We start from the raw sequence: 144179 nt of genomic DNA, 5'->3' as shown, positions 1-144179 counted from the left end.
TTGAATTATGCAGCCGATGCCTGCGGTGGCTACGTAGAATTAGCCATTCTGCTTTCTTTTGAGGGCAATGATTACTGAACATTTGCCTTACAAATCGTGCATTATTTTAGCGGGCATGCTGCTGCTGCTCATTTTTGTGCCACAGTTGGTACCCTCTGTAGGCCAAACCACATCTTGCTCTTACCCAGAGTAGACTGGGTGCTTAGCAGCATGTCATTACGGACTGCTCCTCTTACAGCCATTATCTTAATCAATTGATTAATGTTCTTTGGGCCAGGAGGACCACTGTGATCATACAATCTGAATTGCTACCTAAAATAGATCATAGCCGCAGTAAGTACGGGTGTCTGTAAAGCATCTTTTATAATTAATAGTACATACTTTGTCCAATATTAATAGTGTCCTTGCAAGGCTACAGAATGATGTTTCCAGTGTAAGGGAGACTTTAAGTAGCAAAAACCTATTTTACTTTTCTAAAACATTGAAATTAATTAAACATCTATATTTAACTTTCTTTCACAGTCCACAGAATAGTGAAAGATTGTGGTTTGTTGTTTTGAATAAACACTAATACAATTGTTTGTTAAATGTTAATAATAGTGTCTTGGGCTCAAGCTTTTTTTGAGGGGCATATTTAGTTTAAAGTGTGGAGTTTTTTGTTTGTATTTTCTCCACTAAGAATGCTTTTCTCTCTTGTTGCAAGGGGGTGTGTGATGGAGCTGGTGCACTCATCATTGCCAGTGAATCAGCACTTAAAAAGCACAGTCTTACTCCTCTGGCAAGAGTAGTGGCCTATCACTCAGCTGGCTGTGACCCTTCCATAATGGGCATTGGTAAGTCGCAATAAAGCACATTATTTTATAGTATCAAGCGGCATTAAAATATTCTTGTGTTGGGCATTCTGTAGGAAAGAAAAGGAGGCTGCAGTGTGCCGAGTCTGGCAGCTCTGAAGACGTTCGTGTAGCTTACTACAGCGAGAGTCCCCGTTCCACTGCATCAGTCCATCCCTCTTATGCAGAGGGACTAACTCACTCCTCAGTTTGGCTGAAAGGGGATGTGCGGAGCCTGACCTATCGTGTTAGCACTGAACTATAGTCCCCCAGGCACCTTTTTTTTTTTTTCTTTTTTTACTCTCTGTTAGTAAGTCAAGGAAATAGGCACTCTCTCAATTTTCTTAAAACCGGTTTTCTCCTGAAATTCACTTTAGTTTCCTGTAAGCTTTAAATCCCATTATTAAATGTGTAACTATGAGTTGTCTTCCTCACCTCTTGCTGAAGGAGTATTGGCTATGTGTACCCCTTTCAGCAGTTACTCAAGCTAAGATTACAGGATACACAGCTGTTCAGGTATTAGTTTGGCAAACCAACTGCTTCTCTTTTTTTTTTCAGTCCCGTATTTTATGCTTCCTAATCAAATAGCTGTTAACGCAAACAAACCCTCAAAGCCGATCCAGACACCCCAGGATTTTTCCCTTCTGTTTAGTTTGTAGACAGCGTTGTGTCCCAGCGTCGCTCGTCCTTTCTGCCATTCTGTTCAGCGAGGTCATTGTTGACTGGTTCCATGTGTCAGTAGAAATGCAAATGAAGCATTGTCAGATTTCTTTTCTTGATCGGACTATCTGACTAACACAACCTTCAAAGCAAATGTAGAGGGAGGGTTTCTTTCCCTAGACTTCTTGCTGTCATTGTGCTTTCTAAACTAGCCCATTCTTTCTAGGTCAGGCAACTCCTTTAGCTTGTTTAAAAACTTCATAAATCATATGGAGAAACAGTTAGTATCCTAACTCCTTAACACCACAGCTTGTCCGCAGCGGCTCAAAAAGACCAGATGAGATTCATCGACATGACAGCAACAGATCTGAGAACAGGAGCTCAGACTGAGCAACTGCCCTTTCACACACTGATGGTGATAGGGAGTCCTGCCTCACAATGTCTAGTGAGAGAATTCATTATTTTTTTTAAAAAAGAGAGAGAGGGGGCAAAAAAGTCTACTTGGCTGTCATTAACGGTCTTTGTATTGTCCACACGAGACCCTCCCATTACTCTCACGCACAACAGGAATACTAAAATCCATCCGTAATCAGATGCATTTGGAGTCTAGTATTAAGCCGCCTGAGGCTTTCTAATAATCCACTGAGCTTTGAACTGGGCCCTCCTTTTAATTTTTTGTCTCTTGGGTCATTTACTTATTTTTATGGGTTTTATTCTTTGAGCTATGAGTTTTCAACACAATTTTTTGGTAGTGAGATAGCATTTAGGATCGTTAACGTTTTAGGATTGGGGTTTTTTTTGTCTAATGATCAGTTACCATCTAGCATCTCAATATCTTTGTACTATCTAATTAGTGTTTTCAAATTCTCTTTGAGTATCTCTTTCCTTAGGTAGCTGTGCTTTGAGGTTAATCTCCGCTAGTGGATTGTAGAAGCTGGTGAAAGGTCTAGAGAGCAAGTCTTACGGGGGGAGCTGGGGGTGCTCAGCCTGGAGAAGAGGAGGCTGAGGGGAGCCCTCATCGCTCTCTGCAACTGCCTGAAAGGAGGCTGGAGCCGGGGGGGTCGGTCTCTTCTCCCCAGGAACAAGCGATGGGACGAGAGGGAACGGCCTCAAGCTGCGCCAGGGCAGGTTTGGGTTGGATATTAGGAAAAACTTCTTCACGCAAAGGGCTGTCAGGCCCTGGCCCAGGCTGCCCAGGGCAGGGGCTGAGTCCCCATCCCTGGAGGGATTTAAAAGCCGGGGAGACGTGGTGCTTAGGGACATGGTTTAGTGGTGGGCTTGGCAGTGCTGGGTTAACGGTTGGACTCGATGATCTTAAGGGTCTTTTCCAACCTGAGCGATTCTATAGCAGGTTGTAGATATCAGCTTTCTTCCAGAGAACAGTTTTATTGCCAAACTCTGTAATGCTCTCAAAAAAATCTTCCTGTCTTCAGCTGGCTGGGACCTGCGTCCAAGGGAACATTTAATGTTAGTTTTTTTGACTAGAAGATTTTCAGATAAATTATATTACAACAATACCCATAACTAAACACATAACTAGCACTCTAGAACGGCCTGCCTTTTTCTTTTTTGTGTACCCGGAGGCTGCAAGTTGTGAGGAAAGAATAAGCTGAACCAAGAGTACTGGATAGGAGAATGCCTCAAAACTGTTGTGAAGTTGTTTTATTTGGCTGGGGACTGTCAGTTCTCTTGACCTGAAAGCTATGCATGTGTTTACCGACATAACTGTGCAGCAGTAGTGACTCTCCTAACTTTCCCTGGCAGTGTGTTGAGAAGGCTGCCAAATAGTTTTGAGATTCAGGAGTTCTCTTACCACCTAATAAAGCAGGTGAGTGGCATATCCAGAATTCATTGGGTGCACAGAGGCTCATGGGAGGGGATCTGATGAGGCTTTATGAAGCTCTCCTATGTATAATATGTTTATAAGCCTTTATTTATTTCTTTTTTATTTAACTAACTGTGCATACAATTTCCAAATAGGCCCTGTACCTGCAATTACCGAGGTTCTGAAGAAAACAGGATTGACCCTGAAGGACATGGATTTGGTAGAGGTAAGGAGTTTTAACATGGCCGGTGAGGTTACTCCTGATCTTTTTAGCAGAAGCATTCCACTCATCCACGTAGCCCCTCATCACAAGGTAGGTGTTTCTGCATGTCTGGAGCCCAGCTGTCTTAGGTTGCCTGCCTGAGCTCTAACTGTCTAGTTTCTACCAAACGGTTTCACAGTTATTACCAAAATCTCAGGCGTGTGGAAATTGAAAATGGCGGATAGCATTCCATGGAAAAAAAGAACCTCAAGTGACATGAGGTTTTACTCTGTTGGCTGGACTGTGAATGGTTTAAGTTAGTCACACTTCTCCATTTGTGAACGAGGCGATTTTTTGTCAGAGCAATAGACTCTCCGTGAACACATTGCATCAGAATATACCACGCCTTTTTTAATAAAAGATACTACATACTTGCTTTGTATCACGTCTGCCAGAAGGATTTGAATTTACGTTGGGTTTGCATGACAATTTGTGTGTTATCTGAGTACGTTTTTATAAACACAATGTTTAATATTTTTCTCAATCAAAATGACGTGAAGAAGCGCACCTCGTTTGATCTTGTGTGCGCACGTGCTGCTGAAAGCTTGTGTGGAAAGTCGGACGTGAACAGTTGTATTGTTTCTCTGATGTTTTAGGTGAATGAGGCATTTGCACCTCAGTATCTAGCTGTCGAAAAAGCCTTGGGCCTTGACCCTGAAAAAACCAATGTCAACGGAGGTGCCATCGCTATAGGTCATCCTTTGGGAGCTTCGGGATCACGGATCACAGCTCACCTGGTTCATGAATTAAGGTATGTACGTAGCCAATAGCTGCTGGTGGTGAATGCAATGCTGATGTATTTACACCTGCAAAAGATTTCTAGTATGGATACTGTGTGACTAAAATCTTCCAGTCTGCTGACTTCAAGCTCTCCACGCTAAAGCGTACTGCTTTCTGTACAAATTTGTTACCTTTGTGCTGTAGTCCGGGTCCTGCAGCTGTTGTTGTTGCAGGACTTTTTGCTTCCTCTAGATCTGATCCAAGCCCACAGTAGTTAGCGGAAGGGTTTCCTTTATTGAAGTGGCCTGGGAGCAAAGTCTCGTCTTTTCTTAACAGGGTCCATTTAAAAGGCTTTGTCGTCACCTTCTTTCTCCTTTAGGCCGTTTTCAGAGATTTTGACTCTTTCGGCTTGCTTGATATGCTTAGCACCATTTTAATCCGAATTTTCCTTCCCCTCCCCACCCCCTTAGGGCAGAGATCACTGTATCTTTTTGCTTGTACTTGCAACACTATGTTAGTGTTCAACCATAAAGCCTCGGTTAATTTGCACCTTGCAGAAAACTGTTTCTTGGGAGTGTGGCTGTAGAAATCTTAGCTTTTAAAAACTACCTTGGCAATAAAATTACATTTTACTTATGCCATTTTTATTATGGGTTGAAACCACAAGTATACCGTCATGTCATTCCTTGCCATTTTGTATTCCTAAGAACTATTTAACGTACCATCTTGTAGGTGGTAAAACACTCAGACCTGCAACCTCTTGTTTTGCTCCAGAAATATTTCAACATCAGTTGTGGCTTCGTGATATTTTTCTAAAAAAAGAACATCGTCCACATTCTAAAACGTCATCTTTAGCAGTGCCTAGTCGATAGCTGGTTTCCTCTCATCAAATCAGGACAACGGCTACTATGGTTTCATAAATGTAATTTTCACTGTTACTTTTTCTGTGCAGGCGTCGTGGCGGGAAATATGCCGTGGGATCAGCTTGCATTGGTGGTGGACAAGGGATTGCTGTTATCATTGAGAACACAGCCTGAGAGATTACGGAGACTGCAGTGTTGCCCGAACTATTAATTCCCTGAGAAACTTCTGCCGTTTGTGACAATAAAGCGTCACTACCTGCCTTCATTTTATGCCATTCCTGCAAGGTAAAGGAACAGCTGAGAAGTCTGAATTCTGAGCAAAGAGATTCATTAATGTCTTTCTTACTAAAGGAAGTGTAACAATGTAATTTCGCACTGATGAAGTATTTTCTAAAAGCCTCTTTTCAATCAACGTTGATGTATTTCTATAGGCAAGATTCTTTTCATTTCCTGAGGAAATTGCCTGTCAAACTTTCACCAAACCTGCCTTAAAATAGCAGGCAGCGCAGGTTTTTAAGCAAGTATTGCTTCAACTATTCTTATTTCACCTACTGCTGCTGTCTGGCGCACGTGCCTCTTTTATCATCAGGAAATGTGAAAAGATAATTGGAGACCTTGTGAAGTATATACTGATTGCAGATTGATGGCTATAACCTGTACCCTGCTGTTTCGCAAGGGAAAAGAAAATGAGCGAAAGCTGAAATTGCCATTGTGCCTCCCAAAAGAACAATAAATATAACAGCAAAAAGAGCTTGGTGTTCCTTTGTTTGTTTGTTTGAAATGTAAATCACTGTGAGAATTGTTCCTTTTGGTAAGTCAGTGTTTGGTTTTGGAGAGGCTGTTTTTCCTGGCTGAGAAATAACTGGTGGTTACCAGTTACTACTGGTGGTAGTTTCTAGACAACTCTAGCAAATCTGCCAGCCTTCCGAGAAGGGAGGTAGTCGCATCTAACTGTGTCACTGCACGGTAACTGCGTACACACAGCAACTCATTTCTTAATTTCCTCTAACAGTATCATCTGTATCTCTTGTATCACTTAACGTGGGGCTGTTCTTAGCTAATTTGAGAAGTGCACATCTGAGCAAGTTGTCTTGCCTCTCGCAGGCGGTGGAGGTGAAGTTATGAATCATTTGACACGATGTAGATCACGTTTGGATGAAACGAGATCTCCGTTGACTGTGCTCACCGAAGTCCTCTAGGCTGGCTGGACTGGCAAGAGCAACTTGCAGCTTGCTCTGCTGTAGATGTCTACGTTAGATGCTCAGTTAGTTGGATGGATCCACGTCAGAGACGGCACGCGCTTCTCCATAGCCCGTACTGTGCTACGTAGGCTAAAGTAGGAACAAAGACTTCAGCCTTTACTCTTTCTCATCCTCTGTCCGCTGTCAAAATATTGCTTATCTACAACTTCTTGCCACGCCACCGGCATGAGCTGTGACGATTGTGAAAGACGGGAGGTTATTCAAAACCTGCCTGCCTAGCCTAGCAAGAAATTCAGGTCAAGGCAAGTAGTGTTACAACTGGTGGATAACCGTTGAAGTACGCTGATCGCCGTTCCCGGGGTTTTTATGGATGCAATGTCTTTAATGACTGTAGAAATACTTCGCGCTGTTTCTATGGATTAAAAAAAAAAAAACCAGCAGCTGCCGTAAGGCAGCAAACCAGATGTTCATCTAACACAGCGTCTGTTTTCCTCTTTCTACTGTATCTTAGTAAGTTAGAGTTACAGGGGTTTCTCTGGTGAAGATACAGTTGCCACGTGGATTTTATAAAGCAGGGTGTTTTCTGTTCTTTGGTCCTTCCATAATAACCAATTCCCTCTTCCTTCGTGACTGTGGATAATCACTGAACTCGTCAGAGAACTGGCTGCAGTTTTTCCAAGATCTCATCCCTGTGTAGTAACAATTCTTTCAGAGCTCATCACTGTGTACGTACAGTAAGGAATAATCCCCTTCGTGCACTTTATTTTGCACATAATGTTTCATTTCCCCCTTTTATCACTCAGTTTTTTGAGATCCGTGTGTAATTCCAGCTGTGAGAGTTAAATTTGGTCATCCATTTTGTCTTTCTTGCAAAATGCATCACGATGGCCACCTCATTTTCCAGATAACTTCTGAACATGTTATCAGCACAGAGGATTGTACATCCTGCTAGTAACCTTTCTTTGCTGTGTGAGCCAACTGCTTATTCCCATATCATTCCGTTTTTATCCTGTTCGTTTCCTGCGAGAGCCTCTGACGAGGGGCTTTGCCACGCTGACGTGAAACAGTGAAATCCTTTCCCATGAAGTTACTGGGACTTAACGTATTGCACTTCTAATAAATGCAACTTCACAACTTCCAATTGTCTTAAAATTCAGTGTCTGCTTTCAGGGGCGGTAAGGGAAAATGCTCTTGTTTTGGAAGTCAATTTAATTTCTTTCTTTTTGCCTCTCTGCGGGCTCAGGTTGCAGTGCCTGGTGGTGTAAACCCTCCCTCTAAAGGATGACGAGTTCAGGTTGGTTAGGGAGAATGCAATCCCTTCTTTAGGTTTCAAACCAACCTAGGCATTCTAGTTAGGGTGAGTTACAGGTGGATTGTCCAAACCTGTGCTTCTGCTCTCTGTTGCCCGTTGGAAACGTGGCTGCTTTGTTAGGCTGCTGCCAAAAGCCCTCCTTTGTGTCGAATAAACCGTTGAACGGTTGAGACCACTGGCAACCGCTCTGCGTAGGCTCCCAGTCATTGAGTGCGTTGTCAGTGACGTTGTCTCCGGGGGGGGGGAAGCCTTTCTTCTGAAAGGTGCATGGATGCTCCGGGTTTTGGGGGAATATGCTGCGTTCCTCTTCTGTAGTTCCTGATTTTCACTTTTAAGTCTAAAGCGTGGTATTCCCCCATGCGCAAAACCAGGTCCTGTGCTAGGTCATGCGCAAACACAGTTTGCTGTGCTTCGGAATATGGGCTTTTTCTTACCAAGTTATTATTAAAGATTAAATTAAAGTTTTGGGCCCCTCACCCCAAGGCGGCCATGGAGGGGCTGGAGCGTGGCCAGAGCAGGGCAGCGAGGCTGGGGCAGGGGCTGGAGCACAAGGCTGGGGAGGAGCGGCTGGGGGAGCTGGAGGGGCTCAGCCTGGAGAAGAGGAGGCTGAGGGGAGCCCTCATCGCTCTCTGCAACTGCCTGAAAGGAGGCTGGAGCCGGGGGGGGTCGGTCTCTTCTCCCCAGGAACAAGCGATGGGACGAGAGGGAACGGCCTCAAGCTGCGCCAGGGCAGGTTTAGGTTGGATATTAGGAAAAACTTCTTCACGGAAAGGGCTGTCAGGCCCTGGCCCAGGCTGCCCAGGGCAGGGGTTGAGTCCCCATCCCTGGAGGTATTTAAAAGCCGGGGAGACGTGGTGCTTAGGGACATGGTTTAGTGGTGGCCTTGGCAGTGCTGGGTTAATGGTTGGACTTGATGATCTTAAGGCTCTTTTCCAACCTTAACGATTCTATGATTACATGATTAGCACCTGCATTGACCTTTGATTCCTGAGCCAGTCTTCCACACTATACAGGGGTGCCTGGCCTTGAGGATTTGGTCTGAGCCTGGCTTTATTAGCAAGCCCAATCATTTATTACAGAATAACAGCAGTAATAACTGATCCTCCTACATCGTTCTAAAGTATGTTCTCCAGTTTCCCATATACAACGACGGTAGAATTGCGTTTCTGCCTTTGGGAAATGAAGACGTCTTACTGAGAGCAATCTGGATTAGGGGAATTTAATAGTGTCCTGGAAGGAGCGGAAGATAGGGAAGAAATGTGTTAAGATTTTAGAGGGATAATTACGTACATTGATTGTACCAAGTGCATGCTTCTTTTTTTCTTTTTAGGCTCAGGTGTATTCTTTATTTTTGTGTGAGTAGTCTCCATTATACAGTATCGTGAAAGAAATCTTGGTTTTTGTCTTTCTTGAAATGTGTGAGAAAAGAAAGCGTTCGTGAAAAGCCTTCGTTGCCCGCGTAAAGCTGTGCGGTGTTTACTGATAAATGTCGACGTAGCTGTCTGCCACGGGGTGGTGCGTTTTAAACACCCTGCAGATCTCGCTGCGTTACAAAGGCTTTTGTCCTTCCTACGGTATTTTCTCCTCAGTGCGTGCTAGGTTAACCTTGCAACTGAACCACCCAACGTTTCGGGTCCCGTTTCTCCTTTTGTGGGTTTTAAACGGGCAGGTGCCGTGATACCAACACCTCTTTGCTCTTGTACACCCCAGCGGTTTTGGCGCCTCGATTTCAAGTGAATTAGAAAGCACCTGGTATTTTGCAGAGTGGGTTCCAACTGCGATTTGAGAGGACTGAAGTACTATAGCTGACAAAAAATGAAGAAGAGAGTAGACTGGGATTCCTTTGTCTAGAAAAAAGCTATTAAACCTTAATCCTAAGCAAGTGTATGTGAGGGAGAAGGTACAGAGACCTCTGATACAGACTTACCTGTTGCACTCCTTTCTGCATTATATATAAGCAGTTCTGTTATGCTTCTAGTGGAGCTCCAATAATTTAGATGGGATGTTGCGTAGCGTTCTATTAAAAAAAAAAATTAATCTTGAAGCTGTCCAAGTGCACCATTTCAGGCAAGCCTCGCCTCGTTGTGAGAGTATTTCTTCCTCAATCTGTAAATCCCGACATTTTTCCATCTGGTGCGATGCTGTTAAGCTGGGCAGGGCTCTGTCTCGCCTCTCCACCCAGCAGAGTCCGTCTCTGACTGGGTCAGCTGGGTGCTACACAGGGATGCTGAGGGGGATCGGAGGGGAAATTAATCCTTCGGAGAGTTCACAGGCTAAGGGTTTAGCGACGGGGGTGCTGTTTCCCTCTCCTGAAAAACAGCTACAAGGAACTAGTGCTAGTGATGTCTTTGCCGACTTAGGTACGTTTACATGAAGAATTAAATTGAAATGAACAGGGAGGTTGGAGCATGATTGTTGGGTTTAGTTTTATAATGGATAAGTATTTCTCATGGGAGGTGAGTTAAGATAAAAAGGTAACATTTTGGAACTTCTTTTAAGGCTGCCGTTTGATAACAAATCCAGCTGCAGGACTAGTAATGCCAGGTGAAAATGCTGTAGCCATAGGAATTGCAGGGCAGATCAGGTGTAAAGTCAGGCTGCTAATCCACAGCTATTTGAAATTGTCAGCATGATAAATTCATCCTGGCAGGTATTAAGCCAGGGCAGCTATTGGTTTTTTTTTTTTCCTTTGGTGGTCATGCTCTTACTCCGATTCAGCAGGAGCAGGGCTGTGTGTTCACACCCTACCTGGGCTGAATCTGTTTTCCGAGAGATGAGGAATTGCCCAAATGTGGCATTAATTAATTCTGAAACCACAGCTTTAATCTCTTTGAAAATCAGCGAGACAGCGAGCTGTTGCAGAGAAGCTTAAGACAGCAAACTCAGGACAGTTAACGTGCCAGTCCATGGAGAGATTGTGGTACCTGACCTAGACACCAACAGCAGGCAGACCGAACTCCTGCCTCCACTTAGATACTTCCGATTTGTTGTTGTTGTTGGTTTGGGGTTTTTTTCTTTGCTTCCGTGAGCCAAAACCTATGAACTATGGGGGTGGAAGAAGCAGGAAGAGAGGAAAGGTTTGGGGCTTTTATTTCTGATAACCTATATGTGAACCGTTTACCCTTCCTGTTGCTAACTAATCGGTTAATGGAGCTTGCCAACACCATCTGACTCCATCTCAAAGGAAGACTCACCCGGGAAGTTTTACTTTGAGAGATCTTAACATTGGCAGCAAGCTGGAGCTCAGAATTTTTTTGGTGTTGGGTTCTTCTGCAAGTTTCTTGCAGTCCTGTATCCAAACATGTTTCTTCAGTGTTGAGTGAATGTCTTCTATTTCACATATTTTCTCTAGCAGTGTATTTATTATAGCTGTTGCCAGGGAGAAAAAAAAAAAAAATCTGAATCCCTCTTTATGAACATCTAGCTCTAGTATAAGATACACATGATAAAATCATTGGGCTTTTTGTTTTGCTTGTAAGAATATTTTACACTTACAATGTTTTTCCCCTCTGCTGTGGTTATTTATAAACAGGGATTTTTCAGGTCTTGAGGAGGGATTTGCAAAATCTAGAAAGAGTGTGAAGCAGAAGACAACGTAATTTAAACACAGAAGGGAAAACCTAAGAGATGGCAGAGCACTGAGAAGTTGTATTTACTGGACCTCTAATCATTGAATTGACCATTAAACAACTCATTTTCAGGAGGCTTTTTTCTCAAACTCACAAGGCTAAGGTTTCTCGCCTACACAAAACAAGTTATGCTCTTTTTAAGAAAAAGTATACTCACCAGACTCCAGAAACTTCTAAACCATATTTTAAGAGTAATAATACAACTGAGATTCAGCAAATCTACAGTGGGTAGAATGGTAAAAATTTGACTCATTTGGAGAAAAGCATGTCAGGTTGTGGTGAGCAAAAAAGCAGAACTCAGCATTGACGACTACTACTCCAACAGTGGCAAGTGTCCGTCTTCAGATACTGAAGATTCAGGGGAAGGTTGTAAGGAAGTAGAGTATGGAGTAGATGACTGAGTATGGAATAGATTGAAGTTGAGGGAAAGGGCAAGTATGGATATGAACCAAGAACTCGCTGTGGCAGGTGTTGAACACAGAGCAAAACTACCCTACACAAACACCGGGATTTATTCATTACTCCTATTTCTAAAAAAAAAAAAAAAAGGTGATGTTCAGGTGCTGTACGCAAGGACGAGGGCTGTCCTGTCTCTGGCCTCCGTACCTACAGCATTACATCCTAGAGATCAGGAGATCTTTGCTTCAGGGGAAAGCTGTGATCAGCTATGTACCCGAGCATATTGTTATTCAAGAAGGAAATCTCAAAGGCACAGGAGCAGGCTGTCCCCATGTGCCCTAAGTCGAGCAGGCGGGGGAGAAGACCGGCCTGGCTGGACAGAGAGCTTTGGCTGGGACTCAGGAAAAAAAGGAGAGCTTACTGCCTTTGGAAGAAGGGGCAGGTGACTCAGGGGGACTACAAGGATGTTGTGAGGTTATGCAGGGAGAAGATCAGAAAGGCGAAGGCCCAGCTAGAACTTAAACTGGCCACCGCTGTTGAAGATAACAAAAAATGTTTTTATAAATATATCAGCGACAAAAGGAGGGCCAGGGAGAATCTCCCTCCTTTGTTGGATGCAGAGGGAAACTTTGCCACGAAGGATGAGGAGAAGGCTGAGGTACTTAATGCCTTCTTTGCCTCAGTCTTTAATAGTCAGACTGGTCATCCTCGGGGTTTTCAGGCCCCTGAGCTGGGAGATGGAGATAGGATGCAGAATGAAGCCCCAGTTGTCGAAGAGGTGGCAGTCACCGACCTGCCTCTCCACCTGGATGCGCACAAGTCCATGGGGCCAGATGGGATCCACCCGAGGATACTGAGGGAGCTGGCAGAGGAGCTGGCCAAGCCACTCTCCATCATTTATCAGCAGTCCTGGTCAACCGGGGAGGTCCCAGATGACTGGAGGTTAGCAAATGTGACACCCCTCTACAAGAAGGTTCGGAAGGAGGATCCGGGGAACTACAGGCCTGTCAGCCTGACCTCGGTGCTGGGGAAGGTCATGGAGCAGATCATCCTGAGTGCCATTATGCGGCACGTGCGGGACAATGGGGGGATCAGGCCCAGCCAGCATGGGTTTATGAAAGGGAGGTCCTGCTTCACTAACCTCATTTCCTTCTATGACAAGGTGACCCGCTTGGTGGATGAGGGGAAGGCTGTGGATGTTGTCTACTTGGACTTTAGGAAGGCCTTTGACACAGTCTCCCACAGCATTCTCCTGGAGAAGCTGGCTGCTCACAGCTTGGATAAGTGCACTCTGCGCTGGGTTGAAAACTGGCTGGACGGCCGAGCCCAGAGAGTGGTGGTGAATGGAGTCAAATCCAGTTGGCGGCCGGTCACGAGTGGTGTTCCCCAGGGCTCAGTGTTGGGGCCGGTCCTGTTCGATATCTTCATTGCTGATCTGGATGAGGGGATCGAGGGCACCCTCAGTCAGTTTGCAGATGACACCAAGTTGGGTGGAAGTGTCGATCTGCTGGAGGGCAGGAAGGCCCTGCAGAGGGACCTGGCCAGGCTGGAGCGATGGGCCCAGGCCAACTGGGTGAGGGTCAACAAGGCTCAGGGCCGGGTCCTGCCCTTGGGGCACAGCAACCCCAGGCACCGCTGCAGGCGTGGGGAGGAGCGGCTGGGAGCTGCCCGGCGGGAAAGGGCCTGGGGGTGTTGGTCAACAGCCACCTGAACATGAGCCAGCAGTGTGCCCAGGTGGCCAAGAGGGTCCATGGCATCCTGGCTTGTATCAGGAACAGTGTGGCCAGCAGGACCATGGAGGTGATGGTGCCCCTGCACTGGGCACTGGTGAGGCCGCCCCTCGAATGCTGTGCTCAGCGCTGGGCCCCTCACCCCAAGAAGGCCATGGAGGGGCTGGAGCGTGGCCAGAGCAGGGCAGCGAGGCTGGGGCAGGGGCTGGAGCACAAGGCTGGGGAGGAGCGGCTGGGGGAGCTGGGGGTGCTCAGCCTGGAGAAGAGGAGGCTGAGGGGAGCCCTCATCGCTCTCTGCAACTGCCTGAAAGGAGGCTGGAGCCGGGGGGGGTCGGTCTCTTCTCCCCCGTAACAAGCAATACGATGAGAGGGAACGGCCTCAAGCTGCGCCAGGGCAGGTTTAGGTTGGATGTTAGGAAAAACTTCTTCACCCAAAGGGCAGTCAGGCCCTGGCACAGGCTGCCCAGGGCAGGGGTTGAATCCCCATCCCTGGAGGTATTTAAAGGACGGGTAAACGTGGTGCTTGAAGACATGGTTTAGTGGTGGGCTTGGCAGTGCTGGGTTAACGGTTGGACTTGATGATCTTAAGGGTCTTTTCTAACCTTAACGATTCTATGATTCTATGATTCTATAAATAGTACAGTGGTACTCAACTACTTTAAGTGGTTATTTGTGTGTATATGGTTTTAAGTCTATAGCGGAAAGTCACACAAGTTATATATATTATCATAAGCTGAGACAACATTTTAGATGCATAATTCTCCATAGAATGAAACAGTGTCAGAACCAAAATAGCCACAAACTGGCATGTTTGTTTCAGTGATGATGGACAGATAGTAAGTAGCTGAACTTTTTTCAGTAAAAAGAAAGTAAGATGTCAAAATCCGAAATCCATGGAAATGCATATGAAAATATATTTTACAGTTAAAGTTTGGAAAAGCCCATACAAAAAAATTCAGCTAGCTGAGACATTTATGCATAGCCCTGCACAGAGACACTGTGCAGCTGCAATTAGTTGCACATGCAAAGATGTAAGACTACCTAGATGCCGCTGCATCTCTGGTGTTGCCATGTTTACCACCAGTGACCAGGAGGCAAAGTAAGAGGAGGGCGCAGCTGTATTGTCTGAACTAAAAGCTCAGCATTTCCTCTTCTTCCATTGGGTAGGCACTTCCCCCTGCTCCTCGCCTGATGCTGTGGCAGCTTCTCACTGCGTTTTTGCCTGCTTTAATTATGTGTTTGGTCACCCATAGATCAGAGCTCCCTTTTTTAAAAAACTTCTGTGTAAAGCTATTGAAGGAGAACAAGAATGTCTGCCTGAAGTGAATTGAATACTTTGGCTCATACATGGTATTTTCTGGAGAAATTGTCATGCATTTTATCCTTCTTGTAATTTTTTTCTGTAAGCTTACAACAGGAGCACTAGGATCCAGACTCACCCAAGCTATTTATGTTTTCTATTTCCCTGTTTTATTATTACTTCTGGTATAAAAACTCCTCCACTATCACTTTCTTGGATAATATATGGTGGAGTTTGGGAAAGAAAGTAACTTTAGATTAACTTTTCCTATCTTCTCCCAAGTATATGAATATTACGAATCTTGGAAACTTTTCTGTAGATAGGCACTTCTTCATCGTTTGTTCATTCACTGCACGGTGTCTGACCATAGCTCTAAAAGTCAGGGGAATTTTATCAGTCAGCTTTAGTTTGAGTAACCATGACTTGTTAGAGACTCTTCAGTGAAGAAAAGCTCTTTTCAGTCTTCCTCTCAAGAAATCATTAGACATGCTTTTAAAAAAAAAAAGTCACTCATAGTTTACTCTCTTGTTCTCTTCATTTTTAGGCTATTATTTTCTTTTTCTTGGGACAGTAGCACTTTTTCTTGTGTGCATTGTTTAAAAAAAAAAAGCGCAACACTCTCAAGCTGTTCAGTAGAGTTGGTTTCTCCTATAAGCGATGCAAAGGCTGCAGTCCATGTGCAGAACACTTGATGAAATGGCTGAACTAGGAGTGAGATAAACAGAATGAACCTTGCATAAGGGCAGGATGCTGCTTTCTGTCAGAAGGGAGCATTTATCACCGTATGCTTTTATGAAGAGACCATCACTGTGCAGCGTGTGATACACTTGAGAACTCTGTTCAGGCACAGTGGGGCTGCTCACCACATCAAACACTGCTGGGGTGGCACCTCTCTCCAAGGGAGAGGTTATCCAGAATGTGAGATCTGCCAGAAATTTCATCACTTCCTAGACCTTGCTTCTGTTAATAAAAATCACATAGTGCTATATTAAATACAGCTTTAAAAATCCTTCTGTATTCTTTCAAAGAGCAGAAAGGAGAGATACAGAAAAACAGCAGATAATTCAGATGTATTTCTGGGAGGTACATCCCATGAGGCAATAAGGGCTATAGAAATGAGAGAGAGGAGAATTTTTGCAGAACTGGGACTGTGCATACAGCAGTATGTTATCACTTTTGCTTGAAGATGCATTCAGAGAGAAGAGGAAAGACAGTCCAACGAAGAGTGCAGGGCTGGGGGGGGTGGTACATGTTGGGAAGCTGAGACACAAACCAGCAAGGGAGCCCTTTTTGTGCAGAGTCAGATGATCCAGGATGATTGGACACTGGTCTGCTGTGCATTGATGGCACGTGATGCTCGTAAATAAGGACAAACTTGCAAGTCAAGCAAAGCTCAAGCTTTTCACAGTGCCTGGTGGGAATTTCAAAACAGGAGCTCTTTAATGAAGTCAAGGAAAATTGTGAACACCAAAGAAACTCAGAAAAATTTAGGCAGACCACTGCACAAGTAATTAGCCACAACAGAAACAACATTCAGTTTACGCTCTGGTTCTCCCTGTCATGAGATCATCTGTATTTGAACCTTAAATTCAGACCAAATTCTCTGTTATTTTATAAACATAATATTTTAGAAAGGTGGATTGTACCCTGTCAAGTTGGTCTTGAATGTATATGCCATAAACAGCGGCTGATAGTACATTCTATAAAGCTAACAATACTTATTCCAGGCTGGAATTTGTTTTTATATCTATCTTGGGTGAGGAAGATTGAATAGCTGTATATAGCTGTTAAACTACTTTTTCCTACCCATATGTGTCTTCAGTCTGTGGATACATCCCACAACAGAGATAAAATCTCAGTCTGCTGTTGAGGTACTGTTTGGTATCAAGTTGCAACCACCCTGCTCAGTTGTGTCTGTGTGCTTAGGATTTGGAATTTTTGAATTTTGTTTTGGAATTTATGTTATGGGATTTTTCTTTTTTAAAAACCTTAATATGCACTACTCTTACTGGTGTATCACATAATCATTGCACTAGTAAATAGTTTTTAAAATCATTGCAAACTGCTCACTACTGATCAAAGCCCAGCAGCCTTTCTCCTGAGATGGTGTGTTGCCTCTCCGGACCAATAAGACGTTTTGCTGAAAAGATACATTTCTGCAGCAACTTTTGTTTAAATCAGTACATTTTCAAAACCTTCTGATTTTAATGAGGAGGGTAATTTCTGCCAACTTGTTTTTTTTATTTTTGAACAAAATGCTGCCATTGATACAGCTCCGGCTTTTCAGTGCCCCCACCACTGCTAATGTTGAATTCCTTGCCCAGCTTTTGCTTCCCCCTGCTACATGAGGCACATGGAGGACAGGGAGGTGATTCGAGACAGCCAGCACGGCTTCACCAAAGGCAAGTCCTGCCTGACCAATCTAGTGGCCTTCTATGATGGAGTAACTACATCAGTGGACGAGGGAAGAGCTACGGATGTCATCTATCTGGACTTCTGTAAGGCCTTTGACACGGTCCCCCACAATATCCTTCTCTCTAAATTGGAAGGATATGGATTTGATGGGCGGACTGTTCGGTGGATAAGGAATTGGCTGGATGGTTGCATCCAGAGGGTAGTGGCCAATGGCTCGATGTCCAGATGGAGACCAGTGACGAGTGGTGTCCCTCAGGGATCCATCCTGGGACCAGTACTGTTTAATAACTTCATCAATGACATAGACAGCGGGATCGAGCGCACCCTCAGCAAGTTTGCAGATGACACCAAGCTGAGTGGTGCAGGTGACATGCCTGAGGGACGGGATGCCATCCAGAGGGACCTGGACAGGCTGGAGAGGTGGGCCTGTGTGAACCTCGTGAGGTTCAACCAACAAGGCCAAGTGCAGGGTCCTGCACCTGGGTCGGGGCAACCCCCGGTATCAGTACAGGCTGGGGGATGAAGGGATGGAGAGCAGCCCTGAGGAGAAGGACTTGGGGGTATTGGTGGATGAAAAGCTGGACATGAGCTGGCAATGTGCTCTCGCAGCCCAGAAAGCCAAGCGTCTCCTGGGCTGCCTCACCCGCAGCGTGGCCAGCAGGGCGAGGGAGGGGATTCTGCCCCTCTGCTCCGCCCTGGGGAGACCCCCCTGGAGCCCTGCGTCCAGCTCGGGGGTCCTCAGCACGGGAAGGACATGGAGCTGTTGGAGCGGGGCCAGAGGAGGCCACAAAAATGATCCGAGGGCTGGAACACCTCTGCTGTGAGGACAGGCTGAGAGCTGGGGGGGTTCAGCCTGGAGAAGAGAAGGCTGCGGGGAGACCGGATTGCGGCCTTTCAGTGCTTAAAGGGGGCTTAGAAGAAAGATGGGGACAGACTTTTTAGTAGGGCCTGTAGCGATAGGACAAGGGGTGATGGTTTTAAACTAAAAGAGGGGAGATTCAGACTGGATATAAGGAAGATATTTTTTACGATGAGGGTGGTGAGGCACTGGAACGGGTTTTGCCCAGAGAGGTGGGAGATGCCCCATCCCTGGAAACCTTCAAGGCCAGGTTGGACGGGGCTCTGAGCAACCTGATCGAGTTGAAGATATCCCTGCCCATGGCAGGGGGGATGGACTGGATGGGCTTTAAAGGTCCCTTCCATCCCAAACCATTCTATGATTCTATGACCTGCAGTTTGCCTTTTTTCCTGCTTGGAGAAGCAGCACTGGCTTTTGTCTTCTAGGCCTTTTAAGTAAGTTTGTCAGTCAAAACTCTCTTGCCATAGCTCACTGTAGTTTCTGAACTTTTAAGTCTTTTCTTCAAAGGATTGAAAGTTTTAGATGGTGAGAAGTGTTTTAGAGTGTGCAGAGAAGCATCTATGAGAGTGAAGAGTTTCTGGTCTTCATATCTATTCATTGCTTCCTGTAATTGTAAGGAAAAGGACCAGATGATTTAAGAGGTCCTTTCTACTTTTATTTTCCTATTAGCCATCTTTGTTTAAAAATCACACTAAAGAGCAAATGCATTTAAAAAAAAAAAAAAAAAGAAACCAGAAAATATAAAATGTGCTCTGATAACAGCTGAGAATTGAGCCCTTCGCCATGAATTCTGATTTTGTTTTCTGCTACATCACACTTTGCCAGTTACTAGTTTTGTCATGGTGTAATTTCCCTGAAAGAATTCCTGTTGATCTGCCACTCCTGCAGCCTGTGTGGTATGGCATTGTCGCTGAACTTTATTTGACTTCATGTAGTTCCATTGCTTTGTATACAGTGTCAGAGTAGTATAATAACTTCCAGTAAAGTATGAGGAATGTAAACTAAATAAAAGACAAAATTAAATTTGCTTTAGGCACAGCTGGCATAGATTTAGATTTGGGTTTAGAATTAGAGGAGTTTATCTCGTTTGGCTTACTTTTTTTGTTTGTACCACGCAACGGCTACAAGGCTAGTTTTAGGGCTAGCGAAAGTAAAATACAGTTGTGAATATTAAGTTCTAGAAGTGGATTGGCTATAAAGAGTGATGGTTCATTGGCATAAATAGATGTCTGGGTTGGAATTAAAGTTGAGGTTGGGGAAAGCAGGAACTTCAGAGCCCACATTACTGCTGAGCAGCATAAAGCCCATGGAGTGAGCTCAAATATGCATGCTGAAAGGGAGAGAATTGCTTTTTCTAAATTCTGTGGATGGCTCTTGTCTCGGTTATGCCAAGGGCAAGGGTTAGGGTTTGGATTTGGGGACAGCTAGTGCTCAAGCACTCTATTCTTTTTTTCCCTATTTCCTTTTTTTTTTCCTATTGCCTTTTTTTTTTCTTCTTCTTCTTCTCCCCTATTTCCTTTTCCCCTCTCCCCTTTCTTCTGGTGGTGGTGGTGAGGCAGGATTCTTCACTGAGAGGATGATCAGTCACTGGAACAGGCTCCCCAGGGAAGTGGTCACGGCCCCAAGCCTGTCAGAGTTCAAGGAGCATCTGGATGACACTCTTAGTCATATGGTTTAGTTTTAGGTAGTCCTGCCAAGAGCAGGGAGTTGGACTTGATGATCCTTATGGGTCCCTTCCAACTTGAGATATTCTATGAATCTATGATTCAAGGGTCACAGGCCTTGGTTGAAAGCTGGTGGCAATAGGTGCCAATGGCTAATGTCAAGTTCCCTGGTGCCAGTCCAGTTTGTTGGCTGGGTGTTAGGTGTTAATATAGCACATGCTAAGAAGGGCATTTATGAATCTTGCAATACTCAAATCCACCCCAGTGGGATGACAGATGCCCTCATCCTGTATCTGTGGACCCATTAATTAATCAAGCTCTGATTTTCAGGTACAGTGTAGACTAATGAGATGCCCACAGTTAGAGTTTGGTCAGGAGCAGTAGGAGCTCAAAGTGCTCATCTGTTTCTGGGTTTTGCAAGGCCTGCCAGGATAAAATAAAGGCTGGTGCTGGCAGCAGTTACATCTTAGGGCAATGTGAGGAAAATTGTGATAACAATTGTTTTCATGATCATCACAAGTCATGTTTTGGGATACAGATCCAAAGTTAGTTACACTTAATACACATTCTTATCATCATAGTTCCCTATATCAAGGCTGTAATTATCTTTAAATACATGAGTCTGTCTCAGGAACCTCTCTGGAGAAACTCTGGCATTGAGCACAAACTTCTATAACAGCCTTGTCTCCAGCTACTTCATTATGCTTAATATCACATTAACTAGAGGCATTTTCTCTCAGGTTGATTTTCAGTGTGCATTTCCCTACTATAGACATAGGTTTCACAGGGGTTGATGGTTCCCAGACCCAGGCAGGGCCATGGGAAGGACTGCCACCACCATCACCTCAGACAGCAGCAGTAACTGCGAGCTGTGAGTCTCTAGTTTAGATCAACCATTTGTCAATTGAACATACAAATGCAGGCATGAAAATTATTATGGCTCAACTACTTGAGGAGTGATAGCATTACGGAACAGTTTCCTGTTGCTTCTCATTTTCACTCTGTTTGTATAAACTATGTACTTCAGGATAACCTGTGGCCGCAGAGTGATGCCAGTGCGGTGCAGAGATTTACAGTGAGTTACATGATCAGATGGAGTGGTGCAGGGGGTATTTCCAAGATCCATTAAGGTCATTCTTTTGAACAGTAGCTGTCCTCCTGCAGGGATTCTGAAATATATTTGCCTTATCATAGAATGCATTGGGATGGAAGGGACCTTTCAAGGCCATCCAGTCCATCCCCCCTGCCATGGGCAGGGACATCTTCAACCAGATCAGGTTGCTCAGAGCCCTGTCCAGCCTCGCCTCGAATGTTTCCGAGGATGGGTCATCTACCACCTCTCTGGGCAACCCGTTCCTGTGTTCAGCCTTCTGGGAAACTTGGAAGAAAACCATACAAATATTTATAATGTACCCAGTGCAATGTTCAGCTTGACACTTAATGCTGAAAAGCTGTTCCAGTTTCAGATATTACACATGCAGTTCTGCTACCCTTTTAAATTGTTTTCTGTTTCCATGAAAACTGTTAGCCCTTCCTCTCTCCCATTAGTCCAGTTAGCATTTTATTACTGTAAATAACGCTGTAGTACCTAACAAGGGAGGAGACTGTAACACCATGTCTTCCTCTTGTCAATCAATATTGACCGGCCCTCTGTGTCACTGCAAGTGTTTGCAAGTTGTATCATCTACCAACATATGCCCGACGGAGTAGTTTCTAATGAGCTCTGGTTATTTGGTCCTGGTGGTTCTGGTTTCCACTGTGCAGATAAGCTATATTCCTCAGAAAATAACAAAAAGATCAGAGGCCTCCTCATAGCTGGTGTAACATACACTGTTTTTATATAGAGAGGTATTTATATGAACCTGAATTGCAGGTTTAGAGATGCTAAAATTACACAAAATCCTGTTCCTGCTGCCTGCATAATCACTGTTTTTCAACAAGGTAATTGAGAAGGAGGTAGGTATTTTTAAAATATTCCTATACACAAAAAAAAAAAAGAATCTGAAGTTACCCCCAACTGAAATGGTAAAATGGAATAATATTATTTGTGCTCTTAAATTTGTGTTTAATTGTGATGAAATAAACTAAAAAATAAAAAAAAAAATATGCAGTTAGTGGTATTTTCTTTGAGAAAGCTAAAAAGGACTCAAACTCTTGCTTGTGCATCTAAAACTATGTATATCAAAGCCATTTTATTCAAACTAGTTATAAAATTGCAGCAATAAAATCAGATGACTCCTGGAAAGGTAATATGATATATAGCAGTTGCTTTGAAACATAATCATTTCATAAAATGTATTCTTTTGATAGTGCAAGGTATTTGCATTACTTTTACCTATAAAATTTTAGAGGACACCAATCGAGCTTTTAGCAACCTATTGACCAACTAAAAAGGATGGTTTCTTTTGAAACTCCATATTCTCTACTGGGGTCCCATTGCTTGTCCTTTTACTGTCCCATAAATGCATTAATTACTACCATAGACAGTTCTGTATGAAAGCAAAGTCATATTGCTGCTGGAGCAAACACCCACAGTCCCTGCATTCTAATCATCTGTTTCATTTTTCCATATCCCTTGAGATCATCTTCCTGTGGTCATGTTTTACCTTACCCTCATTTCACTGCACATTAAACTGTATAAAGTTTCTCTTCCAGCCCTACACAGCCCTATACTGTCTGGTGGTTTCACTCTCTGAGAGATGTTGTGGTTTAACCCAGCAGGCAGCTAAGCACCACACAGCCGTTCGCTCACTCCCCCTCAGTGGACTGGGAGAGAGAACTGGAAAAAAGGTAAACCTCATGGGTTGAGAGAAAGACAATTTAATAGGACAGAAAAGGAAGGGAAAATAATAATAATTATAAAAGAATATGCAAAACAAGTGATGCACAATGCAATTGCTCACCACCCACTGACTGATGCCCAGCAGTGGCCCTGCCCCCAGCCAACCCCCCCAGTTTTTTGTTCAGCATGACGTCATATGGTATGGCATAGCCCTTTGGCCAGCTTGGGTCAGCCGTCCTGGCTGTGCCCCCTCCCAGCTTCTTGTGCACCGGGCAGAGCAGGGGAAGCTGAGAAGTCCTTGCCCAGTGTAAGCACTGCTCAGCAACAACTAACACATCAGTGTGTTATCAACATTATTCTCATCCTAAATCCAAAACACAGCACTATGCCAGCTACTAGGAAGAAAATTAACTCTATCTCAGTCGAAACCAGGACAGAGTTGTGCTGAAACTTAGATGTTCTTAAGCATTATGTTGCCAGTCCAGATCCACTTCAACCTTAGCAGCCTCATCCACCTGCTGATTGTTTTGATGTTCTTCACTGGCCCCACTCTTGGGTACGTGAGCACCTACGTGATGTACTTTTACAGCCAGGTTCTCTATCCGAGCAGCAATATCTTGCCACAATGCAGCAGCCCAGATGGGTTTGCCTCTGTGTTGCCGGTTGCTCTGCTTCCATTGCTGCAACCACCCCCACAGGGCATTTGCCACCATCCATGAGTCAGTATAGAGATAGAGCACTGGCCACTTTTCTTGGTCAGCAATATCCAAAGCCAGCTGGACGGCTTTCACCTCTGCAAACTGACTTGATTCACCTTCTCCTTCAGCAGTTTCTGTGACTTGTCGTATAGGGCTCCATACAGCAGCCTTCCACCTCCGATGCTTCCCCACAAGACGACAGAACCCATCAGTGAACAGGGCATATTGCTTCTCATTTTCTGGCAGTTTATTATACCGTGGGGCCTCCTCAGCAGGCGTCACCTCCTCCTCTGGCGATATTCCGAAATCTTTGCCTTCTGGCCACTCCATGATCACTTCCAAGATTCCTGGGCGACTGGGGTTTCCTATTCGAGCCCGTTGTGTGATCAGTGCGACCCAGTTACTCCACGTAGCATCAGTTGCATGATGTGTACAAGGGACCCTCCCTTTGAACATCCAGGCCAGCACCGGCAGTCGGGGTGCCAGGAGGAGCTGTGCTTCAGTACCAACCACTTCCAAAGCGGCTTCATATGCTGCCAATAGCTCTTTCTCAGTGGGAGTATAGCAGGCCTTGGATCCTTTGTATCCCCGACTCCAAAACCCTAGGGGTCGACCTCGAGTCTCCCCTGGTGCTTTCTGCCAGAGGCTCCAGGTAGGGTCGTTCTCCCCAGCTGCGGTGTAGAGCACATTTTTGACATCTTGCCCTGCCCGGACTGGCCCAAGGGCTACTGCACGAACTATCTCCCGTTTAATTTGTTCAAAGGCTTGTTGTTGCTCAGGGCCCCATTTGAAATCGTTCTTCTTCTGGGTCACTTCACAGAGAGGGCTTACGATCAGACTGTAATTTGGAATATGCATTCTCCAAAAACCCACAATGCCCAAGAAAGCCTGTGTTTCCTCTTTGCTGGTTGGTGGAGACACGGCTGTTATTTTGTTGATCACATCCATTGGGATCTGACGACGTCCATCTTGCCATTTTATTCCTAAGAACTGGATCTCCTGTGCAGGTCCCTTGACCTTACTTTGTTTTATGGCAAAGCCGGCCTCCAGAAGGATTTGGACTATGTTCTTCCCTTTCTCAAAAACCTCTTCTGCTGTATTGCCCCGTATGATGATGTCATCAATGTATTGCAGGTGTTCCAGAGCTTCAATCTGTTCCAGTGCAGTCTGGATCAGTCCATGGCAAGTGGTGGGGCTGTGTTTCCACCCCTGGGGCAGTCGATTCCAGGTGTACTGGAGGCCCCTCCAAGTGAAAGCAAACTGTGGCCTGCACTCTGCTGCCAAAGGGGTTGAGAAAAACGCATTAGCGAAATCAGTCGTGGCATACCACTTGGCTGCCTTTGACTCCAGTTCATATTGAAGTTCTAGCATGTCCGGCACGGCAGCGCTCAGCGGCGGCGTGACTTCATTCAGGCCCCGATAGTGTACTGTTAGTCTCCACTCTCCATTAGCCTTTCGCACTGGCCATATGGGACTGTGAAAAGGTGAGCGAATCTTGCGGATCACTCCTTGGCTCTCCAGTCGATGAATCAGCTTACGGATGGGAATCAGGGAGTCTCGGTTGGTGCGATATTGCTGCCAGTGCACTGTTGTGGTAGCGATTGGCACCTGTTGTTCTTTGACCCTCAGCAACCCCACAACAGAAGGGTCCTTCGAGAGACCGGGCAGGGTCTGTTTAATTATTTCCTCCGTCTCCAAGGCAGCTATACCAAAAGCCCACCAGTACCCTTTTGGGTCCTTGAAATACCCTCTCCTGAGGTAGTCTATGCCAAGGATGCACGGGGCCTCTGGGCCAGTCACAATGGGGTGCTTCTGCCACTCCTTCCCGGTTAAGCTCAGTTCAGCCTCCAATACAGTCAGCTCTTGGGATGCCCCTGTCACTCCAGAAATACAGATGGGTTCTGCCCCTTTACCGCTTGATGGCATGAGGGTACACTGTGCATCGGTGTCCACTAGAGCCTTATACTCCTGTGGGGCTGATGTGCCAGGCCATCGAATCCACACAGTCCAGTACACCCGGTTGTCCCCTTCCTCCACCTGGCTGGAGGCAGGGCCCCTCTAGTCCTGGTCATAGCATTCTTTACTCACTTCTTGTAAATGTGAATCAGAAGTCCCTTTATTAAGATTGGAAGCAAAATCAGCCCTTCTGCTCTGCCTGGGGAACCGCTCACTGGAAACTGGAGCAGCAATTTTCCTGGAAGAACCCCCTTGTGTCATTGTTTTTCCTTGCAACTCATGTACCCGTGCCTCTAGGGTCAAGGTAGATTTTTTCCATCCCACTTCCTCATGTCTTCTCCATGGTCACACAGATAAAACCACAGGGTGGCCGGTGACGTGTATCCACTATATCCTCTCTCTTGAGGAGAGGGATGCTTACTCCTAATAGCTGAGATGATACTGGTCTGTACAGGTGGGGAGCAGGACATATCCTCTTTGAGGTGCTGAACTCCTGGGGCAGTTTCTCCACAGCCGAGATGCAGGCCCGTAGGGAGGAAGAGAGACTTCCTTCGTATTGTCGGAGTTGGCCAGCCATTTCATCCACCGTTGGTCCCTCTTCATCTTTCCAGGTCATTATTGCCAAAGAGTTTGCGTACGATGATGGTGCACTCTGTACAAACTTCCGCCACATGGGTCGTGTGCACTGGACTTCATCTGGATCTTTGGCTTGTTGTCCAGGTCACCATAAGTCACCTCCAGCATGGCTAATTCCCTCAGGTACTGGCTACCTCTCTCCATGGTGGTCCACTTGCCTGGGTGACATATAACATCTTCCTTGAAGGGATACCTTTCCTTCACGCCTGACAGGAGTCACCTCCAGAGGCTGAGGGCTTGTGCCCCTTTTCCAATCGCTTTGTCAATGCCCCCTTCCCTAGAAAGGGATCCCAGCTGCTTGGCTTCCCTACCCCCCAATTCCAGGCTACTGGCCCCATTATCCCAGCATCGGAGCAGCCAGGTGACAATGTGCTCGCCTGGAGGACGGCTGAAATCTTCTCGCGTGTCTCGCAGCTCACTCAGGGACAGGGATTGGGTGGTTACTGCCTCGTTTATGAATTCTGCCACTTCCTCCTCCTGTTCTTGTGATGGCCCTGCTTCAGAGTAGTCTGCCTCGTCCACTTCTTCCCTTAGTAGGGGAAGAGTTTCTTCCCTTACTAAACGAGCTGACTTTCGCTTTCAACATTTCTTCTTGTGTATAGAGGCGACTGATACTGGCACGGGTTGGTTCTCTGGTTCAGCCGCAGTGCCTGTTGTGGGGGGTCAGAGTAGCCGCAGTGCCTGTGGCCGGAGCTGGCGTAGCCGCAGTGCCCGTCGCTTTGTCGTCAGATCCAGAGACCTTCTCCTCCCCTTGAGGGTTCTGAATACTGTTGAATAGGGCTCGGTAGGCATGGGCCAGGCCCCAGCACGTTGCAGTGATTTGTCTCTCTCTGGAGTTGCCAGGGTGACGGCATCCTTTTTCCAAATACTTTACTAGCTTTTCAGGATTCTGCACTTGTTCGGGGGTGAAGTTCCAGAACATTGGAGGTGCCTGCTGTCCTAGGCATTTGCCCATGCTATCCCACACACCCTGCCACTCATATCTGTCCAGCCTTGGGGCAGATCTCTGGATGATATTCTTAAATTGCTTATTAACCTTAGACAAAACCGAAACAATATTCCCAAGAAATACCAATAGAAGTATCTTAACTATCCAAGGATGCTCAAGATACCGAAAAGTTACTGTAATGAAGGAGGAAACATCATAGAAGAAGGTAGCGAAGGTGCCATTCTGTATTTCCTCCATAAAAAACCCCTCAGAGGAAGAGGTATAATTGCTAATTGTCTCCACGAGGTGGTACCTGAAGTACAGTAATGGCTTCACTACAGAACCCAAATACCAGATAATGCTCAAGGTCAGTGTTTTAATAACAAATCTCCCAGGCAAAACATCACTAATCACGGCAGAGCACAGCAAACTGCAAAACCCAACACCAGTCTTTAACACGTACTGCAAAAACAAGAGCATGGTGCAGATCAAGTAGACTAATACCGAGAACAGATGAATCAAAATTATGACCAGCAACTGTTAACAGATATAAATTCCTTAATGCGCTCTGGTTAATCTGTTTTTATCTCAAACCCTTTGTGCCCCACGTTGGGTGCCAAAAAGGACTGTCGTGGTTTAACCCCAGCCAGCAACCAAGCACCACACAGCTGCTCACTCACCCTCCCCCCCCCCCCCCCTCCCCGGTGGGATGGGGGAGAGAATCGGAAGAGTAAAAGTGAGAAAACTCATGGGTTGAGATAAGAACAGTTTAATAATTGAAATAAAGTAAAATAGTAGTAGTAGTAGTAATTAATAATGATATACAAAGCAAGTGATGCACGATGCAATTGCTCACCACCCGCTGAATGATGCCCAGCACGTCCCCAAGCAGATATCACTGCCCCCCAGCCAACTCCCCCCAGTTATATACTGAGCATGACATCATACGGTACGGAATAGCCCTTTGGCCAGTCTGGGTCAGCTGTCCTGGCTGTGCCCCCCCCTCCCAGCTTCTTGTGCACCCGGCAGAGCCTGGGAAGCTGAGAAGTCCTTGCCCAGTGTAAGCACTGCTCAGCAACAACTAACACATCAGTGTGTTATCAACATTATTCTCATCCTAAATCCAAACCACAGCACTATGCCAGCTACTAGGAAGAAAATTAATTCTGTCCCAGCTGAAACCAGGACACAAGCTCAGCATTCCTTGGTCTTAGCCTCCTTGAAGAATAAAATATGGGTCTTACTGTATATTATAAGGCCATTTCTAGTGTGATCTCTCTCTTGTCCTTTTCACTTGGCTGTTCCTGAGTTCTAAAATTAACTGTCGGCAAGCACTTACAGGTATTTTTACAGCTGCCCCTGTGATATTGATGTGAACTCTTTTTTTTTTTTTTGCCTTTCTGCCATTTATTTCACACATTCCTAAGGTGGATTTGATTTCTGACTTACTTATTGTACAACTGTATTATTATTACTGTTTGCTCTATCTTTTCTGGAAATCTTTTTGTTCTACCTTTATAAATTTTCTTATAGTCTTAGTCATTTGTATCAGCCCTATAAATAATGTTAGTAGTAGTAATATATTTACTTTATACTTGAGGGTTCTTGTTGTAAGGGTATGTGGAAGAGGAGTGTCTGCTCCTTTAAGGGTATCTGGTCAAGGGCCTTTTTCAGTGCAACAAGAAAAGGAGGAAGCCATAAACAAGAACATACAGGGACACAAACCTGACCAGCAAATGATCAGGGAGGCAGTGATGAGAACCAAACCTGGTCAGTCAGACTAATTGATGGGCTATCAAGAAACTACAGGCACCTCTTCCAGGAAAATCAACCTGGAATTTGCAACTAAGACTGTAAAGCAGGGGGACCCCGGACTGGGAGGGGTGCAGGAATTGATGGAGCTGTACAAACCCATGGGGAACATGCAGGGGAAGGGGGAACAGGGAATAACAAAGAGAGGGGGATAGGCAGAAAAAGGTATAAAAAGGGGTCGGTTGCATATAAAATGGGGCTGGTCAGGATGCTTGTTTGGCTGAGCCCTGTGTCTGATCACCGCAGTCTGTCCTATCTTCTTATTAAATCTTTTCTTAAACTATCTCTCTGCATGATCTCAGTCTCTGTCTTGTGTGTGAGCTGCAAGGACTAAGTGCCAGCTACTGGTGAGACCTCTGTATGTGTAAGTGAAAATTGGTACCAGCTACTGGAGTCGGGCCGGGGGTGTGGGTGCCCTGGCCTGTGGTGCCAGATACTGGAGCCACTGGCATCTCAGCGTCAGCTATTGGAGCCAGTGGGGTTCTTTAACTTCCAGCCACTGGGGCAGGAATGGTGTGTGTCCCAAAGCCAGCTTCTGGGGGGGGACCAGGGTGAGTGAGGGGCTCCACACTGGTGGCTGGAGAGGGACTGCAGGTTAAAGACCAGGTGCCTGGTGCCAGCTGCTGGGGCATGAGTGACTGTGTCTTCCCCAAAGAGAGAGAGTGTGAGTGAGTGTGTGTGAGTGTGTGTGTGTGTGTGTGTGTGTGGTCATTCATTCATTCACTAGCAAACTTTAATCTGGACCAGCCAGCTTGGGGGGGGCTCGGGTCTGGGCAGAGGGGTCTGTGCTGGTACACCCAGGGGGACTTGCAAATGTAGAGTGCATGAGGGACGAGTGTGTGAGTGCTGCCTGTTTGCAGCGAGCACTGAGCTGGACCAGCCAGCGAGTAGGGGACCTGTGGGGTGGGTAAGGGGGCCTGGGATCCAGACAGGGGTGCTGGTGGACAGAGAGGCCATGCCAGTACTCAGGGGATCCATGAATGTGCATGTGCTTGTGAATCCAAAGTGTGGTGTGTGTGTGCCTGCACTACTGACCAGTCTGCCAGTCCAAGAGGAGCATACCCTATACATGGGTGCTGCTGAAGGCAATGACTTGTTGTCACGTCCCACCTGGGGAGGAGGGGGGAGGAGTGACAAAGATTCGCAAATCCTCTTGGTGTGGATTAAGGTGGGCCAACACTCAAGGCCCATACACAAACACCAGCTTTAATAGAAAGCTTCTATAGAGACAAATATTGAGTACAAATATTTGATACCCGCCAACCCTCTCACGGTTATATCCACCCCAGCTATGCGGTTTTACGGAAAGTCAAGGTAGGCTATGCAGTACTTGACTTCAATTTAACAACTCCAACAACTTAATCACCTTAGGAAAAGTGATACAAAAAAGAGAGAGAGAGAGAGAGAGAGAGAGAATCACCAGTCCTGGATCCAGCGTTGGTCCTGCCAACAAGGGTATTCGGTGAGGGAAGAAGAAGATTCTTATAGAGATGATTCTGCGCAGGGTGCTCGGTGAGAATAATTCCACAAATCACGCACGCACGAACATGAGCACGAACGTAAACACGAGTACCGGCACACGCATGAGCACACAACACACACAAACTACAGCACATTTATCAGGCTACATGATTAGTATAAACCCGCCTAAATTTACACTTATTGGTTAGTGATTAACATTTCGTACACTATTGGTTTACTGTATTTAAATTAGCCTCGCTTGCTGTGTAAATTAGCACGCATGCTCCTTTCGGGTGTGGGGGGGCAAGTCTTTTCGGTCCCGAATTGAGTCGGTGGTCGTGATCTCCCCTCGCCACATTTACCTTTCACCTACTTTCTGCAGTTTTATCTTCTCTGGCCACCGTCCAGTCTTTGGTGCCAAGATGTTCACTTTTGTCGGCTTGTTAGCTCTTCTTCAAGGTTAGAGCCGTTAGTTTTCCACAGTTTGTTATCTTTTAGCTCCCTCCCAAATTCCTTTCCCAAGGCACAAGTGGTTAGTAGTTTTGCTAATTGGAAAATTACATCAGTGACCAGTCAAACCAAGAGGAGTGATACCAGGACTGTCCCCCAGGCAGTAGGGGTGTGTGGGGGGGAATAAGAGCTTCACAGACCACGGGGGATGGGGCCGAGGCAAGGCCGTCCTGTCTCCACAGGACTCCCTCCCTCACCCTCACTCCAGGGTACTGCCCGGTCCTGGGTCCTAGCGACCGTCGCTCTGCATTGTGGTTTTAGCACACAGGCTGCTTGAGACATCTTGTTTTACATTAGCAGTTCTCTACACTTGTCTGTAGCAATCTGTGTGACTGGAGTTTCAGGGTCCTCCGTGTGTGTGTGTCTGTGTCTGTGTGTCAGATGTGTGCTCAGCTTCACTACTGGTGCCATGTCCCTCAGTCTGGGCAGAGGCTCTGGGTCCCTGGGCACCGGGCTTGGACTCCAGCATCTGGGCAGGAGGGTCCTAGGCTGGAGCGGCTGGTAGAGGCAGCCACACTCTTGACATCACTTATGCAGCATAGATTAATACATATTTTGCATATTTTAAAATATTCCATCCCACTGCCATTACCTAGGGTCCAAAATCAGGAAAATTACAAATTGTCGCCTGCATTTATCTAACTGTCCTACAGAAGAGCATATAATTAAATATTCTGTAATTTAAGTCAGACAACATAGGCAAGAATATTTCCACCATGGCCATCTGTAAGGTAGTCTTATATAGTTCTGGTTATGCTTTCAAAAGACAGTATGGGATCTCTCCTCCACCATAAGCACTTGCACAGTGACTGTTCTCCTGAGATGTCAAGATTTCCAGTCCTATGGATCTGCCTTTTCCTTTAGCAATATGATTTATTTAGTTAGTGAGCTGGAGGAGGATGCGTTTTCTACATGTGTATTATGCAAACCACTCTCCTTAAAGCCTGTCAAACAGATTTCATCATTGAAAGGAAGTTAACTCCTGTTTAATATGCTTTTTTACAATCTTAACCATAAGCATGAAAACTGTTGGAGTGAAGGTGTGCTCCCTCCCCCACCCCACCCCCCAACCTTTATCTCCTTTATCTCAGGTGATAATCATCAGTGACAGTTGTAATCTGCCTCAAAGTGGATTCGGGAAACAGATAACACCACAATAGCCGAGGACTATTGTGCAGTGTGCCCACCTAGTCACAGTGAAGAAACTAAAATCTGTGGTCGGTATGCAAATATGAGTCAATCATCTGATGCAGCCACCCAAACAGAGCCTTCGAGGGAACATGCAGCCGTCCAGGTCCTGGGTTGCAGGGAGTGCCTGAGTTTCAGGTCAGTATCTGACGGCAGCAGTGAGCTCACCTGTGGGAGATGTGCCCAAGTAAAGAAGCTGCTCAGCCTGGTGATGGAGCTTCGAGAGGAGGTGTCCAGGCTGAGGAGTATCAGGGAGTCAGAGAAGGAGATTGACTGGTGGAATTGTACTCTACCATCACTGAGACAGATGCACCAGCCAACCGCGGCACAAGAGGCAAAGGACCCCCTACCCTCTCACCACCAGGCAGAAGGAGGAGACCCAGGTGACAGAATAGAATGGAAGCAGGTTACTGCTCGGGGCAGCAGGCAAATCCACTCTCAGCCTGCCTCACCTTCCCAGGTGCCCGTACACAACAGGTACGAGGCCCTGGAATCGGATGGGCAGACAAGCGATGATGTGGACATAGGTCCTTCTGGGATGGAGGGGTCGTCTAGGCAACCTACCCCCCCACATCACAACCACTCATGTCAAGAAAAAAAGAAGGGTACTTGTCATAGGTGTCTCCCTTCTGAGGGGAACGGAGGGTCCCATGTGCCGACCGGACCCAACCCACAGGGAAGTCTGCTGCCTCCCTGGGGCCAGGGTAAGAGATGTCACTAGAAAACTCCCCAGTCTGGTAAGGTCCTCAGACTATTACCCACTATTAGTTCTTCATGTTGGCAGTGAAGAGGTAACAAAGAGAAGTCCTAAGGCAATCAAAAGGGATTTCAGAGCCTTGGGGCAGTTAGTTGAAGGACCAGGTGTTCAGGTGGTGTTCTCTTCGATCCTTCCAGTAGCAGGGAAGAACAGTGAAGGGAACAGGCAGACCCAGCTGATCAACACGTGGCTCTGAGGCTGGTGTCATTGGCAGAACTTTGGTTTCTTTGATCATGGGATGGTCTATTCATCCCCAGGTCTACTGACATCCGATGGGATGCACCTTTCTCAGAAGGGGAAAGGGGTTTTTGCCCAGGAGCTAGCAGGGCTGATTGATAGAGCTTTAAACTAGATTGGAAAGGGGGAAAGGGACAATACCAGGCGAGTCAGCAATGAGCAACGGGATGGCACGCCAAAGTTCAAGGAGCTGCATGCTAGTGAGATTCCTCAGGCTGCTCCACGAGGCAACGGGCACAATGAACCGCACTTGAAGCGTTTCTACACAAATGCACGCAGCCTGAGGAACAAGCAAGAGGAGCTAGATGCCTTGGCCCAGTCCCAGAGATACGACATCATAGGCCTAAGTGAAACCTGGTGGGATGAGTCCTGTGACTGGTGTGCCATGATGGATGGTTACAGGCTCTTCAGGAGGGACAGGCAGGGCAGGCGAGGCGGCGGGGTGGCATTGTATGTAGTGGAGGGGCTGGAATGCATGGAGCTGGCGATGGCCCAGTTGAGAGCCTCTGGGTAAGGATTAAAGCACGGCCAAAGCTCAATTAGAGCTGAAGCTGGCCAGTACTGTGAAGGACAATAAAAAGGGCTTTTTTAAAATATGTTAATAGCAAAAGGCAGGCCAGAAATAACATTGGCCTGTTACTTGACGAGCATGGTCACCTCACAAACAGGGACATAGACAAAGCAGAGACGTTTAATGCTTTCTTCGCCTCGGTCTTCAACACCGATGATGGGCTCTGGGAGCCCCAGAGCCCTGGGCTAGAGAACCATGAGTGCGAGAACGACAAACTCCCAGCCAACCCCGGACTTGTGTGGGATTTGCTGCTTCAGCTGGATCCCTATAAGTCAATGGGGCCCGATGGGATTCATCCGAGGGTACTTAAAGAGCTGGCTGATGTCATAGCGAGACCTCTCTCAATGATTTTTCAATGCTTTTGAGAATCTGGAGAGGTCCCAGTTGACTGGAAGCTGGCAAACGTTGTCCCAATCTTCAAGAAGGGCAACAGGGATGACCCCGGTAACTGCAGGCCTGTCAGTCTCACCTCTGTGCCTGGCAAAATCATGGAGAAGATTATTCTGGGAGTTATTGAAAAACACCTGAAAGACAGTGCAGTCATTGGTCCCAGCCGGCACGGGTTCACGAGGGGAAAGTCCTGCTTAACAAACAATTTTTTTCTGTGACAAAGTTACCCACCTAGTTGACCAAGGGAAGCCAGTCGATGTAATCTTTTTGGACTTCAGCAAAGCCTTCGATACTGTCTCTCACAGTGTCCTCCTGGACAAAATGTCCAGCATACAGCTGGATAAACACATAATGCAATGGGTGAGCAATTGGCTGACAGGTCAGGCTCAAAGGCCTATAGTAAATGGGGTTACATCGGGCTGGTGACCAGTCACTAGCGGGATTCCGCAGGGATCCATCTTGGGGCCAGTGCTCTTTAATGTCTTCATAAATGACTTGGATGCAGGACTTGAAGGTTTGTTATCTAAGTTTGCTGATGACACAAAATTGGGAAGAGCCATTGACACTCTTGAGGGCAGAGAGGCCCTGCAGAGAGATGTAGACAAATTAGAGAGCTGGGCAATCACCAACCATATGAAGTTTAACAAGGGCAAGTGCTGGATTTTGCACCTGGGACATGGCAGCCCTGGATGTACATACAGACTGGGGAAGGAGAGGCTGGAGAGCAGCCCCACGGAGAGGGATCTGGGGGTTCTGGTCGACGGCAAGTTGAACATGAGCCAAGTGTGCCCTGGCAGCCAGGAGGGCCAACCATGTCCTGGGGAGCATCAAGCGCTGTATTGCTAGCTGGTCGAGGGAGGTGATTGTCCCGCTCTACTCCGCACTGGTGCGGCCTCACCTTGAGTACTGTGTGCAGTTTTGGGCCCCACAGTACAAAAAGGATACGAAGCTACTAGAGAGTGTCCAGAGGAGAGCCACGAAGATGGTGAAGGGTTTAGAGGGGAAGCTGTATGAGGAGCGGCTGAAGTCACTTGGTCTGTTCAGCCTGGAGAAGAGGAGACTGAGGGGAGACCTCATCGCGGTCTACAGCTTCCTCACAAGGGGAAGAGGAGGGGCAGGCGCTGATCTCTTCTCCCTGGTGACCAATGATAGGACCCGAGGGAACGGCAGGAAGATATGCCAGGGGAGGTTTAGGCTGGACATTAGGAAAAGGTTCTTCACCCAGAGGGTAGTGGAGCACTGGAACAGGCTCCCCAGGGAGGTAGTCATGGCGCCAAGCCTGACAACATTCAAGAAGCACTTGGACAATGCCCTCAGACATATGGGGTGAATTTTGGGGTTGTCCTATGCAGGGTCAGGAGTTGGACTCGATGATCCTTGTGGGTCCCTTCCAACTCAGGACATTCTATGATTCTATGATCTTACCCCCATAAATAGTGAGCAGCCCAAGAGCCCCTTGAGCTCTCCTGCATGCCAGTTGGCTGCATGCCAGGATCTCCCCTTGAGTAGGGATGCCTCTCAAGGTTGCTCCTCGAGGTTGAGTGATTCCTTGCTGCAACAGATCCTCAGTAAGTGACTAACAGCATGCTAAACTTTGAAATCTTAGCTAAGTGATATAAAGGATTGATTGCGCATATAAAATCCTTTAGACATAAACCGTTGACCAAGTCTGGGACTAGAATTGGATCCAGCCGCACCTAGGCTCCTGTCTGAGGAAGGAGTTTAGAAAGCAAGGGGGTCCTTTCTGAACCTCATGACTCAACGAGAGGGTCTCCCTGACAGTTTTTGTCTGACCTTGTGCTCTATGCAGTAAATAATCAAGTGTACCTTGCCATCGAATATTTTTAAACCACTGTCGCATTTACCATTGAACCTTGTTAACTCATTGTTTTATGTCAATAAAGTATATTTTTGCTTCTCTCTCCATCTGCAACATGGTATATTCCAGTTTATGATGCACACATTGTAGGCATGTGGAGTAATTAAGCAAAACAATAAACTACAGGCAAATGAGCTTTGAGGCTCACTTTAAGCTTTGTATTTCTCTGTTTTATCACAAAAGTATTCAAATATTTATTACCTTCATTACCATATAGCCCAATTCATTGAAGTACTTAATAGGTCTAATTCTAAGCTTTCCAGCAGCTTTCTTTGATTTAGTAAGGTTAATCATAACTTCAAGATACAGCAACAGTGCTCTTCTTGATTGTTGGTTTGAGAGGATACTTATTAAAAAAAATCTTATACTATCTCTTTGATAATACCTTTTAATTACTGTTAATACTGTCCCATGCATACCCACTTTAATCAGTATCTGTATTTGGAGTAATTTAAAACATCTCATGCAGAAAAATTTTCATTTTCTAATAATATTTGAACTTCTCTCAAATATAAAGTATTTCCTGATCCATATGGTATTGATTGACTCTACCTAACTTGCATAAAGTAACAAAAAAAAAAAAAAGTTGAACACTAAGACACGAACAGTTAGCCACTTCTGTGGCAAAGGGAGTTCTTTTTGACAGAAGGAGAACCGGGTATTGGAGACAGGTGCTTATTTGTGACTCAGCCTCAATGAATATCAAAAGCCCTGTGACTTAGATGTGGCTAGAATTGGATAATAAGTAGAAATTTTCTTTGCTCATAATGGCAAGCTTCTGCCAGCCAGGACTTTGCTCCAAGATGCTGTCTCTGGCAGCTGGCCTCTGTGATGGGCTTTTTGGGTTATGCTCAGGGCTTCCTCATCTCGACTCACTGTGCTCCTTCCTTCTGTGGCTGCTTTTCTTTCAGCCTCCATCCACTTGCACTAGTCTGTGCTGCATCCTGGGAGGTGTCCTGGGCTGCTCGGCTGGAGCATGACCCAGCCTGATGTGTCTGTGCCGTAGCTTGTGGGTCCTGCTGGTTCAGCTGTTTGACGCCATGTGATTGCTTCCCACAGGTATCCTAAGTACAGGGCAGTCATTTTCACATGCTCATTACATTTTTCTGAGGCATGCTTAGTCCTGTTGGAAAGGTGCTTAAGAATTTCACTGATGGTTAACAACTTTTTTCCAGATTTCTGATCTAAGTTTCTATCAGTTTGTTCTTTGTGCAGTGCTGTGCCTTTAGTTAAAAGGAACAGCTCCCATCTTTATACATGTAAAATCTCCTTTCGATATTTAACACCCCACAATCATTCTCCTTTGTCCTTCGGTTTGCTAGACAGAATTTTTTGGCTGAAATGCACTTTTTAAAATATACCCCTCTCGAACATGAATGACCAGATCTATTCTGTATTCCATATGAGTCTTTCCAGGGCACTATATAGTGTATTTGGTATTTCCCTGTCTCAACTAGAAGTGCTTCTTGTCACATATCTTCAGGCCATATTTGCTTTGCATGTTGGCTGCATGCTTATGGTCACCCTGTAATCAGCCAGTGCCTGATCTGTCTGCTCCTCTCTCTTCCACTCAATGAGCTTCCAGTTTATGTCCACATTTATTAAGATTAGTCCTTAAGGGCAAGTCTGTGCCCCTTTCTAAATTCCACTTTTCGAGTTCATAAATTTTTAATATGTGATCTCCCAGTTTTCCCCTGCATTAATGATGCATCTTAAATTTCTGACTGTAACAATGCTAGAATATTAGAGCATTTCCTTTTTTTTTTTTTTTAAGGTGAAGATTAGCAAAGTTTATTAGAATATTTTTATTTTTTGGTCCAAGATTAACATCACAATTTTGAGTTACCATTAATACAGAAAAAACTAGAAAACAGGCAAATGAGATTGATCTAAAAAGAACTTTATATTAAAAAATAACTTTAATTAAAGACTCTCCTCCAGCTTCATAGTTACTGGTATAGATTATTTCTTTTGTACCTCTCACCTCTGTAAATATCCATCTTTTCCAGTAAAACTAATCATGCCCCATGTGGCAGCTAAAAAGAGCACTTATCTCAAGATCAGATAATGTAGATATACTTCCTTTCTCTTGTCTAGAAAATCTGCCATCTTGTCAAGTATGTTAGGATAGTTTGATGTGATCTGCCACTGGTAAACCAGTGTGTGATTTATCTCATTTTCCATTTACTTCTGCCTTTAATTACCTTTTTTTCAATACTCTTGAGAAAAGGGTAATAATGCTGTGTTCACTCTCTCTCCTCTTCTTAGAGATGGTGCATTTTCTGTTTTCCAGGCTCTCCTGAGTGGATAGGGCAATCAGAAAGTACATGTAAAGAGGCTATCATTTCTTTCAGAACTGTTGGACAGAGGTTATACAGAGGTTATGGTTTTTTTCCTTGAGTTCCTAACGTGATTTTCTTTTAAAAAGAAACACCCACCCACCCCACCCACCCCCTCAATATCCTCATGACAAAATACTGTCTCGGTATCTGTCTTTTTTATCTAGGTACTTTTGTAAAAATCCTTCTAATATCAGAGGTGTGGCTGTCATGCAACCAGCTGGCTGATCTAGCTGAAAACACTTCTTTTTACAGAGATCATTTTCAGCAAAGAAACAAGATTATTTTCCCCGGAAGGCAATGAAACATGTAGCTGAGGTGTATGTGAGGCCAGGGCCAAACTTCTCCTTTTAGCTGCAGCTAAATAGAACAGTGCATACTGTGAGGCTGCACCCTCAGTGGAGACGATGAAGAAGTTTAACATGTAAATATTTTGGCAAAGTGAATTTCCCTTGGGAACAAGGCTTCTCAAATAAATAAATGCGTGTTCGTGCACTAATCACAAAACTCTTCAGTCTGTTCATCATCTTCATCAATGACATAGCGGGATCGAGTGCACCCTCAGCAAGTTTGCAGATGACACCAAGCGCTCAGCAGTTGACACACCTGAGGGACGGGATGCCATCCAGAGGGACCTGGACAAGCTGGAGAGGTGGGCCTGTGTGAACCTCATGAGGTTCAACAAGGCCAAGTGCAAGGTCCTGCACCTGGGTCGGGGCAACCCCTGGTATCAGTACAGGCTGGGGGGTGAAGGGATGGAGAGCAGCCCTGAGGAAAAGGACTTGGAGGTATTGGTGGATGAAAAGCTGGACATGAGCTGGCAATGTGCGCTTGCAGCCCAGAAAGCCAAGTGTCTCCTGGGCTGCCTCACCCGCAGCGTGGGCAGCGGGGCGAGGGAGGGGATTCTGCCCCTCTGCTCCGCTCTGGGGAGACCCCCCTGGAGCCCTGCCTCCAGCTCGGGGGTCCTCAGCATGGGAAGGACATGGAGCTGTTGGAGCGGGGCCAGAGGAGGCCACAAAAATGATCTGAGGGCTGGAGCACCTCTGCTATGAGGACAGGCTGAGAGAGCTGGGGGTGTTCAGCCTGGAGAAGAGAAGGCTGCGGGGAGACCTGATTGCGGCCTTTCAGTACTTAAAGGGGGCTTAGAAGAAAGATGGGGACAGACTTTTTAGCAGGGCCTGTAGCGATAGGACAAGGGGTGATGGTTTTAAACTAATAGAGGGGAGATTCAGACTAGATGTAAGGAAGATATTTTTTACGATGAGGGTGGTGAGACACTGGCCCAGGTTGCCCAGAGAGGTGGGAGATGCCCCATCCCTGGAAACATTCAAGGCCAGGCTGGATGGGGCTCTGAGCAACCTGATCTGGTTGTAGATGTCCCTGCCCATTGCAGGGGGGATGGACTGGATGGGCTTTGAAGGTCCCTTCCATCCCAAAGCATTCTATGGTTCTATGATTCTGTGGTCACACTGTTGGTGGTAATCAAACATACCACAAGAAAAGCTCCTCTGCATGTTTGCAGCGAGGTGCATGTTCATGGCTCTGATGCCACTTCCTGGTTAGTGGAAGTATTCCTCTGCACATTTATAAGCAATGTGCAAATACCAACCCTAGTTCTAAAACCATAGTTTGTAGAGCAGGTGGCTTAAAGCAGCACAGATTCCTTGCAAACCAAGTCACACTCCCTAGAAGTTATAGCTGTGCATAGTCTGGAGGGACCAGCTTGCAGGAGGCGGCACTAGGATGATCATGAATAGAGAATCCTTTTTATGAGAAATTCTATGAAAGGAGTTACCTGACACTGTCACAGGGACGGCAAGGGATTTGGCCTGATAATCCAAGAGGGCTCCTCTGATCCTATATTCCTGTAGTCCTGCTTATTGTGCTCTTGTATATGGATACGGTGAGACTAGTATTTGTTATTTTTATAGTTTCCCTTTTTTGTTATTTTTAAAGACTTGTGGTCCCTTGTGGGCACAGCAGTGTGGAAGCCAATACTATGCAACAGGAGTCTGTTCTGAAATCACTCCAAGTTTCCAGATACTAAGAAGCTTTTCTCCTGCTGTTCAAAGTAAGGCAACACGTGCAAAACAGATTCAATTAAAAAAAAATAGATCAAACAAAATCAAGATATATTTTGTCGGGGACTTTTAATTTAGGATTTTTAAAAACATGTATGTGCAAAAAGTAAAGCCCTGTGATTCACATGTAAAGACTGACAGATTCTGATCTAATGCTGATATGAATCTGGACTCACTCCTCTGAATTCCACGGCATTGCACCAGAGCAGTGAAAATGAAGACAGACTCAAAATCTGCATATGCTTCTATTGAGTCTTCATTCAGGCAAAACCTTCCTGATCTGAAGTATTGCCTGTGTGAGACCTAACTATGCACCTCTGGATTTAGCCAAAGAAAGAGTTGGAAGTACATTGAGACTGAAAGTGCATTTAATATTCACTTTTTATTTTTGTTTGAGAGTGTTCCTCTGTCAAAGATGTTATGGTGGTTTGTGATGAGTCAAACATCATTTATCTCTGGGATGCAGCGCAAGCATTTTTAAAAAAATTGTACAAGGCTTAGATATAGGCCTTAACAAAACTCAGGTAAGTCAAAGACATCTTTGAGAAAGAAAAAAAAAAAGGTTTTATTAGCATAACTACAGTACCTCCCCCAAGGCCAGAGATTATGCAGTTGTCCTTTATCTTTCAATATTTGGATTTTTATCTGACAGCTAACCTATTCCAAAGGGGGTTAGTAATTTGATTCAAAACATAGACCAACTAAAATAGAAGTCTAGATTATATCTAGTGGAATCAGATCTATTTCATATGTTATATGTAAGAATAATTAAAATGCAGTCTGTGGGGATGTGGTAAAAGTAGGACAGTTTCTTTTATGAGCTTTTCATATGGCTCTTACTTTCCAGCTGCTGCATCTTTAAAATAGGAAGTTTTCCTGCTTGGTTACTATATGATCTTTGAGTTCTTTTTTCCTTTTAATTTGATGATGGTAAGGAAAATTTTATTGTCTTTTTTAAAACATTTTCTGTCCTTGCAGTTGTCCATTTTCCATAAACGCTTCTGGGAACAAAGACTGGGGCACTGGAAATCTCTCTCCCTAAGGCTGCCTTCTTCCTTGGACTACTTTGGAAGCGAGGCGCTTAAAAGCTAGGCTTCCTGCTCAGTCCTTTCTGAATCTCACCTTTAAAATCTCTTTTTTTTTTTTCTTTCATACTAAATATACATCTTAGCATATTTCTTTAGCATTCACCTGCAATGCTGTCAAGTAACTAACCTTTAGGATTTCCTTAGAAGAGATCAGAATGAGGTGCTGTCCGCTTGTAGAATTTTTGCTATTTTCTCATTTTTCCCCAGAGCTCCCTGTATTATTGCTATCCATAAGCTCTCCCAGAAGTAACCAAGCAAACATTCAATGCCTACTATTTCAGATTGTTTGCATTAACATATTGTAGTCCATAATAAATGACATAAGATGCAAGAGCATTTAGCTTGCTTTGCTTTTCAAATGTGTTAATATTAATTGTTTTTATATGTGTTGAAAGAAAATGATAACCCCATATGCATCTGCAGATCTTTTACTCCAGCCTCACAAATAATTAAGCATCATGATTCTATGTGACTGATTATAATGTGTGATAATCTAACATAATTTCTTTATTGCATAGGTGGGTTTAGTTCAGTATGCTAATGATCCCCGTGTAGTGTTCAACTTGAATACATATCAAACAAAGGATGAGGTTGTTAAAGCAATGGAAGGAACATATCAGAAGGGAGGATATCTGACTAATACTTTCAAAGCCATTGACAATGCAAGGTAAAACATGATGATTACTGTGCTACTATTGTAACTTATCTTACAAGGTGACAAGCACATCCTGAATTTCATTCCCACTGGAAATGCAAGTGCTTGGAGCCTCTTTACGAGGTTCCCAGCACCAGACAGAATCCATCAGGTACGTTTACAGTGCCCCGTGCAGAACAGTACAGGGATATGTAAACTAGACTTTCTGAAAAACAAGTCCTTAACCTTTGGGTTAAACTCTACACTAAAGTACTTCTGGTAAACAACAGAATTGTTTGGGCTGTCTCAGATGTCTAAACATGACAGTGCATCCAACACCATGGACAAGCTTTTAGGAAAGATACAAAATCACTGAAAGAAGTAAAATTTATCCAGGGATTCAGTGGGACCAATAACACTCATGTTTGCAGGTCAGGCCTTGATTGACTGCAGAGAAAATAAAATCTCTTGTCTGGTGTCAGTTTGTCACTGTAGCACCAGCAGCATGAAAAATAGGAAAAACTTAAAATGATATACCATGACTCTGACTACATGTACAAACCAGGTCTGTTCCTCAATAGGAAGATACTATTTTGCAATTGAATCAAGGACAGGACTCTAGGCCAAAATACATGCTGAATCAAATGGCCTTGAAAATCTTATTTAGAGCCAGTCTCAGCCTTCAGTGGAGTCCAAATTTGCAGTAGTATTGAGGAACCTAATATTAATGCTCTTTCCCTTTTGTTTGAACTTGGTGGAGCCAATTCCTGGCTACTCTGGTGTTACAAAACATTAAAAAGGGTTTTTTTGTCAGAACTGTTATTTAGAAACATTTGTACAAAAAAATTTTGTTTTCCCTGGAATGTACATTTCTATCTGAAATACCATCCAGTCCTACTTGTGTTGGTTTTTTTTTTTTCTACTTCCGTGATTACATTTCTGATGGTTCTTTGAGCAGTGCTTTGAGAAAAAGCTATTAGGAGCATAATTAAAAATTCTTATTGCAGACTTAATTTACAAATAAAAAAGTATTACAGATGCACCTTGTTCTATGTTGGTCATGGATATATTCATTACAATATGTATACAGAATTCCATCCATTATAAATTGACATCTGATAAATCCAATATTTTATAACAGACAGTATGCCTTCTCACCTGAATTGGGAGGACGCCCAACAGCCACAAAAGTAATGGTCGTTGTGACAGATGGTGAATCACACGATGGCTCCGACTTGAAAATAGTGATAGGTAAATGCAATGAAAACAATATAACCAGATTTGGCATTGCTGTAGGTAATACTATAATTGTATATATTATTGCAATTTTTGAAAGATCATTTTGTTGTTTATGCATGAAAGTACATGTTCTATATATAAGCTATGTATAATGCATGCATTGTTACACTGGTGAGACTGAAACTAAGTGAAATTAATCTTCATGAACTAGTGAAATATTGGTGGTCTTTAACTGGCTGAAAAAGCAAAACCAATATTACCCAAGCAACTTCAGTGGTTGTTTTCTTTGCCTTGGTTTATGTCTTTCCTATCTGAATGGTCCCTTGTATAGGAATATAGTCTAATAAGCAATTCAGTAATATGAATGAAAGTAATTTTATTTTTTTGTTATATGTAGAATATTTACTCAAATAATACAGAAGGAAATGGAGTAACACCATGGTTTCCTCGCTCTTCTTATTTTGTTCTTTTTTTCCCCAAGGTTTTGGGATACTTAATCAGGCATGAACTTGATAATAAAAACTTAATTAAAGAAATAAAAGGAATTGCTAGTCATCCATCAGACAAGTATTTCTTTAATGTGTCATCTGAGGCTGCACTAATGGAAGAAGCAGGAACACATGGAGAGCACATTTTTAGCACAGAAGATAAAATTCGCAATGTCTCTGAAAAATTAGATCAGATTCTCCTAGCTGAGGAGCTGAGGATTTTATTTAGCTTCACCTTAGTGTAGTACTGTGAAAATGAGGGGCAGCTGGAGCTGTTTGTTGCTCCCCAGGAAGGCTCTGGTTTGCACAGGTGTTCCCCCAGCTATCCCACCCCTAATGAGCCTGAGCTTCAAGTTGGTTTCTGCAGATTTGTGGGAAATGTTCCCCAGTTGCTGAAAGTTTCAGTCAGGTCCTGGGCTTCAGGCATCCACCAAGGGTTTGTCCATATATGTCTAAATGTATTTGGAGCTATTACCACTGGAGGAGTAAAGGTATCTTTATGCTTTTCAGATTCACTTGTGTTTCTCTGTTAATGGTAAGCAAGTGTAAAGATAAAAAGCAAATCAGAAGACTAGGTTACTGATTACAGAACTGAAAAGCTACAGTAATGCAATCTGTGGGGCATCTACCAAGCTCCATCCCTAGCATCACCCGCAGTCTTCTGTGTACTGTTTGGACAAAGTTGCTGTAGAGGTGACTCAGAGGCACTTCATTCCCCCAAAAGCCAGCTTTTTAAAGTCAAATTTAGACCTTGCTTGGGAGATTTGTGACCTGCCCTCAGCCCTCCCAAAGGAGCTTTTCATGGCTGCAGCCTTACCATGCTCAGGATGAAATCTTCCCCTTTTCTTTCACCTCTGTCTATTCTTTACCAGGCCTGTGCTGCTAATCAAATCGAGGGGATCAGTTGAGCTCTCCCTTCTTGGGTTTTGCTGAGTATTCCTGTTGAATTCACATTACTCAAGTCCCATCCATCTAGCTTAGGAAATATTCCTGCACATCACATTTACAACAGTTTTTATAAGTCATATATTATGATAAACATTCATTTGAAAGTTGTGAATATAGAGTTATTAAAGCTTCTAATTTCAGTGTACTATTAGTGCTTCCTAGGGCACATAAAAACAGATTAGCCACAGAAACAACACTGTGCAGACTGATCCAAGCTGTCTATCATCATCTTTTGCCTCTTTTGGAAGAGACTCCATAGTATCATGGCTCCATGCAGCCATCTTATCAATTTGCCATTAAATCCTCAAAATATTCTACTGTTTATCAGCTTGAGAGTTGATTTCCATTGTCTGTAAATGTTGGAAATGCTTTAGCGGAATTGGTGAGTTTGGAAAAAATTACATACAGTCCCTATATAGCTACACTCAGAGGCAGCAGGATTGGATCTCCTGTGTGGTTCTATAGAGTTGACCATATGTGAATATTTTTTTTTACCAGGTACAGATCAAGGTGATGATACATTCCAAATGGAAATGTCACAGGTGGGCTTCAGTGCACATTACTCACAGAAAAGGTATGTGAATTTAATTAGTTAATTATATAAGTAGATGTAATTATGTAGACATAAATGCTTAGAAGTACAACAAAATAAGACTAGTAAAACACAATGACCAATTTTAAGATTTTTTTTTACAAGCAGAATGTCAAATTATGCCCTTTTTTTTTTTACTTGAATACCACAAAAATTACTTCTAATAGATGGTGTATATCCCAAAAAGTAAAAAATATACATTAATATGTGAAGTTGAGTAATAGTTCCTTTCACGTAATGATTTTGAGATTAGTTAATCCAATGATTTCAGTGATTTCTGAGTTCACCTAGCATAAAAAATACAGTTGCTCCAAGTTAACATTTTGCAGCTGAATAACTCAGAAGAATTGAAACAATATTGTAAAGCTGACCTATTTCTAGGCAGTGACCAAGATGTAAATAAATAAAGTCTGAAAATAATTCGTCTAATATTTGTAAAGTTAATAATATTTCTTTAAAGCATATTTAAATTAGAAATTAGAGACAATAATAAATCAGATATATTTTTCATGCTAATCAATTTTAAGATTATCTTGACCAAATAGGTCCTCTTTGTAAAATTCAAGTGTGGTTCAAGCAGCTTTCAACTGAAAATACAGGAAGGTTGTCTCTTTCTCATAGCCCTTCATCTGAACGAAAAAAAATCTTTAAAAAGTCCTCCATATTTGCACAAATTGAACTTTTAATTTATCGAGCACTTGATGCTAGGAAATGGCAAAAATTAAGAAAAATTTGAGTTTTTCTTCAGGAAAATTACACATACTATTTTTATTGCAGTTTTCGATATCAGTATCTCAGTTCAGTAATGAAAGAATTTCAATAATGTGAATAATCTAAACTATGTTTGTTTTCTGTGTACAAGTCTAAGATTAAGTATTTATGTATAAGCCATATTAATTTGGATTTTAGATTTAACTGTCCTCTCAAGGACATCTTACAATACACCTAAAGAATGAAATTTTGACAGTCTTCGGAGGATCATGAGTGCATAAAAGCATGGCAAGCCCAACCCCAGGGTGGACAGGCTTAGGAAATTATCACAGTGTTTCATAGAATCCTAGAATGGTTTGGGTTGGAAGGGACCTTAAAGATCACCTGGTTCCAACCCCCCTGCCATGAGCAGGGACACCTTCTACTAGACCAGGTTACTCAGAGCCCCGTCCAACCTGGCCTTGAACACTTCCAGGGAGGGGGCATCTACAAATAAACCCATTTTATCTTGAGTTGCAGGGCCCTGGGAGCTAAAGCAGTCACTTATCTTCTTGCAACAGAAGGGTGATAATCCCACTTAACAGGGCAGTAAAATCTAGCATGTAAGTGGTAACCATAAGCAGCTCCAGTCAATTGCTTGCAGTCATTAGAATGTAGATCACTGCCTTAAAACACAATGATGTAGGAAATTATGTATGGTAACTTCAGCTTCACTCATGCTTTTTCTGAAATAGGTAGTTCTAAAATGTTGATTTTTATTTTTTAAAGGATGTTCTGCTGCTGGGTGCTGTTGGGGCTTATGACTAGAGTGGAACAGTAGTTCAGGAGTCTTCAGAGTTACCACCTTTCCAAGCCATGTGTTTGAAAAAATTCTACAGGACAGAAATCATAGTTTGTATCTAGGTAAGGGGCTGAAATACAAATCTGGAAATGTATCAAACCTTTATTAAGATATTAAAGAACTTGGAAAATTCTGCTCTAGCCAGACAGCCAGACTCCTGTTAAGAAGTGATTTGAGAATAAGAATTTTGCATCCAAAAAGATTTTATTTACTGGTCAATAATTCATTGAAGGAAATCTTTATTGTGCTTTTAAAATTCTACTCATATCAATGTGGTAAGCTGAAAAAAAAAATCAGGCTCTGTCATCAGAGACATAAGAAGTCATGGGATTTGAAAAAGCTGCGTAGTGTATCATACGGATTGTTCTGGGTACCTTCTATTTTAACATTTGTATGTACTTCCCCAATTACATGTGGATGAGAAGTTGATTGACTTGCTATTGTTTCATCTGTGCTCTCTCTTTTCTTGGCCTTTTCCAGTTCAGTTTATAGTTTTAGGAATATTGCTGCAGTTTAACAGAGGTCTTATAAATAAGGCCCATATATTTTCTGATGCATGATTTTGTGACCCAATAAAGCCAGGCAGTTTGTCTTCTCAGTACATTGAAATGTTTTCTGCAAACCTACAACATGCCTGCTCTGGCAATTCATCCCTGAAGAATACAACTGCATTAAGCAACTATGGCTTTCTTATCCTTGAAGTTATTTAATGAGATGAGTTATTTTTCCCACTAATATGTAATCTTTTCCCTATGGCTTAGCAGTACTTGTATCCAACACAATGAAAAAACCTAAACCAAACCTTATGAGCAGTAGCTCTTTTGCATGTCTGAACTCTTCAGATTTTCTATTCTTTCCTTTTCTAGAATAATTCCGAAAAGGTCAGGTCACTTTCTTGCAGCACTTCTCCACTAGGCACTCTCTAGAGTATTGGCCTAAATCTTTTTGGAGCAAACAATTTTGTTGCCTTTTCTTACTCCTCATTGACACTGTTGCTTTCCCCTCATTTCCCTTCCACCTCCTTCTTTCCCCCACTAAGAGCTCTCCATACTAGTGGGGAGCCCAAGCTAAAGGGCTGGTAGCACAGTACAGCTTGCTAGTTTGGCCCCTGTTCTGCACTGCACCCTCTCACTTCAAATGGCTGTGTGATCTATTAATTAGGAATGTGTAGCCTTAACCTGCAGAATAAAATCTTGTTTTGTTGTTGCTTTTGAACTTCTGGTCTCTAGTGATGTTTTCTCCCTAGAAAAACATAGTGACTGCACACAAATCTGAATTAGACTTGTATATTTAATGATCAAGGCATAATCCTTTTAGACTGTGCTCTTCACTTTGTACTGCAGCTTGCTAAAGACCTGCATGTTCTGCCCAGTCACTGGGATTTTGTTATTCAGTTTAATTACAAATTTGCTGTAATTAAACCATAGAAATGTAAAATATATAGTAATGCTAGCTTTATAGTGCTAATACATGTTTAAAATATTTGCAGGTATTAAAAGATGTTTCCTGAAAGCAAATAACGTTAGAATAATGGGAATGAGGATTAAAATGTTCAAAGAAGCTAAATCAATCTAAGCCCTTCAGCTGACAAGCTATTAATGTAGCCTGTTGTATTCAGCCAAAGCACTGGGCTGTGGTTTGGTGAGCTGTGGGGAAAATGCACTACAAGCTTTGCAGAAGCTAGGTGTTCCTCCCCAATTTGAGGCTGGCCCAAATGTTGATTTCATGTTTATCTTTATTTCTTCATTCCAAGGATACTCTTTGCACTCTTTTTTCTATCTGTCTCCTTCACAAGCATGACATTTTTGTGGTCTGTGTTTTACTGAATAGGCTAGACTATTGATCTGTGTCATTGTTCTCTCCAGAAGACTATTGCAAGTTTGATGTGACAACTCATGCCAGGTTGACTCATCCTCTGTGCCTTTACAGATAACCAACTGACAACTCGTAGTTAATGGTCTCTCACATGTGTTAAATGTTGGCTTCTCTCCCCAGGTTATTCTGTTGCTGTTCTCTTAACTCAGAGCTCCATCTATTTTGTTGCTGGTGCACCAACATCCAACTACACTGGCAGAGTAGTGATTTATGATGTTGATAGCCATGGTAATATCGCAATTGTGCAGTCCCAGAGAGGCGAGCAGGCAAGTATATTTTGGTCATAAATGCAGATTTTGCAGGCATCTGTTTTTATTGGCACAGTAGTAAATTGCAATGCATTTGTTTTGAAAATTCCTTTCTTGCAATGCATTTAGAATCCCACTTGCACTTTTCTCTGCCACTAGACTATTTCAATGAGGTTAACTGCAACTCAAACAGTATTTTAGGAAGTCATTCAATTAGTGGTAAAAGATAATCTACAAAGCCACTTAATGTATCATGCTGTCAACACTTCTAATTGGGAGAGACTTAGTGAGCTCCACTCTGCCTGCAAAGTTGTGAAGATGATATCAAAAGAGATTTGGAAGCTCGTTCTCTTTTTCTCCATTTGGGAAAGAGCAGAAAGTTTAGAGGGCTTTGGTTTGGCTTGTTTGTAAGACAAATCTGAGAGTAAATCAGAGATTGGGTAGTTTCATGTGCACAGTTTAACATAAAAAAAATATACCTCCCACAGCTTATTATCTGTTTGCATTCTTATTGTTGAGTGGTAAAACCATAACAGTAGCTACTGGGCAGAAACAACAGACACATAGTAAGGATATGATTCTTCAAACACCGGAGTATGTCATATAGTAATTTCCTTCCAACAGGCAATTTCATTCATTAATATTGGACTATTTCTGGGTATAAGAGTTTTCTGAGTCAGGTGCTAAAACATTATGCTTTACAAAATCTACATACAAACACAACTCACTCGCTACTGATGTCAGATTGGCTCCTACTTTGGCAGTGTGGTGTGTTCAGTGGATGTTAACAGGGATTCTGTGACAGATGTGCTCCTTGTGGGTGCACCATTGTTTACGAATGACCTGAAGAAAGAGGAAAGGAGAGTATACATGTTTACCATCACAAAGATAAGAATGGCACTGTAGCAAAGCTGGAATTGGCTTTCTGCCTCCCCATCCATGATAAGTGGTGATATTTTCACTTGCAGCTGGAGGGATTTGCTGTTGTTCCCTGGACTAGTTTTACCAAGGAAAAAGCAGTCCAAACTGCAACAGTACTTAGTGGCAATGTCTGTTCTGTTAAATCAGAGAGTGATAAGAAGAACGATCCCTGGCCCCATGGCCAACTGGTGCAGACTTGCTCAAGCCAGCATTGCTTCAGGCTAGCTTCTGTCAAAGCAGACTGGCCACATGCATGCTAAAAAGCCTTTGGCCCTCGATCTCTTCAGAGCCCCTAAGTCACTAGTGTATATTTTTCAAAGTGTTTGAAATACTGTGAGTGGCATTTTTGTAACGAGAAACAGAGCATGTGCTTTGCCCAGGGTGTGGCATAAGCACAGGGGTAAATGGTGTCAAGCCTGCCTGGTTTAGAGGACTGCAGATGGAGCCCTGCCCAGTGTGATCTTGCCTATTCTGCTTTTCAGGAGCAGTTGCAAACTTTCCCCAGAACCGCTTGTGCATGTAATCTGGGAATAAGCCAGCTGGAACAGACCAAAATGGAGCCAATAAGCAAGTTAATAGCTTAGCTGATGCTCTAGGTGGCTCCCTGGTCCTGGTTTTAGGCACTGTACACAAATCATAGAATCATAGAATCGTAGAATCATTAAGGTTGGAAAAGACCCTTAAGATCATCGAGTCCAACCGTCAACCTATCACTGCCAAGTCCATCTATACCATGTCTTCAAGCACCACATCTATCCGTTCTTTAAATACCTCCAGGGATGGGGACTCAAACACTTCCCTGGGCAGCCTGTTCCAATGCTTGACTACCCTCTCGGTGAAGAAGTTTTTCCTAATGTCTAACCTAAACCTCCCCTGGCGCAGCTTGAGGCTGTGTCCTCTCGTTCTATCACTAGTTACTAGGGAGAAGAGACTGACCCCCACCTCGCTACAGCCTCCTTTCAGGCAGTTGTAGAGAGCAATAAGGTCTCCCCTCAGCCTCCTCTTCTCCAGACTAAACAACCCCAGTTCCCTCAGCCGCTCCTCATAAGACTTGTGCTCCAGACCCTTCACCAACTTCGTTGCCCTCCTCTGGACACGCTCCAGCACCTCGATGTCCTTCTTGGAGTGAGGGGCCCAAAAGTGAACACAGGATTCAAGGTGCGGCCTCACCAGTGCCGAGTACAGGGGCACCATCACCTCCCTGGTCCTGCTGGCCACACTATTCTTGATACAAGCCAGGATGCCATTGGCCCTCTTGGCCACCTGGGCACACTGTTGGCTCATGTTCAGCCGGCTGTCGACCAACACCCCCAGGTCCTTTCCCGTCGGGCAGCTCCCAGCCGCTCCTCCCCACACCTGCAGTGGTGCCTGGGGTTGTTGTGCCCCAAGTGCAGGACCCGGCCCTGAGCCTTGTTGACCCTCACCCAGTTGGCCTGGGCCCATCACTCCAGCCTGGCCAGGTCCCTCTGTAGGGCCTTCCTACCCTCCAGCAGATCGACACCTCCACCCAACTTGGTGTCATCTGCAAACTGACTGAGGGTGCCCTCGATCCCCTCATCCAGATCATCAATGAAGATATTGAACAGGACCGGCCCCAACACTGAGCCCTGGGGAACACCACTCGTGACCGGCCACCAACTGGATTTGACTCCATTCACCACCACTCTCTGGGCTCGGCCGTCCAGCCAGTTTTTAACCCAGTGCAGAGTGCACTTATCCAAGCCATGAGCAGCCAGCTTCTCCAGGAGAATGCTGTGGGAGACAGTGTCAAAGGCCTTACTAAAGTCCAAGTAGACAACATCCACAGCCTTCCCCTCATCCACCAAGTGGGTCACCTTGTCATAGAAGGAGATCAGGTTAGAGAAGCAGGACCTCCCTTTCATAAACCCATGCTGGCTGGGCCTGATCCCCCCATTGTCCCGCACGTGCCGCGTAATGGCACTCAGGATGATCTGTTCCATGACCTTCCCCAGCACCGAGGTCAGGCTGACAGGCCTGTAGTTCCCTGGATCCTCCTTCCGAACCTTCTTGTAGAGGGGTGTCACATTTGCTAACCTCCAGTCATCTGGGACCTCCCCGGTTGACCAGGACTGCTGATAAATGATGGAGAGTGGCTTGGCCAGCTCCTCTGCCAGCTCCCTCAGTATCCTCGGGTGGATCCCATCTGGCCCCATGGACTTGTGAGCATCCAGGTGGAGGAGCAGGTCGGTGACTGCCACCTCTTCGACAACTGGGGCTTCATTCTGCATCCTATCTCCATCTCCCAGCTCAGGGGCCTGAAAACCCCGAGGATGACCAGTCTGACTATTAAAGACTGAGGCAAAGAAGGCATTAAGTACCTCAGCCTTCTCCTCATCCTTCGTGGCAAAGTTTCCCTCTGCATCCAACAAAGGAGGGAGATTCTCCCTGGCCCTCCTTTTGTCGCTGATATATTTATAAAAACATTTTTTGTTATCTTCAACAGCGGTGGCCAGTTTAAGTTCTAGCTGGGCCTTCGCCTTTCTGATCTTCTCCCTGCATAACCTCACAACATCCTTGTAGTCCCCCTGAGTCACCTGCCCCTTCTTCCAAAGGCAGTAAGCTCTCCTTTTTTTCCTGAGTCCCAGCCAAAGCTCTCTGTTCAGCCAGGCCGGTCTTCTCCCCCGCCTGCTCGACTTAGGGCACATGGGGACGGCCTGCTCCTGCGCCTTTGAGATTTCCTTCTTGAATAACATCCAGCCTTCCTGGACTCCTTCGCCCTTCAGGACTGCCTCCCAAGGGACTCTGTTAACCAGACTCCTAAACAATCCAAAGTCTGCCCTCCTAAAGTTCAGGGTAGCGGTTTTGCTGCCCCCCTTCCTTACCTCTCCAAGAATCAAAAACTCTGTCATGTCATGGTCACTGAGCCCAAGACAGCCTCCGACCACCACATCGCCCCCCAGGCCCTCTCTGTTCGTAAACAGCAGGTCCAGCGGGGCACCTCCCCTGGTTGGCTCGCTTACCAGCTGCGTCAGGAAGTTATCTATCTATCTCCCCCACACTCCAGGAACCTCCGAGACTGCTTCCTCTCTGCTGTGTTGTATTTCCAGCAGATATCTGGTAAGTTGAAGTCTCCCACGAGAACAAGGGCTAGAGATTGTGAGACTTCTCCCAGCTGCTTGTAGAATACTTCATCTTTTTGACGAAGATTTGATTTTAGCAAATCTGTTCAACACCTAACAGTATTACCAAAACAGTCCTAATAAATGCTCTTCTGCCAGTTTTCTGCATTGTTTTGTAGGCTTTCACACTGGATGGTTGCTATTACTCATGTTGTCATCTTTGTCAGCAAAACCATCTTATTTGTCTGATGCTTGACTGAATGTGTTTTTTATTCAGACCTGTGGTAGGTGTTTTCAGAATATCTGTATTAAGAGTCCTGAAGCCTCTGGCACTTTTGAACAGCCTCACAATTGATCGTGGATGTCTGGATATGCAAAGTAAAGTAATATCTGCTATCCATCAGAGAAAACAGAACATGGCCTTTTTACTAGGTAAATTGCAATCAATCAAATAGAGAGGAAGGACCATCCTCTTCAACAGCAGCTCATAGTCAGATCATCCTGCAGCAACAGGAAACTGTACCCTAAGGCTATTTCAAGGTAGATGGAGGTGCTGGAAGTGGTATTGCTGGCAACTGACATTGGTCTTTGTGACTGTGGAATTAGAAAAAAAATATGGAAGAAAAGAAAAATGGAAGGATTTTTTTTTATGTTTTGAAAAATGAATAAATTGGAAGACTATCCTTACAACTTTTAGACTTTGTCAAATGTTAAGTTTAAAATTATTTAAAGTTAAATAATATATTAAGAATAATGAGAGAATGATTTTTATTTTTTTTAAAAGAACCTGGATTTGTGCAACTTGTCTATGTTGTGCAAATTATACTTTTCTAGTCATTTTTAATAAATAACTTGGCTGGTATTTCTAAAATTTTAAGCACAGTGTGATAACTGAGGTTAAAGATGAGAATGATATTTGCCAGAGAGTTGAAGTTAAGCTAGTGTAAATGTGATTATTGTAATTATATATTATAAAGATCTCCAATCTTTCTTTCTTCATTGGCACTGGAGAGGTCAGGAGTTTAGCATTTAGACACGTTTCTTTCATTAGTTTAGTTAGGAAATTGCATTTCTGTTTCAAAGAATTATGTCCAGTTACATAATTTCCATTCCCTCTGCATAAAAACTGGCAATTCAAAACTGGAAACTGTATTTTTCAATGTATTGTGAAACTTTCAGAACAGTCAGATGAGGACAGTGAGAGCATTTAAGCTTCATACATATGGTTATATTTGCTGTTAGTGCTTTGCATAGCATGCTTTAATTTTGCTATGTAATGCTTGCCAAGACTCTGAGACATAATGCAAACTAAATGGGCAATACAATGGGGAAGGAATTCAGGGTTGAACAGTCCAAGGGGAATGTATTGGAAAACAAAACCAAAAAACAATGCGCATAGATACTGCTCCTATGTCTAATCTGATGCAATGATAGTTGTGGTTTTTCTTTTTCTTTTTTTTTTTTTTCCTTTTTTTAAAGGGAATTTTGGATCAACGAGAACTCTTAGAAGGTCCACAGGGGTCAGAAAACACTTGCTTTGGATCAGCGGTCGCAATGCTTGCAGACATTGATTTGGATGACTTTAATGATGTTGTAATAGGTGCACCACTGGAAAACCAAAACTCTGGAGCAATTTAGATTTACAATAAATTTCAAAAGACTATAATTACCAAATATTCTCAGGTAAATAACTTTGTTGCATAATGTTGTACTCAGTGCCTTTAGATCTGCTAGAGGAAAACAGAAGGATTTTCTATCTGTTTATTGGCTACTGTTTAATCCTCTTAAAGGAGTAATGTTATTCTCATGGCTTATTTCAAGTTTTGTGCCTCTCCTTACTTCAGCTGTCAGCATGCCCTGGATGATGTTGTGGTGCTTATAGCTGAAGTGTACAGAGGAAAAGGACTTGGAGGATGCTCTATCTGAGCCTCATAATTTTTGGTGCCTGTATATGAAGTCAGCTGATTTCCTATACATTTTTTGACACCCATAATTCAGGTTCTTAGGGCTGATATGCAACAGTGAAGATTGGATAAATCCCAGCTCTGTAAATTATAAATATATAGTATTAAAGGAAAATACTTTCAAGGGTCTTTGTGTATCCCATATGCCAATATAATGGTAATGTTAATGTCAGTTTCCACGCAGACTTTCTGGTTGCAGAAAGTATTTGTTAGAAGCCCTGTTAAGCTTCCTATTCTTTGAGTTGCTTAATGTGAGATGGAAAAAGTTTCCAGTAAGTACTAGCTGGCATACAGCAGTCAGTTAATTGATCTACTCCCAAGACAGAAAAATCTAGTCCATTGTATGCTCCAACAGGGGAGGAAAAAGTGCTTAAAAGCATCTGAGAAAACATCCACAAAAGCATTTTGTTTGAACAATGCATTGTGTATACAGAGAATATCAGTGAAAATCCATTGCTTAGGCTGCTATCTACAGACTTAAGCACCCTTGTGGCAAACTCAGTAATCAAACTCTCTTTCCCAGAAAATTTTAGGATCAGATTCTGCTTTTGGACAACAGCTCCAATTCTTTGGAAGATCAGTAGATGGCCATAGAGACTTAGATGACGATGATATTACTGACGTATCAGTTGGTGCTGATGGAAATGTGGTTCTGCTATGATTGGTAAACTCTTTTAGAAAGGAAGCACTTAATGATTCAGATGCAAGTTGAGCATTTAGTTTATTAAACAGCAAAACAAACAACCCAAAAAGCTCTTTCATTCTATGTGTTCAGAGCCTAAATCGCTGCTATGGTAGCTAGCTGAAAAACAGCATTAGACTAAACCTCTTTTAAGTTTGTATCGTCAAACCATCGAAAGCCAAGGCAGCCTGGGGGGCAGAGCCAGGGCGCGCGGGGGGAGAGGGGGGGGGGAAGCCGGTGGCGGAGGCTGCTGGGAGGGACCCGGGCAGGGACGGGGAGGGCCAGGAGACACCCCTGCCCACCGCCACTGTGCAGGCGCGTGGTTCAGAGGGAAGGGGCAGCAGCAGGGAGTGCGGCTTGCTTGAGAGTATTTGTAACAGTAGGTTGCACTCCAGTCGCTGCAGTATAATTTTGATAGCTGAGCCTGAGACAGATGAAACCACTTCCCATACAACCTGCATGACCTTTACTAGCTGGTAGACTTGTTCTGCATAGTAAGGACAGAGAGCAGTGAAAGAGAGTTGGCACCTATTTCTGGCAGGAAACCCATCTTTTCTGGCATGTGGCCTTTGCCAGAGCAATCTGAGTGCTTTCACAAAACAAAGAAGAAAGGCTTCACAAGAACCCAAATCTTGTGCCTCCCTAAGTACTGTGTATTTTCCATTATTTCCTTGAGGAGCTAAATTAAAAAGCAGCTTGCTTTCCTATCTGTCGCCTGTCTTCTCACCTGAGGCTCCTCATTGTAACAAGAAAAACATCACTGAATTGCTACTTGTTTCATAATAAAACAAGATTATTAAAAGTGAATGGTCAGTTTGGACCTTTGACCCACAATAGAACTGCTGCTGGTGCTGATGGGAGTTACATTAAAGAAAATTATGCTCCTTGGAGTACCAGCATTTATTTAGATTTGATTAACGAAGATGCTCATTTTTCTTTCACTCTGTCATTTGGTTTGATTAATGAGTTTTACTTTTTATTAAAGTGTTTGTTTTTACATAAAGGGTTTCTTTAAAACTGTTCTTCAAAATCTTGATTAATTACATGAAAGTTGTTTTTCTGAAAAATAAGAGTATTAATTAAAATGAAGAATTACCCTTCTTTGCCTTCCCAGAGGAGCTCAGTAACTTCCCTAAAGGAGCAGAAGCAGCTTACTTATTGGGAAAACAGGACAAGGGCTTCGTTCTCTGTTATCTTAAGGGAAGGATTAGAGCATTAATTTGACACGATAAATTATTTATTGTCATTACTGAAAGTTACTGTATCAACAAATTCAGTTACATGCAAAGAAAAATAATTTTACCAATGCCATAAAAATGTTTGCATTGAGAAGCAAAAAAAAAAACCAAACCAATTATGTTTACAGATAGTAATAGAAAACAGCTTCTAAGTTACCCAGTGCTCTTGAAAATCACACGTAACCTTTTAAAAATATTTTTCAGGTCACAGAACATTGCGAATGTGTCCATAATTGCCTCATTTAAACCTGAGAAAATCAGTCTGCTGAACATGAACACAGAAATAACTGTCAAAATATGTTTTCAGGCTACATCTAGACCTGCTAAGATAAATAATCAAGTGGGTAAGAGTATTTCAATGGCTTGTTTTATATTAGTTTCTTCAAAAGTCCATTATTCAAATGAGTAGTAGAAATTCTAAAGAAATATTGGATTGAATGTCAAGAAAGGCAATATCAGTATAAAACTTAAGTGCTTGAGAAAGTGGTTTTAAAACCTTTCATCACTGGCTCCATAATCTTTGAAAAGTGAGGAATTAACAATATAAAGGAGAGCTGTATACTCACTGTTCAACAAACCCCAGAAAATGTCATTAGTGAGAAGCTGATTTTTTTCAACCTTTGCTCACCAAGTTCTGTGGTTTTCTTGCAGCTGATATCGCTCAGATATGGCAAGAGACTTTAGGAAGGGTAACTGGGTATCTCTGGAGGATGCTACTTGTGAGGACAGAGGCTTTGTGAGCTGCTGTTTTTAACAGCAGACTGGCGACTTTTCTCTCTTCAGAAAAAAAATCTATAGGCTCAGTGCAGATGTCAGTGGGAAGAAGCTCTTCATTTCAGAGGACAGGAGGGCACCAAATATTTCTGAGACCAGCACTGAAGCTATTTAAATGTACATGTCATGGATAACACCAGTTGGACTACTTCAGTGCTATGTATAGTGCCTTTAGGAACTCATGTTAGCTATAAAATAATGGTGAACTTCCACGGTGTATTAGTTGTAACATGAAGAGAAGACAACAGAAATTATTATGTGATTGAAGAGAAGATGCAGGTTCTTTATAGTCTCCTCAGAGTTCAGGGATATGGTTGCAAGGCCCCTTTATCTAGTGTAATCCTGGCCCTGCTGACTGGCTTCTTGCCTGAGCTGCAGGCTCAGACATCTGCAGTGGAGACTGGATTGTTTGCCATTTAATGTACTCTCTGTGGATGAGAACTTACATCAGGATTTAAACCTGTTTGACTGCTTTGGAAAACACGAGAAAATTTTATCATTTTGAGACTGCTCTGTGTTTAGCAAGCTATGAAAAAAGTAAAATATTTAGTGTGGTTTGGAAAGCCTTATCATTCTGTAATGTTGAGCATAGTAATGAGATCATGGGCAGTCAGACTCAGCAAAAAATGTACTGTTATTTTTCTCGTAGCTATAAAGTACAATGCAACATTGGATGCAGATCTTCAGTCCTCTAGAGTGACTTCTAGAGGATTGTTCAAAGAAAATAATGAAAGATACATGTAGAGGGATCTTGTGGTATGTCATGAGGAGAGTTGTGTTCATGATGTCTTCAGTGTACGGGTAAGTGCAATTGCAAGCAGTTATGTGACAAAAATTATCAGAGGAAGACATTGATGAATTTTACATCTATAAGATGAATTTCATGCATGGTGTAATCAATGATTTACATTTTTCAAATCCCCCACAACTGGAAAATACTGAGTAAGATTCTGATTTCAAAGACACTAATAACTGTCTTATTCAGCACAGCTTTTTAGGACAGAAGAGGCCACTCTTAATTATGTACTTCAGCTCCGACATAACACAGAGCTCATAGTCCATAGTTTCAATAGATTTTAATTTCCCTCTGAGTAGTTTCTCCTGTAAGAACTAAGACTTATGTGGCAAATGTTTTATCTCAAACTAACATTTCAGGCAGACTTCTGGTGCATGCTAGCCCTAGGTATACACAAGTTGTGTTGGAAAAAATAAAAATAAAGTCTCCGTCTTTCTCTAGAACCAAAGACCGAACACAGCCCTGAGAGCTGCCATATGCCCCCTGCATGATGCTAGGTCAGGTAGTTAGTAAGTCATAGAATCATAGAATCATAGAATGTCCTGAGTTGGAAGGGACCCACAAGGATCATCGAGTCCAACTCCTGACCCTGCATAGGACAACCCCAAAATTCACCCCATATGTCTGAGGGCATTGTCCAAGTGCTTCTTGAATGTTGTCAGGCTTGGTGCCATGACTACCTCCCTGGGGAGCCTGTTCCAGTGCTCCACTACCCTCTGGGTGAGGAACCTTTTCCTAACGTCCAGCCTAAACCTCCCCTGGCATATCTTCCTGCCGTTCCCTCAGGTCCTATCATTGGTCACCAGGGAGAAGAGATCAGCGCCTGCCCCTCCTCCTTCCCTTGTGAGGAAGCTGTAGACCGCGATGAGGTCTCCCCTCAGTCTCCTCTTCTCCAGGCTGAACAGACCAAGTGACTTCAGCCGCTCCTCGTACGGCTTCCCCTCTAAACCCTTCACCATCTTCGTGGCTCTCCTCTGGACACTCTCTAGTAGCTTCGTATCCTTTTTGTACTGTGGGGCCCAAAACTGCACACAGTGCTCAAGAGGACTTTGATTCCTGCTTTGCTTTGCAATGCAAATATCTTTGACTTGTTGATCACATTTAGTGCCATTGTAGAGTCATGAGCTATAGGGCTAGAAGAGTATCCATCCAGTACTAAGAAACAGCAGAGACATGAGGTATATTGTGTTTTAGTGTTGCTTAGGTCCAGCTGCTCTCTGTGATGGTGAGGCAGAGTGGAATAGGAATTTGACTTCTGTAGCTAGGTGAGAACAAAAGTCACCTGCTGGTGGCTTTTGAGGACCAGCTTCTGCAGCTGCAGAGAATCTGCATGTTCCTTAGCCCTAGAAGTAACTGTGATGAATAGTCTCCAGGAATCCTAGGAAAAGGAGTTTTATCATGGAAATGGTGGTAAAAGCTGTTTAGCAAGAGGAGCCCACACTAGGCAATCTCACAAAATTATTTCAGTAAAGAAATGAAGCTTTGCATTGTTACTACTTGTTTAAAGCAAGTATGATTTTACTACGCATTATCAATTTACAATAGAATTACCAATTTTACCCTATTTGCTGTGCTGGCAGCTATCATCTGAGCATGTGTTTTACAGGAACCTTCCGATGCAGTGAATTCCATTTGTTTGCGCATTGACATTGGCCTTGAAAATCCTGGCTCCAGTCCTGTCCTTGATATATATTCTCCTGCATCTGTGGCCTATATTGTAAGTATACAGACTTACTATTGTAAAACACCTGGCTATATACATGTGCATAGCATGTGGCCCCTGCAAACACAGAAGAGGTACGTGCAGGTGAAAACTCGTGTTTTCACGAGTCACTGGGCTGAAAGCAGGCACCTGGGGGGGGGTGTCACCTGGTTCCTTTTATACCTTTGTCTGTATTGCATGGGCTTGCTCTCATACACATACAAACACGCACCAGCCACCATGGCATAACAAGCATGTTGGTTGAGCCATGTCACTGTTCATGTGAACTTCTAGTTGATGGCAAAGATGAAGTAATTTAGGTTAGTTTAGCCTACAATAGAAGAGTAAATAAAAGAGAGATGGATCCCCTTAGATCATATTTGTTGTGGGTTAACAATACTCTGCCTGTACCATTCTTATGAATCAGTTGACATGTAGTAATGTTACTCAGTGTTAACTTGTTCACGTGTCAGAGTTTTTAATGCCCTTTGGAGGGATTTTCTTATCTGCAAAACAAGAACATGCTTCCCCTCAAAGGTGTTTAACACTACTGTCTGTAGATAATTTTAAAATTGAGCACTGTCATTCAGGAAATGTTTTTGGTTTTCATAGATTTCTTTTATTAAAGATTGTGGTGAAGATGAACTTTGTATCTGTGATCTTGTTCTGAATGTTCAGCAGAAGGCAGATGACGGGTAAGTGGAATTGTTGGGGTCGGGTGTTAGTTTTCATCAGTTTGTAGGCTCTGGATGAATTTCTAGATAAGAATGTCTTTCTAGTTCAACTTCTTAGAAAAAGCGGGGGAGGGGGAGCAATAGCACTTCTGTCCAGTTATTTAACTAATCAAGGAAAAAGAGGTATAATAGGAACACAGATATAGAAGTAGGACTCTTGTCAGCTTAGACAAACACAAGTTTTCGAACCTTAGGGATGAGGACGTGGTGAGCATTCAGAAGAATCATGCCTGGCTGGCTGCCGATGGGAAAGGGAGTGTGCTGGGAGAGCAACAATGGCTGCAGCGACCGTCTAGGTCCCTCCCTTGGGGAGCAGTGAGAATCCTGCAGCAGGCTGTGCCACTGGGAAGCAGAGGTCAGCTGTTCAGGCAGCACATATTCCAAGTCCATATGCAGATATACACATGCATGTACAGTACACAGAGAGACAGGGCTGCCTTTTCCTGGAGCTGCCATCCCAGTCCACCACCTGCTCTCTGGCACCTTCCCACCAGCGTAGAGCCCTTGAGAATTCAGCAAAAAGTGACTCTGACATTACATAATCAAGGTCTTGCACTTTAAGAAGACACTAATTCCATTTGGTTTTAAGAAACACCATCACAAAGTTTTTCATGTCAAAGGGTTTAGAAAGCAGTGGTTTTAAGAGCGTAGAATGTAGGAAATGTCTTGCTGTGCTTGTTGTTTGTTGTTGGCTAGAGGCAACATTTTCATGATCCACAGCTGTTCTAGTACCTCTGTTTACAACAATGGACTTTATTTTCCAACAGCAAACAGCAGTTTGTTGTCAGCAGCAAAACCAGAAGAATAATGTTCAATGAGAAATTGAGAAATAAAAAGGAAAATGCATATAGGGTTATATGACTGCAAAAGTTCTGTAAAAATGCTGTAAAAATGCATATAAGGGAGACCTTATTGCAGCCTTTCAGTACTTAAAGGGGGCTTAGAAGAAAGATGGGGACAGACTTTTTAGCAGGGCCTGTAGCAATAGGACAAGGGGGGATGGTTTTAAACTAATAGAGGGGAGATTCAGACTGGATATAAGGAAGAAATGTTTTACAATGGGGGTGGTGAGGCACTGGCACAGGTTGCCCAGAGAGGTGGGAGATGCCCCATCCTTGGAAACATTCAAGGCCAGGCTGGACGGGGCTCTGAGCAACCTGATCTGGTTGAAGATGTCCCTGCCCATGGCAGGGGGGATGGACTGGATGGGCTTTGGAGGTCCCTTCCATCCCAAAGCGTTCTGTGATTCTATGATTCTATAACACCAGAATCCAGGCTACATTTTCAGACAACTTGTTTTTTGCATCATCGTCTTTACCGGTACATGGTGCTCATCCTCACTGTTTCTGTTATTGCCACTGATTTTCCATCTTCTCAGAGATTTTTTTTTTTTCTTTCTAGTAGTGCCTATCCCAGGAAAGGAGAATGTGTGTGCAAACCTCTCTTCCAATTTATTTTCTTGGATACCAGAATTATTCCCTTCGGCATATCAGTTTGTTTAGGTCAAGGAGAGACACTGCTAACTCAGCATAAAAGTTGGCAACCTGTCAAGTTTGACCTCACCTCAGTATTTCAGTCATCTTGTATTGGGTTTGCGTGGCAAGGTTTTGGTAGTGGGGGGGCTACAGGGGTGGCTTCTGTGAGAAGCTGCTAGGAGCTTCCCCTGTGTCCGATAGAGCCAATGCCAGCCGGCTCCAAAACGGACCTGCCGCTGGCCAAGGCCGGGCCCATCAGCGACAGTGGTAGCGCCTCTGGGATAACAGATTTAAGAAGGGGAAAAAAAAAAACCCTGTGCCGGAGAGAGGAGTGAGAATATGTGAGAGGCACAACCCTGCAGGCACCAAGGTCAGTGCAGAAGGAGGGGGAGGAGGTGCTCCAGGCACCGGAGCAGAGATTCCCCTGCGGCCCGTGGGGAAGCCCATGGTGAGGCAGGCTGTGCCCTGCAGCCCATGGAGGTCCACGCTGGAGCAGATATATCCACCTGCAGCCCGTGGAGGACCCCACACCGGAGCAGGGGGATGCGCCCGAAGGAGGCTGTGACCCCGTGGGAAGCCCGCGCTGGAGCAGGCTCCTGGCAGGGCCTGTGGGCCCGTGGAGAGAGGAGCCCGGGCTGGAGCAGGTTTGCTGGCAGGACTGTGACCCCGCGGGGGACCCACGGTGGAGCAGTTTGTGAAGAACTGCAGCCCGGGGGAAGGACTCACGCTGGAGAAGTTCGTTCCCACTGTCTGCCGTGGGAGGGACCCCACGCTGGAGCAGGGGAAGGGTGTGAGGAGTCCTCCCCCTGAGGAGGAAGGAGCAGCAGAGGCAACGTGTGATGAACTGACCCCAACCCCCATTCCCCGTCCCCCTGCGCCGCTCAGGGGAGGAGGTAGAGAAATTGGGAGTGAAGTTGAGCCCAGGAAGAAGGGAGGGGTGGGGGGAAGGTGTTTTAAGATTTGGTTTTATTTCTCGTTACCCTACTCTGATGTGATTGGTAATAAATTAAACGAATTTCCCCGAGTTGAGACTGTTTTGCCCATGATGGTAACTGGTGAGTGATCTCTCCCTGCCCTTATCTCGACCCACGAGCCTTTCGTTATATTTTCTCTCCCCCTGTCCAGCTGAGGAGGGGGAGTGATAGAGCGGCTTGGTGGGCACCTGGCATCCAGCCAGGGTCAACTCACCACAATCTTTTCCTCACTTTAGACCTTGGCACCCACATCTTCCGTTTGACTCCCAACAACATACCTGAATGCAGTTGCTGTGCCACAGGGAATTTGTATTTGATAAATCAATCATGCAGCATCGATGCAGCCTTAAAGCACAGAGTTTGGATCTAGAAATAGTTTTACTGCCAAGGCCATGTATTCCAGCTAGACAGTTAATCAGATTGAAATGATTGCTATACCAGAAGCTCTTCTAATGAATTTTGTCTTAGAAAAGGGAAAAGAAAGGAATTACACAGACTATTTTGGGGAGCACAGTAAATCTATAATCTCAACTGTTGCTCCCAAACAATTCATGTAGGATGAAATTCAGACTTCAGTGCTTGGCCTATGCAGTCAGGCTGCTACTGGAGAGGTAGCAGGGGGGAAATCCAGAGCAATACCTGTACTGAAGGGAAAGGAGGGATAGGAGCATTCATCACTGTCCAAGAGCAGCATTTTCCTGAACAATGAACTGGCAGAAGTACTCCACACAGAGCGCTGAGGGTGCCCCTCTACCTCCCCATCCTGTTGCGCAGCAAAATTGCTTGTTCCACTCATGCTACACCGAAGCTAGGATTTTCTTTTACTTTAAAAGCTCATTTGCTTAGAAGTATTTTAACCTGCAAGTGAAGCTTTTGACCAAAAATGTGCCTGCTTCAAAGCAGGAAGAAAAGCACAAGCTGAGAATGTATGGATGTTGTTTTGTGGGGAGGGTTGTAGCATATTTCATGAATGGTAAATGTCTGGTAGGGATGCTTTTAACAAAAGACAGTACATTTTAATGAATTCTTTTCAAAGTGATGATAAACCTTTATGTAGGATGATGACATGCTAAATATTCTGCAAAAAGTAGTCAATAAACCCTTATGTATTGTAGATTTTCCTACAAAATGTACAACAGAGTTTCCCTCTACACACTAACTTCTGCAGTGAGAGTACTTAACTAGCTCTCAGGTTGTGTAAATATGACTGCAAAAGTTCTGTAAAAATGCTGTAAAAAAGCACTGTAGGAGTTAATGCTGTAGGTGACCTGTACTCTCTGCCTGTATTCCTTCTTCAAGCTCAGCACAAAATTCTCACAAAATCATTACAGCTCAGAAGAAATTGCATGGGACCGGTCCTTGTCCCACCTTTCTCCTACTTCTCTTCTAGGCTTATCTCTCTTCTCCACCCATCTGCATCTCTAGGAATTACTGCCATAACACCTATTTGTACTGCTCCTTAGTGTAATACAAGTCCTGTTGAAGATACAGACTGGGAATTTCCTCTCTGTTTTATCAAAACCTGATATTAAGATGACTTTTCTGTTTGTTTCCTCTGCAGAGCGATGGGACTGAAGTCTCATATCAGACAGGAACAGCACAAAGTACAGTCATTTGCCAAATAAGCTATCCTGTTTTCAGAACAGGACAACAGGTACAGCTAGCACGTTTAAATAACCTTGAATGGTACCCAAAAGCTTTTTTTTTGTTGTTTTCCCCTAAATCTGCATTAACTGCTGGTGAGGATTTCTTAGATTTGGCAACAGTTAATTTCCCTTTGAGTTTCAGAGGCATTAAAAGAAGCAAACTAAGGGCTAAACTTTTGTGACCCTCTACAGGGCGAACCACCAGAAGGCATAAAGGCGGCCAGAGGAGCGGCAGGGAGTTTGCTCATCTGCCTTATGCTTAGAGTGTGCAAAGCACTCTACCATAATAAAGGAAAAAAGGCTCTCAAAGCATATTTGTCCCTAGCCATGGCTTTCAAATGCTACTGTAGCTTTGTAACTCTTGGAGGTTGAGGGCTGGGGGCAGAAGCAGAGAGCATCATGCATAGCCTCCCGGGAACTGAGCACAATTCCTGTCAAACCCCTCCTGCTCCATGAACCAGGGTAGCTCCCTCTCCTGCTCTGTGAATCTCATCTCTCCAAGAAAGCAGCATTGCTTTGAGAGGAGAGGGGTGGCCCACACAGCCCTAGGATAGATCATATATCCTTTTTCTCATATATGCCATAAATCCTGGGATATCCATGGTTTTATGGAACTTAATCTATTATGCCTCTGGGGTAGAACAGAAATAGGCTTCCAGCCTTTAACACAGTCAACTGGAGCAATAAGAAACTTGCCAGAGAGAATAGAAACATGATGTTCGGGGGGGGGGGGGAGGGGGAGAAGCAAAACCAAAAAACCTAATTAGATATAAAAAGTTAAGTTTTTTCTGAATTTTTAATGGCATTGGTCAAAGTGGACCTGTTGGAGTGAATAGAAGAAAAGAATGAATACAAAGGTTGTGTCAGTACTAGTGTTTAAAAGCACGTAATTGACACAAACCTGAACACCTTTTGTTGCAGCTTGTAGCTAGTTATACACCATTTAAAAATGCAAATAGCTAATGTTTATGTAACAATGTCAATTTGTAGGTGAGAGAACAAAGCAATTCTGTAGTATTAGAAATTACTGAAATACTACACAGAAATAGGTGAATTCAGATACAGAGGGCAATTCTAGACGTTTACACATATGAATAATTATGTTGTTATTGTGAAGTGCTTTGAATGTTGTACCATCAACTCATTTATTGTGTGTTCCTTGTCTCTTCCATAGGTATCTTTTGATATTAGTTTTGATTTTAACCTGAAAAATCTTCAGAATATGGCAGTTCTAAGTTTTTGTGCATTGAGGTAAAGTATATAATCATATGAAAGCAAGTTAGGTATTAATACCTTATTTGTATAAAATAATATAACATCCGATTTAAATGTGTTTTGATGAACAGTGAAAGTAAGGAAGAGCAAGAACTGGACAACCAGGTCACCTTTTATGGTATGATGCAGAAATTCACTTCACAAGGTATGCTGAATAATATAAAGAGTTGCTGTCATTTTTCAAAGGCATTTGAATATAGTAACAGTCTTGAAAAGACAGTGAAACTTTGTTTTCATTTTGGAAGTCATAAAAAATTCCCACTTCATCAACAATAGCAGAACCTCATGTTCTTCCAATAATCTTACACACAAAAAATTATGGAATATGTAGTAAGAAATTGTGGATCCATGTTTACCTCTGCACAGGGGATCAGATGCTCATGTGAATGGAAGCAGTATAAAAACCAAACAGTGCTTGTGGTTTTGATAATATAATTAGTATATACTATATAATAAGGGTGGGCCTCTGGGCTCAAATGTAGTGACGTTGGATCAAATCTGGAGTTACTGATCAAAACTGAACAAAAGTGCAACAACAAAAAGAAACAAAAATGCCCCAATTCAAACTCTCAGCAAAGAAATTAAAAAATTAAAAAATAAATACATTTTTACGGACATATCTGCTGAAACTGAACCAAAAATGTAAACACTTGTTAGCAGTTTGAGATAATGATTTGAACTGAAACCTGAGGTGGCACATGGCAGATTCCCCCTTGCTGCAGCTGCGGTGGCAGTGGGAGCAGCACACCCCACTGTCCCATGCACCCGGAGACTCTGGCTCACACCTACCATTTCCCTCCTGGCGTCAGCCCTTTCCCCTCCCTGTGGAAGGCAGGTTGAGGCTGTTGCAAAAGGGATCCTTTACCCTGGGAAGGGCAGTTTGTAAGGAGAGCCAGTTGGGTGGACAAGGGGAGAAAGACAGACAAAAATCCCTTTAAGACTGATCTTTATTTCATGCCATTGAAACCTCTTATCTTCAGCCCTGGAAACCCCCAGTGATCTGGGATGCACTGAAACAATAGTCTGTTACTATTCCAAACAAGAATAACTTCAGTTTCAGTTTAACTTAAATTAGAACTGAAACAAAAATACACTGGTTTGACTCTTGGATCAAGATAGGATATTTTACTTTTCATCAAAGAAAAGATTTGTTCATCTTTCCCAATTACTGAATTTCTAGGATAAACTATATGTAGTTATATTTGATGCACTTGGTCACCAATTCTTGGTGGAAAAAATGCTTTTGCGTCCCAAAGCATTAAAAATTTGTAAACATAAACTGGTAGAAAATAAATAGTAATTATTCAAAGAATGACAGAAATGTGAAAAAGAGGAAGCTACTTAAAAATGCACAGCAACAATGAATTTGGGAAATGAATATTCAAAAAGACCACTGTAACTACAAGAACTGTTGGTTGCATGCAATGACTTGAGCTGGAATTGGGAACACAGTACAGAAGCTGAGTTTAATAACCTGCTTTGCAACAGCAGTTTCGAAATATTCAGAAGCCCTGGATTCACCGCAGCTGGGTGCATCAATTCTGGAGTTGTGCAGAATTTTTCAGATTATTTTAATTGCCAAAAAGCACTTGAGTCAGCGAAGCGAGTTGTTTCAACTCTCTGAGAAAGTCGAATGAGACTTCAGGAGAAGCAGAGTGTTTGTTACTAAAGCTAGCAGCCGCACAGAGATTACAGGAGCATCTGACTAGGTGGCTAGCACAGCAACTTAAGCAGCCTCCTAGGAAATTGAGATGGTGTAAACTTGAATCAGCAAATTTAATTAGCTGAGAAATGCAAATGGAAACTCAGTGCTTCAGAAAAAGCCAGGCACAGAGTCTATAAAAGAGTTACTCGAGGAAAAACAGGGTTTTGAATTCAGGTGCATCTCCTGAGTATGAGAAAATGCAATTTCATATGCATGAAGGAATCCCTACAGCCAGAAAAGGATTAGTTATTCTTGGAGATGAATCAATTTAAAAGAACTAAAGGAAGTACACATTACGCTAAGGCACAATTTTAAATGCTTCCCTTGGAGTTAGCTCATTTTTACACTCTCTTCCACTTAGGAAATATCTATCTGGAGATAGTTCCTTCTTGAGGCAGGTAATTTAGCCAAGAAGCAACCTCTTAAAATACAAGGGTTGAGGAAAAAAGTGTCATCTTGCTGAAGTGAGGCTTTTCTAGGGAAAATCTCCTAATCTGAGTTTCCAGGAGAAGAGGTGGGAATCAGTCTTACTAGTGACTCCTGCAAGGACAAGGAAGCTGATACTGTGCATCCTGGAAGGACTGGAGATTTGAGCAATAAGGAAGCAGAAAATGCTTCATGCGGGTTTTCCTAGGAGTCCTTGTGAGGAGGCCCTTTAAGGAAAGGGCCCATGGGAGGAAGCATGGAGGACTGAAAAGGATCTACGATGCAACATGGAGGAGCACAACTGATCAGGAAGCACCTCTGTGAGATGGCACATGTGTTAATTTGGGATTGTATGCACAGATGTTACCCAGATTAAACGGGGAGAGCGGTACTGCTAAAGAGGAGGGATTTGTACCTTGTGCTACAGGAAGAGCTGATGTAGGGAATCAAGATAGCCCCTGCTCCTTGTTAACTCACTCCCCAGCTTGGTTTTTGACTGCTCAAATTAGCCTCCTCGAGGATGAAGACCAGAAACAGTTCTGGGATGCTTCAGAGGAGGAGCTGCTCACAGTAGCATATGGATACGATATACCACACAGGGATGCTTTTCTTGTCTTTGAACGCGGTCCCAGCTGGCTGAGCCCCTCGAGCATCCACAGGCTCTCGTACCACATCCTTCCATCATACACCTGTAATTTCATGCTACGGTGGGCTGTAACCACCCTCATGTTACTTTGGAAATTTTTAATGAAAAAAAACCATAAATAATAAAGAAAGTGGCCCAGAGGATACAGAGGGCTATGGGATATGTACCATGCACACAAGCGGGGTGCTGTGTGTGTTTCCACACCCAGGCAGTGTGGAAACAAGCCTGCCTGTGGTCTATGGCGTTAGGGCCCAGGATCTCCCTTGGGGTCTGTTGGTATTTGCTGTTATAGATGTACCAAGGGGGACTGTCAGGGGGCCTCTTCTGAGGATGAAGACCACTGCAAGGCTGAAAGTTGCAGTTTGTGCCTGGGAGAGGAGCTTGCAGTATAGCGCTGAAACACCATGGGGTGCAGGAGGCTGAGCAGAGCCTGCGTTTCATGCAGGCCTCCTGTCTTACCTTCACGTGCTTGCTCCAGCTACGGGCTTCAGTATACCATGTATTTTCTTAACCAACTTTGTAAAATTCAAACAGCAGTACAAGTGACTTATTTTATCTCTGACTGCACTTCTGACCTGTTTCACGAACTTACAACAAACCAAAGCATCGGGGGCCCAACTTAAATGCCTCTATGCAAATGCACGCAGCATGGGGAATAAAAAAGAGGAGTTAGAGACGTGTGCACGCCTGCAGGGCTATGATCTTATTGGCATCATGGAGACGTGGTGGGATGGCTCCTGTGACTGGAGTGTTGGAATGGAAGGGTACAGGCTCCATAGGAAGGACAGGCAGGGGAGACGAGGAGGGGGTGTCGCCCTCTATGTCAATGACCAGCTGGAGTGCATGGAGCTCTGCCTGGGGATGGATGAGGAGCTGACAGAGAGCTTATGGGTCAGGATTAAAGGGAGGGCAGGGACAGGTGACATTATAGTGGGGGTCTGCTACAGGCCACCTGACCAGGAAGACCGTGCGGATAAGGCCCTCTACAGATAGATAGGAGCAGCCTCACGTTCACAAGCCCTGGTCCTCATGGGGGACTTCAAACACCCCGACATCTGTTGGAGGGACAACACAGCGGGGCATAAGCAATCCAGGAGGTTCCTGGAATGCGTTGATGATAACTTCCTTCTCCAAGTGATAGAGGAGCCAATGAGGAGAGGTGCTATGTTGGACCTTGTTCTCACCAACAAGGAGGGGCTGGTGGGGAATGTGAAGCTCAAGGGCAGCCTTGGCTGCAGTGACCATGAAATGGTGGAGTTCAAGATCCTTAGGGCACCAAGGAGGGCACACAGCAAGCTCACTGCCCTGGACTTCAGGAGAGCAGACTTTGGCCTCTTCAGGGATCTGCTCGGTAGAGTACCATGGGATAAAGCCCTGGAGGGAAGAGGGGCCCAAGAAAGCTGGTTAATATTCAAGGATCACCTCCTCCAAGCTCAGGAGCGATGCATCCCAACAAAGAGGAAGTCAGGAAAAAATGCCAGGAGGACTGCATGGATGAACAAGGAGCTCCTGGACAAACTCAAGCAGAAAAAGGAAGCCTACAGAGGGTGGAAGCAAGGACAGGTAGCCTGGGAGGAATACAGAGAAATTGTCGGAGCAGCCAGGGATCAGGTTAGGAAAGCTAAAGCCCTGATAGAATTAAATCTGGCCAGGGATGTCAAGGGCAACAAGAAAAGCTTCTATAATTATGTCAGTGATAAAAGGAAGACTAGGGAAAATGTGGGTCCTCTCCAGAAGGAAATGGGAGACCTGGTTACCCAGGATATGGAGAAGGCTGAGGTACTCAATGACTTTTTTGCCTCGGTCTTCACCGGCAAGTGCTCTAGCCACGACACCCAACTCACAGAATGTAAAGGCAGGGACTGGGAGAATGAAGAACCGCCCACTGTAGGAGAAGATCATGTTTGAGACCATCTAAGGAACCTGAATGTGCACAAGTCCATGGGACCTGATGAGATGCATCTGAGGGTCCGAGGGAACTGGCGGATGAAGTTGCTAAGCCACTATCCATCATATTTGAAAAGTCATGGCAGTCCGGTGAAGTTCCTGCTGACTGGAAAAGGGGAAACATAACCCCCATTTTTAAAAAGGGAAAAAAGGAAGACCCAGGAACTACAGGCCAGTCAGCCTCACCTCTGTGCCCGGCAAGATCATGGAGCAGAGCCTCCTGGAATCTATGCTAAGGCACATGGAAAATAAGGAGGCGATTGCTGACAGCCAACATGGCTTTGCTAAGGGCAAATTGTGCCTGACAAATTTGATGGCCTTCTACAGTGGGGTTACAGCATTGGTGGATAAGGGAAGAGCAACAGATGTCATCTACCTGGACTTGTGCAAAGCATTTGATATTGTCCTGCATAGCATCCTTGTCTCTAAAATGGAGAGACATGGATTCGACAGATGGACCACTCGGTAGATAAGGAATTGGCTGGATGGTCACACTCAAAGAGTTGCAGTCAACAGCTTGATGTCTGGGTGGAAATCAGTGACAAGTGGTGTCCCTCAGAGGTCCATATTGGGACCAGTATTATTTATCATCTTTGTCGGCGACATGGACAGTGGGATTGAGCGCACCCTCAGCAAGTTTGTGGAGTGGTGTGGCTGATACTCTAGAGGGAAGGGATGCCATCCAGAGGGACCTTGACAGGCTGGAGAGGTGGGCCTGTGTGAACCTCATGAAGTTCCACAAGGCCAAGTGCAAGGTCCTGCACATGGGTCGGGGCAATCCCAAGCACAAACACAGGCTGGGCGGAGAATGGATTGAGAGCAGCCCTGAGGAGAAGGACTTGGGGGTGTTGGTTGATGAGAAGCTCAACATGAGCCAGCAATGTGCACTTGCAGCCCAGAAAGCCAACCGTATCCTGGGCTGTGTCACAAGCAGTGTGGCCGGCAGGGCGAGGGAGGGGATTCTGCCCCTCTACTCCGCTCTCGTGAGGCCCCACCTGGAGTACCGCGTCCAGCTCTGGGGCCCCCAACATAAGAAGGACATGGACCTGTTGGAGCGAGTCCAGAGGAGGGCCACGAAGATGATCAGAGGGCTGGAGCACCTCTCCCATGAGGAGAGGCTGAGAGAGTTGGGGTTGTTCAGCCTGGAGAAGAGAAGGCTCCGGGGAGACCTTATTGCAGCCTTTCAGTACTTCAAGGGGGCCTACAGGAAAGATGGGGAGGGCCTCTTTATCAGGGAGTGTAGTGGTAGGACGAGGGGTAATGGCTTTAAACTGAAAGAGGGTAGATTTAGATTAGATATAAGGAAGAAATTCTTCACTGTGAGGGTGGTGAGGCACTGGCACAGGTTGCCCAGAGAAGCTGTGGATGCCCCATCCCTGGAAGTGTTCAAGGCCAGGTTGGATGGGGCTTTGAGCAACCTGGTCTAGTGGAAGGTGTCCCTGCCCATGGCAGGGGGATTGGAACCAGGTGATCTTTAAGGTCCCTTCCAACCCAAACTATTCTAGGATTCTATGATTCTATGAAAGCACATCCAGTTACATATGTTTTCAAAGCAGCTGCCAAATTGAAATGTATTGTTTTATGGTTGTTAATTAGGCTTGCCAACATCAACTTCTATGAAGTATACTCTGGTCATAACATTCCTTCCACTGTGAATAATTTTGAAGATATTGTCCCCACGTTCAGCTTCTCAGTTAAGGTTAGTAAATGGTTCTGGTTCGAGAAGCTTCATTACCTCCTCTTGTAGTCTGGTCCCAAAATGTAGTTGAAAAAACATTCCTGATTTCACTGTCTGATTTTGATGCTTTTGAATCAGTCAAATAAGAAAAAAATTGCAAATAGATGGGGGATAAATGCTTACAGTCTTTAGCAGGTTAAGGATGAAACTTGCACTTACTGCACAAGTAGAATGGGGGAGGGATTGGTCCTGCACTGTTTACATATTTAGAAGATGGTTAATGCTTAACTTCAGGCCAACTTAGACTGTTATTTCACAGAGCATATTTTTCTTCTGCTGACTTGATAAAGGAAAACAAGTCTTTGCAGGCTTGGACTTTGAAACTTGAAGTTTGGCAAGAGTTAAGTGCTAAAACCAGACGCAAGAACTAGCCAGATCACAGCATTTATTACATAAATCAGAATAACTTAGATCCAAATATGCAATGTGGAAGAAACTTAAATTATGTTCCATTTACATTCCTGTAACTGCTACTCTAAAGGACTAATAGGCCTATTGGCTGTGGCAGAATATTTGCTTTTCAAAATATATTTCATGCAGTTAATAAGAGCTTTGCTAAGGAAACAGACAGGGACCTGAAGCTATATAGTATACTTTCTGCTTTACTATTGGCATAATGTAATTATTACCCTAGGAAGTGTATTAATACAAAAAACATTGAAGCAAAAGGAGTTCAGTTCTTTCATAATCATTCATAATCTTTCATAATCACCCATTCCTTTCAGGTAGTTGTAGAGAGCAATAAGGTCTCCCCTCAGCCTCCTCTTCTCCAAACTAAACAACCCCAGCTCCCTCAGCCGCTCCTCACAAGACTTGTGCTCTAGACCCTTCACCAACTTCTTTGCCCTTCTTTGGACAGCCCCTCCATGGCCTTCTTGGAGTGAGGGGCCCAACACTGAACACAGTACTCGAGGTGTGGCCTCACCAGTGCCCAGTGCAGGGGCACCATCACCGCCCTGCTCCTGCTGGCCCCACTATTCCTGATACAAGCCAGGATGCCATTGGCCCTCTTGGCCACCTGAGCACACTGCTGGCTCATGTTCAGCCGGCTGTCGACCAACACCCCCAGGTCCTTTCCTGCCAGGCAGCTCCCAGCCACTCCTCCCCACGCCTGCAGCGGTGCCTGGGGTTGTTGTGCCCCAAGTGCAGGACCCGGCCCTGAGCCTTGTTGAATCTCATACAGTTTGCTTCTCAGCTAGGCAACCAACCAAACTGCCTTGGAGTCCTGGGTTTGCCTAGGGCGTCAGGAACATGATGCAGTCTCAGTCTGTCTGGCGAGTCTTATGGCAGGTATTGACATTTAACAGCAGGCTTGTTGTCAGCTTCAGCATTCAGCTCTTAAAAGGAAAAAGTCAGATTGATAATGTAATATACTTATGCAAGTGTGTGAAGGAAAGCATCTGTCTGTCTGTCTTTGTAAAAGATTGTATTTTTCAAATCAGCTGGGTCAAGACCACTTGTTAGTGCTGTCAGGTATGCAGAAGGTAGAGACCTGAATAAAAGGTTGCTACCCTCATAAGAACGTGGAAATAATTTGTTTACCAGTGGGAGATGGGAAGGGAAGATTGCATGTCACAGTTTTCCTCTCATCTCCCATTTTGTTACTTTCTATTTGATTGTCAATGTTCAGTGCAAATAATCTTGCAAGTACCCAACAATGCCACATAATCAGCCTTTTTATTTAGTGGCAATCAGTCACTGTCCAAGAAGAGGACAGCAGGCTTCCTGGTACCTGCTAAGCAAAGCAAGGAAAGATGTGTTTAGGAATTAACAAGGTGCCTTGAATAGTGCTCAGGCAGGTTTCTAACCATTTTGGAGTGCAGGACAGACCACTTGGGCAGATGGCCACGGTGCAGGCATGCAATAACTGTACACTGCAGGGATGGTCAATTCAGTGTGCATCAGCTGCTGCGGACCCACGGTAACTCACATTTCCTGTGTCAAGCCCACAGTACCTGACCCTGCTGGGGGCTGTAGGCTTGTTAGAACCAGCCACAGAGAAATGGTTGAGGAGGCAAAAGGACAGAGCACTCATTGCATTTGGTACAGCTGGCGAGTGCTCCTGTGAACCTGAGGCCATTCCCATGCACAGGGAGAAGAACAGTGGTGAGCTGGTAGTGTCTGCACAGTTGTGCTCCTCTGCCTCTGGACACATGCACAGAAGGAAGTGTTATCTGGCACAAGGTCCCTTTTCAAATAGGAATTGGCTTAAGATTTTTGTTGTCATCTTTGTTTAAGCTGAGGGAGTGATGTCAGAATTTGAGCGGTGGAGAGGAACAGAGTGATAGGAAAAAATAACTGGGGAAAAACAGAAGCATTGGATAGAAGTGAGGGGGGAAAGAAGGGAAAGAACATCCAGTTTCCATTTCTTTCAAAGGCCAGAGAGATGTCCCCATCTGTCTTTTGTTGCTGAGCTATTTCTCCTTTTCTTACTGTTATTTTTTTTTCTCCATCTCTTCCCTGCTAGTAGCAGTGACATCTTTGAAATAACTATAAAAATGGATATATAATAAAATTCTTCTGTTTTGCTTGAACTATATGTTAAAGAAGAAAAGCCAGTTCTCCAGTTTCATTGCTAATAAGTAAAACCAGCAAAATTAGGTCTGGATTACTGATACATTATTATTTCCATAGACACATTAGCTTGGGACAAATAAAAAGAAATATAATTTTAATTTTCTTAATACTGTGATTTTTTTCTGGTTCTGAAGTCTTCATTTCAAAGCAAGAGAATTATTTTTAGGATGTCTATATTCTAATCAATTTGCCCTGTAATAGAGCTTTACAGTTTTTTTAATCTTCTCTTTCAGTCAACTTTCCATACATTACAACTCTCTGCAGAGGCTATCTATACACATAACCCCAAGTTATTTATAATTGGAGAGAATACCCTAACTGTAAGTGATGGATAAGTAGATTTTTTTCAACTTCTCTATCTTTTACTGTATTAAAGTGATAATATTTAATTTTCAGTGTCCTTTAGGAGTACATAGCAAATTACAAACTCTGATGACATTTGATTATGTTGAACTAATGTATCCTTTTGGCTATATACATCCTCCCTTAAGTTACTAAAATGTTTTAATTTCAGCCGACTGCTATATAAACCAGACAGTTAAAATCTGCAGATCTCAAATAGATTGTAGAACTATCAGCAAAACTCAGTTAGAAACTTCTGAAATTCATTTAGCTTCCTGTTCATGAAAAGATCAAAATTTGGACTTCTTTCTGTGACAGAATTAATTGTTGTAGATAAATGAGCTCTGGGAAACATTTTACCAAATCTGATTTATAGTCTTACTTCTGTAAGTATATTTGGTTTGATGTTTGTAGACAGATGTTTGGCACAGGTCTCCAGCAAATATACTTAATCTCATTTGTAAAAGAATGTGGAGCATTTTTTGCATTTGGAATGGCTGTCATGTGGACAACATAGACACAAGTAATCTCAAGAAAAGTCTCCAAACCACCACTTTGTTAGTCTAGAATCCTTCTCCCAAGGTTTCCATCCACTATACACAAACATAAACAACACTTGAAGAATACATTAGTGCTGTGGTGATGTTGTAGTAAAAAGATACCTTGTTCTCTTGGCCTATCTAGAGAGGAACACACTTCCATTTGTAATATTAAGTTTAGATTTATTTTTACAGGATTTACCAGCCTGTTTTATCCATAAAAATAACCAAGGCCTTTGAAGACCAAAATGCAAGTTAGTAAGGGAGTCAAATATCTGTGAGAATGTGTAGCATAGCCCATTCACAGGCCATGGAAGATTCAATTAAATATGTACGAAAGCAGTTATTGATTACCTATCTCAATGTGGAAATAAGATCATAATTCAGTACTGTCCTGGTTTCAGCTGGGATAGAGTTAATTTTCGTCTTGGTAGCCGGTATGGGGCTGTGTTTTGGGTTTAGGATGAAAACAATGTCGATGATGCACTGACGTTTTGTTCTTGCTAAGTAGTTGCTAAGTGGCGCTCACACTGGTCAAGGACTTCTCAGCTTCCCAGGCTCTGCCCAGTGCACAAGAAGCTGGGAGGGGGCACAGCCAGGACAGCTGACCCAGTCTGGCCAAAGGGCTATTCCATACCGTATGATGTCATGCCCAGTATATAAACTGGGGGGAGTTGGCTGGGGGAGGGGCAACGATCGCTGCTTGGGGACGGGCTGGGCATCGGTCGGCAGGTGGTGAGCAATTATAGAGTGTATCGCTTGCTTTGTATTACTATTGTACTATTATTACTTGGTTTTATTATTATTATTATTACTACTACTACTGTTCTATTTTTATTTTACTTTAGTTATTAAACTGTTCTTATCTCAAGCCACGAGCTTTCCCTTTTTGCCCTTCCGATCCTCTCCTCCGTCCCACCGGGGTGGGGGGAGTGAGCCGGCGGCTGCGTGGTGCTTGGTTGCCGGCTCGGGTTAAACCACGACAAGTACTATTTTTTTTTTGTCATTGTTTTCTCATGGATCACTCCATTTCTTGTAAAGAACCTCTAAATAGACCCATTTGTATTCAGGGAAACCTCCAGTGCCTGAAGAAGCAAAGGGAATATATGTGTAGTTCTGGAAATAATGCCATGGTTTTGCAGGAAAATTACATGCCTGTATTTGAAGTGTGCTGAGTGCCTCATCTTTGTGGCATGGTATTATTTCTGCTAGGAGACGAAACTCATTAATGCACAATGCAAATATTCCAATTAATTGTACAGGCTTTTTAGGTAGCTCATAAACCATGTATTACTGGGCATTTTTCCACAGTTGGACCATGATACTGCCAAACTTACATCACAACAGTTCTGTTGGTGATTTCAGGAGAACCAGAATTTGAATAATTATTCAAATGACTGTTGATTAAGTCAGCTGACAAATAAAAGGTAATTCCTGAGCCAGCCATTGAAACATCTGCAGCTGGGACTTTTACAGCTCTGAGTCAGTGGCTGAACAGACCCTGAAAGTTATCCACAGGACTCCTAAGAAACACAGTGGCTTTTGGTGAGGCTTACAGCCTGATCCTTACTTGATAGCATCTTGCCCTGTGAGAAGTCTTGGCAAATGTGCCAGCTGATGGAGGTACACTCTCCCTAGGGCAGACAGTTTCCTTTGCCACTTCAGCGATGGAGTCAGTACCCAGCACTGCATATACTTCTTGGCAGGCCAGATGTGCCCTTCACACTTCCTTGGGAATGGGACAGTGCAGTAGCAATCTGAGTGTGTCCCTACTTGCCCTGTTATTTTAGACCAGTAACTGGGTTGGTAGGATTCATCCAACTTAATATCTACATTAATCATCCACATCAGAGTTAGCCCTTCTATAAACCCTAACCTACAGAAAGAATAGGTATTTCTGAGATGTAATTCATCTCATCTAAAAGATGATTCTAAAAAATAGGTAAGGTGAATTATGCCCTAAAAGAGCCTATCTTTCTCCATTGGAAGCCAAGGGTCTATATTGTAGATATAACATTAGATGATGTGAATCCCAGCCGTGGTATCTTACTGACCACAGTTTTACTTTAAGGAAGACATTTGTTCTTAGGCATACATTTACCTCTCCAAAAGTGCCACTTCACTGTTAATGGAGAAAGCATTACTAGGCAAACTGCACATACATATGAGATTGGCTCTTTAATTTGGACAAGCTGGGTTGCCATGTAGCCAAATGAATTAATATTGCCTTGTGATGCTATGTGGGGAAGCTGCTTAGATATCTTTGCATAAAAGCTTTCAGATTTTTTCCAAATTGGAAAGGACTGCCAGCTGGAGGACAGAACGTTAACCTGCTATAATCATCATTATGGCCATTTGGTTAGAAAATACACAAAGCCAGCCTGCCTCAGTGAAAGGAATACATGTAGCCACACCTAGCAAAACATTGGAGCCTTCCAGCAGAAATGACTTAAATCACTGAGATGTCAGTCCAGTGCAAGTTTCCCAGAAAGCCTAAGATTAAATTACACCAGACAAATGCACTGAGAACGTAAACCTACATTACTTCTTTTATCATGTTTCAGGAAGGAAAAAAAACCTTCATGCTAAAACTATGTCGTTCCAAGATTAAATCCAAAGATTTGACAGTTCACAAATATTAGAGCAATGTCTCCCTGAACAACTATGTTATATGTAACTATATAGTTGGTCATACCCAATCCAACTAAATAGGGTATCACCTGAAAACTAACTGCCAGACACTATATGCTGTTCTGGGAGCTCTCTGGCATTGCTTGTAGTTCAGGAAGCATAGGTGTGCTAGAAATACTCCTGTTTGACCCATACATCTTACTGCAAATTCTTGCAGTTGACTCAGGAGAACACAGATTAACATGAGAAGATCTAACAAGTTGTTAGTGGTTTCCCAGAAGGTAGGAACAGCAGGCAAAGGAGACAGAGGTACCACCTGCCTGGCAGGAAGGGAGAAATTTCAGCAGATGCAATGAGTGCATGATGGTGTCTGGCTTCCATGATTTGTATTGCCTTCTACAGCTGCTCATCACAGATAACAGGCTCTGATAATGCTCAGTTAGAAGTAGTTCTTCTCCAGCTGACGCAGCAAAAGTCTGTTTTGAGCAGATGGGGCTCTACACCAGGCCATTCCCAGCCTGCATGCAAGCATGTCTGGTTTACCTAGTGATGGTGCATCTGTGCACTATGGGGACAACTCTGAAAGACCTCCTGTTAATGGAGAGGCAGAAAGCTGGCAGGAAGAGATTGCTTCTCTGCCTGTTGTGTATGGCTAAGAGTGATGAGGGTTCCTAATCCTTAACTGGCACTGCCAATGTGCCATGGTGGTGCAACCAGGTACCTGTGGACACCAGTGAAAGGGCTGTAATTGCTTGGTGTGTTCCAGTTATTGATCCTGGAATGTGTGCAGTCCAGCTGCTCTTGATTAATGAAGCATTTGGTTTACAAATATGCAGTTAACATTAACCCTTAACACACAATCTCTCTGCTTTCAGATCCCAGTTATAATAATGAAGCCGGATGAGAAAGCCGAGATACCAGTTGGTGTTGTGATTGGCAGTATATTGGCTAGACTCCTCTTGCTGTTAATATTGGTTGCTGTTTTGTGGAAAGTAAGTAGGTGTTTACATTCTTAAAAAGAAAAGCAGAAAGGGATAAATACATTTGGGCTATTTTCTTTGGAATCTCTCTTCTCTGGTGCTGAACAAAACTGCACATGCAGTTTAGTGGTAAGAATAATACTGCATTGGCATTACGCCCTTGATGGGAGCATTTAGAAGTGCTTTAAAAATCAAAATTCTAAAATGGGTCCCCATAGAAATTGGCAACATGAAGATGATAAATGAGTTGCCAATGGTTCAAAACAAGGGCAGTGGCGTTTTTTTTCTTTTGACACTGCCTGCCTCCTTCTACAACTCCCCAGTTGGGCTCTGAAATCCCATGATATTCCCAGTGGGCAAAGCTGAGGAATAGAAGCAAGGAGATAAGATATACACTGAACAGACAAAAAGAGAACAGAGAAGGGTGAGGGCAAAAAGTCATTTACCGAGGATACCTAGATTAAGGGGAGGGAAAAGTTTTTGTGTGCCAGGGCATTGGTGCTTCAAGGGCTCCTTGGCACATTAAAGCAGCCTGGAGATGCCTGTATCTTGGCAGGGAGACAACTGGCTACTCAGCACTGCTGTTCTGGCATTTAGTTGCACCAGGCAGGAGTTTAAGGCCCAGCTCCTTTCATTTTACAGTTAGGAATTGCCTACAAATCAAACACCATGTGTGTGCGCAAGCACACATGCATTTCTACCATCACACTATTTAGCTTAGCTGAGAAATGTAACTCTTGATGACTGACTGTGATGTGGTGTTATTTTAATACTTCTCACAGCTTGGCTTCTTCAAGAGACAGTATGAGAAAATGACACAGGATCTAGAAGATATCGATGAAATTACAGAACTCACAAAGGACAAAGACTAAAGATGATGAGTTATATGGATAAAGAGAGATCTGAGCCACCAACAGTAGTTGTGATCCAGTTGGCTCTTCAGCTGGAATGCCTTAAAGCTTAATAACATTTAAACATTTCTAATGAAAGTGTCTTTTTTATAGATGAAAATATTTTACAGATTCTACTCTATTATAAGAGTAACTGCAGGACAGTTTGGTTTTTTTTAAAAATGTATAGTGCCTTTTCTTATAAATTTTTGCTTTTTAAACAAACTTAGCCCTTAGAACTGGCAGGTCCAGAGTTTACAGTAACATATTGTGCCAGCAACCCTTCTGATCCACTGCAGAGTGAAACAATTTATTTCAGATTATTGTGGAACAGCATGTTTGTAATTCAGTTGACAAGTACCATATGTGTAAAGGACATTTTCTATTAAGTTGATGATGAACGTGTGGTAAATACTGCTTCCAGACTGGGAGAAGAAAACGGAGAAGAAAACTCATTTTTTCATTGACTCCATCCTTATTGTTTTAGAGAAATGATTTGCACCAGCAAACCTTTGTAACCTCTCTGAGAAGAAAATATGAATTTCGTAACCACTTACAGCATGTTCTCTGCAATGTTATGACTGGTTTTCAAATTTCATCTTGAGAAGCACTACCAATATTGTTACAGTGGGCTTTATTTTGTATCTATGAATGTTATATTTTGGGGTGGTTTTTTTTTTTTTTAACATTCTGAAAAACAATCTAAATTCTAATCTCAATTGTCAAACAAGATTGTTGCCATCAGCTGAGTTTGTGACCACAACAATTATTTTAAAAGTAAAAAAAATAAATGTAGCAATTGCATAAATCCAAAGAATAAGCTCCTGACTTGTAATTATGAACCCTGAGGGCAAATGCTCTGACAATAAAGATAAAAATTTGTCTGCCTCAATTCTTGTATAAACTTGTGAGGAAGAAAACAAACCCTATACACGTACATGTGGGAAGCTCCTACATAACTAGGGTCATGCACTCCAGGCCAGAGGGAGAATTTCACAACAGAGCAGACGGCAGCATCTTTCATTTCTAGTGCTGCCTGCAAGGAAATTTAGGCATTTGACCAGATTTCCTTCTTCCACCTTAGGTGGGAGGTACAGGTCAATATCTGACATCCAACTTCTTGGGGGATTTAACAGTTTATCAATTAGGCAGTAATGATTCAATTTACTAGTCTTCACTGGGTTTTATTTTGTCCCAGACAACAGGATTTTCCTCCCAGCCTGGACATAATACTTTTCCCAAAATAAAGGGAAGGCATAGCAATGGGTAAGATTTTGTATCCTAACTACTTCCAGTTGCTAGTTTTATTTTTCTTTTACAATTAATACTTAATTGGCTAATTCAGTTTTTCTAATGGGTGAGTTTATTGCACTTTTAAGTTGGCACAACTGCAAATAATGCTAGAAATATTATGTATATTTTGTATTATTATGCACAAGGGCTTTTTTTGTTTATTTGTTTTAGTTTTTAAAAACAGCGTGTTACAGGTGAAATAATATTCTGAAATCTTGAGCTTCAGCATGTGCTTCCATTTGTGCTTGCAGCAAGAGAAGTCAGGAATACCTTCAGCAAACTCAAGTTATATATGATTCTGGTCTTGAATCTAGATGCTGACTTCTTGAATTAAGTCCAAACTCAGAGTTAGTTTCATATGAGCCTATGTGTAGATTTGGCATGTACAAGAGAGTTTATAATCAAACTGACTTCTGAAAGCTAGTACGTAAGCTCTATGGGAGCAGGGACTGTATACCTCTGCAGTGCCTACTTGAGGGCCTAACAGCATTACTACAATAAAAACAAGAATACTGCTGAACACGGCATTTATTTTTAAACAGCACCCTAAAGAGAAGAAATGCTACTGAAAAAGCACTATATAAAATGGGGCCAAATATGTCTTTGTTCCAGTAGCACACAGTGAAAACCCTAAGGGGATGACTGCTAGATATACAAAGAAGCTGCACTTAAAATCTTGTAGGTTATAGTTATGAGTAGAACACTACCAGTAAGCTATATTGTAGTATAAGTCAGTTCACATTAGTGCAAAATATCTATTTGGATAGCTCTGAGTGCAGCTACGTTGGTGTTAAAACCTTACCACAGTCAGGCCTTCCTATAAACATGACGTTATCTTCACTGGCATCTAAAATTACACCATATTCTGTCAGCCCCATGCCCTGCACTTTATATAGAATTGGTTGGCAGTAGCATCTCCTGACACCAGCTCTGGCTATTTCCCACCATGCGTTAGAAAACTGAATGCAACATTTCAGCAGGAGCACGGTGGGGGAGGAAGAGGGGGGGATGAACTTGGCTGTGAATATGAAGACAGTCATGGCAGTAACTACCACCTGAAAACTAGCCACTTTCATGGAGCTTCCTCTTATTCCCTCCCCCCCCCCCCCCCCTTTCAACTCCTCCATATTTTAACAGTGGTACATAAAGTTTCAGGCTACCAACTTTAACACTTCTATAATACAGAATCAGATGACCCTAATCTTAAGGCACAAAACTCCATCTTTCACCAAGTCTCAGTGTTCTGCAGAATTGAAAGCCAGATTCCTTATATCCTGACTTGTGTGTATTACCCTTTATATCCAAAACTGAGGTGCAACAAAAGTTTGCATGTTAAAGATTAAAGAAAATGAAGGTATGAAAATGCATCTCAAAATCCATAGCTAATTGCCTCAACTTTTTATTGCCTTTAAAGCTAATAAAGTGTACATAATTTTCACAGCCTCAGAAAAGTTGAGTTCTATCTTTTAAGTCAACCTTTCTGCTCTCATTTATGATCAATTATTCATAGGCAATCACCAGCTTTGGTGTGCTAGCAGTTTTTAAAATGTATTTGCCTCTTTCTCTTAAAGTGGTAGAAATGGAATGTTTAAAACAGAACTGCTAAAAAGATACATCAGGATGCTAATTTTTGTAACACTTGCTAAGATCAAATTGCATGGTTTGTTTGTTTTTAAAAAAACAGGCCTAAGGTATTAAAAAAAACCCAAAACCTGCCGATTTAGAGTCATCAGCCTATTCTTAACTCTCTTTCTTCAAGTACCTCCAAAGGACACTTAACAGAAGAGCTCAAGATTGAGTTTTCAGAGCATTGGGGGTGGTGGTGGTTAGCATTGTCTGCTTTCATTACATTTCATTAATAATTAGTTTTAGCAGTTTCCTCTTTCTAATGTTTTTGATGGAGCAAATGAACGCATTAGTCTATAAAACTACAAATTCCTTGAACAGCTACGGGAAAAGTAATCTAAGAGAAAAGCCAAAAAATCTAGTTTAAAATTGAGCAATGTAAAAGCTTCATTCCTGAGTGCAACTGTAGCAGTTTCATGAATGACAGCTGAAGCCAGCACCTGCATTTCCCAGCACAGCCAGCACCTGGGCAAGCCAGGCAGGCTGGGAGCCACTCCTCCTGCACAGCCGTCTTTCAGCTGCCATCTCCTGGGGTAGGCTCCTTATAACACAACCCCCCCACCAGTTTATTTCATGACAATCTTCCATCAGTTACTGTTTTCATAGTATGCATCAGGCTGAGCTTCTCTTGAGAACAGAACAAATGAAAGATTTTGAGCCAGAAAACTCTTAAGCAACGCTGATATACAGACATTCCGCCAGACAAAGGCATCAGTATATTCAAATATTGCCAGCCAAGACCAAGACATCTTTTCAGAAGGACAAATTCTCACTCTGAAGACATGCACTTCCCTCCCACAAACACCACTCATCTGGCAGATCTCTATGTGAGTCACATGTTTACCCTCTGGTCTGCAGCATCTGTTCCTGGGAACATCTGTCTGTATCTGGAGCCACCACCTCTGCAGCATGCTGTGACACAGGTGGAAGAGCCACAGAGGGGTGGGATTAACCTCCCAAGGTTAATAGCCAAGGCAGAGAAACAGCTGGACTCATCCCAGAAAGCTAGGACTGCATTGTATATTGATCTGCAGCTGCCTATCATCCCACTCATGGACCTCGCCAGAAAACAAGGTAGTCCTCATCCGGCAGCCTAGTCCTGCGTGTGTAGAAACCAGGAGATGTGCAGCCATATCATTCCTCGACATGCAGTTGGACACAGCTGGGATTCATCCCCTGGCCTAGAAATTTGGAAGCACTTCTAGACATAGCCTTAGGCAGTTATCTTAGAACAGAGTAATTTGCCCTCTTAAGATATCTCCCTAGCAGAGAGGGTAGCCCTACAGAGGGAGCCAGAACACCGAGCTTGGAGTATGGACTTAAATTTCAGTGAGATACATTTTACCTCTAATTATGCACATCATCCCTCCTAGGGGCTTTTCCATTTCGCTTTTAGATGCCAGCTGAAGAACCCAAAGTTACACAATACTGATACATCATTGTTCCAGAACAAAGCAGTACATGCCTCATGCACAGCTAGGACACAAAATGACATTTCATTGTTTTGACCATGGCAGTGTATGCACATTGTAACGCTCAGCTGTGACTCAGTACATCATCTCTTCCATTCATTGTTCCTGGTCACTGTGGGGAGGGAGGTACACAATTATTCTTTCTCTTCTTTTCTGCACCCTCCTTCCCAGCTTCATTGCTGATGGGGAAGGTGCACTTAAGGTCACCCTGGAGAAATCTTCCAGGAGACTGCACTAGTGCCTCTCTAGTGCTGCAACACAGTGAATCCACAGGAATTGCCCCGATCATAGGGCACCAAGTACAATTTAACTGTTCTAAATACCACTGGTTTTCTGTATCAAAGCACAGCACCAGTATGAAAGCACTGCATAGGTTTTACTTCATTCATAAACCATCCACCACAAGGCAAATTAGGCATTTATTTTTGCGAAATTAATACACTAATTAGTTGCATGGTAACAGCAAACATGAACATGGAAAAATGAACACCAAAAATGTGAAACAGTTTGCATGTTAGTTTTTTTTTTCTCTAAAAACAAAAAGAATTATTTGACAGAGGAAGTGATCTGTACTCAGGTTTCTGTACAATTCCCAGTAAAAATGACATTCAAATAGTAGAGGGCTTCTCTCTAACCTCCAAAGCAAAGGAAAATTCAACCTTGAACTTGCTCCGTTCTGTCTAGATAACAGGGCCCACGTGGTTTGGAGGCTACATACGTGTATGCGCACAAGGAGCAGCTGCTGTCCTGCAGAGCAAGGACTTGCTCACTTCCATTGAGGAAAGTGCATCCGTAAGCTAATGAGCACAGTTTAACCATGCTTCTGCTTGAAGTTGTGTGTTTCACTGGGTTTTACTTAAGCTGGATACAGTAACCATCACTAAGTATTAAAATTGATTGAGATCACTGGGAAAGAGATCATTGCCTAATTTTCTGGTTTTATTTTGTGCAGCTAGCAGCTGTTTGTAGATTTTTTTTTTTTTTACTGCAGACACAATGAAATGGATTATACAGCTGAGGCTTAAGTGTTGTGTGATGTAACGATATACAAGCTTGAGCAAATAATTTTACTTCTCTTTACCTCATTTCTCTTCCTTTATATCCATCTTGTCTACATTGATAACGAGCACTAGATAAAATTGCCTCTCAGCATGAATAAAAATGCCATACACAATGGGACTTTGAACTTTTAACACCTAAACACTATCATGGCACAGAACAATAATATAAATGCAATTATCTTACTCAGATGAGCAGCCCATTGTTTCCAGTGGAAGCACAGGCATGCTATGTCAGTCTTTTTAGCTAAGTTTCAAAACAGTAACAAAAGAAAAACTGTATTAAAATCATAAATGTGAATATAAATACATATATAAACTGCAAAAAGTTCAATAGATGCACTTTCCTTTGGAAAAATTAATCCATTTTGATGACTTTGAATCCTAACCTGTCTAAAGTCAAACTACTAAAGCAAATTAAAGTTATTCTTATAGTTGCCTTTTTGTAATAATAGCCTCCTTTTTTTTCCTGCAGCACCATACAATTACACAGCCAAAAAAGCTCCTTCAGTATTGATGATGTCTATACATCATTAAGTAGTTACAGGTTTGCGTGTTATTGCTAATCCAAGTTTGTTGCTGGTAGAATATTAGATCTAACTTTGAATCAAGGTCTGTCCATATTTTTTTAAATGTAATGGACTTGTAATATCAGCTGCACAGTAAAAATGTTTCTGTGAGACACAGCTACTGGAAAGTAACCACTAATAAAAAGTTAATAACTCTGGGGTATAGTTTATATTTTCTTCTCTGTCTGTACCAAAATGTTTAATCTACTTCAAGTAGCTTTCATGTTACAAGAATGTCAAAATAGCATAAAGCTTGCAAACTGATTCTGCATTCATATAAAATTAAACTCAGGATTTTAAGGTTAAAAAAAAAATTCCAATTGTCCTGTTGTGACCTCCCATGCAGACAGTGAACACAGACTAGCAATATAAAGGCATTAAAGCAGTATATATCACAGAGGACTAAATACCTTGCAACCAAGAATTTTAGGGAAGATTGTTTTAAAAACTGACTCCATATTAAAAAGCACAAAGTGATGATTTCAAAGGAGAGTCAAGAACACTTAAAAACCCTACTTATTAATTAGGACTGAATGAAATGAATGAGTAAATTGTTCAAATTGAAATGACTATTACAACTGCTTAAAAACATATAGATTCTCTGTAAAAACAACTCAAAGCTAAACCACTATGCTCATTAGGAACAGTACCACTTTATTTTAAAAAGAGCACAGTTATTTTTCTGAATTTGCCCCAAAGCATTCCTTGTTTTCTTTCCAAGAATATTCGTCCTCATAAATCTCCTGGAAATATAAACAAAGAATGGGAAATATTGTGGGAATCTGCTACATACAGCCACAAGCCAGGCCAAACAACTCAACAGCCATCCTGCTGTTATTTACTGATCACAACAGGACTACACAGCACTTAGCTGGCAAACAGAAAAGAGGACAGCATCCTTAGAACATACCAACTTACATATGGGAAGATCCTGAACCTTGGGCTGAACCCCATTAAATTTAGAAGGGCCCATCTATGCTGAAGTCACTTCAGGAGAGATCTAGAAGAAATTATGTAAAAGCTGTAGAGTACGCAGCACTCTTATCTGAAATACTGCCCTTTTTACATGTTGCTATGTTAACCTACTGTACCATTATATTTAGGAATGAGAGTATTTAAGTGTATATAAACTGTCAATATTAAAAAAATTAAAATTACAACAATACCCAAAATACAGTAAGTATTACATCTTCAGGACAGACTGGACTACCCAGCAGCAGTCTAGTCCTAAGCAGCAAATTTAGCAGGACTCTGAGCCCCTGACTATTCTTTCTGAGACCACAGAACTCCAGTCTCCTGAAAGAGGTATTAGAAAAGTGGAGCAATGCAGAGAACATCACTGTTACCACATGCCAAGTTTTGCCTGGGAGAGAAGGCAGAGGTAATGCTCATTACTTGCATGCAACACTTGTTATGCAATGAGACTCTTTCTAGACCCGAGCTGGTCTCTCCACACATTGTTGTGTGCCCATACTAGCTTTGGGACCTCTGCACATCCCTTCATTGTGTGCTGTTGCTTAATGCTTTGTGCTTTCTCAAGGCCACATAGATGAGGGGAAAACAGAAAGACAAGAAATGCCACTTTTACTTGCAAACTGCAACACTGTCCAAAGCAGAGCTGACTCAAGGCTCTTCCACAAGCCTGTGCAGAACTGAATTTTTGCCACCCAAAAGAGGAGAGCTCAGGGCTCCTTCATTTTGACCCCAGGGTACAGGCAAGGGAGGGCCTCCCAGGTGCCCTACCTGCCACAGATGGGCCTGGCTGCATTAGAGGAAACTCACTGGTGCTAAACATTGTCATCCCGTCAGGAACAACTGCTGCTTGTAATGCTTCAGCTCCTTCCCTTAAGAGCAGCAGCAGCCTCCAGCCCAGTTGTCTAAGACTCTGGCACAGGCCTAGAACCAAATTTGTCCCAAACCAACCTTTTTCCATATTGGAACGGACGCTTTTAAGGTGTTGATGCAGTACATTACAGCTTCAAGGGAATCTGCTCTGTGTGGAGAGGAGACTGAAATAATTACACTTGCTTCAGTTATTGGAACCACACTAGGGAGAGAAGAGGAACAACAGCAGCTTTAGCTAATGCTTAACATCAAGAGCACCCAAAAGTTGTGGCCATGTCACGTCAGTATTCTGGCCACACGCTCTCCTGACTCATTCATACTGAGCAAGTGTCAAGCCATGTCTAAAAGATTATACACTTTTTAAAAGAAAAAAACCACAACCAAAATCAGTACCAGATGTGAAAATTCCATGCTTTAGAATAAAAACACCCACCAGCCATAGGCTTTTTTCTTCTTTTTTTTTTTTTAAATAAAGTCTATGGAATTAAGAGGAGAAAATTGCTAACTTGCAACAATGCATAGGAAACTCACTGGAAGCTGGCTTAATAATGAACAATAACAAGTCAGGAATGGCCAATTCTTATCTGAAAACCTGAGAAGTCATCTCAGTTTGCACAAGAATTTGTGAAAGAAGAAGTTAAGTGCCTCAAAACTATGCAGATTTTGCAATGAAACTTAAATTTTGACAAATTCTGATTTCAAATGATGAAGTTTTTCCTGTTTAGTGCGTTGTTTTTTCCAAACTTAGTTAATAGAAGTAGCACAAGGTTTTGTTTTGCTCCTCACAAGTGTAGTATTCCCAAAAGCTGCCTCCCAACCCCCCCTCTATAGTAAGACTCCTCTGGCAAACAGCTCAGAGGAAAAAAATCTAAGCTTAAGTGCTTTGAGCTGCCCTTGAGAGAATTGCTCTCTCTGTTGACTATAGAGGAAATCTAAGGAAACTAGCCCTCAGAGCTAATATTACCCTTTGCGATCACCTTCTAAGTTCCTTCTGCTGAGAGAAAAGGAAACAAGCATTTGCAACACACACTGCAAATCCTGCTAGCTTCAGTGAGAAATCTGATGAACGGTGAAGGGTCAAGAGTATGTCAGACACTAGTATTCCATGTTTTAAACCCACCAGAAAACGCTTATCCAAGGCTCAAGGAACAACAGGAGGTTCTCCTACAAGCATGGCTGGCAATTACCATGCCTCTCCCCCTCCCCATAGTCTAAGCTTTCAGGTTCCCTATTGCATAATTTGACTTAAATCTGACAATAAGAAACCAACATTCTGTGGCACCTCAATGGAAGAGAGAAGAAAAAACCCAAGTGGTGCCAACTTCATGTCTTGAAAAAAAAGGCAAAAAATCAACAGCATCCCCTTCCCAGCAATGAGATATCAATCCCTTCTCCCCACTTTCAAACCATCACACCAGCATCAAGGTTCCTGCAGTCTAAATATGGATTCCAGCAAATACTACCAAAACACACGTTTTGAAAAAGACTATTTCTGAAACTTAGCTGTGCAGCAAGAGCTTGATCCTGCAGCCAGCTTTACTGCATTACAGTTTATATAGACTCCTGAACATCCTGCAACTATATAAGCACAACCATGCACCAGACAAGGATTAATATACCACTTGCAGAAGGATGTGGTCTGGCCATACATACCCAAGTCTATGGTGCACTGCAATATGTTTGACTGATGGCCATTTCTGTCTAACGTATCTGCAGATTTTCTTTATTTCGGTCTCTGCCATTGAAGTATACACTTCATACGCTAAGTGAATCACTTCTTTCCCTTCAAAATTATTTCTCATAGTACCTAAACACAAAGAAGTTACTAACCAAAAGCACCGATAAATACTGAGTAAAACCCAGGATCTCCCACTACGGCCAAGGTCAGCACTGTGCAAACGTAAATGACCTCCCCTAATCATGGCTGTGTAAAGAGATTCTTTGAACAAGAGAAATCTATAATATACAAGGAAGAATTTAGCCTACAGATTACACGAGTCTGCAATCTGTAATGCCCAAGGCTGAGACATCTTCTGTGGTAACTTCTAAGGTGCTATTATTGCATTTGCCCATGCAACGTTTAAGTGCTCAGTATTTAGGAGCCCAGTGGCACTAAAGTTTGAGTACAAAGGGGTTTCAAGATCTGTACCATGTACGTTAAGCAACAGGACAGAGCCATCAGCCTTGACCAGCCCATGAATAAAATTGTACTTTGCTTTCAACCGAGGTCTGAGTTGCAGCAGCTTTCATACAGGTGTGGACCTGTGGCTTGCATAGCCACAACATCCCACTTCCCACCTTGAATAAGCTGTGTCCAAGGGGATGGGAAAATAGCTCCCAAGCAGTCCTGTACTCCAGAGCTGTTGTTCTGTTCAGCCCTAGGATAGCCACACCAGCAGGGAAGCTTCTCACCACTTTGTCCCAATGCAACTGTTTAAGAGCATGGTCTTATTCTAAATAATTCAGAATGTTTTCTAAACGTCCTGGGTTCAGTCCAGGAATTTATTTATTTGAGAAGCACGAGTTTGGGGTGTGGACAATCTAGGTTGCATTTATTAGACTATTAACACACCCAGAGATCCAGCTCAGAAACATTAACCTCACCAATGAACAGAGACACTGCCCCACAGTATGGTGAAACGACCAGCTCTGACTTCATCTATAGAGAGCTTTTCAGACTTGAGCTGGATAAAATCTTTTGGCACATCTTTGTTTACACCCATAGCTCGCTAGAAAGGCTGAAACCTAACAGACTCTGTTGTTGGTTTTGGCGATACTAGCATTTGCCAACTGCCTTTTATTCAGTGCTGATGCCCCAATTTATTCAGAAAACATGCACCATCTACTTACCCCAAGAGACCAGTCTCCATGGCAAATTCACTTCTCAGCAGACTTGCTGAGAGAATATTCAGCTGCAAATATCAAGTGATGACCTGGTTTTTAATGCATACGGGTTCCTTCCTGGTAGGAAAGTCTGGTCCAGTAGGATGAAACTAGAACTAGTGCAAGGCCCCAGTTTAACAGTACAATCAACCAGCATGGACCACTGTGCTAGTAAATCTGTGGTAAGATTGTCAGCTCCTCCTCCCTATCTTATCCTGAAATCAAACACAGTTTAAAACAGAGATTTCTGATAAACACAGATTAGGGTTTTAACCCTAAAGTTTAATATGCTCTCCAGGACATTCAGGTCTGTTTCAGTGACACAGGAGACACTTCTAATTTCTCTGAATAGAAACCAGTCATCAGTTCATCTAAGAATGAGAAGGAAAAGAAGTATTTTGAGGAGCAGCAATGGAATAAGCTGCAGTAAATACATGCACTGGCACTTGAAAGCATGTAAAGAAATGAAGCTATTCTAAGGACACCTGTTCCTTTGACAGCAAGAAAAAAAAATATATTTTTTTTTTTTAAGCAGCAGTCAATTCTTTTTCCTGTATCATCTTTTCTGTTAAAAAGTGGCAGGAGGTTTTTCATTATTATCTTATTTAGGCAAGCTGGATATCTACTGACAGCCAGAAACAACTACTAAAGAATAACAAGACCTAAAACCCAAATTCAAAACAATGCCTGACCTCTCTGGCAATTTTTTTCCATTTACTACATATGTGTTAATCATTTATTAGTGTACCAGCTTATAGTTTTTGGTCAGCACAATGGTTCTCTCCAGCAGGAAACACAAGTTATGCTCTCTCAAAAGAGTACTGGGGGTGGAGGGAAAGAACTGCAATCACATCTCTGAACCTAAACAACAACAAAAAAAAGATTACGGGAAGATTATACAGAATCCACGAGATATTTTAGCACAGGATGGCACTTCATAGGAAACTAAGCAAGAAGTGATACCTCCTTAACAGAGCTTGGACAGATTCAGCCTCCACTAATTGGTGGGATGATAGCAACCTTGTCTCCAGGCTGCAGGACCAGGAGTTGATCTCCAAGAAGCACATAGTCCTGCTGAACAGCAAAAAACACTTGATCCTGGATGACAACAAGGAGGATTGGCAGGAGCACAAAGGTTTCTAAATAGAGTGTTTGCATCTAACCATGAGATTTCATTAAACAACAAACTGGTGCACAGTCTAGGGCAGCTGAGGTAAATACCACTGAGACTTACTCAACTCTGCTTCCAATATACTTTCAAAATTATGACAAACATCCACCTCCCACTCTTTGATTTTCTTGTTGCAGCTAAGGAGAAACCAACTCAGTATAATTTTCAGAAGTCAGGAATTGGATTTGTCATAGGCCTTTATAAACTACATCAGAACCAACCAATGTATACCCACTTTAAAAGCTTCTAACAAAGTAGTAAGTAACTCAAGAGGATACCAACTATCCAATTTGAGATTAGAAGGAAATGTTCCCCTGATTCAGTCTGGCTGGGCTGGACAGCAATTTTCTTACACAGCAAGAAGTGTTGTGGGATGCTGTTTGTGAGATCTCATGAAGATTTGGTGGTCAAAGAGTTGCTCTTGTTGTATAACCTCACAGTTTGAGGCTTTGGGTCTTTTGTACTTAATAGGTCTGAAATTTGCTATTGATAAGGAGTGGCAACAGAGCTAAGAGAGCAGATATGGTTTTCTGGCAGACCTTCTATATATTGTTTTGGTCTTCACATCTGTGAGATGTTGTTGTGAGAGTCCACAGCTCTGGATACCACAAGGCAGGGAGTCGCTTTCACGACTAAGTGCAATCACACAGTGAGTATGAGGGCAACACCAGTAAGACAGCAGAAAAAGAATGCCAACATTTTACTTTAGAAGATGCAGGCATGATAACTGTTATTGTTTGAGACTACAAAATCTAGCACAGACAGTGGAGAGCTGTATTGCCTAGAAATAAGCAAGCGCACCAAAAGGGTACAAGTAAAAATCATTTTATTTCCTACCAGCCAGATAGACAAAAGCAGGCAAGGCACAGGCTGAGCAAAACACAGTAGCACAGACTCAGAGGGCAGACTGAAGGGAGGGACTGTATGAAAGTAAAGCAAGTGACTGAGGAAATGAGCGCAACTATGGAACTGAAGCGCCCATTAGAAGGATGGTTTCTAATTAATGTCACTTGCAAGTTAATTCATTGGGGAAAATGGGTGGAACAGAAGAGCATTGTCAAGTATGCTCAAGCTGCAGTTTGAATATCCATTAGCAATGTGAATGGAAATCTGCGGTCAGTGCCCTACAATTATGTTGAGTTTTTCCAGAAAAGCTAGGAACAGAAGCATTTTCCAAGGGAGTTGCTGTGAAGTAACTGCACATACAATATCATAGAATCATTAAGGTTGGAAAAGACCCTTAAGATCATTGAGTCCAACCGTTAACCCAGCACTGCCAAGTCCACCACTAAACCATGTCCTCGAGCACCACGTCTATCCATTCTTTAAATACCTCCAGGGATGGAGACTCAACCACTGCCCTGGGAAGCCTGTTCCAATGCCTGACAGCCCTTTGGGTGAAGAAGTTTTTCCTAATATCCAACCTAAACTTCCCCTGGCGCAGCTTGAGGCCGTTCCCTCTCGTCCTATCACTAGTTACTAGGGAGAAGAGACTGACCCCCACCTCGCTACAACCTCCTTTCAGGCAGTTGTAGAGGTCTCCCCTCAGCCTCCTCTTCTCCAGACTAAACAACCCCAGCTCCCTCAGCCGCTCCTCACAAGACTTGTGCTCCAGACCCTTCACCAACTTCATTGCCCTCCTCTGGACACACTCCAGCACCTCCAAGTCATCATCCATAAAAGGACAAAGTTGAGAAACTATGGCAAAGTAACCAAAGGTGCTGCTGCTTCTGACTCTGAATAATAGGCTGCAAAGTAAAATATAGTCATTCCTTACTGCCTCCTCCCCCAAAACACACTTGGTCTCATTCTGTGTGAGGAAAAGGCCCCTGGTCTAACATTTGGTTAGAGCTTCTCATTTGGAAACAGCTGCCATTGCTAAATAGTTGGGTTTTTTTCATAGCCTTTGAGAGTAGGTCTAATAAAGAATGGTGGTACCTAAAGGAAGACTTTGGTGCTAAAGTCCAGTGCAGCACTCCAGTGCAGCACTAAATCCTGAAGACCTCAATCTCTGTTATGCCTTTTTTTTTTTTTTTCCCAAACAGTGTTTGACCTTTGTTAATCAGACTCATTCTTGACAACACTGAGCACATTCCCTCACCTGAGGGGGACCTTCTGCTGACACCCCCAAAGAGCACCAGTGCTGCAGGGGTCCTTAAAGCGCACACCTAGCACGCTCTCAGGACCAGACCCTATAAAACACAACCAACAATGCTTTTTTTTTTTTTTTTTTTCAAAGCAGAGGAGGTTGAAAGTGGCTAAGCCTATTTCCTGTGTAAGGGTTGAGTAGCTGGAACCCATAGCAGGGCTTCTGTTCCCTTCTTGACCTGCCTTCCAGAGGGTGCCATAAGCTCAGACTAACGGCTAACAGCCTAGTTAGTTAATGGTTAACAGTATAGTGATCAGAAACACCTGCATGTTATCATGAATTTCTTATTTATTGCCCTGGCTATGCTAGATCCCTTCTTGACACATCTTGTGTTCTCCACAGGTACTAACACAGCTCAGGTGTTCTGTTTTCACATGCAGCGGAGTTACCACACTGTGGCCCTCCTAGACAATGGGCCACATATCTTAAATTACCCCTCATACCCAACTTTTGGGTACATTTATTGGACCTAGTCTTTCCTAGCATATACATAAAGCTATAGTATTTGCAATTGGCCAAAACACAAAATGCTCACTGCAGGTTACAAGAACAAGGTAAATTCACTGTTTTTATGGTACCAAAGTACCAATACATGTTCCAGCTCAACTATAAACACTGAATTTTTATTTCTTTACAAAAAAAAAAAAGCCATGTTAAACTTTGTGCACCTCAGCAGTAACTTTCCCAAATACCTTGGATGAATCTTAACAATCTTCTCCCAGAGCTGCAGAGAGGTGATCTGCTGTGGCACCAAGAGGGTCTCAGAGCACAGCCCTGCCAGCTCCGTGCTCCTGGTGAAATACTGCACGGTGACCTGCTCGAGGAACAAACACCGTTCAGGGGAGCAGGGGCCTGCTGAAGAAAACCCGCTATTGCACATTAACTTCTCGAAAATAACAAAACAAACGAAACCAAAACAGCGTGAAGAAAAGCTTTCCCTGGCTTTTTTTTATGCCTACAAGCTCTGTCACGTTCCTCATGCTCTGGTTGTCAGGATGAGAGCCGGGGGAGGGGGCTGTAAGCCAGTGCGGATCCGTGCCCCACTCCAGCCGTCCAGGCCGTGCCCGCCGACCGCCAGCACCCCGCCGAGGAGAGGGACTGAGGGAGCCCCGCCACCCCGAGACCCGCCTCGCCTCTAACCGGAGGCCGCTCCCCACAGACGCCACCGAACCGGGAACAGCGGCACCTACCTGGCAGCGCATGGAGCCGCGGTCCCCGGGCGGGCTGTCCTCCACCGCGAGCTCCTGGCAGCGCCTGCGCCCGGACGAGAAGCGTCGGGCCCGGGCCGCCCCCTGCGGCCTGGGCCGGAAGCGTGGCACAGCCCCGCTCCGGGGCTGTCAGGCCTGACTGGGCCGGACCTAACGGTGTGGCGTAGCTCCGCTCCAGGGCCCTTCCCCCGCTGTGAAACCAGGTTTTAAGCACGGGTGGATAATGGAGGCGTGAGACGTCCCTCGGAGGTAGTAGGGGAGCAAGGGAGCATGGAGTAGGAGACCGTGGCTTTGCCCCCCAAACACAGCCTGTAATTTTGGGAACAAATTAAAAGGTAGATTTTCAAATAGGCTCAGTCCACGCAATGGATGGGGATTGCAAATGATTGCAGATGTTACGTGTCTACTGCCTTGCACACACTATACATCCACCACATATACACATATTAGGTATGCATAAAATGTAAAAGCCAAAGATCCATCAAAATGCTGATACAGGATTTCTGGGGTAGGTTCCGTTTTAGTGCAGAGATTGCTGTGGCATGACGTAACCTGTCTTCCCGTGGACAACTGTACGCCTTCAGCAATTGCCTGCATGGAAAAATAGCACCATGGAAGAATGCTAGTTAACTTCATGCAGTTTGGCACTGGGGAGAAGAGGAAAGCGGTGTGAGGTATGTGACAGGTGCTGCAGAGACACCTGCAGCAATTGTTCCGCAGGATACAACTGTGCCCTGAAACCACATTGTGGATGACCAAGGTTATTTCTGTGCTGTTTACCAGGCAACACTTGTAACCTCACAACAGCAAAACAGTAGCTTCTCCTGTCACGCTAACCAGAGAGAACTCTGGAATCGTTATCAGCAACATGGAGTTTGCAGTATGTAAATGAGCACTTGTGATTCTGGCAGGTAGTCAGGTGGAAAACATCCATCCTAGCTAGATGCAACACTGTCAGCAAAAAAAAAAATGCCCTCAAAAGAACTGCTACCCAGTCATTTCAAAGTTGAGAAGGGAACCAGACCTTTCTATGTAATAATTCTTGCCTCTGAGATACAAAGACAGGGGCAACGGCACAGTTTTCTACTGTGCAATGAAAGTTAAAGTGATAAAGTTTTTCAGAAAACGTGCAATAGAAATACGATTACTTCCATGGAGCATGTATTTTGTACCAGTTATCCAGTACACCGTGTCTTAATCCTCTGCTGCGAGGAACAAGTTATTTTTAAAAACTGTATTCTTTCGTTTGTGAATGATTAACTACTGTTACAAATTGAACTCTCCTCAAGACAGCATGTGTCAAATGAATAAAATGATTGTGGGGTTTTTTTTCTCTGGGCTGTGTAATTTTGGATCTATATATCTTAAATGAAATAGATTACTTTGACAAGGTGTGTATGACCCAGCCAGTAGCTAGCAAGTGGTTGGCACATTTTTCCAGTGCAAAAGATGTGCCACAGATATCTGTCCTTAGAGTCAAGTGGGTGAGTGCTGGGCTTAGCTGGAGCAAATTAGCCTCTCAGCCTAGAAAACAGTGAGCTCTCAAAGATTTATCCCTAGATTTAGGGTTGAATTTAGAGTTAGGTCCACTATGGAATAAGGAGAGAAGAGTTACTGCCAGCAAGTTTCTAGATTTTCTTTATTTGAGCTCCAACTAATGACTCACCTAAGCCAGTTCTTGAGTATTTTTCAAAGGATGGGTCAGTCTTCAGCCCTGTGTTGTGTGACTTAGTTAAAGGCAGAATTTGGGCCTAGAAGGAACAGGAATAGAGTAGGATTTGTGACTCTCATAATCAATTAATTGTGTTCTAGAACTGATAAAAAGAGATTAAAAGTTCTTAAGAAACCAAAGCAGGAATTAAGCTGAGGTGTAATATGAATGTCCAAAACAAAAATTCTCCCTAAATACTTCTTAATTCTGGAGGTCTTTTCTCCCAGGAACACCAGCCTCAGAAACAGAGCTGTGACTACTATGCTTCTTGGTTTGCAAGAATGAGTTTTCTTCAGATTGCTATTTTATTGTTTGGCTTGTTTTGTGGATTTTGGGGAAAGCACAGGTACCTATGTAAAATGAAATGAGAGGAGAGATGTTCCTTCAGCTCTGGAGAAGGTATGTTAGCTCTGTAGAGACTGGGATTTCAAAACCATCTCTTCTCTATGATTCCTATAGGCTAGCTCCACATTATTTTCCCTTAACATATTTTCTGGTTTGGATCCTTCTTTCGGGCACCATTTTCTTCTTGAAGCTTTTGGTTTGGAGTGTAATTGTGAGTAGCTGCAACATATAATGTCTAGTTCTAAGTGTTATTTATTGAGTCTAATATTTTGAATTAAATATTGTCCTAAGCTATGGCCTTTGCTTTAGTTAACAAATGTGTACGCATCTTCCCACACCCATATGTATATTAACCTCTTAGATGATATTTCTTTTGGAGGTCTTTAATTTTAAAAGCTGTGATGAAGCCCTCCAAAGCAGACATTTCCTATTCCGCTTTCCAACCTTTCTTTGTTTTAATAGTGTTTAATACTGAAAAAGTGCAAATCTTACTGTACAGAATTCCCTTATACCACCAAAATAGAACGTGGCTTAAGAGAAATTCAATTCTAATAATATCAAGGAAAGGCAAATGGTGAGGAGCTGTTATTCCTATTTATTTCTTACTTGCCAGCAGCATACTTTGAACTTGAAGATCTAGCTTGAGTTTACCAAGGCACTAAGCTTACAGTCTAAGGCACTGATTCTGCAGTGTGCTTTTGAATGGAGAGAACCACAGCAAAGTCAATGAAACTTAAGTAGGTACACTAGTCTGATAGTCCTAAGCTATTTTTGTAATAACTTATTACAAGAATTGGTACAAAACATGACTGCATGCATGGAAAACCAAAGAGGAATGAACTGGAGACATATTATTAATCTTTATTTCTTTTTACCAATGATTTATTTAATGTCACTGCAGCAAAAGTGACTCTCTAGGACTGCACAAGATTATGATTGTCTAACCTCTAGTAGATTTTCTGTTTCTTTCTGTTTTCATTTTAGACCTTTTCTCTAGACTGTTTGGTATAAATCATGAGCTACTGCTCTGAAATTCAGATATATATTTAGGAAGTCTTCAGAGAACTTCTTTTACTCCAGTTTTATTGTTGTGATGAATTTAGTTATGTTGGTGTCAGACCTGAGTGCATCTGTGTTATACACCAGAGATGTAGATATTGATGCATAACACTGTATTTAGAAGAATGGACACAATTCCTTTACTTCGAGCTTCCTGAAATAACCAGGAAAAATAAAAATTATCATGATCTGGAATAACCCTTCATTACCTGTTGCACCCTTCATTTGTCTTGGGTGACCAGCCAGATCTAAAGTCAGTTTAGCATTAACCTCCTGCTACTGAGTTCATTTAAAAGAAAACAAAGCTGTTTGGAATAACCTACAAGGATCCAAAAGTGGGTCAGGTATAAGAGATATGTCACCATGAATTCCAGTCATTCCACTGAATTCAGGTTTGAATTTGGCCTCATGCATGTCAATGCTGGTAATAATCTGGAAAACATTTCCTTCCTGTTTTGGGAGGAGAGCGCTGTTCCTTGAGTTTCCATGGTGGAAGAATGGGGAGAAAAAAGTGAAAATATGAATCTGTCTGAGGCACTATGACCTCTAGGATTCCTGTGTGTGAGGTATATGTGGCTGTTTGACCAATGTCTTTAATGTTCCCCTTGGCACTCTTTTGTTCTTACAAAACAGATGGTGCAGTAGTTACTTATTGAAGGGCTAGAAGAGCATGATCACATCTGGGATTAATTTTTAGGTCCCTAAACCAATAGATCATCCAGTTTTAAGAGGGCCTTCCAATATAAATGCATTGCACAATTACAGAGAAAGAATACACAGCTTTAAGGCAGAGTATAAGCAGTCTGGAACTATAATTCATAGACACACAACTCTTTCTGTTCAACTGTCTTATTTACAGGCAAGTCTTTTCTACAAGAATTTCTTTTTATTTTCATTGAGCAGCAGCAGTAAGTGAAATATGTAACTTCTTAAATGAGATTTAAAAAACCCATACATTTTCATTTTTTTTATAAAGTATTTTCCTTTTCTGTTGATGGCTACAGTATTCCTAAAGAGATGACCTCTTTCATTTTCATACTGTCCTTTGCCCCAAAGGATAGCTAAAGATTATATTAAACCAGCATGCACACAGCATCATCCAAATAAAGCTAGCTATGGAGTTTTAGATGATCATTAAGCAGTATAACACATGCTCTGAAGAATGATGGGAAAGGGCATTAGGGCATTCAGTGATGATGCTAAGGTAAAAACTGTTTCTGCAATCTTTGATACCAAGGCAAAGCACAAGCTTTATCCCAAAGAGCCTCATATTTCAAAGTGCCTGGTACTGAACTACCTGGCTAATATTTGATCTGAATAATCTAAATACTTAAAATATCAAATGTGTTATCTGTCATTATGGAAAAAAATTGTAATGTCAAAAATGCATTACTTCCTGCAAAGACCTCAAATTCTTTTAACAAAGTAGTTGTAAGGGCAAAGAATTTTGAATGCTGTCAAATCTACAAGTCATGTCTCTGGTATTATGTTTAAAAAGATACAATTTCTCTCGTCTCTAGTATTTCGCTTGGCTTGTATGCTCTTCTGTCCTTCTTTTGTAAAGCACCTAGCACAGGGAGATACGGAACGCCTGCAGATAAATAATACAGTGTTAGTTTATATTCCCAGATTAAATTGTTAGGCCTCTAATTATCATAATGTGAAATTTGAAAACATTGCACAAGGTAAGAAACATTTCACAATATGGATTTGAAGAAGCCAGTGGAATTCCACAGGAGTTAAATCTGATCTGTGGGTGGCTGATGAAAATAAAACCAACCTCTTTACCCACCAGTTCAGAATTTGAATTGAGGTAGAAACTTGTCATATCAGATTACACATTGCAGCTACTCTACCTATCAATTCTTTATAATCATTGTAGCTGCTTTGCTCAGCTTGAAAATTGAAGTTTTGCTGAAGTTTTTACAGTGTTTCAGATCACTATCTTTACCTACTTCTGGAAGCGCGCACAGCACAATCATGATAGGATATCTTGCAAATGGCAATCTGGCTTAGTTTTAAATTCTGGTTGTATTGCATGGTTAATTCTTTCAATATCAGTGAAAATATTCTAGGTTTTTTGCCTTCAATCTTTTCTTTATGTTTTGGATGTAAAGGTTATATAGTTGATTCTGTAGAATACTGGGCTTGTATTTAAACATCCTGATTAATTCTACATCTAAAGTTTAGTGGTTTTGAGTAATAGGGTCAAAAGTGAATATGCTTTTATAAGCACTCCAAAGAGACAGTGGCACAAGATGTTCTTCACAGATGAATCCTATTGCAGGCAATTAGACACTAGGGGTAAATCTGCATTGACCCTAGTCGGGGGGTTGGCTGCAGCTTGCAACATGCCATGTTCCCATACCTACCTCCTTGTCATCTACATAGGAGCCTTGCTGACAGTCTGCAGATGATCATCATCATACAGTCAATATATAAAACTGAATCAGTATTCTTATTGGAAGTGTTGTATGCTTTTCACTTGTCTGTTTCGCACATTTCCAGAAAAACATGGCTAGATCCTGACTGATAATGTCTTCCATTGAGGTTGATCAAACGGGAATTATTTCCATCAGCCTATATGCACTGTGCATATTCAGCTCTTCTCTGTGCTGGTTGACAACTGGAATGCTTTCTCTGTAAATAAGAAATGCATTTTTTCAAGAAAGATTATATTCTGTTGAAACTTTTCCAAACCCTGGAAAAAAGTTGTGTGATTAGTTCTGAAAGCCAGTCACTTGATAACTTTTACTTTTTAATACGAATCAATAGTTTTTTGTGAGGGAGATGAGATAGATAGATAGATAGATTGTGGCTGTGCAGTTAAGAATGAGTTGAGTTTTGTACTTCAAATTTACATTAAAAGCCATGCTATATCCTGGCATCTAACTAGGAAATTCTGCTTACATCTAAGTAATATGGGATTGCCCACACTGCAAACAAATAATGAAAGCCTGTCTTAAATAAAGTATCCAAATTCTGTATGCAAAACCAAGATGCTAAAGTTCCTATGGCTTTGTTTTGACTAAAAGTTTCATTTTCTTTTATATATAACAGCACACACATCCACATGAGGGCACCAGCTGACATCTTATTCTCAGACCAATGTGTAATCTGTGAAATGAACATGTCAATCAGTGGTCACTCCATCTTTATACTTACAGAGCTAGAGTAAAGATTGAACTGTTAAATGTTCCCAAATTTTGTTTTATTCTTTTTCAGTTCTTAGGGCAGCAATATTTTGACTTTCCCAGCACTCTATATTCAACAGAAATCTTTTAATCACATAGAGATCTGGGGGTGTTAAGTGTTTTAAAGAAAAAAAAATTAAAACCTTTTTTTTAACCTGGCTGCATAATGGAATGTGAGACCTCATTAAAATCAGTAAAGTTTATTATTCCTTAGCTTTGAAAGGAGAACAAAAATCCTGAGTTTTTAGCCTCATTTTTATTAAATCCACAGAAATAAGCAGACAACACCCATTCCATTTGTAGAAGTTATACAATCTTTAAAAGAAGCAAAGAGCAATTACTCTTGCTCTACTCTGGGTTAGACTGAGGATTCAGGATCAAGACTTCCTTTCCCTGCTGAACTCGTAGAATGTTCACCAACGTAAATACAGTACAAGAGCAATTGCGTTTCCTCTCCCAGCTCCCAAAGTGCCAGGCAATCAAAACTGCAAAGGCACTGTTTTCAGGGGCCAACAAACTGCATGCTATGGGGAGGTTGTAGCAATATATTATTTAAATAGGGAAGGTTACACCAAGCAGACTGCAGGGTTGTTTGACAGAGATGACTGCACTCAACATGAAGTGATGAGAAGGGTGTTTTTCTTCGAAATCAACTGGATAGCATTTTAAAGGAAAGAAACTTGACGGGAACTTCCAAAACGCTTCAGAGGGTATTCACAAAAGCTGTCTTAGCCTAGTGAGACAAATCTCCCTAGACTCTCAGCAGTGGAAACCCATAGGCTTTTCCAAAGGGTGAATCAGAAGAACCAAATTAACTTCTTCTCTTGCCTGCCTCTGGCCAAAGCCTGTTTCTTCGTTGACTGTTGGGGTGGTCTGAAGAATTGGCCTCTCAGGGCTAATCTTGGTCTTAGTGAATACTCTCCTGGTGACAGAGAAACAAAATACCATTATTTAAAGATTAGAGGTATCATGGTATAGTGTAGTCCTCTGGAATGGGGAAAGTCTAAGAAAATGTTTTCCCAGCAGGAAGCCACAGAGTTGGAGAAGTCAGAAAAGGTGTTGAGCTGAGGACTATCCTCAGTCCTTACTGCAACGCAGATACATAGACAGAAGCATGTTTCATAGCATGAGAACAAACTTGAGCATTGGAGCAGACATTAAAAAAATGTGAAGATGATAGTTATATCTTCACAATTATAGTTATAATTAATGAAGAGGTAGAGGCATCTTCAGAAAGCGGTTCAGGTCTTTCACACCAGCCTAACTTTGATATTTATCCTTGGTAAGATATCTGCTGTCTAGAGGCAACTGTGGAGCTTCACTGACTATAGAGGGATCTTCTGTGACTCAATTAGGCACCTAACTTTTAGACAGCTAAAGTTAAGTGAAATAGTCCCATCAAGTTGTAGGTGGTATTGTGCATTTGCAGCTCATGTCCAAATAATGATCACTTCTACATGGCTTATAACTCTAAATAAGAAAGTTTCAATAGTTGAAATCTTTCTCATATTTAGTACCTGGAGACCCAGACACCAAAATAATGACACCAAGGTTGGCACAGGAGAAAGCAGTGATGTAGATGAGCAATCCAGATGCAGTCATGCATGTACGAACAAAGAGTGCAGGCTTTGAACACACAAGAGTCCTTGTACTGGGAAGTTACAACTCTGAAAAAAATGTAGAGGTTGTAACTACAGAGGTCACGTGTGGTGGCTCCCTCTGCAACTCTCTCTTGCTTATAGATATTCAGTGAGAGCATGGATCTTCTTCCTGTATACTTAAGAGTTTCTCTTCATTAGCACTTCAGTTCACAAATGGAGTAAATTGGTTCAAATGGACCATTTCACAAACTGAATCCAAATGTGTTAACATGAAATTTGTGTGATACAAGCCATAAAGTCTCCTAAAAGGCTCCTACTTTTACAGTGGAGTAATGCTATTCAATAATTAAAATGAAAATTAACAGAAAAAAACAAAAATCTGTTTATTAAAAGAATAATCCTTCCATGAGCAGAAGCACTAACATGTTTTCCACAGATTTAACTCAGATGACTTACCACATATCTCTACCATGGAGATCAAGTAGTGGTATAATTAGTAAAGATATTAGGGCAAACTGCAGTTAGGGCAATTTTTTTCCAACTGCCAGGTAAAGCCAAACATTTGTTAGTATAAATGATATTTGAGTAGAATTATGGTGTTACTTTTTTTTTTTTTTTAAATTCAGGGCACCTCCCAATTGTTTTTCCTCAGCCCATTCCAGTCTCAAGGCAGTCCTCTGGCCTTCCCTTCCTTAGTCTGGACTTCTCCTGGCCTCCTCAAATTTTTATTTTTCAGCTTTCACTATATACCCACAACCAGGGAACTGCAACCTCTTTTTCCAGGCAGCAGCAGGACCTGGACATACTTGCTCCTGGCTGGTGTTTGCTCTGAAGGACAGACCGCAGTGGCCCTTTTTTCCCCACCCTTGCAATGAGTCTCTTTGCCTTTTGATTTTAGACTCAGGGGTAAAACCACTACTGAAATTCAGGTTTTCCTGGCTGATCAGAATTTATAGATAATCCTAAGGATAGTCTTGTCACTTCCTCTTAAGCCTATATATCTAAACAGTGAGAAGTAAAAATAGTTGGAAAGTTTGAAGCATACCATGTCTGCTTAATACATGAAGTGTGGTATCTGCAGGCTTGAATTTCAGGCAGTTTTATGTGCTTTCTGCAATGAGGAAATTTACAGTCTCTTTTGAAGAATTTTCACTTACAAGTCTTGTAAAAATTCACAATTCTCTTAAAGTATTGCAGATAACTGGTTAGTCATAACCCCTTTTTTGATAAGGAGCAGATGATACACTTCGATCAACCTGATGCTAATGATTGTATTAACCTTGTATTAAAAGGCTAACAAAAGCATTTGTTGCCATAGTATGTACACGCATAGCATTTCTAATTCCATAAGCACTTTCAGCTAGTGTAGCCAGCCTTGCCATCAAATGTGGTAACTGCTGAAAACCCTCTAGTTCCAGCCAAAAAAAGCTTTGCAAAGAAAGTGTATCGGTTCACCATGCAGCTGCATGGACATTGATGCCAGCTCAGGAGAGAAGGTACAGGTGGGAACAAGCAGTGGGAAGGTGGGATTATTTATTTCAGCAGCAGTGTGGGGTTTATGCCAAAATAAACTGTTCATGGGACTACTGACTAAGGGTTGCCAATATAACAATGATATGTAAGTAGAAACTCATACTGATAGTGTCTTTTGTTAGTCATTCATAAATTTAAGAACAGAAAAGTGAACCCAGATTTCAGAACTTCAGATGTCTGATACCAGAATGTAACTGTTCTCTCAATACAAAATTCAAAAAAGAAACAATTTGTGCATAAAGATAGGCATGCTGTTGTCAAAAAAAATGAGGGTGCAAGTTAATGAAGTTGAGTGCATTTCATCTGCTGTTCATGCACATCATCAGCTGTCCTATACAGCTGAGGCCAGGGTGCTGGTACCCCCAGACACAGGCTGTGATTGTGGGCAGACCTAGGGGTGGTTTCTTTGAAGTAAAATTGTCATATATTTTGAGAATAAACAAGTCTAAACCCTGTGATTGGTTTATCAAATAAAAAACTCAAAACTGATTAGTTGAGCTAAAGAAATTATATTTGAAGTTATGAGAAGAGATCTCTAGAATATCAAGTCACCTCCTACCATTAAGTGAGGGCCTATGGATTACTCAACTAATCTGGAATAAAGCTTTCACTGTAAAAGTAAACTCTCCAAAGTAGAAATTGATATGGAATTTCCTTTGGGCTCAGTACTCGGATCTCAGACCTGGGAAATGAATGTGATCTATAACAAACCTAATATGGGCTCAAATGCTACACAGTCTCCTCCAGTGACCCCAAGGTAATCATTCTTTTCTTCAGTGCTTCTGTTGCTAGTATTCCTTTGGTAAAAGCTTCTTGTGAAGGCTTCTCAAGACTGAGAGAAAATGCCTCTTTTTTTAGACCCCTCCTCCTGAACTCCCATCTCAGTTTCATACAGCTCTGGCATCAGACCAATTTAAAACTGGTCATGTTCAGTTTTAGCCTCTTTATAACTAAGATTGAATGATGCACACACTCATCCACATATAAATTAATATGGTTAGTGGGATCCTGTAACTCACAAGCCTATAGTAGATAGGAGCTTTTGCTTTGGATCTTTCCCTTGAATTTGAACAGAGAGAGAATGGAGCTGTTGTTTGTGATTTCTTTTTTAAAAAGTTGTTGCTCAATGTAGTCATGCTTTTTCTCTCTAGTAAGAAGAGTAGGAGTTGACATATTCACCCATCTTCAGTGCAGCAGCATAGTTAGTTTTACAATCCAGCTTATGTGTGAGAAAGGATATAGTGTAACTGAGGAACTGTGGTTTGGGAATCATTTCTACTGTCTTGTCCATTTTTTACTCTCTTGATATGTGACAATCCTGGTTTTGTAGACTCTCTTGGGTTCTCAGAAATTGTGAAACTGAAGGTGACAGGGCCAGAATTCACTTCAAGTAATTACTGATCAGTTTCAATATCATTTATATCTCCTGTGTACCTATTTTAGCTTTTCACAATTCTCTTTGACCCAGCAGAAATAGAGAAAATGTAATGCTTGATGCAAATTGTATTTGATGCAAATTACAGCACCACTTCAGCTATACATGCAAACTATGAAGACTTTTCACCTTGGCATTGCCTTTGTATGTTACTGAACAGAGATTCATCTTTTTGCCTCTTCCAATTATGGATCCTACTTCTCTTTTTGGTCTCTTCAGGAGGCTAGAGCAAATTATAGCACATCATTGCTTTTGGCAACTCTGAAAGAAAGTTCATGTGCTCACATTCCAAGACCAACATTTGAAAGGACTGTATATAGGTATGCCACATATTCCCAGCACACGAATGAGATATAGAGCAACACTTTCAAGAAGTAGGACCTGTGATGGAAAAGCAGAATATCTTTCCTTCAAAGACTTTGCATTACCACTGTTTCTACACATTCGTCTTGGAACTTCTTCAGTTCTACATTGACCACTGTCACAGATGTTTTATTGTTAAAGTCAGACTACTGGGGTTTCAGAGCATTGCTACAGTTTATTAAATGCAGAGGAAGGTATCTGAGCTTTAAATATTAGAATACAAAGGGGAAAAATAATGTAAATTATCAAGAACAGATTTTACTTCATTCTGTAGGAATTACTTCAAATACAGTAAAAATCTTTTAAACTAAATATTTCCAAGCATATGAGTTTTCACAATATTGCTACCCTAAGAAGAAACTTTAAATATTATAAAAATGCATAAAATCATGCTAGTAAGTATCCTTTTTAAGACCATTTTATATAATTATAATTACATTGTCATGCAGACTAAAGTGGACTAGATCCTCATGGTCTTAAAGCTTAAAAACATGTCAAGCTGGAAAGAGGGCATGACACCACAGAAGTCCCAAGCAACAGAGCCTGTTAGCATTCATGGAGGTTCTGATACTGAGAGGTGTTGTAAGTAAAACCAAATCACTCAGATGCCTTTGACCACAGTATTAAGTAAAGCATATATATTTCTGCAGAAGAAACACAAATATAACACCACTCTGTCTGTAGGTGAGAAATCTGGACAGATAGTCACTGATGTGTGCCCATCACTGACATCTGCTGCAGAAGTCTCCCAGAACTCGCACACCTCAGTCGTAGATGTGCTGGGAATTCACTAGCCTTCCCCAGAGCAGGGGATGACCATGGAGCTTCCCAGCTTCATTTCACTGAGCAGTCCTGGGGGACTAGAATCCCTCTGGTGGGATGGCAAAATTTGCAGAGTCTATGTCAGGAAAATAGTAGGTATTGATAATAAGCAACTATACATATTATAACTTTTGCAACTATTTCAAGTTCAGTACCTTTGCTTGGTAAAATTTGCAACTGGGTAATTCTCATACCACTTGCCTTTAACTGTTGGCATGTAACAGCAGTATTGGCCATTACATCAGTGTTACATTTAGTCATGGGGAAAGAACAGGATAGTTGTTGTAAACAGTCTCGGGAAACATGGATCAATGGTAAAATTGATTTAAACTGACCCTGACAATGAAGTGGTCCCATCACAAGGCTCTGCATCTAGGGCCTATTAAAATAATCGTTTATTTTCCTTGCTGTTGACACTGAAACTTTGTCAGCCTTGAAACAGAATGAACTGCCAGGAGTGTAGTTGTTTTGAGTAAATTTTCCCAGAATTTCAACACACCATGGATGGCAATGACATCTCTTTTGATGTTTGTCGTCCTAATTCTAATCCACAGTGCTGAGTGTAAAACACAAAACTGCAGGTTACTCTGCAACAGATTTATGCAAAGAAAACAAAAATCTTAGTAGCTCTGTTACCTGCCCCTTTTATTTTAATTTTGCTCTGGCATCTCCAGAATTTCCAGTTATACCAGTTTCTGAAGAGGCTGCTCTTCCAAGAACAACTTTCTCAAGGGGTAAAATGAAGAATAAGAATTCTGTAACATGCATTTTTAAAGTTTCCAGAAAAAAATCTTACTTTTTTCATCTCTTCCAGGAAAGGCTTAGGCTGGACTTGATTTTTTTTTTTTTTTTTAATTTGGGGAGCAAGCACTGGACAGAGGAAGCTAAAAGTGTTGTCTTCTTCAGGTCAGTTCAAGATAATTGGATGGTTGGAGCAATATCCATTCCCCCCCCACCAGCACCTGCTATTACTCTGGAAATTACCCCTTGAAGATGCTAAGGAAAATATTTTCACAACGGGATTGGTCGAGCATTGGAACAGGTTGCTCAGAAATGATGTGGAGTCTCCATCCTCAGAGGGATTCAATTCAAAACTCAACTGAGCAAGGCACTGAGCAGCCTGACCTGATGTTGAAGGTAGTTCTGCTCTAAGCAGGTGCTCGGACTGGATGATGTCCTGCGCTCCCTTCCAGTGTAAATTCTTCTATGAGTCTATTATTTTGAGGACTCCCACAGAAAATGCTAATTTCTTCAACTCTTACACTTCAGTTCTCAATGGATCCCTGTGCTCAGGACCACACATTTATTGCTTGCTCAAACTTGGTAGCCCATAAATGGGCCCTTATTAATCAGTAAAATAAAATAACTGACTATAGAGGAGAAAATTAGAGTGCCAGAGGAATTTTACAAATTAAATGGGTATTTAAAAAATGGGACACCTTTCTCAGGAACTAGGTAAGAACTGAATAATCTTGGTCACCAATAATATAATAATCCACAGCTGAAACTAGTCCAACATTCAAGGGTCTTCCTACGTGGATTTTTTTTCTCAGCCCATTAGGTTGCAAACTGTTCGGTTGCAGAAAATGTTATTATTTGTAGATCTTCCTTGGAGAGTAGGAGACCCAGTTCCACTATTTGACCCATTTTTGTAGCTTTCTTTCAGACCTCTCAACATTTATTTCTTGCTGGCTGAGTCTTTGGGGATGTAAGAAACAAAGATCGGCACGTTTTTTGCCTGTAGTGCTGAGCAGCACTGTGGCTTCTCTGGTTACCATATGTCCCAACACACAAATGCATGGTGCCAGCTCATGCAACATGTGTTATGCTACTGGCTGAATAAAAGTGTCACACAGGATTCAGCTGCATCACTTTCTTGCCTGCAGGTCTACACTTTTTCCTCTCATTGTTCCTCCATTTTATGCATGTAGAATTAAGGTTTGTGGAATGTGAGCTGAATGCAAAGGTCTGATTCACCCAGTTTAACTGAGGGACTTAAGTTAGGAGCATATTTGCTCTAGGCTACTTTAATAGTCTGTTAAGAAAGAGAGACATTTTCGGGGGGATTTAGGGGTGAGCTGAATAACGCTCTGGAAAGATTTTCCTCTTTCTCTTTCAAGAGGGAGCTAACAATGAATACATTCCTGATTAAGGTACCTGGCAGCTGCCTAGAGTTAAGTGAGATGAAACCAGCCAGAGTATAAATGCTAACAAGGCCAGCCCTAATCAACAGTCCAAGCAACAACCTTATTTTCCTAGCAGCCCCTCAGACCTGGCCTGTTTAACCTTTCTTCTGTCCTTAAATTATCATATGCCAATGGCACTGTCCTTACTAGCAATGTGCAGGCTCCTACCCCACAATAACTTATCCTTCCTTTATAGAAGAGTTGACAACAGCAAGCTACCCGTCATGTCCCAAGGTCCGAGCCTGCCTGCAGGCAGGTGCTGCAGACCAGAGAGTATCCAAGCAGAGGCACGGAGTGGGCTTGGGAGGCAGAACAGCAGTGAGCAGAGGGGAGAGAAGATGAGGTGCTGAGCTGAGGAGGTGAAAGACAGGAAGATGAAGGAAGAAGATGAGGGGATGGTAGAAAGTCTTAGGTTAGGAGAATATGCATCTGGGCTTTCGGGAGGAATGTAGAACCCCTAAATCCTAGCAGGGACCTGAGCTGTGTGAGGTCTGCTTCTGTGTGAACAACTGCACTGCACATCACCTTGTGCTCCAGCCCCTCCACCCTGTTACAGAATAGAGTCCAGCAGTAGTTCAAAAATGATCCATGAGATTCAGATCCTGATTTGGATTTGACCCCGCTGCGCCCCAATACTGAGAGATAAACTGGTTTAGAAGTGCAGAAAGGGTGAAATATGAAGCAGCTAAAAAGAAGGAAGAAATGCAAAGCTGACTAAAAAGGAAAGGGGAATTACAGTTGATGATTTCCTCTCTTGGTTAAGTATTTCCAGATCATATACCTAGTTGTCATTTTGTCAATATTTAATAATTGTCCACTAGTCAATACTAGGTGCATCTCACTAGCCTCCCACACTTTTGGAGTCAAAGAGAGCTTCCTATAGCTCCTGTCAGCTTTATTAGGTGTTGCCCACATTTTTTCTAGGAAAAGACTTCAATCTCCTGCAAAGCAAGTCCTGCAGTGGTTTGGGACTCTCTCTGTCCCACTGAAGCTTTTGTGGATGAATAAGTGCAGTGGATCTGGTGCACTCCTTTTAACTGCTGAGCCCACATTCGGGGCCATCGTGTATCTCATTAGAGACAGACAGCATCTTTTAGCATTTTAAATTTCAATGTTTTCTAGAAGACATTTTGCTTCATCCATAAAATGCCATTAAATTAATATCCTGACTTTATATGCCAGACTGGCTAATAGAAGAGGGAACGGGATCTAGCAATAGTGTTTAGGTTTTTGTCTTAGAGGTTTCCTAGTTAGTCTCTGATCATCTATTTTTGTCTATGATTATTCCACTATTAACCTTGTTGTGATACCAGATTAATTTTATAAAAATGCAACTAGAGGCTTATTTCCAAAGAATCCAAACCTGGATCCAAATCCAAAGTCCTCAGATGGTCCCTGTCACTGCAGAAGGCTAAATCAAAACAGCTGAGCACAGCTTTGAAGACATTTAGATTCTAAATCCTGATCCAAATGACTTGAATTCTTTTCCTTCTCCCATCCCTTTAATCTAGATTAAAGATAAAATCTTGGGAGCACAGGAAAAAGAAAAGAGAATATCAACAGTTGATATTAATTGCCCTCTATCAATCCCTGAAGAGTTCTCAAAATATTTAGACAATAACAACATTGTGAGTAACAACAGTGAGTAACAACATTAATAAACTAAATGTGAGAAAGAAAAAAAGTTGATAATTACAGGAAAATTTAAACATCACATCAGATAAGTAAAAAAGACCTCTAAATATAGCAGATAAAAAAGATAAAACAGAAAGCATAGTAAAGAAAAAAAAATCAAAATCAAAGCATTGTCCTCAGTGCCATAGGGGGCACATGAATTAAATAACTCTAATGCCTTTCCAAAAAGAAAACATCATTAAAAGCCTGGAAGAATTGAGTTCTGAATTAATTCTTCATTGACATTCAAAGCACTTCCCCTTCCCTTCCATCCCAGTGTTTTTCCTAAGGTGTCTTGCTTGACCCATTAAAAACATGTAATTGTCATAAAAAAACCCAAACTTCTTACCATTAACAGAAGATGAAAACTTTGTAAGAAGTAGTGTGGAGTAATCAAACCTTAGGCCAAGAGTGCATTCAAGGTCTGAAAGAGGCTCTATAAATATGAATATATGGAATTTATCAATTTTGTTATTACCATTATATACTGTGTTTGCTAGTCAGTTTTATTTATTAAGTGTCAGTTACTAGCAGATTTGTTTGATTTAAAGGTAAAATAGTTGTTAATTCTTTATGGCAGTTCTGCAAAGTAGTAAAACCCAAATTTTTACCAAAAAGATCCCAGTCAGTGCAATTTGCAAAAGCTTATGGTGGGTTAGCTTAACCCAACTTTTTGGACAATAAAGTGGGTCATACATGACTCTTCTTTAACTGGACTTGAATGGACAGATGTCTTAAAACCACCTCTATTCTCTGCATACAAGGCACTGGGGCAGGTGGCTGTCCAGCATCCTCTGCTCAGCACTCCCTTCTCCCTCTTGCTGGAACCTCCTCACCTTCTTCCTTACTGCTTTACATCTGCTGATTTTCTTCTCTTTCATCAGTCATTTCTAACAAAGTGAAACAGTGGGGTTTAATATACTTCACTCTAGGGTAACGAGTATATTTTTTTCTGTGTTTTTGCTTGCATTTTCTTATAAGAAGTTCCATTTCAATGCAGCCGTACAATATTTTCATTAAGATGAAATACTGGGGGCATTTCCTTTGAGATGAAGGATATGTCACAATTTTAAGACTCTCTCTCATGTGGTTCTTCAGTGACATATGTTTTTTTCCTGTAAAAACAAAAAACACAATAAAGGGAATTGGCCTGGGGAAAATGCCACTGAGATCCTGTTAAGAAGTCTGACTTAAAGCCAAGTAGCATTTGCAGAGCGAATGCTCAGTCCACCCATTGTGCTTACAGCCACAGGGGGCTGAGAATACTCCTCTATGAGATTTTAACAAGTGTGGTAAAAATATTTTGGTATAGCTGCCTCAGTTTCTGAAATCAGACACCTTAGGTTTTAATTTAATTTATACTCTGTTTCTTTAACGTAAGTTTTTATTTCTATGTTAACACTGCATTATTATGCATTTGAAGAGCTGTGAAGAGAGTGCAACCTGCCACTTAGCATACAGCAACATTAACAACTTTAACCTGGATACAACTCTTATTCCAATACAGGTGATAAGGAGTCGATGGTTGCAGAGGTTATGGCCATGGTGCATTTACTTGCTAGTACTTTGCCCAGAAAGCAGCCTATGAAGAGCTATTTCAGTCTAGTGTAATTTTGAGCAATTTTGGGACTGTTGGACTAAGGAAAAGATCACTTTCAGGCATAGGCCAGAATTAGGAAGATGAAGAGAAGAATCACCTTTGTTCAGTTTTAATTCCCCTGTGCCCAGAACAGTGTGATTTACCAAAGAATCTGATCCATCTTTGACAGTTTTCCTTTCAGTTCAAATAAGGATAATAATTTAGGGCCATCTGATAGCTTGGAAGTGTAGAAGTGAAAAGTGAAGAGGGGACAGCATTCCTCTCCCAGGAAACACACCCTTTAAGGAACAGAGACCTGATGTAATCACTGTCTCCTCACATCATCATGGTAGCCAAAGCAGAAGGTGGTTCCTGAAATCACAAGTACAGCCCTGGTCTTTTCTGGTGGCAGTGCACTGCCTCTTGCTTAGGGCTTGCAACAAATCCACCATTCAGCCTTAAGCAAAGGAAAGTTTGTTAGTTAGAATATTAGCTACGACCTTCAAAACAAAACTTCTTACTATATTGTCACAGAATGCCTGTAGATTTATGAGGCCTTGGGAATACAATAGATTAATCACAGTAGTACTGTCCTGGTTTCAGCTGGGATAGCATTGATTTTTCTTCCTAGTAGCTGACATAGTGCTGTGGTTTGGATTTAGGATGAGAATAATGTTGATAACACACTGATGTGTTAGTTGTTGCTGAGCAGTGCTTACACTGGTCAAGGACTTCTCAGCTTCCCAGGCTCTGCCAGGTGCACAAGAAGCTGGGAGGGGGCACAGCCAGGACAGCTGACCCAGACTGGCCAAAGGGCTATTCCATACCGTATGATGTCATGCTCAGTGTATAAGCTGGGGGGAGTTGGCTGGGAGGCAGTGATCACTGCTTGGGAACATGCTGGGCATTGATTGGCGGGTGATGAGGCAATTGTATAGTGTATCACTTGCTTTGTATATTATTATTATTTTATTATTATTATTACTATTACTACTACTACTACTACTATTCCATTTCATTTTACTTCAATTATTAAACTGTTCTTGTCTCAACCCATGAGTTTTCTGACTTTCACCCTTCCAATTCTCTCCCCCATCCCACCGGGGTGGGGGGGGAGTGAGCGAGCGGCTGTGTGGTGCTTGGTTGCTGGCTGGGGTTAAACCATGACAAGTACTTATTTGTTTGTGTGAAGATTTGCAAAAAAAGTAATAAAGTGTTGATTTGTTTTTTCTTTACTTGTTCTGAATCTAGTTTCCTTCTTTAAAATGAGCTATTCGGGAATACATCTAGGAAGCCAGCAGTTGGTAGAATGTGATTAGGATTTCAGGAGTCACAGTCACAAGTCTTATCAAAAATCATTCAGATCCCAAGTTTGATCTTCATTGTATTTACTCTTTAGCTGAAACAGTCTTCCATAAATTTTACAAAAACTACATGGTACAATGTATAGCATTACAAAGAACTAACTAGGAAAAAAAAAAGAGGATTATTAAAGATAATATGCACTGACTTTCCAGTAAAATAAATGGAAATAACAAATGGTTTTATCTCTTAAAATAATGAATAATTGAATAGAAGCTTTCTGTTTAAGAAGACTCAGATGGTTTTTATTAGGACTGCTAAAAAGCTTAACAAACTGTTTCAGAATTTGCCAAATTACATAAACTAATAAAATATAAATGATAATTTCCAGTAGTTCTGAAGATATATTAATTCAAAAGTTGTTATATTAAGCATTCTTCACAATCCAATTCAGTTCTTATCCTTCATCTCACTGTACATTAGTGTACACAGTGTTTTACACCTAATGCATGCTGAAACTGCAGATGCCTCTACACGCTATAAGCAATGCCAGCCTGAACTCCTGGGGACTTCCATGCTATCTGCATGCTACATTGCCTCTTGAAGGAGTCTGTTTTCTCAGTTGATGACATTGCACGGCTTTTACTTTTGGCAAGGCTTTTTCAGTAGAGGGACACGATGTGAAATAGAATAAATAGAAAAAATAGAAATAAAATAGAAAATAAATAGAAAAAAAATAGAAAAATAGAAATAGAAATACAGTAAGTTAATAATAGTGTTGTACACAGAGCACCTTTCATCATGACAGATCCCAAAGAGTTTTACAAACTGTACATATAAAAATCATTCTTCACCCGCCACTGAAATGCAGTTACTGCCAGAGAAGAATAGGGTAACCATACCATGCCAGGAATACAGCTTTTTTGAGGAAGGGAAGTTAAGAAAAATGTCTTCATATGAAACAATAATGGGAATATTTAGGGAGGCCGGATCTAATTACTAGCATTTGCATTTGGTCAACGCGTTTAAAGGATTTATTGTAAACACATGAATCAGTAATAGGGATATGAGTATCCATAAATATTTCATTTGCCACAAGTTCTTATGACTTCATTTTGCCTTTTCTCAGAAACAGCACTTTAAGCAGCAGCAGTAGCAAAAAAAAAAAAAAAAAAAATCTATTTTAGGATTGTTTCAAAATTTACTCAGAGGAGAAAATGCCATTTAGTCACTAAAAGCTGTCTTCAAAATGCTTACATTCTTTCCCAAAGTACTGGATAATTCTAACTCTACCATCTGCTGTAATTCAAACAAAAAGGCATTTTACATGTGTTCAGGTAGAAAGCTGTCACATCAGAGTCTGAGTCAGGGTATCATTCAGTGCAATACAATGCTGGCGGTGGTAAAACTGATGTTATATTTGCTCTCAATGGTTTGTGATACATATGCATACATTGATAGTGGGAATGTCAAAGCCAATGGAACTGTGAGCTATAAGCATTTACAGTATAGATTTATCACCCTTGATTTCAAAAATACAATTAAGTTGCCATAAATCATCCAAGCCATGGTAATTGACTGCGTATGTTCTCCCAGCCTTTCTTTACTAGTTGCAAAGTCATTGAAAAGAACTTACTTAAACTTTTTCCTTTGCAGGTTAAGTCTATTTGCTGTGGGCTAACATCGCTCCCTATCAGTGAGCTCATTTGATGCGCTGAACACTTTGCAGCCTGATCATATGCTCTTGCTGCAAAGAATTGTTGAAAAATAAAAGTGATCATGTGAAGATAGTTAGGGAGAGATAGAGGGATCATAGCATCCTCTGTTTATTGATACTTACTGCAGCATGGAAATCAGCATCAGTGATTTGTATGATATTGTATATAGAGTAAATCTAGCCAAATAAGAGAGGAATTTGTTCATTGCTTCTTGAAAACTTGGAAAATTAATGTAAATTGACTTGGAAGTGAATAAGCATGATTAGAACATTCACTACCTAAAGGGTTATAAATTAAGAGTAACAGTTAATGGCAATAGGTCAAGCTGGTGGTGAATTATCCATACAGTGTCATAGGGATTAGTCTCATTGCATGTCAATATTGATTCAATAGAAGAGGATAGTAAAACTACAGTAATTAAGTTTGCAGATGATAGAAAACAGGGAAGTGAAGTAAACATGAAGGAGGCCGGGAGTAATAATAAAGTCCACATCGAGAGGTAAGGAATATGGGTTGGAAATATTAAACTGTGATTCAACCTGAAAAAATGCAACCTAATATAACTAGAGAATCTAGAATTTCTGGAAATTTCCAAAACTGAAAGGTAGTAACAATGGACAGCAGTTTAGATATGTATAATGTGATCTAGTGCCTAAATAAAAAGTATGTTTCAGGGCTACACACTCAGATGAGAACAACAAAAGGCAGTAAGGGGCAGCAGGGGCTGAGTTACAAGTCAGACTGAAAAACTAAATCTATCTACAGCTCTGACGAGAGCTGACTGTGCTGGGTAACAGTCATCTAGTGTGCTTGAATTTGATATGATCTGAAAAGTGAAAAACATCACTCCTGTGGATTTTTTTTTACCACTGCTGTAAGAAAATTCTCCCATCCCCTCCCTCCTTGAGGCCTCGCTTGAATTTCTCTCTCACTGATACCATGAAAGTTACCTTCACATTATGATGGTAAACCTATTCCTTGTATCTCAGATTTCACTCTCCAGCTCCTTCCAATCTTCTGTTCTGGGAAAAAGACCTATAGACTATAAAAAAGGAAATAAATCTTTTTCATAGAATCTTTTTTGCCGACTCCACAGAATTCCCCAGCTTGAAAAAGCTCCTAGCAAAGACAATACTGGGAGGGGAAACATGCAGTAATTAAGGATTTAGTCTATGATCAGGATGACTTCAATTCATACCCTACTCAAGCCCAGATCACCTATTTGATCACAATGTTGTTCTGGCTCTCATTTCTCATCCTTAAGATGGATTTAATAGTCCCTCTCTACATCACAGAAGTCATGTGAGAATATATATGCTACAGATGGTAAAGTACTCAGACATGAGAGTCCTGAGGGCCAGAGTTATATCCATGTATCTGTCTTTGGAATCAATTGAAATTGAATGGATGAAGCTTTCACAGAACATGCTAGAGACAATTGCCTAACTTACAGCACATATTTTATTCAATTAATTTAATTTCCATTATGCTTATGAATTGTCTATGAGTGGTTAAGGAACACAAGAATTCCCACCCCACCAGGAGGAGAATTTAATAGAAGGCAGGCACAGTGGCACTGCATTGGGGAGAGCAGCACAGTGCGCAGCTTCCCCCAGCACCAACCTCCCAGCTCTGCCCTGCATGCACAAGACTAACTTGAACAGTTAGTGTTTTTTGCACATATATTTAGTTCAGTTGATTGCTGTACTGGGTTTGCGTGGCAAGGTTTTGGTAGTGGGGGAACTACAGGGGTGGCTTCTGTGAGAAGCTGCTAGGAGCTTCCCCTGTGTCCGATAGAGCCAATGCCAGCCGGCTCCAAGACAAACCAAGGCTGAGTCCATCAGCGATGGTGGTAGCACCTCTGGGATAACAGATTTAAGAAGGGGAAAAAGTTGCTGTGCAACAGCAAAAGCAGCCAGAGAGAGGAGTGCGAATATGTGAGAGGCACAACCCTGCAGGCACCAAGGTCAGTGCAGAAGGAGGGGGAGGAGGTGCTCCAGGCACCGGAGCAGAGATTCCCCTGCGGCCCGTGGGGAAGCCCATGGTGAGGCAGGCTGTGCCCTGCAGCCCATGGAGGTCCACGCTGGAGCAGATATATCCACCTGCAGCCCGTGGAGGACCCCACGCCGGAGCAGGGGGATGCGCCCGAAGGAGGCTGTGACCCCGTGGGAAGCCCGCGCTGGAGCAGGCTCCTGGCAGGGCCTGTGGGCCCGTGGAGAGAGGAGCCCGGGCTGGAGCAGGTTTGCTGGCAGGACTGTGACCCCGCGGGGGACCCACGGTGGAGCAGTTTGTGAAGAACTGCAGCCCGGGGGAAGGACTCACGCTGGAGAAGTTCGTTCCCACTGTCTGCCGTGGGAGGGACCCCACGCTGGAGCAGGGGAAGGGTGTGAGGAGTCCTCCCCCTGAGGAGGAAGGAGCAGCAGAGGCAACGTGTGATGAACTGACCCCAACCCCCATTCCCCGTCCCCCTGCGCCGCTCAGGGGAGGAGATAGAGAAATTGGGAGTGAAGTTGAGCCCAGGAAGAAGGGAGGGGTGGGGGGAAGGTGTTTTAAGATTTGGTTTTATTTCTCGTTACCCTACTCTGATGTGATTGGTAATAAATTAAACGAATTTCCCCGAGTTGAGACTGTTTTGCCCATGATGGTAACTGGTGAGTGATCTCTCCCTGCCCTTATCTCGACCCACGAGCCTTTCGTTATATTTTCTCTCCCCCTGTCCAGCTGAGGAGGGGGAGTGATAGAGCGGCTTGGTGGGCACCTGGCATCCAGCCAGGGTCAACTCACCACAATTGCATATAAATTTCAATCCCAAATGTCATTTCCTGGAATATTTTCCCTTTTCTTTTAATTTTTAGATGTCTCCAGGTATGCCCTGTGGCTTACTAGAGAGTTGCAGATCCTAATGGGAAGGATGGGATGTTTTTCTCAGAAGAGAAACCAAAATTACCATCAAGCTGTTGCAAATGGATGGAATTTAATGAATATGTCATCCCACAATGAGAAGCATCTCAGTGTCAGCCAGCCTATCTAATGCATTTTAGCAGTGATGTCCTGTGTGTGGTAACGCTTATTCATAGAATCATAGAATCGTCAAGGTTGGAAAAGACCCTTAAGATCATCAGGTCCAACCGTCAACCTATCACTGCCAAGTCCATCTATACCATGTCTTCAAGCACCGTACCTATCCGTTCTTTAAATCCCTCCAGGGATGGAGACTCAAGAACTTCCCTGGGCAGCCTGTGCCAGGGCCCGACAGCCCTTTCGGTGAAGAAGTGTTTCCTAATATCCAACCTAAACCTCCCCTGGCGCAGCTTGAGGCCGTTCCCTCTCGTCCTATCGCTTCTTACTAGGGAGAAGAGACCGACCCCCACCTCGCTACAGCCTCCTTTCAGGCAGTTGTAGAGAGCAATAAGGTCTCCCCTCAGCCTCCTCTTCTCCAGACTAAACAACCCCAGTTCCCTCAGCCACTCCTCACCAGACTTGTGCTCCAGACCCTTCACCAGCTTCGTTGCCCTTCTCTGGACACGCTCCAGCACCTCGATGTCCTTCTTGTAGTGAGGGGCCCAACACTGAACACAGTACTCGAGGTGCGGCCTCACCAGTGCTGAGTACAGGGGCACTATCACCTCCCTGGTCCTGCTGGCCACACTATTCCTGATACAGGCCAGGATGCCATTCGTATGTTAGCTAGCACAGTTATAAACTTGACATATTTTCTGAGACTAGACAGGTTCTGTGTTTGAGTAGATTTGGGGCTTGGCAGAAATATTTATGAATATTTACAAACACAGTCTTGCTTTTTACCAGCGAATACTTTTTCTGCATTTTTAATGTGGAGCTTCTTTTTTCAGTAATAGACTTTCTGTCTTTTCAACACTCTGGTTTGACCAAAAGGCATTTTTTTCTTGATTAAATCTGTTTTCTTTAAACCAGCTTTTCATCAGGAAAAGGCTGATTCATGCTCAGGATCACTTTCTTGTTACACAAAACTGCTAGTTGACCTTATCAACACGCTTATTGTTATTAACTAATTCTTACAACAAGCTTTGAGATCATTATCCTCTTACTGAGCAGCTAGGATGTGGAAGCAAAAGTAGAGAGAATATGTGATACTCCTCCAGGCCACAAAGAAATCATTAGCAGATTAAAATCCTGATTCCTTGTCCAGTATTTAGATGATGCCTTTTTTTTGCTAACTTATCATCCTGTTGTTCAGTGTGCTAATGCAATACAGTGTTTCTTACAGCACTTGAGTCTTGGTCCAGTGTTTTAGGAGGACCTAACAACTATAATAATAGTGGCTGAACCCTCTTGGGTTTTGTGCAGAGGCTAAGAGAAGAACTGAAAGAGAGATAAAGCACAGTCCTGGGAGGGGGGCATGTTTTTGATCCTCTGTAAGAAGTTGCCCGAACAGATCACTATGCAGTAGCTAACTAAGATTTTCCAGCTTACTAGAAAAGAAACCATCATAGTTGTTTCAGAACCAGTGTACATCCGTCTTGTTTTACAGAAATAATCCTAAATTGCCCCCCTCTAATTTGAATGCTGTTTTTTCTAGGAGAAATGGTGACGACTTCTGCAGAGAGATATCTGCAAAACTCTACAATATGGTATATAATCTTTTTTTTTCAGTCTTTATGAAAAAAAAGAAACGGATCTTGCACATTAGCAAAAACTTTTAGGTCTTGGCTACTTTTTCCTATTAAATATGTCTTGGCACTTGCCTAAATTATGGAGTAATCGCTTGTACAACATCATCCTTTAAATAGGTCATCCAAAACTCCAAAATGTATCCAAATACACTCTAAGCATTGCTCAGATCTCACTTAGAGTTTTACAGTTGGGTTCTGTCTCTCTAATGGTCTGAATCAAAACTGTGGATGCATCCAAATACCCTGAAGCAAGGGTATTGCAAATGCAGATCCAGTCTGTCTGGCACAAGTCTTTCATTTTCAACTAAGGCTTCTTTTTTCTTCTCCTTTTTTTCCCCCCTTCAATTAAAGCAAAAGCATGTTGTTATTTCATGAAATCTAGAAGAGATTATTTTCCAGGATGGGTGATATTCATATGTGAAAAATGAGGAAGCAATTAACTTGCAATGCATCTTGAGTGAAACTGACAGAGAAGAGTAAAAACATGGAAATTCAGCACATATGTTTTGTAAAGAAAACCTATTGTCCTCTCTGGGAGGCTTTATTTCCCCAGCTTTTTAGGCAACACTTCTTTGGCCCATAAATCAGTATGGAGGTCTTGGTGCTCAAACCTACGTTGTTAGCTACAGTTGCAGAAGGGTTATATGTGTAGTAGGATGGGCACCAAAGGTCTGGAAGAGACCTCTCAGGACATTACAGTAGTTATGACTATTTGAGGTAATCACATTATATACAATGCTTATTGTTTTATTGTGACTAATATTTGGCTTTCTATCTTAAAAGCGGAGTCAGAACTCTAATACTGAACCATCACAGTGATAAATTTTCCAGAAGATATGCGAACTGAGACTGAGACTAATTTTTCCATGGTTTCATAAAGTATCCCATTTACTGATTTTTTTTTTAACTCTGTGTTGTTGCCACAGACAAGTATAGAATAAGATCTCGGTATTAGTTATGTCTTGCCCTCCAGGATATAATTTTTCATAACTATCTTTAATTGAATGGAATTAACTTTCCTTTATAAGTCTACAAAATATAAGGTGTGCTCAGGTGCATTAACATTTGTGCTAACCCAGGTCTAGTTTTATGACTGAACTGTCTGGATGTGATGGATGCATTTGACCCTTTGGTTCCCACTGGAACAGCATACCAGAGCTTAGTTTTGGCATACTGGAACCTGTCTTCTGGCTGCAGGTATTTATATTCTGGCATTTCCTTTCATTAAAAAAATTAACTTCATATTTACAAATTATTCTGTGCATAATAAGGACAAAAGGGATTTATAGATACTTTCTTCTTCTGTTGTTGCCATTTAATCGTCTGTTGAGCACTTAAATTTGCTCTTACTGCATTGCTATCCCTCTATCTTTCCTGCAGTGACATAGCTTTGATGCCCCATTCATCTCACAAATATAGTTTTTCACATTGCCTCAGATCTCAGCTGCACTTTTTTCTCCACTGCACCTTGATCCTTCCTTATTATTGCGTCCCCCAGGACAACATATATGGACTCGTCGAGGTGATCAGCTCCGTGCTGGCATGTTCCGCAATGCAGCAGAGGATCACGGTGTACAGGGCAGTTTCCTGAACCGGGGAATCACCAGCAACCGGCACCTGTCACGTGAGCGGCTGATGAGACTTGGGCGGGGCCAGGAGCAACCGCGGCCAACCCCCACACCTGTAAAAGGCAGCCCTTAGGGAGCGTTAAAGACCAGAGTGGGCAAACAGGACACCTACACCCAGACTGACCTCCCAAGAAGGGAGCCCAGACCCAAAGTTGCATGGAACTCCAGAACCTGGAAGTCCTCCTAGGGTCCGAAGGTAGAGGTGGATGTCATGGGTACAAGTGTTCCCAGCTGGATGAACTCTTCAAACAAGTAACTGTGTTACAAGAGGAGCTTAACAGGCAGCGCAGTATCCGGGCATCTGAGCAAGAGATTGATTCATAGAATCATAGAATCATAGAATCATTAAGGTTGGAAAAGACCCTTAAGATCATCAAGTCCAACCATTAACCCAGCACTGCCAAGCCCACCACTAAACCATGTCCTCAAGCACCACGTCTACCCATCTTTTAAATACCTCCAGGGATGGAGAATCAACCACTTCCCTGGGCAGCCTGGTCCAGTGCCTGACTGCCCTTTCAGTGAAGAAGTTTTTTCTAATATCCAACCTAAACCTCCCCTGGCGCAGCTTGAGGCCATTTCCTCTCATCCTATCACTTCTTACTAGGGAGAAGAGACCGACCCCCACCTCACTACAGCCTCCTTTCAGGCAGTTGTAGAGAGCAATAAGGTCTCCCCTCAGCCTCCTCTTCTCCAGGCTAAACAACCCCAGCTCCCTCAGCCGCTCCTCATAAGACTTGTGCTCCAGACCCTTCACCAACTTCGTTGCCCTTCTCTGGCCACGCTCCAGCCCCTCCATGTCCTTCTTGGAGTGAGGGGCCCAAAAGTGAACACAGTACTCGAGGTGTGGCCTAACCAGTGCCGAATACAGGGGCACTATCACCTCCCTGCTCCTGCTGGCCCCACTATTCCTGATACAAGCCAGGATGCCATTGGCCTTCTTGGCCACCTGGGCACACTGCTGGCTCATGTTCAGGCAGCTGTCAACCAGCACCCCCAGGTCCTTTTCAGCCAGGCAGCTCTCCAGCCACTCCTCCCCACGCCTGCAGCGCTGCCTGGGGTTGTTGTGCCCCAAGTGCAGGACCCGGCCCTGAGCCTTGTTGAATCTCATGCAGTTGGCCTGGGCCCATCGATCCAGCCTGGCCAGGTCCCTCTGTAGGGCCTTCCTACCCTCCAGCAGATCGACATTTTTAGTGTGCTGTCACAAGCTGAGCGACAGCCCTGCCTTTAGTCTTTGCAAAGGGAAGGTAAGCTTGCTTCCAACCCTGAGCTGACAGACTCAACTAACTCACAAGACAAAAGAGACTGGACTCTCATCTCTGCTTGGGGCAGGAGGAGGAATCTTCCCCTTCCCCCTGAAGTGCCTCTACGTAATAGATACGATGCCCTGGGGCTGGACAATAACAAGTGTGTGAGTAACGGGCAAGACCCAGGAAAGGCCAGTCATGCAAAGTTTGTCCAACCACCCACCCGCGTTAGAACCAGTGCCACCAGAAAAGTACGTAGAGAGTTAGCAATTGGAGACTCCTTGCTGAGAGGCACCGAAGTGCCCATTTGTCATCTAGACAATGTCTCTAAAGACGTTTGCTGCCTGCCAGGAGGTTGCATCTGTGTTGTCAGATAGGCTGCCAAGCTTGGCAAAGCCTGCGGACTATCACCCATTCCTACTATTCCAAGTAGGGTCGAATGATCCTGCAACGAGGGGACTCAGAAATATCAAAAGAGACCTTATGTCCCTCGGAACAATGTTAAAGGGATCGGGAGCACAGGTGGTGTTCTCTATCCCCCCAGTCGGAGAAGGGGTTTGAGAAAAAGGAGACAAATTGAACAGGTGAATGACTGACCATGTAGCTGGTGCCATGCTCAAGGTCTCGGCTTCTACAATCTTGGGCATACCTTCAAGAAACCGGGCCTGTTAACAGCTGACGGGGCTCAACTGACCAAGTGGGGCAAGAGTGTCCTGGGCAACAAGCTGGCTGGACTTAGAGCTTTAAACTAGATTTAGCAGGGGAAGGGGATGGAGTTCCAAGCACTAGAGAAGAGCCAGGGGCTGCTGAGGCCTTAGGAAGCAACGGGGAAACACCTGTGAATTGTCTCAAGGGAATTAGGGCAAACTCCTCTCAAAAGGGGATGTAGCCTATAGCCCAGCTGAAATGCCTCTATATCAATGCACACAGCCTGGGAAACAAACAGGAGGAGCTGGTAGCAGCTGCTCAGATGGAAAACTACGACCTGATTGCTATCACAGAAACTTGGTGGGATGAATTCCATGATTGGAGTGCTGTGATTGATGGCTATAAACTATTCAGAAGGGACAGGCAAGGAAGGAGAGGTGGAGGAGTTGCCCTCTATGCCAAAAATGGGATTGATTGCACAGAGCTATCTTTGAAGAACAGCAATGCGCAGGTGGAGAGCTTATGGGTGAAAATTAGAGACCAAGCCAACAAAGGAAACTTTGTGGTTGGTGTCTACTATAGGCCACCCAATCAAGGAGAGGAGGTGGATGAAGAGTTCTTTCTTCAACTGCAGGAAGCATCACACTTGCAGGCCCTGATCCTTATAGGGGACTTCAGCCACCCAGACATCTGCTGGAAAAGCAGCACAGCAAACTGCAAGCAGTCCAGGAAACTACTGGCGTGCATTGAGGACAACTTCCTAGTACAGGTGATGGAGGGCCCGACCAGAGGAGAGGCACTGCTGGACCTGTTGCTCACTAATGCGAAAGAACTTATCAGAGAGGTCAAGACTGGAGGTAGCCTGGGCTACAGCGATCATGCCCTGGTAGAATTCTCAATCTTGAGGGCTACAGGATAGGTAAAAAGTAGAGTCAGGACCCTAAACCTCAGAAAGGCAAACTTTCAGATGTTTAGGGCGCTAGTGTGTGGGATCCCTTGGGAAACTGCCCTCAGAGATAAAGGAGCGAACAAGAGCAAGAGCTCTCAATCCCGACGTGCAAGAAGTCAGGCAGGGGAGGCAGGAAGCCAGCTTGGCTATGTCAAGACCTCTTAGTCAAACTAAAACACAAAACCAAAATGCATAGGCAGTGGAGGCAAGGATACACATCCTGGGGAGACTATAGGGATATGGCCTGGGAGTGCAGGGAGGGGATCAGGAAAGCCAAGGCACAGCTGGAGCTGAACTTGGCTAGGGATGTAAAAAAAAATAAGGGTTTCTTCAGGTACACAGGACAACAAAGGAAGATGAAAGAAACCGTACCCCCCCGATGAGTGAAATGGGAGATCTGGATAAAACCGACATGGAGAAGGCTGAGGTACTCAATGACTTTTTTGCCTCGGTCTTCACCGGCAAGTGCTCTAGCCACGACACCCAACTCACAGAATGTAAAGGCAGGGACTGGGAGAATGAAGAACCGCCCACTGTAGGAGAAGATCATGTTTGAGACCATCTAAGGAACCTGAATGTGCACAAGTCCATGGGACCTGATGAGATGCATCTGAGGGTCCGAGGGAACTGGCGGATGAAGTTGCTAAGCCACTATCCATCATATTTGAAAAGTCATGGCAGTCCGGTGAAGTTCCTGCTGACTGGAAAAGGGGAAACATAACCCCCATTTTTAAAAAGGGAAAAAAGGAAGACCCAGGAACTACAGGCCAGTCAGCCTCACCTCTGTGCCCGGCAAGATCATGGAGCAGAGCCTCCTGGAATCTATGCTAAGGCACATGGAAAATAAGGAGGCGATTGCTGACAGCCAACATGGCTTTGCTAAGGGCAAATTGTGCCTGACAAATTTGATGGCCTTCTACAGTGGGGTTACAGCATTGGTGGATAAGGGAAGAGCAACAGATGTCATCTACCTGGACTTGTGCAAAGCATTTGATATTGTCCTGCATAGCATCCTTGTCTCTAAAATGGAGAGACATGGATTCGACAGATGGACCACTCGGTAGATAAGGAATTGGCTGGATGGTCACACTCAAAGAGTTGCAGTCAACAGCTTGATGTCTGGGTGGAAATCAGTGACAAGTGGTGTCCCTCAGAGGTCCATATTGGGACCAGTATTATTTATCATCTTTGTCGGCGACATGGACAGTGGGATTGAGCGCACCCTCAGCAAGTTTGTGGAGTGGTGTGGCTGATACTCTAGAGGGAAGGGATGCCATCCAGAGGGACCTTGACAGGCTGGAGAGGTGGGCCTGTGTGAACCTCATGAAGTTCCACAAGGCCAAGTGCAAGGTCCTGCACATGGGTCGGGGCAATCCCAAGCACAAACACAGGCTGGGCGGAGAATGGATTGAGAGCAGCCCTGAGGAGAAGGACTTGGGGGTGTTGGTTGATGAGAAGCTCAACATGAGCCAGCAATGTGCACTTGCAGCCCAGAAAGCCAACCGTATCCTGGGCTGTGTCACAAGCAGTGTGGCCGGCAGGGCGAGGGAGGGGATTCTGCCCCTCTACTCCGCTCTCGTGAGGCCCCACCTGGAGTACCGCGTCCAGCTCTGGGGCCCCCAACATAAGAAGGACATGGACCTGTTGGAGCGAGTCCAGAGGAGGGCCACGAAGATGATCAGAGGGCTGGAGCACCTCTCCCATGAGGAGAGGCTGAGAGAGTTGGGGTTGTTCAGCCTGGAGAAGAGAAGGCTCCGGGGAGACCTTATTGCAGCCTTTCAGTACTTCAAGGGGGCCTACAGGAAAGATGGGGAGGGCCTCTTTATCAGGGAGTGTAGTGGTAGGACGAGGGGTAATGGCTTTAAACTGAAAGAGGGTTGATTTAGATTAGATATAAGGAAGAAATTCTTTACTGTGAGGGTGGTGAGGCACTGGCACAGGTTGCCCAGAGAAGCTGTGGATGCCCCATCCCTGGAAGTGTTCAAGGCCAGGTTGGATGGGGCTTTGAGCAACCTGGTCTAGTGGAAGGTGTCCCTGCCCATGGCAGGGGGGGTTGGAACTAGATGACCTTTAAATGTCCCTTCCAACCCAAACCATTCTAGGATTCTATGATGACTAGAGTGACGGCTTTATTTCTGTGTAGTGCCAGGAAATAAAAAATGTATTATCCAAGCTGGTCACATGACTTCTCTAGCTACCAGCAATCTTAGTACTTTTTCTTGCCATTCATCTTCTCTTCATTCACCACTTCATGCCAAAGGCAGCCTTCTCCCTCTGTTTTATCTCTAGCACACCTGTGGATGTTGATAAATAAGTCCTGTTCAGGCAGATAGGAAGGCACGGTGCTGCCCAGAGGACTGCACAGGCTGAAGGTTTTAACTGTTTTGCTGCCTGTGGCAGGCTGGCAGAGTGCTGCTCTTCCCCACAGCTCAGCACCCACTTCCATGTCTGGTACACAAGAGTGCAAGGCTTGAGGGCAAGAGGGCAAGGCTTGACCTTTCCATCTCATTGCATGGGTGTCTGAGCCACTGGTAGCACGTTTGTACTGGGGCAATGTCTGGAAGTCCTTCAGAGCTCCTGTGCGCTAAGTACTGTACATAAATACTGTACAAGAGTAGCCCTCACCCCAAATAAGTCAGTCTTTGTTACCATGTGTTTTTTAATTTAGCCCAAGTACCAAAATTAGGACAGTCTGTGCATGAGACCATGAGTAAAGAGTTGCACTTCTTCCATTCCCATGCTGCAAACACCAAAATCTGACCATAAGCTTTGTTGCTTTTTTTAAAGTCCTAGTTATTATTGGCATGATTCATTTTTTGTTTTGTAATAGTACCCAGATGTCCCAATCAGGGTCCTACTGTGCTTAACACCATGCAAGCATATAAGAAGATACAGGCTTTGCTCTACAGAACTTAAAATTTAATTTAGGAAGCAAACATAAGAATGTAAAAAAGGTGAAATAGGCATCAGGGTGACTGGTTGCTGTAGGCTAGCACTGCTCACCAAAGAACAGCGCTAAATCATGCACCGGGACTTCTATGCATCGGTCAGTGTCCCGCTGTGGCTCTGTCATCAGCCATTAGCCAGTGTTAGTTTCTTGCATGCTTTGCCCGAGGAGCAAGTCCTGAAGCAGAACTTGAAGTTGACAAGATGAATTTAGTAGACAAAGCCATGGAGACTGAAGGGGAGACATATAGCTTGGTTAGGTTTTTTTTTTTCTTTTTTGCCCTAATGAAGGGACAGGAAATTCCTGGCAAGTTAATGTTGATAGGCTTGGGGAACACAAGCTGTAGAAAAGTATTAAAAGAGAAAAGAAGTGGTGTGGCAATGAAGGGGGAAATCCCAGTTCAGACAGGAGATGTTCAGCTCTCAGTGAGGGCATGGTGTAATAAAGATTAGAACTAAAAGAATGAAGGAAAGGAATTTCAAAAGGTTTGGCGTTTTTATGTAATCCAATAATAATTCCCCTTTGGATCTGAAACACCTAATTTCCTATTTTCTACTCACACTAAGTACCATACCAAATTTATTATTTTATGAATAAAACCATGTTTTTCTAACAGGCCACATAAGTCATTTCTGGGAATACTGGTCATTTTGCCTAGTGTATAGGGGGAACTGGTGCTTTTCATCTAATCGACCATTTGGTGGCAGTACACGTTAGCAGCAATCCCTCACTTTTACGATGATACGTTATTCATTATGATTGTATCTTAACTTTGTTCCTCTCGAATTTATCAAATGCAGGAGCCAAATCTTGATATAAAGTCTTCAATGCTAAGGGATGAATGCCTGCTCTTAAAGCCCACTAAGAAAAACAGGTAAATGAGCTGTTCATTAACATTTCATAGTACTTCTTTCAACTATAATGGAAACAGTTCATTTTTGCTTCTTACCATTGTTCCTTCTAAGGGACTGTGACATTTTCATAGGAATTATGCTTATCATGAAGTATGAACGGTATGCCTGCATTGCTTTTTTCTTTACATGCAAAAATAAAATGAAGGCAAATTAAATAAAATTAATGGCATGCACGCAAAGAATAAAGTCCAGCTATACGGAAAAAACATAACCAGGATTTCTCCAGGGACTCTCCGCTGTCCTTGGTAACAGGAGTGTGTTACTACACTCCTGCAACGCAAAGTACACTACACTCTGAGTGAACAGTTTTATCTGGTACAGTTTAGAGAGACGCACAATATCCTGTTTTTAATGCAGCACAGGTGATGACAGACTGAGTTACCAAGTCTCATTAAATCATATATACAGTCATGAAATAAATTTTCTATTTCTTATGTTTGTGTACTAGATCAAATTGTTAAAACTAAGATGAGGGAGGTGAAAAAGGGACAGTTATGGTGCTCGTAGGGGTTGATACTTGCTAATCTCTGCTTTGATCCAAGCAATATTTCATTTGACTGTTTATTTTCATTAAGATGCTTTTTGAACTTATTTATTGAGCTATGGTACTTCTTGGGAAGTGTTTCTGGCTGTGGACAAATACCATCTGCACTAAAGTAAACTTGTGTATAAAAAAAGCTCATTAGTACAAACTAAAACCAGGAAAGGATCCTAAAAAGGGCCCAAGGAGGGAAGCTGTAAGAGTAATGGCAGGATGGAAGGGCAGAAGGACACTGAGCTTCAGGACTTTTACAATAGTCCAGCTTCAAGCTAAACAACATGTAGTCAGCTTGTATTAATGTTACTGTGCGGTCTGAAGCAGGCTTCAGCCACCCGCAAATCATTCCTGGAAGCAAAAGAATGCCTAAAATGCAGACATGGAGGAGCAGGACACACAAATTATATATTGGTAATGGTAATACATATCTATATAAAAAAGAGAATATAAGCTCTGCATTTTCAAGTCTCTTTGTCTGAATTTTAGAAATGGAATTCAATATACAAGCATCAAAGTTAACAGTCTCAGCTTTAGAAGTCCCTCAGTTTTCACCGAGAGCTACAGGTGCACACTAGTTTCCAGTAGCTGTTGGAGTAGCTAAATGCTTGAATAGAGAACAGGCTGTTTAATTTGATCTTCCCTGCTTTGACAGTCCAGCTTCCTAGATTTTACAGTGTTTACATTTTCTCGGTGCAGAACATTCATAAAACCTCACAACACCTCTCTGCAGTAGACAAGTATTAGTACTCCTGGGTTTTGGATTCTGGATGTGAAAGAATAAAACCATTAAAAATATTGCAATGCCATACAATGGCCAGAAATACAGAAACAGCCACAGTCTTGGGGTGGGATTCTACAGTCTCTGAGTCACATCATCAATATCTTTCTTGCTTTTGCATGCAGTGAATATATTATATTGAGAACACCATCTGATTCCATTCAAAATTTAGAAATTACTTTAAAGCATAGCTTTTTCCAGTAACAACCCAATTTGAACTAAAAGGTACTGGGTATCCTTGAAAGTTGGCCAGTATTTTCTTAAGAGATTTTGACATACTTAACTTTATTAGCAGTACTTGCAGTGTTTGAGTACTACCTGCAAATACTTATTCCTTCCATTGGGAATACCCAAGTTACTGTAAGTCAGAGAAGGCTGGGAATTTTCACTGAAAATCTCAACAACAGAAGAGGAGGAGCTGCCACTTTCTCCTCACCCTCAGCAGTTCTAAAGGAGCTCTCCTTTATCTCCTAAAATAAGAGGATTTCACTGGCTAAGGAAAGTTTCTTAAAGATTAAAATTTTGACAGTTAAAAGGAAGATAAGCAATATAGCAAGCACTGATTTAATGAGCTATTGTTTGTAATAGATGGTGCCTGTTTTCCTAATGAGTGTGTACTTCAGTAAAAAGAGTGATTTGTGGTGTAAACAGGGAGGTCACCCTGGAAGACAAATAGACTCGTTGCACATTCATGTGGTTGTTAGGGCTTGCCTACACTGGGACTTTGTCACGTGAATTTGTTACCACAGACCCATGCATTAGCTTGGCCGCTCTGTACTTCCTCACACACTGTACTCTCCAGTAAGTACAAACTAACTTACTCCTGCTGCCGTTAAGGAGTAAATTTCCTGACCAGGATAGTTAACAGGAGCAGATAACCCACACTGTACCTACACTGCCTTCGGTGACTTGGACTTGTTCAAAGTATTTAACACTGTCCCGCATGCCATCCTTGTTTCTAAATTGGAGAGACATGGATTTGACAGATGGACCACTAAGTGGATAAGGAATTGGCTGGATGGTCACACTCAAAGAGTTGCGGTCAACAGCTCGATGTCCGGGTGGGCAATCCCAAGCACAAACACAGGCTGGGTGGAGAATGGATTGAGAGCAGCCCTGAGGAGAAGGACTTGGGGGTGTTGGTTGATGAGAAGCTCAACATGAGCCAGCAATGTGCGCTTGCAGCCCAGAAAGCCAACCGTATCCTGGGCTGTGTCACAAGCAGTGTGGCCAGCAGGGCGAGGGAGGGGATTCTGCCCCTCTACTCCGCTCTCGTGAGGCCCCACCTGGAGTACCGCGTCCAGCTCTGGGGCCCCCAACATAAGAAGGACATGGACCTGTTGGAGCGAGTCCAGAGGAGGGCCACGAAGATGATCAGAGGGCTGGAGCACCTCTCCCATGAGGAGAGGCTGAGAGAGTTGGGGTTGTTCAGCCTGGAGAAGAGAAGGCTCCGGGGAGACCTTATTGCAGCCTTTCAGTACTTCAAGGGGGCCTACAGGAAAGATGGGGAGGGCCTCTTTATCAGGGAGTGTAGTGGTAGGACGAGGGGTAATGGCTTTAAACTGAAAGAGGGTAGATTTAGATTAGATATAAGGAAGAAATTCTTTACTGTGAGGGTGGTGAGGCACTGGCACAGGTTGCCCAGAGAAGCTGTGGATGCCCCATCCCTGGAAGTGTTCAAGGCCAGGTTGGATGGGGCTTTGAGCAACCTGGTCTAGTGGAAGGTGTCCCTGCCCATGGCAGGGGGGTTGGAACCAGGTGATCTTTAAGGTCCCTTCCAACCCAAACCATTCTATGATTCTATGATTCTATGATTCTATGATTCTATGATTCTATGACTTGCTCACGTGCCAAGAACCAGAGACTGTAGAACAAACATAGGGTAAAATCCTGCTGAAGACAACCCAACTTCTATTTCTAATGTGAGGTGGCTTACTGTATTGGGTTTGCGTGGCAAGGTTTTGGTAGCGCGGGGGCTACATGGGTGGCTTCTGTGAGAAGCTGCTAGGAGCTTCCCCTGTGTCCGATAGAGCCAATGCCAGCCCGCTCCAAGATGGACCCGCCACTGGCCAAGGCTGAGCCCATCAGCAATGGTGGTAGCGCCTCTGGGATAACAGATTTAAGAAGGGGAAAAAACAACCTTCTGCACAACAATAGGAACAGCAGCGGAGAGAGGAGTGAGAATATGTGAGAGAAGGTATTTTAAAGATTTGGTTTTATTTCTCATTACCCTACTCTGATTTTGATCGGTAATAAATTAAACAAATTTCCCCAAGTTGAGTCTGTTTTGCCTGTGACAGTAATTGGTGAGTGATCTCTCCCTGCCCTTATCTCGACCCACGAGCCTTTCGTTATATTTTCTCTCCCCTGTCCAGCTGAGGAGGGGGAGTGATAGAGCGGCTTGGTGGGCACCTGGCGTCCAGCCAGGGTCAACCCACCAGACTTACCCATAGCCTTAGATTTTCCTGCTTTCTGCACAACCCACCAAAATGCTTGAAAAATATAAGCTGCCTTGTCTTCTCTAGGATTTTTTATTGCGGTAGTCATAATGTTTTTGTTAAGAACAAATCAATTTTCCTAATAAAGAAGCACCCTATATCTGTTTTCCACCTTTGCGGTGGTATAAACCAGACTTTCTGTACAGTTTTTTTGTCCTTTTCATACTGCTGAAATAGTGTAAATGATCTTAGTGGGTTTTTTTTTAAAAAAAAGGCAGGGCCAAACCTCTGATTTTTCAAATCAGTGAGTCTGTCCATGAGAATAGTAATTCCATCATGTGCCTACGATTTGCTGAGTACGTAACATAATTCTTGGTCAAGGGACAGAGAAACTACAAATTTTTACCTTGGAGGAGTCCTGGTGAGCAAAAATATTTGTTCTCAGGAAATCTATGTCTTCTCACCTGCAGTGGAGCCATCTGGGCTCACATTGCTTGTGCTTTGCTCTTGCTCATGGTTTTAAGATTCTTTGGGATCAACACTGGAAAGATTAATTCCTACCACTGTCCCATGCATTGGCTACTGCTATTTCTGCTTTAAACCATCCCCATCACATTGCTTTGATATGTGGCTACATTGTTGTGATGAAAGGCATGTTCTGATCAAATATTTGTGGTTTTTACCCCTACTCACCAGCTATTGCTTCCTGGCAGTACGATGTCAACAGTATATTTCACAAGCACGGTGTATCCCACATGGCTACAAGGAACGGGCAATACAATTGAGTATCTTCTGATTCAGTAGGAAATTACCTGCCTGCATGTAATTTTAGACAGCATTCAAAGAGATCCAAATGCAAAATCCATCACTCTGGGACACTGCATCATTTTGTGACTCCAATGCCCTTTGTGTCCAAAAAATCAACAAATTAATTATAGTCATCCCTCTGCATTATTTTCAACTGTGAAAGACACAGCATGACTTTTATTGTGTTATGGTAAGGTGATAAATAAGAATAATTTGACTCCAAACCCATCTTTGAAAATGACAAGTTCAGCTTTGTAAAACTTTGCCTGCAGCCACCACCCTGAACTTTGTCCTGTGCGGGATTTGGCCAGTCAGGGCCAGGGTGAGAAGCTTCCACAAAAAAGGCCACGGTGCAGGTCACTTTTAGCTGCGATACTTTTCCTCGGAGTACATGGTGGGACACATCTCCTTTTTGGTACTGCAGGAGCTGTGCTGTAGGTAGGAACACCAAATCAGAGGGAAACTCAAGTGCTGTGATGATGGGCAGCCTCTATGTGCATAAGATCATTCTATGTGGAAAAAAATTAACCCTTTGGACCTGATACTGGCTGCCTTTTGACTATGGATCTCTTTGTCTCTTCTTAGTTCCTAAAGACAACATCAGTGACTGCAATTAATGATCAATGACAGAATCAAGGCAAATCAGACATCCACAGATAGCAGCACCATCCTGTGAGCAGTCCATAAAGGTACCTGCCAAAACTGGTGTAAGGGCAGGAAGTATAAAGAACTAATAACTCCAGTCACGGTGTTGCATTTGGGGGTTTTATTTCAGGAAAACCAAAGCTGTGAAGAAAACTTATTCTAAGTATTGAAGACCTGTTACATCTTGCTGAATCAGAAAAGAGCCTAAATTAATGACTCCATTGCACAAGAACAGCATGCATGTAAAGGCATGGGGTTAAGCTCCAATATTCTCTCCTTGGAGAGAGACCCACTGTTCTTGCATACAGCAGGAGGGAAAAAGACCACCATGTACCCCATTTTCAGCCTAAGCAAGCAGTTATGTCCAGTCACGAGTGGGAGTATTGTAATGCCACCCCCTTTATTTCTACATGGGAAAAGAAACTGAGGCACTAGGGTCTTTGCTTCTGCTACTGGTTTGTTTTTCTGTAAAGTAGGATATTGGGCCTCAGTTCAGGGATGATAACATGGAGCAGAGCCACAAAGTTCTCTGTATGGCCCTGATTTTATAATCACTAATTAGTTAGTCATGGCACTCTTACTGGACCTTTGCTTGGCTAATACTGGCTTGACACCAAACAGAAAAGGGGGTTGTAATCTGATCTCTCCATGTGTATGTTTTAACCAGTTTCATTTCTGTATAGGACATTGAGTCCATCTGCCTATCTACCCCTTTACCCGCTCAACCAGCCAGGAGCAAAGGACTTTTCTGCAGTGACTCTTGGCCACCAGAACCCAGCTGGGAGCATTGCCACTGCTTTCCCAGCTCCAGAGCAAGGGTGGACACAGCAAATTTATCTTCATGAATTTTTAACATAACACCAGCCAATGCAAGCACCCGGTGAGGCCTGGACATACCTCCTCTGGGTGACATCATAGTGGAACCATTGTGTTTTAACCAATAGGAAGGGTAAATGCAAATGAGGAGACGAAGCGAGGGGGTTGCCTCTGATGATACAATCTCAGCTGCCCTCCCTGGGAGGAAAGGAGGAGAGAGATGAATATGAAAATGAAGGAAAAAATAATGGGAGACCAATAATGAGACCAAGAGACTCATCCTGGAGCTACGGTCTTGCCTACATTCTCCCTCTCACTGGCACCTGGTGGGACAGGGACAGGAAAAGCTGGAAAGATTGAGAAAGGAGAGAAATTTTAGTAGGCTTGATCCATTTTAAATACCTAGCCTGGGTTTTCAAAACCTTTCAGACGTACCTCAGCATGAAAACCAGAACTCCAAATTAGTTGCCTATAAATTGTCCATGCAAATTCAGGCATCTTAGAATGACAGCAAAAACATAAGAGCAAGCTAAGCCAGGAGCTACCTTATGTCAGTCAGTATACAGCTGCCAGGAGCCAGCCAAAAAAGAAACCCCAAGGATATTGTGTGTCTTAGATCTTGCCCTTTACTCAGAGCTGCAAGAAATTGCTTTAATGCACTTGATATGCACAGCCAGGACCCTCACTGGAAGGTATATGTCTCTAAAGAACTAGGCAGGGCTCATTTGTTTCTTTTAAAATGTAGCCAGAACTTGTGCTGTGCCCCTCAAAAGCAGTGAGAGTGCTCAGGGGAAACAGACTCAGTTCTTTCCTCATCTCAAAATACTTTAATCCCTCTTTTCCCGCTTTCCAGAAGATGGAGATTACCAGGAGGTTACCTAATCCTGATAGGCTGATGCAGGAGGTAGAAAAGGACTCCTCTCACCCCCTTGGGAAAATTGGGCTGCTGTGCAGAAAATACTAAAGACTGAGAGAGGCAGAGCATGACTGTATAGTCTAGTGGTTAGGCTTACAGTTAGGGAGCACAGTTCTGGTGCTCGTTTCCATGATTGTTCCTGTATTTTATCTTTCATCTGAAATGCAGACACTGTCTTGGGAGCAAAAAGCAGAACTCGGATCTTTTCATACTGAGCTGAGCCACTTAACCACTAAACTACTGAATCATGTTTGGCCCCATAAACCTTGAAGTCTTGTCAGTGCAGTGGCGTAGTGGTGGACTGTATTCTGCCTAGAACAGTTTATAGTCTGGTGTCAGGACATTTCCCTCTAAGGGAAGAGGCATAACTCTGAATCCTCACATAAAGAAGAGGGCATGAAACTTGCTTGTCCATGTCAAGATGGGTCAATATAGATACACAAACTGAGCAACTTTGGAGGAAAATTTAAATTGAAAAAAGTCAACTGCCTATTAACCCAAGGTGTCTCCAGGGTTAGGCAAGTATTTTCAGTGCCATGTTTTGGACTTAAGCTCCTGAATTCCACCTAGATCCCAAATAAAGTGCTTAAGTCCTCTTTTGGAGCTGACCCAAAGTCATGGTTAGATCTGAACAGAGTATTTACATTAAAAGTCACTGCTTTCTCACCTTGGTTTTGGGTGCAAAGTTCACTGAGTTCATGAACATAAGCCAATGATTGTGAAAGTTTGGAAAACACAAGCTAAGGTGGTTCAGAGAGCTGGGAATCTGGCAGACCTACAATGCTAGATTTCTACAGTTCATACATCCTCAAAGCAAGAGAGATTATATTTACCACCCCAAACACCAGCCTGAGCAGAGCTCTGTGCAGACAGCTGGGAGGAAAGCGAACAAGGGAGCAGAGAGTCTGAACTGGTAACAGTGTGCTGGTAAATGCTGTGACATTCAAGATCCCTCTGCTAGCACTGCCTAAACCGCTGTGTGTGCAGGGAGCTGCACTTCAACAAACCTACAAGATGTTTGTGAGCACAATATGTAATATCCTGGCACTGCGGCTAATTGCTTGCAGGTGGTAAAGGAGACCCTAACATCCACGTCGAAAGCACCTTTGCATGATATTAGCCATTAAGGCACACAGTGAAGACAGGTGACAAAAATGTACCTGCAACTCTTACTAACATGTCTCTGTGCATTTACAAGGAAGCTGCAAGGGAGAATGATAGAAACAGCAGTTGGAAGGGCTCTCTAGAGATCATCCAGTCACGCCTCCCACCTGAAGCTTGAAACTGTGGGGGTCTTTCCAGTGCTCACTCGTAATATCTTCTCAGGCCCCTTGTACGCTGATGGACTCAAAGATGTGGAGTACCATTTGGATTCTATGGTGTGAAAGACAAAGAAATGCCTAAATGAAAAAATAAAAGAGAGAGAGGAAGAGACAAGTCAGGAAAGAGTCTCTAGTTTTAAAATGCATGTCAAGGTTCCCAGGTAATCTTGTAGAGATCCAAGTATGTGGAGCTTTTTTGCTATTAACCTTAAGATGAATGACTTGTTTTAAAGACAGTAAAAATGCCATGTTGTGTAGGTGCCTGTATGTATGGGTAGTTTTCTCAGGAGGACTTCAGGGACTGTAGCCACACCGTTCGTGCTCCCTGGTGCTCTGCGCCATCTGTAGCATGCGAGGGGGAATCAGCTGCAGTCCTGCACAGCCCTTTCCCTGGGTCCTCCTCCCCATCACCACCCTGTTTGCCTCCAGACCTGTGTACATGAAATTGCAGACTGGAGGTTGTTAAACAAAATGCCAACTGAATAGAGCAGAAACTAGTAAATGAGCAATATAGGAATTTGAACATCAGAGGGCAATTAGAAAAGGAGCTGAAATGAGCATAATTAGATAATATAATTCTAAATGAATGGTGACTTTAGTTAATCCTATTGACCATTTATGATAAATAGAACAAATGGCTTCTCAAAGTACTGATAGTTTTTCTATGGTTTGATAGATCAAGGTTACTTACTGTTAGAACCACAACATTATGCTTTGTTTCCAACTGATGAAGGATTGAATAAGATTGATTTGAAACATATGGTGAAAAATACTGCAGCTCTTTGTTTGCATCTGTTTTACTTGTAATTGGTTCACAAGTTGCTTTTCTATTTTTTGCTGGTTTTTTTTAATATATTAAGTGAAAACAGAGACTTTTTAGCAGATACACAAATGAGAGAATAAACATCTCAGAAAGCTTTGAAGCTGTTACATTTTTCCTCCAGTTTGTTTTGTATCTCTTGGACTACACACAGGATTTTCTGCTGATGAACATGGGTGTAAGGCTTTTTTATTGGGTCACTTGGACCTGGTGAGAAAGAAAAGGTTCCATATCTGAAATCCTATGATAGCATTTTTCAGAGAAAAAAGATTTTAAGAGAACCTAAAGTAGTAGAAACTTTTCCTGTGGTATACCTGTATTTTTAAAAGGGTTGACTCTTATTGTATCATAAAATCATAGAATCATAGAATCATAGAATTGTTAAGGTTGGAAAAGACCCTTCAGATCATCGAGTCCAACTGTTAACCTATCACTACCAAGTCCACCACTAAACCATGTCCTCAAGCACCACGTCTACCCTTCTTTTAAATCCCTCCAGGGATGGAGACTCAACCCCTTCCCTGGGCAGCCTGTGCCAGGGCCTGACAGCCCTTTGGGTGAAGAAGTTTTTCCTAATATCCAACCTAAACCTCCCCTGGCGCAGCTTGAGGCCGTTTCCTCTCGTCCCATCGCTTGTTACTAGGGAGAAGAGACCGACGCCCCCCCCGGCTCCAGCCTCCTTTCAGGTAGTTGTAGAGAGCGATGAGGGCTCCCCTCATCCTCCTCTTCTCCAGGCTGAGCCCCCCCAGCTCCCCCAGCCGCTCCTCCCCAGCCTTGTGCTCCAGCCCCTGCCCCAGCCTCGCTGCCCTGCTCTGGCCACGCTCCAGCCCCTCCATGGCCTTCTTGGGGTGAGGGGCCCAACACTGAACACAGTACTCGAAGCGCGGCCTCACCAGTGCCCAGTACAGGGGCACTATCAGAAGGGTTCTGAAGGAAGTCCCAGAGTGTTTATTTAGCTAAAGCCAAGGCACTGTCACATGATTAGTCCTTTTAAAATGCCTTCAAACTACAAGCAACCTAATACTTAAAGTTAATTTTTAAGGATGCAATGCAGTGTATTCACAACATTTTCACATCTTTATTCTCTTGTTAGACCATGAAGAATAGCTAATCAAACCCCATGATCTGTGAGTGTATACCACAACAAGCCTAAAAGCCAGTGGAAATTATAGTGTGTGTGCTTCAGTACAATCGATTTTGTTTGTTATTTTAGTGGCATGATTCCTGTTTACAGCAATCAAGCCATCATGAATCACAGAGTAAATCAATATGGTGATAATGTAGCTGTTTACTGTAGTTACAGACCTGCCTGTGACCATGTCTAGGACACACCATATCCTACAATGCAATGCTCTTCATTTTTATTTCCCTTTGGATCGAGGTTGACATAACTCACAGGTACTAGCAAATCCTACCATGCTACAAAATGTAACATTTATAAGAGATACATCTGGTACATATTTATAGCGAGCAGAATAAGGACTTGTTTCAATTATGCATGTGGATTACCTCTTTGAAGAAAAAAAAAAAGTAGGTGTTACCTCATGCCTATATAAATCCTGTGGTAAAATGTGCCTAAACCAAAACCCCCTTTACATGCCATTACTTGTACACACACATTAATATGTTTCAGGCACAGCTCTGAACAAGATACACAGACATATGCTGCTATGAATCTTGGAGAACGCACTGTGCTTACATTTTTCAAGCTATGCAACAATTCTTGCAATAGATTTATGTTGTGCCAGAAAGGGACAATATATGGATATCCTGTGGGCATAGAACAACATATTTTCAATATACATCAAATGCGTATAGGTAGACGAGTAAGTTACTGTTGGGTAAATTAGGAAGAGAACGTGCAGCATTTCAGCTGTTTGCAGTAGCATCCCATGCGCGCACTATTACCTACTGTATGTTGCAGTATACCCAGGGCATCCTGTCAATCTTTCATTGAGATGTAAACAACATCATCTCTGCTAGAGGATACTGCAGAATAATACTGTGTCATGGTCCATTGTGACAGAGTAAATGCTTTGCCACAAATTTACTCTAGCTTACTCTGCAACAGCTAGCTCATTAGAAAAAAATTAACAACAGTAAAATTGGGTCAGCTAATTGCTATTAAGAGTTTGTGCATGTCCATTCCATAGGATGGAAATTGCAGACTGGGGACCCATATCCCTTTTCTGGGAGGCACGGGAAGATCAGGGAGAAGCAGGAGCAGGAGGACATGCTGCAGAAGATCCTCCATGCAGAATATTGCTTTCTGATTCAGCATGTAATCTAGCAGATAATGGCATTGCTATAGATTCAGATTTTTATGATTTTTTTGGGAGGGTTATGTGCAGCCACTTTCTAAACCATATTTTGTCTGAAAGGGAAAAAAAAAAAAAGCAGTTAAAAGCAGCATTACTTTCCAGCTACATGGGGGCAAAATGGAGATTAAAGATGCCAAACTTTCTGCTTCCCCTGTATGTAACTACATTACATTTTTCTTTCTGTATTCTCTTGAAATGAATTCATAAGGGGTGGGATCTTGAAGACTCCTCAGTGTTATTTGCAGCATGAACTTTTTTGGAAGTTAGCGACACTGATCGTCTCTTCCTGAATCTCTCCTATTTCAATTATTTCTAGAGCGCAGAACCGCTGCCTCCACGGTGTGCCCATGGAAAGAAACTGCATCGTGTCATGGTCTGAAAACTTTACATTCCCCAGAGCATGCTAGGTTTGACACTTCTCCCTTTGTCTTCCACAGACTTCCAAATCTTCCCTTGAGGGGAGCATTCTTTGGCAATTCCCTAAGTAAACCTTGCTTTTTTTCCTGGGGTTTCTGCCTCTCTTCCTTAGGTTTTGCTCTGTGTTAATACATTATAGTCCTGAGACTCTTGGCAGATGATGGTCCATTCCTACAGATTCCTGTAGGGTCTCTTTCAGGGTCTAGATCATACCAGGTAGCAACATTTTTGATTTTGCGATTTATAGCTTTTCTATAATAACGTTGCACAATAAGCATTTCTAAAATCAGATTTATGTGTTTAATAAAATTAATACAATTTTTTTTGGAAGATTTGACATTTTATGGAATCCCATTTATTTGTGTTTCAATTAGCTTTGTTAACGATGGCAAAGTTAGTAATGATGTTTGGCAATCAAAACACGTTATGAAGTATTTGAACAATACAAGGTTAGTTAAGTTAAAGGAGATGTCATGCAGAGTATTTAAAATTGAATTTGGATAGTGGCAAGCGTCTGTGTGTTTGGAAATCTCTATGTTTCTGCCAGAAGGATAAATTGAAGCTTATATAAAGAACTTGTGATCTAATGTTTGAGCTTTTACTGACACAGACACAAAGACGTACACAGATGCACACACATAAACCACTATGGGAGGTTACAAAAGATAGATAGAAAAAAAGAGAGAAGAGGTAGAGGAAGAGATGAGACATGTTAGCTGTCTATTTAATGTTTTTCACTCATGTAATACAGTCTGGCAAGCCTTTATCCACAGTTCCACCAAGCCAGACCTGTAAAAGCAATTATCTGTCATCATAACATGAATCAACCTTGCAACTGCTGTGGTTCTGAAAAGCGTGTCGAAGTTAATTGAAATTTAGGCAGTGAATAGTTTTTACTTCCTGAGATAAGGTGTGTTTTCAGAGGAAGTTTGTTGCTATGTTGGCTTTAACTATTCTTAAGTTTCTTGTTAAAGGATTTGTGTTGTTTCTGTGGGTGGATCATAGTCTCATCCAATTATGACTCCAGTACAGCCAAACTTTGTGTCATATGCTTTACTAGCCCATACTGGTTTGCACATTCCTCTCACTTCACAAGAAGATTAAAATAAAAAAAAAAAAAACAACTCTCTCAAGTGATTACAAACAGTACTTTGGAAGTATCAAATTTTACTGAAAGTTCATTTCACTCCAAAAATATCATTTTGGTGGCTTAGTGGTGTATTGTTTTAGTAGCTACAATAAAATTGTCTGAAATCTGGTGAATTCTCAGCCCAGAAGCCAAATGTGAAATATTCCTACATTTTCTTGGCTAGTTATCTTCTAATCTGATTGTAGAGCAGCATGCATTTGCTTTCACCTGGTTTTACACCCTTTTTAAAGTGATCTCTGTATTAAAATGGCTTACTGTTAACAACTGAAATTCTGAAGGCATTCATGGCATTGGTATTAGTGCAAGTAATGCAAGACTATGGAAAGGAAACTGGAACTTTCTGAGTCCCTGGGGTATATTACATGCCTGATTCTCTTTTTAGCCCAGTTTTGCTCTAATATCATTCCATTGACTTGAAGTGGAGTTGTTCCAGAGCATGATCTTGTAAGATGATCAGCATCCTCAACCCTGACTGAAAGACTACACAAGAAAATTAATTCTTCTCTCCATTGGGGGGGTGGGGGTGGGGGGGAGTTTTGGAACTTCTTGGTGCTGGATCAGGAGAAATATCAAAATTACCATTTGATTTTTGGGGAGTTTTTTTTTATTTTGATACATTTGAAAATTTTGTTTTGATGTTGGCCCTTAGTTCTTGCTCTTGGGGTTTTTTTATTTCTCACATAAAGCAATTTTTTAGTCACTTTGAAGGAAAAAAAATGTTCTGAAGAATTGATACAATGTTACTAAAAATCTGTTTTGTGAAAGTAGAATTATTATTTCAGTGAATGTTTCCAGGCAAGATATACCAGTAATATAGATAGGACCTGTGGCTACTAAAGACATTTGCAGAGTTAAGCCCTAAATAAGAGAACGAAGCCTTAGGCTTCCTGTCAAACCCCATATAACATAAAAGGCCAAAATAGCATTAAATAACAGTTGTAGGAAGATTTCCTCTCAAAAACACTAAGTATCTTTATGGTAGCCTCATGCAGCTCCCATTTCATCTTCCCTCTGGCCTCCAGCATTCCCCAAATATCTCTGAGGCAAGATACAAACCAAGAGTGAGAATGCAAGTGAGGGTCACACTGGACTCTAATCTAGCAATTCTGGGCAGTTATGAGGCTCCCAGGACTACTGCAAGACCTGACATCACTGTGTGAGGCTTAAATTTAATCTCACTGAAGTCATTAGTATCCAAACTGATGCCATGGAAATCAATCCAGCTTTTAGGGACAGCAAAATGGTTTAGACTGTGCAGAACAGGCTTCCATGAACTAATAATTTAATGAGAAAAAGTTTGCTTATTTGAAATTTTTTTTCAAATGAGCCTGTAGAAGACCCGCATGCCCCAGATCTACTCGGACTTGTTGGATATTCGGGGCTAATGCACAGAACTGAGCATCCCAAAATTGAGTCTGAGCCTGGGAAACTGGTGGAATTGCACCTGAGGAAAAATAAAGCCCAACATCTGAGCAGGCACCGTTGGACAGGATGAGCAAAAGACAGTCATGCAGCTAACCCTGCAATGGTAGCATTGTCCTTTCTCACTGCTCTGCCAAATGCACTTATTTGATTATAACAGTTCTAGTTAAGCCCATCATAATGCAATGGGCATTTCCCAGGACAGACTTCATTGATAGAAATAGGCTAAATGAACCTTATTGGAAGTGTTCTTTCCCTGTAAACTAGTTATATTGTCCTCTTTCTTGCTTCTGGAGCAAGCTCTAATTTTGGACATGCAAACAGCTTTCCAATTTTTCCCTATCTTCTTTACCCTCTCCAAATTATTGCATTTTTGAACACTGAAGCACACACATTATTTAAGTATTACGTTTCTCCTATCTGGCCTGCAGCCATGCCCCCTTAGGCAACGAGCTCACTGAATCTCATAAAATGTGGCAGGGTTAGGCTAGGTCAGCACGTACCGGAGAGGATCGCCAAGGAGAAGCCGGGTGCTGCAGGAACTGTGGGTGGCAGTTCAATAGGTGGCAGTTCAGAAGGTGGCAGTTCAGGGTCGCAAGCAGTGGCAAGCATCCTCTCTCTTTCCCAGGGTCAGCACTGTTGCTGCCAAGCCCCACGTGGGCACCACTGGCAGCGTGTCCATCAGCGAGACGTGCCGCTGTGTAGTCCCTCTGCAGGAGGCACACCAGGTGGGCTTGGAGATAATGAGGCCCACTCGCTCTATCATC

At 42.9% G+C, this 144179-nt stretch overlaps 2 protein-coding genes and 2 pseudogenes across 2 annotated transcripts in view; 2 read left to right on the top strand and 2 right to left on the bottom strand.

The window, feature by feature from the left end:
- The window catches only part of LOC104010858 (3-ketoacyl-CoA thiolase, mitochondrial), an 18212-nt gene extending 12302 nt beyond the window's left edge, over positions 1-5910 (top strand). Inside the window, 4 exon segments of the mRNA XM_087770888.1 lie at positions 704-833; positions 3471-3541; positions 4174-4328; positions 5250-5910. Coding sequence (XP_087627014.1) covers positions 704-833; positions 3471-3541; positions 4174-4328; positions 5250-5334 — 441 coding nt within the window. The 3' untranslated portion in view covers positions 5335-5910.
- Positions 5911-38569: 32659 nt separating this feature from the next.
- On the top strand, positions 38570-80223 carry LOC104023088 (integrin alpha-2-like; annotated as a pseudogene).
- A 6710-nt stretch (positions 80224-86933) lies between these two features.
- On the bottom strand, positions 86934-90827 carry LOC104018471 (molybdopterin synthase catalytic subunit-like; annotated as a pseudogene).
- Positions 90828-91974: 1147 nt separating this feature from the next.
- On the bottom strand, positions 91975-95627 carry LOC148054129 (molybdopterin synthase sulfur carrier subunit-like). Its single transcript, XM_087770909.1, has 3 exons — positions 95498-95627; positions 94999-95121; positions 91975-92100 (listed from the first exon to the last, which is right to left on the bottom strand). Exons 1-3 carry the CDS (start codon positions 95507-95509, stop codon positions 91975-91977), a joined length of 261 nt encoding a protein of 86 aa, XP_087627035.1. The 5' UTR covers positions 95510-95627.
- Between the last annotated feature and the right edge of the window lie 48552 nt (positions 95628-144179).

Source organism: Nipponia nippon, unplaced genomic scaffold, assembly GCF_047370975.1.
Source record: "Nipponia nippon isolate SJK-2023a ecotype South Korea unplaced genomic scaffold, ASM4737097v1 scaffold_34, whole genome shotgun sequence".
Classification (NCBI taxonomy): domain Eukaryota; kingdom Metazoa; phylum Chordata; class Aves; order Pelecaniformes; family Threskiornithidae; genus Nipponia; species Nipponia nippon.
The sequence above is the reverse complement of the archived record's forward strand: the minus strand, read 5'-3'. Positions and strand labels throughout refer to the sequence as shown.

Coding starts and splice junctions, on each gene's coding strand:
- LOC148054129 (XM_087770909.1), bottom strand. Junction 92,101..94,998: donor TTGTTAAGATTCATCCAAGG/TATTTGGGAAAG, acceptor CTGCCAATCCTC/CTTGTTGTCATCCAGGATCA.